The sequence below is a fragment of the Moschus berezovskii genome, chromosome 9 (assembly GCF_049115385.1).
Source record: "Moschus berezovskii isolate FMDL1 chromosome 9, NW_MosBer_1.0, whole genome shotgun sequence".
Classification (NCBI taxonomy): domain Eukaryota; kingdom Metazoa; phylum Chordata; class Mammalia; order Artiodactyla; family Moschidae; genus Moschus; species Moschus berezovskii.
In genome coordinates, this window is record NC_142468.1 from 44,917,994 (window position 1) to 45,029,930 (window position 111,937).

The 111,937-nt window shown below is 43.9% G+C and overlaps 1 protein-coding gene across 2 annotated transcripts; it reads left to right on the plus strand.

Annotated features, from left to right (window-relative positions):
- The first annotated feature begins 50,923 nt into the window (after window positions 1-50,923).
- On the plus strand, window positions 50,924-110,347 carry GLDN (gliomedin). Of its 2 annotated transcripts, XM_055436668.2 has the most exons (10): window positions 50,924-51,300; window positions 72,340-72,391; window positions 84,213-84,230; window positions 84,590-84,697; window positions 92,838-92,975; window positions 95,268-95,405; window positions 98,670-98,753; window positions 100,271-100,396; window positions 101,397-101,547; window positions 104,323-110,347. In XM_055436668.2, the coding sequence occupies exons 1-10, from the start codon at window positions 50,938-50,940 to the stop codon at window positions 104,798-104,800; spliced, it is 1,656 nt and encodes a 551-aa protein (XP_055292643.2). In that variant the 5' UTR covers window positions 50,924-50,937; the 3' UTR covers window positions 104,801-110,347. The 2 variants fall into 2 exon arrangements, with proteins under 2 accessions (XP_055292643.2, XP_055292645.2); XM_055436670.2 differs by lacking the exon at window positions 84,213-84,230.
- The last annotated feature ends 1,590 nt before the right edge of the window (window positions 110,348-111,937 follow it).

Below are 111,937 nucleotides of genomic sequence, written 5' to 3' on the forward strand. Positions count from 1 at the left end.
TCAGATCACAGTTTTAGACTGCAGCTACCTATCGCCATAATTAGTACCACCTTCAGTCTCTGCCTGTGGAAACTGTCCTCTTAGCCTCCTAGGTCCAGCTCAAATACGACCTCCACTGGCAGGCCTTTCTTGATGTCCAACCTGCATCATTCTCTCTTCTGCAGCCCCAGTGACCTTTAGAATGGTATTTTCTACATTAGACAGTAAGCTCCTCAAGGGCAGGATCCATGTCTGATACATCTCAGGATCCCCTGCAGGGTTGAGCCCGGTGAACCCTTTCTGAGACATGCAGAAAAGGCTAAGGAAGGAGGGAGGCTCTAACAATGATACAGTGCGCTCTGCTGGTAGCCTTGAGCGTGGAGACTACTTCTTCCTGGGACTGGCCTCCCCCTTCCCTCCCTTTCTCAATCCCAGCAATTCCCGAAGGACATCTCTCTTCCACTGTCTTCAGCCAACTGTCATTGTGGGACAGAGTCCTCTGGGAAGGCTTCATCTGTTAACAGCTTAGAATGTTGCTATTCCCAGAAGTCTTTGCACTGAAAAGAGGGAAAAATGGAGGTGGGGGGGGGTTTGAAGGAGGTGAGGGTGTGAACCTTTACTCCTCAAAGACATGTGTGTTAGAGGATTTGGGCATGACAGGCTGGGCAAGCGAGGAATTTAGGGGATTGAGAGGGCTATTTATTGAGACTCCTTCAATCACTGCCCCTTAGTATTCTGAGTGGGTTTCCTTCTCTTTATGCCTTTGCCTTTTTAAAGGTGTATGCCCTGGAACTTAGCAGCCCTTAAATAGTAATCATTCTTAATATTGTCATTACCAATAGGTCAAGAATATCAACAAGACAGACAAGTGAAAACATACGTAGCCCACCCTAAACACATGAGCATTTAGAGGTGCCAAGTAGGAGATGCAGATGGATTTTGTTAGGCAGAATTTCTGAAAGGAAGGGGCTCAGAAGTATCTTCCTCCCTGGTGGTGGAAAAAATTTGAGCAAAGACAAGGAGGTGAAAACAGCAGGTTATGTGTGTACAGGGGATGGCCAATGACTGGAGAGAGGCCCCTTCTAAGAGACTGACCAGTGGAGCTGGTTAGATGGCAGGAGGCAGTGGGAGGGGAGTGAGGTGCCAAGATGAAGGAGATATGCTGAATTCAACTGGAGTTGCAACTGCATGGGCTGGTGGGTCAGTAAGAAGTCCCCTAGGAGCCGGAAGTTTCCAGGCTGAGGGTGAAGAGGTGGGGTCTTGGCTCACCGGTGTGAGTGAATCTTGCAAAGGAGCAAGTATGAGGGAAAGGGAAGGGTGTGGGATGAAGCGGGGTGTCCCAGTGGAAAGTGTTGGGGATAGGGGGTGACAGTAGAGCGATAGGAGTGAAACTTCTAGCTCTTTCATGTTCACCAGTTACAGCAGAAAATCCAGAAATATAAGGCCAGGAAGGAGGAGAATGGTGTTAGAAACCCTCATGCGAAGACTTGACTCACTGGAAAAGACACTGATGCTGGGAGGGATTGGGGGCAGGAGGAGAAGGGGATGACAGAGAATGAGATGGCTGGATGGCATCACCGACTCGATGGACGTGAGTTTGAGTGATCTCCGGGAGTTGGTGATGGACAGGGAGGCCTGGCGTGCTGTGATTCATGGGGTCGCAAAGAGTCGGACACGACTGAGCAACTGAACTGAACTGAGCTGAAAGTGTGCTCTACATGCAACTTTGTTTAAAATGAATATTGATGTGGTCTTTAGTTAATGCTTTAAAAGATTAACATCTTCATTGTTTTTCTGGATTGGGAGATATATTGAGGGCTTGATAAATGTTGAGTTGAAGTTCCCACTAGGCCATCTCCCTGGTGCTAGGTTTGCATAAATATGAATATATCTCTTACCTTGGGGTGTTGCAAAAACCATTACGTTCTCCCGGTTCTTCTCTCTTTAGCTGCCAGCCAGGTAGGAAATATCACTGAATAAAGTCACCTTTCCATCTACCCATTGTCACTTAGCCAATGATTGATGCATATTCTTGAAGGGGGACAAACAGTCCTTTGCAGTCCTAGTCGTGTTAATGATGGTTTTCAGTGGGTAATGAGGTTATGAGGAATGTTTATTTCCTTTACATTTTATGCATTTTCCAAATATTACTTAGTTAATTTTCTTGTTTTGAAGGAAGAAAAGCAGACTGGACATGATTGGAGTCCATCACTCTTAGTCTTCCAAGAGAATCTCTGTAAGCCATGAGATTCCTAGTGACATGACAATACCTCTGTGCCTCCTTTGAGAGAATATTCTTGGCATAATATTCAACATTTTCAACTTACTTTTTAAAAGATGCACGAGCATAAACTCTACAAGGCAAACTTTAGGATTGCACTTGAAAACAGAGTGTTTACTAGTCCCCACATGGCTGCTTCTCTTCTTTCAATGTAGTATCAACTCTTCAGTGCTTTATAGGAAAATGAGCCTTGGGAAGATTCCTAAGAATAAGGCATAATCTATATGACTTATGTCATATTTCTAGCAGGAAAACTCAGCTAGCAGAGAGAGCAGTCGTATGGTTAGGACTGCCTCAAAACCAAATTCACCCAATACAAATTTAAAACGTGAACACTGCTGCTGCTCGCTACTCCATTTGTACCTTCATTACTGCCTTCATGCCCCAGTGCTCTCGGCCAGTTGACGACTCCCTCTACATCCCCACATACTCTCTGCTGGCCGGCTGCTGGGCCTTGCTTTGGCCAGGGGGCCACATCATGATAAAGGCTTGGGAATGCAGAGTCATCTGCAGCCTGTTCTGCCAAAATATTCAGTGGAAGACAGCCACGCTGACCTCGGACATGAGGAAAAGAGATGTGGTAGGTAGGATTCTAAGGTAATTCTTATCATTCTACCTCTACAGCCCCCAAGATTCCGTCCCTCACCACCATGTACATGTGGTGTTATCCCCCCACCCCTTGAGAATGAGCTGTGCTTAGTCGCTCAGTTGTGTCCAACTCTTTGTGACCTCATGGACTGTAGCCCACCAGGCTCCTCTGTCCATGGGGATTCTCCAGGCAAGAATACTGGAGGGGGTTGCCAGTGAGCAGGACTTAATGAATATGAGGGAATTTCACTCTTGTGATTATTACCTTGTATAGCAAAAGGGATGTTGTAAATGAAGTCAACGACCCTAATCAGTTGACTTTGAGTTAATCTAAAGGGAGATTTCTCTGGGTGAGCCTGAATTAAGCAGGTGAACCCTTGAAAAAAGTCCAGGTTTTCCAAGTCAGAATGATTTCAAGCAGCAGAGATGCGCTTCTGTTGGCCTTGAAGAAGCAATCCTGTCATATTGTGGAAAGGGCTACATGACAGTGAAGAGCAGGTGGCTTCCGGGAGCTGAAACTGAATTCTTCCAACAAGCAGAGAGCTTGGAAGAGAAACCTAAGCTGTGGATGAGACTGCAACCCTGGCCAACACCTTGATTTCAATATGAGCAGAGGACACAGCCAACTCATACATGGACTCCAGACCCATGCAAGAAAGATTTCTATTGTTTGAAGACACTAAGTTTGTGGTAATTTGTTATGTAGCAATGTAAAACTAGTACAATCAGTAAAGGATGTCTTCTCACATCCTTGAAGACAGAGGAGGATATAAGATCTAAAGTCCTTTGAGAAGCTTTGGAACCAAAAGAGCATCCTGGCCAGATGGAGTAATTCAGTGAGTGGTGCTGAAATATAAAATCAAGCAAAGAAGCCTCCCCCTCTTCCTAAGGATCCTTGAGGTAGGGATTAAACCCATGTCTTTCCCTCTCATGAAGAAAGCTCAGGTAAGTGGTGCTGGCTGCCGGTCTGTGAGTTCTCCTACCCAATAGGAGATTAGTGCAGAGGAGAGGATCCGGAGATGAAATTTACACCCTGGGAAGGTATCAACAGTGGGTTTCAGTCAAAGGCAAGCCCTTCACTTGTGTCTTTTGAAACTTCGCAGATTTCTTCCCTGAAATTTAGTCATTTCCTAGAACTTTATTTCATGTTGTGCATGCGTGCTAAGTTACTTCAGTTATGTTGGACTCTTTGTGACTGTGTGGACCATAGCCTGACAGGCTCCTCTGTCCATGGGATTCTCTAGGCAAAAATACTGGAGTGGGTTACCATTTCCTTCTCCAGGGGATCTTCCTGACCCAGGGATTGAACACATGTCTCTTACATTTCCTGCATTGACAGGCAGGTTCTTTACCACCAGCGCCACCTGGAAAGCCCTTTCGTGTTTCTAATTGCTACCAAAGGCACAGAAACAAGTTCCACCATTCTGTGGTGCATTTTTTTAAAAAATAAAAGCACAGCCAGTTTACTTTTCCCCCAGAAGAGCCAATATTTGGTTTTTCTTTCTTATTCTTTTAAAAAAATTTTTGAAGGGTGACACCAGTTTCTTTCAAACTGGTGCATCATTTCAATGTTTGAATCATTTTAAAGGGTTCAGAGGGACTATTTAATACTTGGAATAATTAAGAGATTATATAATATGCACAGGAAGGACAAATAGCTTTAAAAAGAAAACCCTTCATCTCTTTTTCTTCTACCATCTCAAGGGCCCTAAGTCTCTACTAAAAACAATAAAACAGTTTAAGGGAAAAAGATATCTTTAAATTTCAGATATCTAGTAGACTGTGCAATAGAATATTTTTTTCATCTCCCTAATTTTATTTTTTCTTTTTAATTGAAGGATAATTGCTTTACAGTATGTGTTGGTTTCTGCCAAACATCAACATAAATCAGCCATAGGTGTACATATATCCCCTCCCTCCTGAACCTCCCTCCCACTTCCAACCCCATCCCATCCATCTAGGTTGCCACAGAGCACCAGTTTGAGCTCCCTGAATCATAGAACAAATTCCTTCTGGCTATCTATTTCACATAGATACTTCCAGATGTCTAAGCTGGGTTTAGAAAAGGTAGAGGAGCCAGAGATCAAATTGCCAACATTCACTGGATCATAGAGAAGGCAAGGGAATTCCAGAAAAACACCTGTCTCTGTTTCACTGACTACACTAAAGCCTTTGACGGTGTGTATCACAACAAAATGTGGAAAATTTTTAGAGATGGGGATATCAGACCATGTAACCTACCTCCTGAGAAACCTGAATGCCAGTCAAGAAGCAACAATTAGAACCTCGTATGGAACAACTGACTGGTTCAGAATTGAGAAAGGAGTACAATAAGGCTGTTCATTGTCACCCTGTTTATTTAACTTATACGCAGAGCACATCATGAGAAATGCCAGACTGGATGAGTTACAAGCTGGAATCAAGACTGTGGAGAGAAATATCAACAACCTCAGATAGGTGGGTGATACCATTCTAAAGGCAGAATGTGAAGAGGAACTAAAGAGCCTTTTGATGAGAGTGAAGAAGGAGAATGAAAAAGCCAGCTTAAAGCTAAATATTAAAAAAAAAACGAAGATCTGGTCCCATCACTTCATAGCAAATAGAAGGGGAAAAGGTGGAAGCAGTAACAGATTTCCTCTTCTTGGGCTCTAAAATCACTGCAGATGGTGACTGCAGTCATGAAATTAGAAGACGATTGCTTTTTGGCAGGAAAGCTATGACAAACCTACGCAGTGAAAGCAAAGACATCACTTTGCCGGCAAAGATCCATATAATCAAAGCTGTGATCTTTCCAGTAGTCAGGTATGTTGTGCGAGCTGGACCATAAAAAAAAGGCAAAGTGCTGAAGAATTGATACTTTCGAACTGTGGTGCTGGAGAAGTCTCTTGAGAGTCCCTTGGACAGCACGGAGATCATACCAGTCAATCTTAAAGGAAATCAACCCTGAAACTCATTGGAAGGACTGATGTTGAAGCTCTGATACTTTGGCCATCTCATGAAAAGAGACGACTACTTGGAAAAGACCCTGATGCTGGGAAAGACTGAAGGCAGAAGGGGAAAAAAGCAACAGAGGATGAGATGGTTGTAGAGCATCACCAATGCAATGGCCATGAACTTGGGCAAGCTCCTGGAGATGGTGAGGGACAGGGAAGCCTGGTGTTCTGCAGTCCATGGGGTCGCAAAGAGTTGGACACTTGGCGACTTAACAACAATAGTAATCTATTTCACATATGGTAATGTCTATGTTTCCATGCTACTCTCTCCATTCATCCCACCCTCTCAGTAGGATATTAAGTGCTATTCTATTTTTGAGAAAAGTATGTCACAGTGCTGCTGTCACATCCACACGTGGAAACACATTTCAGGTATAGCAACAGTCTAATTTCATGTGACATGTGGAGTCCAGACAAAGGTGTGATTTAAGAGGATGGGGAAGTTGCTTAGAGACTAAGTGACCAACCTTGAGCCCATCTTCAAAGGAAGGTTCATGTCCCATCAGTGATGAGGACTGAGAAGGAAGGGACCGCTTTTCCACGCAGGAAAAAGATGGGAAGGTTAGAGGAGTCTAGGCATATTTGTGTAATATTAAGTGAACCATTTATGTTGGAGGCGGAATTCATGGCAGGAAGTAGAGATGTCTGGAAAAGTAAGCAGCTATGGAAGGTTTTGGTTACTGAGTCTAGATCTTTCCTATATGTAATAGACACTAAAGTCATTTGGATCCATCAAAAGCAAACGTTTTATGAAAATTCATGTTTAGCTGTGTTTGTCTGGATCGATGGCAGGGAGCCAATGGGGAATTTACAGTGAAAGTGACAAAGACCCAGCCAAGGCAGTGGAAGGAGAGGAGAAGATAGCATTCAAGATACAATACACACACAAAAAAAATTACAAAAGACATGGTGCCTCTCTAGGGAATCTACTGGTGTCACAAGCCTTCAAAGCTTTTGGCTGGGACCCTGTTTGTTTAGTGCAGCCAAGTAGTCTAGGCAAACTTCTTTCTCTTTGCAGAGAAATATAATCATACATGGGCTTATTCTGACACTTTTACAGAATTAGCTCATGCCTAATTGAGAATTTCAGAGATTAAAAATTAGCCACATTAGGAACAGAGCATGGTAATGGTGTGAAAGGCTACTTCCTCCAGGGCAAGTGTGAGCCAAGATTTAAAGATTCTCTTTGGGTCCAAACTAATGCTGAAAGATGCTGCTTGGGCCTTAAGTTTCCATAGGCTTCCACATATCTTCTTACTTGGCTCCCTGCTAAGCCGTCAGTTTCTGGGTTTCCTCAGTTTCCTCCTCAAGAAATCTGTGTGATCAGTCCTAATGTTAGTTTCATTTTAATCCCTGCCATTTTGACATTGTTCTTGCCTACATCTTCAGCAATCAGACTAAGCAGTCACCTACTGCTTGGGTGGATTGTACCTGGATTCTAGTGAAATAAAGAGACACTAAAGGTAAGAGCTAATTATCTATTGAATACTTACAATGTACCAGGTCCTCTGCTAGATGAGCGTGAAGTGCTTAACAAGGTGTCTGGTACAGATGGGGCTCAATCAACATTCATTTCTTTTCTCCCTGCTATTAGATTATAGAGAGGGCATGAGATGGTGGGGATAAAAAAAGGAGCCAGAAGGGAGATGGGCAAGGAGAAGCCCTGTCTTGTCTGAATGCAAGATGCAGGTAACCCCCACCATCCTGGAGCAGGAGGAGAAGCTGCTCCTCACCAACCTGTTAGGAAGAAGAGAAGTCTTCCCCCCTCAGAGCTCCCAGCTCCCCTCTGATCTAGGGCCAGCATTGAGGCCTGGGGGGAACTCAGAAGGATAACCCTGCTATTTTGCTACTTGCTGGCTGTCCTCTGTTCCCAAATCACCCTTCTGCTCAGAGGAAAGTGTCTTGGAAAATGAGCCCTCCTTTAGCTCAGCTTTTCTTCCTTTGTATAATAATAGGTTCTGATTTTTAAATTTTTTTAGAGAGGGGGATTAACACTTGCTTGAATTATACTCCAAGGAGATCTAGGTCTGAAGAAGCTGGGACATGGCTTCCTAGCAGAATTCTTCCTTTTTTGTGAGCCTGTAGATCCCATTGTCAGGGGCAGGGTCTCTTTCTCCCAAAGTCCTCCTCAAAACGACATACTCGTCACACAGAAGACTGCTATGCCTCTAGTAATGTGAGAAGGGAACATATTCAGACCCCAGAATCTTAGATGCTGATGCAGTAGAGAAAATAGAACCCACACTCAGGAGACCTGGATTCTAGTATGTGGTTTTACTGCTTTAAGACCTTGAGAAAATCACGTCACCCTTTGAGTCCTGGTCTCCTTGTGTACCACGTAGGAACCACAAATCTTAAGTGGTGAGAATGGCAAGGTAATCAGCACCCTTGCTGACGTAGAGTACTTGTGTTAATTCAATGGTTAGCCTCTATTCTTCCTCACATTTTAATCTCCTTTCCCAAATTCAATACTCCAGTCTTACTTTGATGTAGAAAGAGAAAGTAAGTTCTTTCAAAGAGAAAAGGTAGCAAAGGCCATGGCAGAAGGAGAGAGATGTTCATCTTCCTTAAGAAGGATTATCTCCTTGGAAGGTAGCCTCCACTTCTCCCACTCTTTTTTTTTTTAATATAATTGCACTCATATCACACGCTAGTAAAGTCATGCTCAAAATTCTCCAAGCCAGGCTTTAGCGATATGTGAACCACGAACTTCCAGATGTTCAAGCTGGTTTTAGAAAAGGCAGAGGAGCAAGAGATCAAATTAACAACATCCGCTGGATCATCAAAAAGCAAGAGAGTTTCAGAAAAACATCTATTTCTGCTTCATTGACTATGCCAAAGCCTTTGACTGTGTGGATCACAATAAACTGTGGAGAATTCTGAAAGAGATGGGAATACCAGACTACCTGACCTGCCTCTTCAGAAACCTGTATGCAGGTCAGGAAGCAACAGTTAGAACTGAACATGGAACAACAGACTGGTTCCAAATCTGGAAAGGAGGACGTCAAGGCTGTATATTGTCACCCTGCTTATTTAACTTCTATGCAGAGTACATCATGAGGAACGCTGGGCTGGAAGAAGCACCAGCTGGAATCAAGATTGCCGGGAGAAATATCAATAACCTCAGATATGCAGATGACACCACCCTTATGGCAGAAAGTGAAGAGGAACTAAAGAGCCTCTTGATGAAAGTGAAAGAGGAGAGTGAAAAAGTAGGCTTAAAGCTCCACATTCAGAAAAAGAAGATAAAGGCATCCGGTCCCATCACTTCAAGGCAAATAGATGGGGAAACAGTGGAAACACTGGCTGACTTTAGTTTTCTGGGCTCTAAAATCACTGCAGATGGTGATTGCAGCCATGAAATTAAAAGATGCTTACTCCTTGGAAGTAAAGTTATGACTCACCTAGACAGCATATTAAAAAGCAGAGACATTACTTTGCCAACAAAGGTCTGTCTAGTCAAGGCTATGATTTTTCCAGTGGTCATGTATGGATGTGAGAGTTGGACTATAAAGAAAGCTGAGCGCCAAAGAATTGCTGCTTTTGAACTGTGGTGTTGGAGAAGACTCTTGAGAGTCCCTTGGACTGCAAGGAGATCCAACCAGTCCATCCTAAAGGAGATCAGTCCTGGGTGTTCATTGGTAGGACTGATTTTGAAGCCGAAACTCCAATACTTTGGCCATCTGATGTGAAGAGCTGACTCATTTGAAAAGACCCAGATGCTGGGAAAGATTGAAGGCAGGAGGAGAAGGGGATGACGGAGGATGAGATGGTTGGATGGCATCACTGACTCAATGGACATGGGTTTGGGTGGACTCCAGGAGTTGGTGATGGATAGGGAGGCCTGGCATGCTGCAGTTCATGGGGTCGCAAAGAGTCGGACAAGACTGAGGGACTGAAATAAACTGAACTGAACTGAACTGAATATCAGATTCCATTCTTTTTTTATTTCAAGTAATATTTTGGAAACTCCAATGTCTTCACTTCCGTTTTGAGTTCTGGAACCCCAATCCAGGCTGTGTTCTCTAAGACTATATGTAGTGGGCACAAAGATTTCTATACAGAATAATCTCGGCATTTTGTCGAGTTCACAAAACTACAAGTAGTACTTTACATACTGTTTGATAGAAGTGCTTTGTGGTTGGTCCCCCTTAGAGGAGAGAGGCAATTATAGATGTTTTCTAGAAAGGCAGAGCCCCAGAATGGGTGGGAAATGCTCTCTATGTATTGTGGTTTGGGGGCTAACAGGAGACCTTGAGAAAGAACTAAGTTTGGGTCCTAAATTTCTAGTCCATGTTCCTGTTATTCCACTATAGTGTGAACTCTTTGAGGGCAGGGATCAAGTTTAAGCCATTTTTGTATCCCCAGGATAGCACATAGGGGCATATAAATACATCTTTGCCGAGTGAACATGTACAACGAATATCTACCCAAATAAGGAAGAAAACTTGGAGCCACAGACTCCTGGGAGCTGGCACCACCAGTCTAGGGTATATAGGATCCCCAAATACAAGTTCTATTAGTGGGCAGCTACCAGTGACACTCAGGGGAGCACCACCACCAACAACAAAAAAGGATTCTGTGTGTGCTACTAGACTTCTGGTTCCAACCAAATGGAGGAGACACATTGTACTCTCTCTCCCATTTACTACAACTGAACACTCTGGACAAGATCCAAAAAAAAAAAGGCAATTAACTGAGGACTCTGAAAAGTAGGTAAAAGCAGGGGGTCTGGGGGGGCGGAATAAAAATATGATGAATGATCAGTATGAGAGCAGCCAGTTTCTTGAAATGTTTTTCCTGGATTTGACCTGTCCATGACTGCTGTACAGTTATGAAACTGCATGGCAGTCCTGGACAGTAGCAACTCCAAGAAACAGCCCATTTTTCTGGTCAAATGACCTGAAAAATTGAACCCAATACTCCAGAGAGTGGGAGAAAACCCTGTTCTTTTTTCTCATTTTTTAATTTTTTAGCTCAGCCTTAAGGCCAGATGCAGCTCCCAAACTGTCCTGCCACCACCATGCCAGCTGCTTAGGTACCTAAAACCCCTGAGAGAAAACCTCTACCTCTGGATTGAGGAACTTAGAAAAATCCACATAATCCTGTGATAGAAAGAGTATGAGGATAGTCCTCATTTTTTCTCTTGTCACCTTGTTGTGATTTTAAGAGGACCCAGAGTCTCATTACATACCATATAAAATGTCCAGACTACAATCTAAAATTACCCAACATGGTAAGAAGCAGAAAAATCTGACCATTTATCAAGGAAAAAACAAGATAATGTTGTAATTGCTAGAAAAAATTTAAAGCAGCTACTATAACCATCCTTCATAATATAAAGGTAAACACTCTTGTAAAGAATGGAAAGCTAGAACTTCTCAGTAAAAAAACAAAAACAATTTTTTAAAAAGAACCAAATGGAAATTTTAAAACTGGGAAATACATGAAATAAAAATTCACTTGATAGGTTTAATACAGAAGGCAAAAGACAGAAGAAAGTATCAGCAGGCCGAAAGAGATAAATAGAAATTATTCAATCTGAAGAACAGAGAGAAAATGTTTGAAAAATAATGAATAGAACCTCAGAAATCTGTGAGAAGATATCAGATGGTCTAACATCCATGTCTTTGGCGTTATCAAGAAAGAGGTTGGTAGAGAAATGTTTGGAAAAATAATAGCTGAAGATGTCCCCAATTTGGTGAAATGCAGAAATTTACAGATTCTCCACAAACAGGATAAACTTAAAGAAAACTGAACATCCCTTCCTGCCATCTTACCCACCAATGCCCTCCTTCTCGCCTGCCTGGACCCTAAACACATCTGGCTTCTTAACCCTGGTGCCAGGGATGGAGCAGGTAAATATAAGACACTTGGAAGATGATTAATTCTGGCTCACTGACTCAAGTGTGAGACCCAGGGAAAACTAGGTCCCCTGCCTAGTCCTCAGTTCCTTATCTGGAAAATCTCAGGTTTAAGTTAAATGGTCTCCTAATTTCCCTTCCAGCTCTAAGATATCCATTAGCAGTTCTTATGTAGAGTTTTCTATTCAAGAATGATAACATTATTTATCAAACCCAATACTGTGAAACAAGAGACCATTGTCCTCCCACGAATTTTGCACCTTTTGTAATGACTGAAATGCATCTGGAGATGCTCACTGAACAGAACCAAAAATGGAGTTTCAAAGCAACCAGAATGGAGGTCAACTTTCCCCCTAACAGAACATCTCAAGCACCGTGGAAAGGCTGGAATTCATTGCAAAGGAAAGGAAACGCCATAGAAAACTTTCACTCCCAATAAATTCATTTCAAACGTCAGCTTTTTCAGATGCTAAAAAATGGAATGGAATGTCCCCATTGCCTTGGATTCCCAGGGTAACATCAAGTCTGTCAGAAAACATTTAATTTACCACATCTGTAAACACAGTGATAACTACCACTTGTGTAGCATCTTACAGTTAATAGAATAGGTCTCATTTCACACATTTTCTCATTTCATCCTCACAACCACCACCTTCTCAGGTAGGTGAGAGTAGTCACCTCCTGTTTTCTCAGAGAAAACAGTCTTGAGAGGTTTTACCCCAGACCATCCAGCACTAAACTGGAGAAAGTGCCAACAGTCTGGTACCCAATTCTGTGCTCTTTTCCCACACCAACAATCAGAGGCCCTGGGCAGTGCCAGAGTCAAGCTATGAGCTACAGCTACTGGGAGCAAGGCCAGTTACCCTACTTGAGGAGGGCAGGATGTAGTAGATTAGATCCTCCCGAGAGGAACACACTGTTGAGAGTCAGCTCCAAGATACGCTGTCCCTTTCCCATCTTCTCATTTGCCTCCAGCCAGGCTGTTTGGCTGGGGAGGCTGTCTGGTATGAGACACACAGAGTTCTCCATCCCCCCACCCTGCATATGAAGGCTTTTTTGCAAAAGTCCTTTTTTCCCTCCCTCCAGTGTCTGTGAACGTGCTTGCTAAGTCAAGTAGGCTTGGGGATTGGTGCTTGCTTCTTCAGTTTTTACCACTGAGGAATGATGAAGGGCTTTGCTGCGTGGCCTTGCCATCTGCTCCTCCCTACCATGGAATTCTGTCCCCTCACATTCCTGCACATTCATTCAGCCTCCAGGCTGCATTGATGTGCTCAGAGGACTTCTTTCCCTCCCGGCATGAGCCATTTTCAGCTCATTTATTTCCTGCATTTCATTTTCAAGAAAAAAATTCAAAGTAGTCTTCTTTGAGTGTGAATACTGAGTCATTGCATACTGTCATTTCAGAACAAAAAGAAGGACAAAAGGTGGGTAGGCTCATTTCATCCAGCAAAGGAATAGACCTCCTCTTCTTTGTTTTACCCTTAATGACTCATTCAACCTGAATCAAAGCTGAGTAGTCTTGGCCTTGGAATAGGAGGCTGGGTGGGGGCGGGGGGTGCAGCAAGTTGGAGGAGTGGAGTGTAGGCATCACACAAGCTGGGATCGTGGGCCAAGGCCTAGAACCATATCCATGAGGCATGAAGAGAGCAGAGGAACTGAGGAAATAGAGTGGCAAATGGTGCTAAGCACAGCCCTTGCTCATCTCTGGTCCTGGTTCTTCCCTCTATAAAAACTTCCAAAGGCTCACATAAGTGGGCTGCGAAAGGACCTCAGGCACACGACTCTTCGGTAACTATGTCCCTGGATCCGTCTGCTTTCTATTTGGGCACTGGAGTCTGGATTCAGGAAATGAGGTTTGATGCTCACCAGTTTAGGTACCTGGACAGGTGGAGAGAGGAGGTTTTGGTAACAGACTTAGGTCTGATCCCACCTCTGCCTCTTCTTGGCTATGTGACCTTGGAATAAGTAAACTGAGTCTCACTGTTTTTGTTTGTAAAAAGGGAATAGTAGTACTTATCTTGATAAGCCCTTGTAAGGATAAAAATGTAATATTTGTGAATTGCCTTAGCACAATGCTGTTGACGTTTTCTCTTGGACTTCCCTGACTCACAAACAGGACAGTGGTACAGCGGACAGTTTGGCTTGGTGGCTTTAGGCAGCCATTTAATCTCCCTCAATTTCTTCTTCAGTAAAAAGGGATAATATGTGCTTCACAAGAGGATCGTAAGCATTAGAAATGATGGCATGAAGAGTCCAGCACAGTTCTGGGGCACTGGGGCTCCTTAAGTGGTTCTAATTATTTACCTTAAAGGTCACTGTCAGGGTCCAGTGCCCCTAGAAAGGGGTCCCTGGGAAGACTGCAGCAGTCCTTAGAGCTAATGTCGGAGGCTAGAGGCTGGACCAAGACAGGAGATACTGGCAGATTTTTAGATAGAGTAGATGGGATCAGGGTGCCATCAGCTGGAGCCAATACCCAGAGGTGTGGGGCAGGGTGCTCAGTGGGCATGGTACCTGGCTTGACACTTGCCCCCTAAGGCCAGAGAGGCTGCTCCACACCCCTGGTTATGCAGCTGTGTCTTCCACAGTCTTGGGCTCAAGAAGTCTTTCTGCTGGGTCCACAGGCCTCACTCAGAATGCAGGCTGCCAGACAGGCTTCTTTAGGAGTTTAGAAATCGTAATGCAACACCCAGGTATAGCAGCTCTAACCATGGGGACCTGGGTCACTACAAAAACCCACAAGCATAAAAGCATTCCTTTGAGGGAAGGAGGACCTTTTGTCTTTTTTCTGGTGGAAGCTGGGATCTGTGGGGTTTTGGTCATGCCAGGTTGTCTAATGATCCACAGACCCCTTGAGGTTCCAACACAAGGGGCCTTGGGATGCATGACGAACACTCTACCACTTTGAAAGAGCAATGAGATTCATCTCTCCTGTCTTTCCTTTCATCAAGTTTTAGTTGTAGCCCCTGGAGGACCAGCTCTTTGTGGCTCTCCCAAGAAAACCACAACCAAACCATCTGCTTAAAAAAACACGCAGTTCTATCTCAGTACTTCTACTTGCATCATTGTTCAGCCTGGAACATCCTCTCCATTTATCAAAATCCTACCTATACATAAGACCCAGTTCCAATCTTAACTCTTCCAGTTCAGTTCAGTTCAGTTCAGTCGCTCAGTCGTGTCCGACTCTTTGCGACCCCATGAATCACAGCACGCCAGGCCTCCCTGTCCATCACCAACACCCGGAGTTCACTCAAACTCATGTCCATTGAGTCAGTGATGCCATCCAGCCATCTCATTCTCTGTCGTCCCCATCTCCTCCCACCCTCAATTCCTCCCAGCATCAGAGACTTTTCCAGTGAGTCAACTCATTGCATGAGGTGGCCAAAGTATTGGAGTTTCAGCTTCAGCATCAGTCCTTCCAATGAACACCCAGGATTGATCTCCTTTAGAATGGACTGGTTAGACCTCCTTGCAGTCCAAGGGACTTGAGAAGCCCTCTAATAATTTTTCAGCCCACAGCAGTTATCTTTGCCTTAAAATACAGTCATACCACCATTTTTTTTCCTCTGGATAGCCCCTATTCCATGGCTTTGTTAACATCTGCCTTTAACTTTTTTTTTTATGAATGTTGGTTTCCTCTATCTTTCCTCGTGTCTTATTTCCAATAGTCACCAAAGAGCATTGGTTGTGCCTCTCAGCAACATCTCAAATCCATCCACTTCCATCTACCTTTCAAGGCCATTTTCTGGTTCAGGCCACCATCATTGCAACAGCCTCCTAAGTGGTCTCCCTACATCTAGAACTGGCCCTCCAATCCATTCTCTACCCTGAGGCTAGAGGACTCTTTCTAAAATATAACTATGCCACAAGCACTTGATCCCACTAGCCTCAAGATAAAATATAAACTCTCTAACAGACCTTTCAAAGTCCAGCCCACCTTTGCAATCACGTTTCTCAATATCCCCACCCCTCTCTTCCACCGTCATCACAGAGGCCTGTCCTACTCTGGTCATGATAAACCCTTCTCAGCTCCTCATGCATACTCCTTTGGACATTCTATCTGGATTACGCTTCCTTTCCACCCTCCATGCACCTCACACAGCACTCAATCTTCAGGCCGCCTCTTCAGTGTTATCTCACCCACTAAGCCTTGACCCTCCCCCTAAAACCCTGGTCCAGGTGACATACCTGGAGTACCTTGTCCCCTCCCTCTCAGGGCACTTTTAATTCTATTTTGTAGTTGCCTGTTCACTGGTCTCTGTTCTCCACTGGACTGTAAGAAGTTTCAGAGCAGGAAGCCTATCTGTACAGTTTATTGCTGTATCCCCAGTCTTGGACCCAGCATCTACATTTAGTAGAAGCTCAATAAATAATTTTTTTAACAGATGAATTAAAAGAAGACTGAATCTGTACATCCACATCTTCAAGGGCAGCAACCATTTCTTATGCTTCTCTTCAGGACCTCATTCAGGACCCTGTGCATTCTAGGTACAAAGGAAAGGAGGTAATTATTTGCTGTGAGCAAAAAAGCCTCATTATTTAAACAGCATACTCCTCTAGTTCATGAAGTTTCCCCTTCTCCAGATGGAAGGCTTTTTGAACTATATGCCAGCAGGGATGCAGCTGACAATGCGGTGACCTAAATCTGCCTACAGGGGAACTGAACACGTAGCATCCCCTGCCAGGCCTGGGAGACCCACAGAATTCAAGGCCTCTAGAAACTGAATGGGCCACTCCTCCACAGAGGAGCAGAAAAACCCTTGACAGAGTCCAGAAACTCACATTCTAGTCCTGGTTCCTTCCTTAGTCATGGGACAACAGGCAAATTACTTAGCCTCCCTGGAGTTCAGTTTCCTCATTTGTAAAATGTAGAAAGGGGGAAGGGCCAATAATGTTTCTGCACTTATAACTCTGAATTATCATTCTATGAAAAACCATGTCACCACATTCTTACCTGAGGTGAAGAAGAATCAAGATGTTTCCAATCTAAAGATCAGGACACCCATACCATTTCAAACAAGGTGTTTTGTAATCATAATCTTATCCATTGTATGAGGCTTTGAACTTGGTAGTGAGCTTTCATAATTTTCATTCTTTTAAATAACTGACAGAGACAACCATATGGGTATGTCAGTATCTTTTCCCTCCCTATTCCCTATCAACTTCATTAGAAATAGCAATATGCTCAGTTAAAAAGAATATTCCCCAACCTCCCTTACAGCTAGAATGACCATTTGACTGAAGTTCTAGCCAACAAGATGATATGAGCAGAAGTCGCATATAGCATCCAGAACATATTCCTCAAGGGAGAGAAGACACCTTTTGTGTTTTTTCTCCTCTCTTTTTTGCTGGATGAATGAGGATAAGATGAGTAGAACTTGGCAGTCATAGTGTACCATGAGGTGATGTGCTAAGAATGTTGGAGCAGGAAGACAAAAGGAGCATTTGTTCCTGATTCCTGGAGCCATCATCCCAGCTCTAGGCCAATTCTGTTGGATCTCTTTTCCATTAGAGAGAAATAATTCCTATCTTGTTTAAGCTACTATTTTCATTTTCCTGTCACATGTAAACAAACCTAATCCTGATTGATAAAATGATCATCTGTTTTTTGAAAGATCTTGTACTAAGTACTGTAGGGAATGCAGAGGTACATAAGATTTAGACACACAAGACTTAGGCAAGAAGGTTCTGACTGGGTATGAAGGGAAAAAGAAGAAAGGTTTGGTTTTGCAGGTCCACGTGGGCATGAAAAGAATTTATGGGAGTCGAGACCAGAGAATGTAATGAAAGGAGTTTGACTGCCAGGCCAAAGAGGCTGGATTTGATCCTACGACAGACAAACAAGTAGATGACCTTGCCCCCATTGCAAATAAAGAAATCCATGCCTAGGTTATAGGACTTGCCTAAGGCCACCCAGCCAGGGAGTGACAGAGTCAATCTCAATTCTCTTGACACTTAGTCTGGTGTCATCCTGCAATTCTGTTCTGCATTTGAAAGGATCTGGAGCAGCAAGAGTAGAAATGGAGGTTTTTCACTTTGACATAGCCAGGGAATTGGAGTGTGTACTGCTCCAATTGCCCGCCCCCCACCCTCCAACCTCTAAGAGAGAACTTTGGGAATTGCCAGAAATCTAGGATCCAGACCTACCTTTAAATCTGAGGACCCTTTCTGGGCCCCCTGATTAGCCACCTCTGTGAGGCTACCATGGCCAGGGTACTCCTTTACTGTGTAGTAAGCCCCTCCCCAAGTGTCAGGTACAGTGCTGCCTACTCTTTATACATTATCTGATTACTCTGATTTATTTGAGCCTAATGAAGTTATAATGTCCATTCCTGTTTTACAGATGAAGATGAAGAAACAGAGGCTCAAGAAAAAAAATTGCCTATCCAATGTTGCTCAGTTGACGGCAAAGTTGAGGTAAAAAGCCATGTTTGTTCAACTCCATAGACCTGTTCTGAGCCCCACATTCTAACACCTCTGCAATCTCTGCCAAAGCATGGAACAGTCTCCTGTTCCTGCTCAGATTCCAAGGACTTACCTGGTTTGATGGGTTGACCAGCACTAAGAATCTCCTTCCAGATTCTAGTTGTGCTTATTCCACCTGCATCAGGAGCTGGCGTTCCATCCAGGAGTCACACCACCATGCTCTGCACCTGACCCCGTGTGGGTGAGGGATCTCCTGGGAGGGAGTGGGCCCACAGATGCCCAGTCCTCTGTGAGGGCTCTCAATTTTGTCTGGTCATGGGGCACGGATATCGGAGTCCTCCCATTCTAGGTTCTAGAGTTCACAAATTCCAGCAAGCTGTTTCATGGGATCAGGGACACTTCGTTCTTTGTGTCCATCCTGTGACTGTCATGGTTAGAATGCATTTGGTCTGATTTGCACTGACATTCAGTCAATAAACAACTGGTCATTGGAACTGAATCTCCTATCACTGCCAGCATTTGCAAAGCTGAGTTTCATTTTGCTGGTCATCCAGTGTGTATCTCTCCAGTAATGTGGTATGTCCAGTGTTCCAACATGAACCACATATTCCCCTAAGCTGACCACCCTGGCTTTCTTCTGGAAATTCCACCAGAAACACCCTGAGATACTGTAGCCTGCAAAGCTGAAGGCAACGGATAGACCTTGGTTCTTCTGCATCCACTGCCTAAGTATGAGGGACAAGCCCTATGCCAGGCTTTGCCCTAGGCCATCACATGTCCACCCCATTCTTGTCTTGCATAACCTCCCTTTCCTCTGTCCAAATAGTTGCTGTTTCTTTCCAAGCTCAGTCTAAGAGTCTCACCCCTACACATGCTCCCCTAATCAGGATGAAGACAGAATATGTTCAGCTAATTTTATGATGACTAGATATATCAGTGATATATCAGACTTAGCCTAAGTCCAGCAGATTTTAATAGTTATTAATAGAATATTCATTCATTTCCTTATAAACACTATAATCAATATTCCTATTCTCATGCACCACTTAAAGTATCTGAAATCAGACATGAAAGAGTAATTTAAATTTATTGAAGACAAAGCTTTCTCTTTATTTTTAAAAATGTTTATTTTATATTGGAATATAGCTGATTAGCAATACTGTGGTAGTTTCAGATGTACAGCAAAGTGATGCAGTTACACATATACATGTATCTATTCTTTTTTCATTTAGGTTATTACAGAGTATTGAGCAAAGTTCCCTGTGCTATATGGTAGGTCCTTGTTGGTTATCTATTTTAAATATAGCAGTGTGTACATGTCAATCCCAAACTCCCAATCTAACCTTCCCCTCTACCCATACCCCCGGTATCTATAAATTCATTCTCTGTGAGTCTGTTTTTGTTTTGTAAATAAGTTCATTTGCATTATTTTAAATTAAATACCACATAAGAATGATTTCATGTATTTGTCTTTCTCTGTCTGACTTACTTCACTTGGTATGATAATCTCCAGGTTCATCCATGTTGCTGAAAATGACATTATTTCATTCTATTTAATGACTGAGTAATATTCTACTGTATAAATGTGCCACATCTTCTTTATTCACTCATCTAATAATGAATATTTCTTCCATATCTTGACAATTGTATACAACAATGAACACTGGGGTACATGTATCCTTTCAAACAATGTTTTTCTCTGGCTATATACCCAGGAGTGGGATTGCTAGATTATACAGTAACTTTTTAGTTTTTTAAGGAACTTCCATAAGTTTTCGATAGTGGCTATACCAATTTACATTCCCACCAACAGTGTAGGAAGGTTCCCTTTTCCCCACACCCTCTCCAAACATTTATTTTTTGTAGACTTTTTGATGATGGCCATTCTGACTGGTGTGAGGTGATATCTTATTGTAATTTTGATTTACATTTCCCTAATAGTTAGCAATGTTGAGCATCTTTTCATGTGCCTCTTGGTCATGTGTATGTCTTCTTTGAAGAAATGTCTATTTAGATCTTCTGTTGGTTTTTTTGATTGTGTTGTTTGTTTGTTTTAATATATATGGAACTGCATGAGCTGTTTATAAATTTTAGAGATTAATCACTTGTTGGTTGCTTTGTTCGCAAATATTTTCTCCCATTCTGTGGGTTGTCTTTTTGTTTTATTTATGGTTTCCTTTGCTGTGCAAAAGCTTTTGAGTTTAATTAGGTCCCACTTATTATTTATTTTTGTTTTTATTTTCATTACTCTAGGAGACAGATCAAAAAATATATTGCTGAGATTTATGTCAAATAGTATTCTGCCTCTGTTTTCCTCTAAGACTTTTATAGTATATGGTCTTACATTTAGGTCTTTAATCCACTTTGAATTTATTTTTGTATATGGCATTAAAGGATGTTCTAATTTCATATTTTTACATATAGCTATCCAGTTTTCCTAGCACCGTTTATTGAAGAGACTGTCTTTTCTCCAATGTATAGTCTTGCCTCCTTTGTTGTAGATTAATGGATCATAGGTGAGTGGCCTTATTTCTGGGCTTTCTATCCTGTTCTGTTTATCTATATTTCTGTTTTAAATTTGTTAATAACAAGGTTTTCTGAAGATATAAGCAGATTTTGTCAGATGCAGAAGCACATACAGTTCTAGCAAACACATGTTGTAGCATGGTCAAAATAATAAGTAAACCTTGTCAATATTCTTAGAGTTTTTACACAACCCTCATAACCTATCACTGTCACCAATAAGTGACAGCCAGTTAAGTAGCTGAAGCCACATGATTAGCAAAGGCTCATTGCTTCATTGGCTACAGAAGTTTTAAGAAAATCATGCAGTAAATGTTTTGTATACAGCAATATGTTGCATTTATACACCCTTCTACACGCAGCTGATGGGCATGAAAGGAACTCTGAAATCTGTACCACTGCACGCGTACTAGCTTCTCTTTTAGTCAAGTAACAGCAGACGTTGGCCTAAGTAAGGTTGGGATCCAGGCCCAGTTTACCTCTTAATAGCATATGATCTCTAGTAGGTCAACGCTCTCTGAATCTCAGGTTTTTCATCTATAAAATGGAAACGATACCAATGCCCACCTTATCTGAGGTTAATCAAGGATGAGAAATCCCTGATAGGCCATGAAGCAACAATCAAAGGCCATGAAGCAACAATCAAATATTAGTCATTTTTTCACACACATTTACTTTTCATTTTGCCCCTGTCAAACGATCTTTCCCCTCTGTGCAATGGCACAGCTTCTTGCCCCGGTCCTTTCTCACCACTGTCTCATGAGCCATTGGCCTTAAATCTGGGAGCAAATTGGTTGTCTCTGGGAAGAAAGGGGCTAAAGGAAGGCAGTCAAGCCCCGGATGCTTCCACTGCCCATGAGCCCTCTCCCAGGCCCCAGCCACCTGACTCCTCCCAATACAAGTGTGTTTCCCAAACACCTGTGGAGGGAACCCCTTGCCTCCACCCCAGCCCTGGGCTGAGTAGCACTAGGGCAAGCAGAAGAGGCTTGTCATCTGGCTGAGGCCAGAACTCAGATGCACAGGTAAGCCACAGTCCAGAACAAAACAGCACATGGTCAGGTGCCAAGGGAGTGAGAAAAACAGGACAGTCCCGGAGGCTCTGTTGTGGACACTGGCAATTCCTGCAGCGCTCTGTGGCCCCAGCAAGCTGAAAGACAGGATGTGCACCATCCGCCTCTTCCTCAGCCCCACTTGGGAGGCCCCCCTCTGCCCTGTCCCTTCATGACCCCACAGCCATCTCCCTCAATGGCCTATAGGAGCCACAGGTCGGACAGTGGACAGCTCCATTGCCACACATGCCAGGCTGGACCCAGAGGCTGTCCCCAGTGAACACCTACTGAATTGAGCAGACGGAAACAGAGCAGGTGGACAGCACTAAGGGCTCATCCTCTGGCCTTGAAGGCCTGCAAAAGAGCGTGCAGGGGGGACCCTGTCCTGGGAAGGAGGTTGCCTAGGCTCTTGTGGGAGGAGCTCCCTAGAAGGAAAAAAAGGGAAATTCATCAATATCCCATGAATTACAGTGAGAGCAACACTGTTTAGAAAAGAAGCCTGGAAACTGAAATTCCAGAGAGCAGCAGCTAAGCCAGGGAGCACTCTGCTCCCCTGTGTCAGAGGTGAGAGTGTAGAGCTGAGGCTCTATTCCCAAGTCCTGTCTGCACGGCCTTCCCACTGCTGGCTGCCAGGGCTGCTTCCTGGACTGCAGGTGGACTGAGTGCTCCTTCCTGCCACCTTGCTGGGTCGGGGTGGGGCTCATCTGTGAGTATGAAGGGTCCTGACATTCTTGGAGAAAGGTGGCCTGCTCACCAGGCCCTGTTCTTTCCTGACCTCCCGCTGAGAACAGATGGACTCTTTCTCTGAACTGTTCAGTCCCTTACCTGATTTGGAAGCATGAAGGGAATATTAAGATAGAGAGCTACTATATGCAGATGCCTGTCTTTTTTTGTACTATATTTACAGAAAGGAACTGCTTTGGCTTTTAGAGTGAAGTGTGATGTAAGAGTTTGTTGCCACTACTGCTGCTGTTTACCACCCAAGCAGTAAAAACAAATTGGAAATACTCAAATGTCAATAACACCATCAAATTGCTTTAAAATATATCATAGGCCTCCCCACTTCAACTGTCATTTTTTAAATCTTTGGAAGAATAGAGAACTTTCTGAGAGAAACTGTCATACTCTCATGCTTGACAACACAGTGTCCACCTTCCCTCTCTAAACTCTCCCATCGGGGCCTCTCAAGTACCTTTAATTTCAACAGTTTGGGGTGAGACTAGCTCACTGTGTGGCCTTGGGCAAGTCCCTGATGGCAGGACCTCTAGGTTTCTCTTCCACTCTGGAGCCCTTTTCAGTTCCATGAGTCTTTAACCCGTGATCCCATTAGGAAACAATGCAGTTCCTAGAATTATGGGTCTTCAGGGAGCACAGTCCACTTCTGCCTGAACTATTCCCAACACTGCTGCTTACACAGAGGTTCCAAACTTTCAAGCCTCAATAATGACCCCAAGGAATTCAGCTTTTTCTTCTGTACCAAATGACTGCCGGAACCACAGGGGCCCTGGACAGGCCTTAGCTGGCCCAGCAGAAAGAAGGAAATTGACCTTCGGCCCTCCTCCCAAGCTCACTCTTTCGGTGGCCTCCTGGGCTCCTCCCCCGGACCCCTCTTCACAGCCCCACTACCCCACAAATCCAGGCCCTTGGGCAGCCTACAACTGCCCACTTTGAGGGGCTTCTCCGGCCCTCTCCTCCCCTGACTGCTAGAGGGTCTGCACTCAAGTGGGAAGGAGACTTCTAATTCACACTCAGGTTCGATGTGTCCTCAGGAATGGAAATATGGATGTCTCATAGGAGAAAAAAAGTCATTACATTCCCACAGGGATCAGTTTTGAAGAGTTGAATTCAAGGCATCAAAGATGAACCGAGAGATGTTTTGTGGCTCTGAAGGCCTCCAACACCAAATTTCTGGGTTAGGGTTTGGCTCTACCTTGTCTTTAAAAATTCTGTGCTCTTGGGAAATTTATCTAACCACTCTGAAATCCGACTTTCATGACCATAAAATAGCTCTGGAGCCTCTGATCTACGCCCACTCGATCATGTGAGAGCGCTTGCAAACTGTAAAGCTCAGCACAGACAGCATGTCGGTGTCCCTCACCACTTCCTCCTGCATGTCTGGAAGCGGCCCCCTCCTCAGACACCACGGCATGTTTCTGCGTGTCTGTAAGCAGCCCCCGCTTCAAGTCAGCTCTGCCACAGCTTTGCCACTCGGAAGTCCAGGGGAGGGAGAGATGCCAGCCAGCGCTTTCCCTTCCAGCCTTCGGAGCATGCTCTGTCCCCTTCCCACCTCCTGCAGGGATCCCTGCAGGGATCCTCCCCCCACAAGAAAACACCGAATTTCACCACAGGCAGGGTTTCTGGCTTGGGCCGTAACAGGGCAGCAGGAGACTGGCATGCAGGGCAGGAGAGAGGAGGTTTTTTTAAAAACCAAGACAAGAATGTGGCCCTTCTGGCACTGTTTATAGCATCTCTCAGCCCCCTTGAAGACCGGGCAGCACTTCTTGGTGCTATTTTAAAATGAGGCAGCCCATGGAATGGGGCTATTCTCACACTCTTCTTTCAGTCAAAGGACAGCCCTCCAACCCCCAACACAATGGACACTCTCCTTATTTAAATGTAAACATTTCTCGTAGTTTCCCAAAATCAATATTTATAAATATTACGCTGGCAATTATTCTAGCTATTCCTAATTAGCATTAGGCTTGTATAGTGACAATGTGCTCCCATATAAGCTTGAAAATATTTCTAAAAATTCTAACAGAAACGAGTGAATTATTTTTTCTTAAAAAGCCAATTCATAGGACACTCAAATATTGTAAAGAGAGGTGCCATCATGTTTATTAAGCCACAGTCTGATGAAATTAAGTAATGCATGCTGGGTGACAAAGTCACACACTGATCAGAGCTGGGGGAGAACCCAGTTCTCCTAATCCACTCATGGCTGGTTGAGAATGAAACAGAAAATAGTATAAGCTAAAAGGTAATTATGAGCCAAAAAGATAAAAGGCAAATTCAAAGCTCTTTTAAAACAAACTAAACACTGATTTAAATCCAACAGTAAACAAACATATGGAAATTAAATTTAAATGAGAAAAAGCATAAGTGGGTAATGCAAGTTTCAGACAGACAGAGTAAACCCATTTCAGCTGTCCTCTGATGCAGTCTTTACTGTCAGCCATACGGATCTCTGTGGGTCATAATTCTGAGGAGGAAATGATTATACTGGGAAAACGAAGGTCATCGGGAAAACTGTAACGAAATGCTGGGTCTTGTCTTTGACACAAATTGAAGTCAGAAGTGGAGATGGAACCTCATTTTTGGTGAAAATGACCAGGAAAAAAAAGCAAAGAAAACAGTTCTTTCTCTGCTTCCCTCAAAAGGGAATAAAATACCAATAAACAAGAGAAGACAAAGTAATTAAGAGAACTCGTAAGCCCAGATAAACTGGCCCAGTTTGATTGGAGTGGGTGCGCACTGCAGAGCCCTTAGAGTGATTCTGAAAAGCACGCTGAGGAGAGAGGTCCTGTGGGTGCTTGTGAGAACTTGCAGCCTAAAGATGTTCACTCCTTCACCATCTGCTTGCTCTGCTCTGTCTTCTTGTGCTCACAGTATGATGCTAAACCACAGGGCTTGTCTCATACTTAACTAAGAGAATTCCTGAGTCTCCCTAGTCTCTCCCAGTTGGTTAAGGTAGGTGTCCAAATCAGGTTGCTATGGAGTAAGGACCAATTTTACTGAATGCGATCAGCTCAATCCATAATTTACCTAACATCTCCTTGCCATGGTTTCCAAGAGGCCAGAGGCAAAGCTCTTCTAGGAAAATGAAGAAAGAAAAAATACATCTGCAGTAACTAAGTCAAATGTCCAGAACTCCTGGACAACAAAGAATAAGACAATAGCAAAACTAATAGGAACATAATATGGATCTTACAGTTAAAAAAAAAAAAATCTTGTTGGAATAAATCTCAACTGCAATAAAGTATAAAACACGGCTAAAACTTGATATTAAACTAGTAAATCCCAGGTATATAAACTTTCATATTTTTTTAATCAAAACTGAAGTTTTGAGAAGTACCTAAAGAAAAGACCAATGTACATATGACAGCATTCAAACACAGAGGCACAGGGCCTTGGGAAGAGCCGATATAATAAGGGGCTTTAAAGCTCGAGTGTCTTTCACTTCATGGCACATCCACCTCTGCCAATGCATCACTGTGAAATTCCTTCAAATAGTAGTTTATTGCATTTCACTGACTCATAGACTTTTAATCTGGAAATATGAACTGGCTTGTTCGTGGTCATATAGCTAGTTGGTGAAACAGTCAGAGATCAAGTCAGTCTCTTGAATCCAAATCTAGAACTGTGTTCCCTACACCCTCTACACCTCCAACTACTTTGTATACACTCCTAATCAGCCAAACTGGCTCAGATTCTTGGTTTCAGGCAGTCAATAACAGATCTTTGTTATCTAGCAAATCAAAAGAATAAACACTTCTAACATTTAGAAGTAAAGTAACCTACGTGGAAGCTGGCAGGTGATACATGGCACCATATGTCACACTGGTGACAGCCCAGATCTCTCTGGCTTGAGCTCATTGCTGTTCTCCGTTTCTTCCAGAATCAGGTGCCAGGGCTAATTAAATTCCTGATTAAAGCCCAAGGCACCACTAGGGGTTTAGCTGGTGAGCTGGCTGGTTAGAAAGCACGAACCAGTCGCTTCTATCTCATTTCCACAGACACTAGGAACACATTAGTAGAGCTATCCAATATTCCGTCCACATGATAAATCTACTTATTTATTCGCTCATCCATCCATTCATTCAAAATTCTTTCATGAGCACCTTGGGACACAGGACACAACAACCTCTCCCCTCAAGAAATTTACAACTCATTTGAGGAGATATGAAGTGAATCCATGAAAAGAAGTTAAAATGGAGCAAGTATAGGCAGATCAGGGAGGGAAGAGAGAGGTTCCTTGAGGTGGAACTGACCCAGACAGCCTTCATGGAGGAGGCAGAGTCTATAAGCTCCTGGGAGTAACTAAGTAGGAAGCCCCTTGATCCTAACATCCCTTGGTTAAACAAAGTAATATCTCAATGACACTAAGGAGCAGGACACATCAACCACTTGCCTAGGGATTTGTTAATTTCTGAAGTTAGCCCAAAGTGAAAGATAATAACCTTATATTATTATCTTTCACTTTGGGCTGTGAGGACCCAGTATCCTCACTGTACAGGCCCCTTGGGGCCAGGCTTGTGACTGATGGCTAGAGAAGCATTTCTTCAGGACACTGGATGACTTGGAATAGTGGCTCTCAGTCACATTAGATCCAATGCATGTTTTATAACAAATAATTTGTAACTCTCCCTTTCTCATACTCAAATGAAAGCCAAGGCAGAGATAAAACGATCTGCCTATACACAAAATTTACCCTCTTCAATCCATAATTTCAAAAAAACAGAATCATACATTCACTGCACTATATTCAAGGCACAAAGAAAAACAATTTATAGTAAAATAATAAGTATGTCAATACCTGGAAAAAAATGCATACACAGCTACAACTGTAAGAGTAATGAGTTGGATGTCTGCACCTATGTGCAGAATGACCATGGATTCAATATGTACGAATGCACACAGGTTCACGTGTGTTTTAAGGGCCACTCAACTACTGTGACTGGCATTGCCATTTGTAATATTAGTTTCCAGAATGGTGAACAACCCTCAGTAAAGTTCTGAACAAAATTTACCACCTTCATTCAACCTCGCACTCCTGAGAAATTCAATGTGTGTTAAAGCTAAAAGCAAAAAACAAACAAACAAAAAAACCCACCTTTGTGTTTATATATAAAATGAAGCTGGAATAAGATAGTCATGAATAAGATTTTCACAGACATGAACATCCATTGAGATGTTTGAAAGTCAGGTAAGACAGTCCCTTGTGGTGCAGACTGTCCTGACCGCTGCAGAACATCTGACATTTCTGCCCATTTCCACTAAGTGTCGGTGGCACCCCCCATCGTTTTGACAAATGCCTCCATATGCCTCCACAAATTCTAAAAATGCCTCTTAAGAGGTGGAACCACTCTCTCTGGGAAGTTTAAATTAGAGGACAGGGGTGTATTGTGGGGGAGGGGGTGTCTTCCAATAGCTAGAGTTAGGGATTTTCTGCTTACCCTATTGCCCTCTGTGATGCTTAATTTTATGTGTCAACTTGACTGGGTCATGGGGTGCCTGCTATTTGGCCAAATACTCTGGGTGATTCTATGAGTGTATTTTTGTTGCTGTTTTTCTTTCTTTCTTTTCAGTTCAGTTCAGTTCAGTCGCTCAGTCGTGTCCGATTCTTTGCGACCCCATGAATCACAGCACACCAGGCCTCCCTGTCCATCACCAACTCCCGGAGTTCACTCACTCAAACTCATGTCCATCGAGTCGGTGATGCCATTCAGCCATCTCATTCTCTGTCGTCCCCGTCTCCTCCCACCCCCAATCCTTCCTATCATCAGACTCTTCTTTCTTTTACTTCTCTTGAAATCATTTATTATCAGGGAGCAGGAAGTTACAATAAATTGTCACGGAGTTGGTACACAAGCATAAACTTTCTTCAGCATTAGTTTTTTTTTTTTAATTGAAGTATAGTTAATTAAAAAAAAATTTTTTTTAACACCAAAACCATTTTGTATTGGGGTATAGAAAATTAACAATGTTGTGGTAGTTTCAGGGGAACAGTGAAGGGACTTAGTCATACATATACATGTAGCCATTCTCCCCCAAACCTGTCTCTCATCCAGGCTGCCACATAACATTGAACAGAGTTCCATGTGTTATACAATAGGTTTTTGTGGGTTATCCATTTTAAATATAGCAGTGTGTACATGATCTTCCCAAAAATCCATAACTATCCCATCCCCCTAAAAACCATGAGTTCATTTTCTAAGTCTGTGAGTCTCTTTCTGTCTTGTAAGTAAGTTCATTTGTATCTTTTTTTTTAATTCCACATAGAAGGGATGTCATATGGTATTTCTTGTTTTCTGTCTGACTTACTTCACTCAGTATGACACTCTCTAGGTCCATCCATGTTGCTGCAATTGGCCTTATTTCATTCTTTTTAATGGATGAGCAATATTCCATTATATATATATATAATATACCACATTTTCTTTATCCATTCCTCCGTCGACGGACATTTAGATTGTTTCCATGTCTGGGCTGTTGTAAACAGGGCCACAATGAACATTAGGGTGCATGTATCTTTTTGGGTCATGTTTTTCTCTGGATATGTGCCCAGGCGTGGGATAGCAGGGGCATATGGTAGCTCTATTTGTTTAGTTTTTTAAGGAACCTCCATACAGCTCTCTATGAGTGTATTTTTGGATGAGATTCCATTTGAATCGGCTGAGTAAAGCAGATTGCCCTTCCTAATGTGGGGAGACCTCATCCAGTCTGTTTAAGTCCTGAATAGAGCAAAAAGGCTGAGCCTCCCTTGGGTAAGAGAGAATTCCTCCTGCCTGTCTTCAAACTGAAACGACATTTTCCTGCCTTAGGCCTCAGACTGAAACAAGGACTCTTCCTGGGTATCAAGCCTGCTGGCATTCAGAATAGAGCTACACCTTCAGATTCCCAGTTCTCCAGCTTGCCAACACCCTGAGTAATCCGTCAGCCTCCAAAATAACATGAGTCAATTCCTTACAATAAATCTGTGTGTGTGTGCACATGTGTGTATATAGACCATCTATGTATTATCTGTACTTATCTATATACACATTATATCGGTTCTGTTTCTCTGAAGAGCCCTATCTAATACACTCCCACACAAGTCTGAGCCATGTTCTTGCCCTGGCCTGTCTCCTGCCTTCTGGTGCCTCCTTCCAGGGTGCTGGGCTCTAGCCATAGTAGCCCTTGGTCCACCCTAAGATACCCTGAAGCACTGTATCAGGAGGCTCCAGCTGCAGCACACAGGATCCCACCCCAAACTCAGCATGAAGCAGGCAGCGGCAAACAGAAAGGGGAGGGAAGGCCAACAAGCAGCTTTTACAACTGATTGGCCCCCCCGGGGCTTGGGCCCTTTTTCTGCATCTGCTTGGACACTCAGGTTTAGAGTGTTCTGTGAAACAGAGAGGACCTTTGCAGAAAGACATAGGTATTAGTAGTGTTTCCCATTAGGCCAAGAAGGCTAGGACCAAAGACGGGAATTGTTCAAGGTAGGCAGACATAGAGAACCCCTTCAAATACCACCTGGGATGGAGAAAGTTTCTCAAAGGCGCACCCTCTCTCACTGGGCAGAGGGAATGGCAATGTGAAACTTTGATTAGTTCCCCTTTAGTGAGTGAATCTTGTGGTCAGGAAAGAAGGCTTCAGAAATAAACTGTAGAAAGGGTATTTTATTTTATCAAGTATTTGTTCACTCATTCAAAAATGCATTGAATGTCTCCTGCATGCCAGGCCTGCATTAAGTTCTGAGACTTTAATTATGAACAAGATGTAGGCCTACACTAGGAAGCTCACTGCCTGACAGGAAGATAGACAGGTAAAAAGGCAATTATAAAATGATGGGATGCACACCAGGAGAAGTAAACACAATCTCAGTGGAAGCATACAGTTGGGCATTTATCCCTCCCAAGGATGACGAGGTTTCCCCAGAGAGAATACCACAGGTAAGGTGTTCTGTTTGTTATAGTTGACATACAATATTTTGTTAGTTTCAGGTGTAAAGCATAGTGATTCAGTATTTTTATACATTGTGAAAAGATCACACTATGAGTCTAGTTACCATCTATCACCATACAAATTATTACAATATTATTGGCTATATTCCCTACTCTGTACATTACACCCCCATGACTTAGTTTATTACTGTAAGTTTGTACCTCTTAATCCTCTTTACTTATTTTGCCCATCGTCCCATTCCTCTCCCCTCTGGCAACCACTAGTTTTTTCTCTGTATCTATGAGCCTGTTTGTTTTGTTTTTTTAGATTCCACATATAAATGCTATCATATGGTATTTGTCTGATTCATTTCACTCAGCACAATTTTGAAAAATGAATTTAAGTTGGGGCAGATAGAGAAGGGAAGAAGGACAAAACAGGCTAGAGATGAGTGCTGCGGTGGCAGAAGTCAGGGAAGGAGTGGGTACCTCCCAGAAGCTGGAAGAAGGAATATAAGGCACAGTGTGGGATGATAAGAAACAGGCCAGAGAAAACAGACAGGGGGCAGGTCACGGAAGTCCCTGTGTGAATCATGTCAGCAAGTTTGGTTTTCACTATGAAGGCAATAGGAAGCAGCTGAAATATTTTAAGCAAACGAGTTACATGATCAGATCTTTGTAATAAACATATCATGGAGACTGAAGAGTCAAATTTAGGTGCATAAGCTAGCAGACTGGTAACAGGACAAGCATTAGGAACATGTTGCAGTAGTCTGGTTGAGGCAAATTAAGGCACAGGGGAGGAAGGGAGGGGTATAAGGGAGGAAGGAAGGGGTATAAGGAATATCAAGGGGAAGGGTTTGTGTGTACACACACAATTGATTAATAAAATATGAAAAAATATTGCCATCACTAATAAAGTAATATAAAGTAAAAGGGTATGGTATTTTCTTCTATGAACTTGATAAGGGTTTTTGTCTCGTTTTAAGGGAATAAAGTGGGCTTAAAGCTCAACATTCAGAAAACTAAGATCTTGGCATCCAGTCCCATCACTTCATGGCAAATAGATGGGGAAACAGGGAAACAGTGGCTGACTTTATTTTGGGGGGCTCCAAAATCACTGCAGATGGTGACTGCAGTCATGAAATTAAAAGATGCTTACTCTTTGGAAGGAAAGTTATGACCAGCCTAGACAGCATATTAAAAAGCAGAGACATTACTTTGCCAGCAAAGGTCCGTCTAGTCAAAGCTATGGTTTTTCCAGTAGTCATGTATGGATGTGAGAGTTGGACGATAAAGAAAGCTGAGTGCCAAAGAATTGATGTATTTGAACTATGGTGTTGGAGAAGACTCTTGAGAGTCCCTTGGACTGCAAGGAGATCCAACCAGTTCATTCTAAAGGAGATCAGTCCTGAATACTCATTGGAAGGACTGATGTTGAAGCTGAAACTCCAATACTTTGTCCACCTGATGTGAAGAGCTGACTCATTTGAAAAGACCCTGATGCTGGGAAAGATGGAAGGCAGGAGGAGAAGGGGACGACAGCGGATGAGATGGTTGGATGGTATCACCTACTCGATGGACATGAGTATGACTCCGGGAGTTGGTGATGGACAGGGAAGCCTGGCATGGTGCAGTCCATGGGGTCACAAAGAGTCGAATATGACTGAGTGACTGAACTGAACTTAACTGAAGGGAATAAAGCAGTAGGAGACTTGGGCAAAATTTGGATGTGAGTTTGAAGTCCCCATGGGCCTCCAGGTAGAGCCCATTGGTAATTGACTTTGTGGGTTTAGAGCTCGAAAGAGAAGCATAGGCTACAGACAGTCTGAAAGTCTTCCATGGTAGGTAGTGATCAAAAACTTTGGAAGTAGATGAAGTCACCAAGAGAGTCTGAGCCTATAGAGAGGATGTAAGGCAAAACCCCGGCTTTCCTGATGGCTTAGCAGGTAAAGCATCTGCGTGCAATGCAGGAGACATGGGTTTGATCCCTGGGTCAGGAATATCCCCTGGAGTAGGAAATAGCAACCTGTTCCAGTGTTCTTGCCTGAAAAATTCCATGGACAGAGGAGCCTGGTGGGCTACAGTCCAATGGGGTTAGTCCAATGAGGTTGCAAAGAGTTGGACAAGACTGAGTGACTAAGCACGCACACAAGGCAAAATCCAGAAGTATACTGGCCATTGAGGTGAAAAGAAATTGAAGAGCAGTTGAAGGAGGCTGAGAAAGAATGCTCAGAGAAATAGAAGGAAAACTAGAATAAAGTGATATCATGGAAACCAAGGGAGCAAGGAGTGACAAGAAGGAGGGAGTGAATGGCCAAATGTTGCAGAGAGGTCGAGCAAGACTGGCATTGAGGCAGAAAAGTATACGTTGTGTTTAGCAAACAAGTCATCGGTGACTTATTTCTTTTATTTCACTTAATATTCATTACTTATTTCATCCCTCCCCCTATTTCCTTTGTATTAATTAGCTCAAGTTGCTATTCATTTCATTTTACTTCTTAGTTTGGGAGCTCTACTTTTCCATTCTACCAGCTGCCATCTCTTTTGTGTCACTCACAAGGCAGACCCATTATATGAAGATGTGTCCAACTATTTCCTCCAAATTCGCTATTCTCCTGCTATTTCTCTTCCTCTGTAGGATAAAATCTTTAGAATGCTTTCACTTCCCACTCTCACACAGCAACATGAGACCTATGGAAAAATTTTACTTCCCCTCTTTCTCCTTTAGTACTTTTAGTTCCAGGCTATTATTAACATTTCCCTTGAAATATGTCTCCTCTATTTTGCACAATTCTATTACACATTTCTAAATGGACTATTATTATCCATCCAAATGTACCTAATTATATATTTTACAGATCCTTGTTCAACAGTTGTTTTTTTTTTTTCCCTTTCTATCCTCCTTCCATTCTGAAGTCTTTAAACTGATTCATTCATTGTTTGATTAGCTCTCTTTTTAATATCTTTTTCTCTGATAAAAGATGTGGCTGACATGTCCTTTGAATTCTTGCATCTCCTCAAATATATTTCTATCACTCTGACAGGAGGGTAAGATCTTGCTACAGGATTCTCAGTACACAGTATTTTTTTTTCTGGTAATCCTCACATGATTCACTCTAGTCCTCTCTGCTTCAAGTGTCATAGACAAGAAATTTGATGCCCTCATGATACTTCTTCCTCTGTAAGTAACTTGTACTTTCTTTCTGGAAGAGAACAAGCTTTTCTTTTTATTCTCAGACTTCAGGAATTTACCAAGCTATGACTCATTTGTCTTGCCCACAACTTACTGAAACCTTCCAATCAGCAGACTTTAATTTAGCTTGGAAATTTTACTTCCTATTACTTAAAGTGTTAGTCGCTCAGTTGTGTCTGACTCTTTGTGACCCCATGGACCTCTTTTCCATCTACTTAATTTGTCTGCAGAGCTTGTCTTCTGGTGTCAGAAAGTCTTTTTGTGTTCACTGCAATCTTTACAACCTAATCTTATTTTTAAAGTTATCGTTGTTCTCTATTGGCTTGGTTTCATGTAAGTCTCTTCTAAGAGTATTGCTGGGCCCCTTGGGTATTATGGTACTCTTTCCTTTTGTCTGATCCCTGGGCTCAGTGCCAGCTGCTAGGGAAGCTTAAGAAGCAGCAGCCCCACCAGTGATGGGTATTAGTCCCCTTATCAAGGCCACAGGAGGAAGACTCTCATTCCCCAGTTTTCTCTCACTTCCTACTCTCAGGAACAAAGATAAACTCAGTGCACCTGTATGATTCCTCTCCCTGTCACCCAGCTGGGTCCCTTTGCCAGGATGACTACTGGTGCCTTCTTATGAGCACAGAAGAAGGGGCAGTGTAGAGATCAGGTGCTCACATGCCCAGCTTTAAGAAAACAGTACGATTCCATTTGAGAAATAATTTCAGAGTGATATCTGAGATGGGTACTACAGTAGAGACATCTAGGCCCTCTTTCCTATTACAAATACACCAATTCGGCAACAATTCATGGACAAATTACTTCAGTGAGAAACCCAGAAACCAACTGAAAATTTCAGGTACCCTAGGCGAAGACTCTTGAGAGTCCCTTGGACTGCAAGGAGATCCAACCTGGGTGTTCATTGGAAGGACTAATGCTAAAGCTGAAACTCCAATACTTTGGCCACCTCATGCGACGAGTTGACTCACTGGAAAAGACTCTGATGCTGGGAGCGATTGGGGGTAGGAGGAGATGGGGACAACAGAGAATGAGATGGCTGGATGGCATCACCGACTCGATGGACATGAGTTTGAGTGAACTCCGGGAGTTGGTGATGGACAGGGAGGCCTGGCGTGCTGTGGTTCATAGGGTCGCTAAGAGTCGGACACGACTGAGCGACTGAACTGAACTGAACTTAACTGAGGCAAGCATTAAGCCAGACTTGCTGAAGCTAGTAAGGAAAGTCAAGACACCCATTTGCAATAATTGCTACCCCGGTACAGTTCCATATGACCAAGAAGAGAAACCATAGCTCCAAGTTTCTCCTAGGAAGGAAAAGAGCTGTTCCACATGTCCAATGCCACATTTTTTTTTTAAGGGGGCTACTCAGAGAACTGGCTTATGTCTTACCAGTCTTGGAGCTCTGACATGTCCAGCATAGTCTAACCACACAGGGGAAAACAGAGACAGCCATGTGGACTGGTAGATACCATGGCTTCTCCTCTCTATTTAGCACAGAGTGAACAAACAAAAAACATAGCTGCCTGATTCTCCTTGGCAAGGGAAAGAGTTGGCCCAGATTTCCAATACCACAACTTTTCTGGGGGCTTCCTGCAGGACTAGCTTCTAACTTGTTTGTCTTGGAATGTTGATGGGATCTGGAAAAATGTATCCAACTGGGGGCTAGTGAAAACAAAGACACAGATTTGAGCTGGCAGTCCCCATAGTACCCTTTCATGTTGCAGCATAGAGCAAGCAGTTTTTTTTTAAAAAAAAAAAAAAAACCTAGTTTCCAAATTCTCTTTAGGAAAGAAAAAAGTTGCACAGAGTGTCCAATAACCCTCGACATCTGCTGACTACAGATAACAACAGAAATGGACTAGATTAGCATGAAAGACTGAGAGGCCCTCAGAACTGCCGGCCAGGCTAATGGGTGGCTGTTTCCTCCTATACAAGGCCGGTCTACTTTATCTAGCACAGACACTAACACGGAAAGTTGAGGAAAATAAAAAATCAGCAAAGATGTGCCAAACAAGGAAAAGACATAAATCTCCAGAAGATTACCCTAATGAAATGGAATTATATGATCCACGTGACAGAGAATTCAAAATAACTGTCATAAACATACTCACTGGGGTCAAGAGAACAATACATGAACAAAATTATAATTTTATCAAAAAGATAGAAAATATTGTAAAAGACCAAACAGAAATCATGGAGTTGAAGAACACAATAACTAAATTGAACATTTTCCTAGAGGAATTCAGCAACTGACTGATTAAACAGAGAAAGGATCCATGAACTCATAGACAAATAATTGAAAATAATTCAGTCAGGGGAGCAAAAGGAAAAGAAAGAGAGAGAATACAGAAACTTTAGGGACCTATGGGACATCATAAAATAGACCAATAGGTGCATTGTGAGTATCCCGGAAAGAGAAAAGAGAGAATGGACTAGAAAGCTTATTCATAGAAATAATGACTGAACACTTACCAAATATGGAGAAGGAAGTAGACATCTAGACCCAAGAAGCCCAAAGAACATTAAATAAGATGAACCAAATTAAAAAAAAAAAACACCCCACGTTGAGACTTGATCAAATTGTCAAAATTCAGACACAAAGAATTTTAAAAGCAGCAAAGGAAAAGCAATTTGTCACATAGAAGGGAGCCACCAAAAAACAATCAGTGATTTCCCAGAAGAAACCTTGCCAGCCAGAAGAGAATGGTATGATATATTCAAAGTGCTCAAAGGAAAAAAAAAATACCAACCAAGAATACTACACCTGGCAAACTATCCTTCAAACATGAAGGAAAGATAAAGAATTTCCAGACAAACAAAAGCTGAAGGAATTCATCACCACTAGACTCTCCATACAAGAAATGATAAAGGGAGTTCTTCAAATTAAAAGTGTACTAAACAACAATACAATAGTATAAGAAATATGAAAACCTTGGTAAAGGTAAATACATACACAAATTCTGAATTTTATATTCCTGTAATGAAAGTGAAAGTTGCTCAGTCATGTCCGACTCTTTGAGACCCAATGGACTGTATAGTCCATGGAATTCTCCAGGCCAGAACACTGGAGTGGGTAGCCTTTCCCTTCTCCAGGAGATCTTCCCAACCCAGGGATCAAACCCACGTCTCCTACATTGCAGATGGATTCTTTACCAGCTGAGCCACAAGGGAAGCCTTCCTTCAATGGTGATAGGTAAATAATTTTTAATTCTAGTGTATACATTAAGAAACAAAAATACATGAACAGATGTAAACTGTGACAATAGTAACATAAGGAGGGATCAGGAGAAGTTACAGGGTGGAACTTTTGTATCTGATTGAATTTAAATTATTAGCTTAAAATAGATTCTGATAGCTATGAGATATTTTAGGTAAGCCTCAAAGTAACCATAGAGACAAAATACCTAAAGTTACACAAAAGAAAAATCAAGACATAGCAATACAAAACAATCAACAAAATACAAAGTAAGACAGTAAGAGAGGAAAAGACAAGCAAAAGAATTACAAGACTATCAGAAAACAAGAAAATGGCCATAGGAAATCTTTCCCTATAAATAATTACTTTAAATGTAAATGGATTAAACTCCTCAATGAAAAGACATAGAGTGGTTAGACAGATAAGAAAACAGCACCCAAATACCTGCTGTCTATAAGACACTCGATTTAGATTTAAGGACACACATAAGCTGAAAAACAAGAGATAGAAAAAGATATTCCATATAAATGGTAAACAAAAGAGAGCAGAAGTGGCTAATCTTATATCAGACAAAATAAACTGTAAGGCAAAAACTGTTACAAGAGACAAAGAAGTATATTACATAAAAGTGTCACTCTACCAGGAAGATAGATAGATAGATATCACACATATACATAAACACACACTCAACATCACAGCACTTCACCATATAAGTAAACATCAACATAATGTTTACAACAACTGAAGGGAAAATAGAGAACAAAGAAAAATAGAATATTTCAATACCCCACTTTCAATAATGGATAGAACATTTAGACATAAGATTGATAAGAAGACATACGACTTGAACAACACTATAGACTGAATGAACCTAACATATACACAGGGAGAATGAGATGGCTGGATGGCATCACCGACTCTGTGGACATGAGTTTGAGTGTGCTCCGGGAGTTGGTGATGGACAGGGAGGCCTGGCGTGCTGTGATTCATGGGGTCGCGGAGAGTCGGACACGACTGAGCGACTGAACTGAACTGAACTGAACTGATTCTAGCCAACAGCAGAACACATTCTTCTCAATTATTCATTGAACTTTCTCCAGGACTGATCCATTAGTTCAGTTCAGTTCAGTCGCTCAGTCGTGTCCGACTCTTTGTGACCCCATGAATCACAGCACACCAGGCCTCCCTGTCCATCACCAACTCCCACAGTTCACTCAAACTCATGTCCATCGAGTTGGTAATGCCATCCAGCCATCTCATTCTCTGTCGTCCCCTTCTCTTCCCGCCGCCAATCCTTCCCAGCATCAGAGTCTTTTCCAGTGAGTCAACTTGTCGCATGAGGTGGCCAACATATTGGAGTTTCAGCTTTAGCATCAGTCCTTCCAGTGAACACCCAGGATTGATTTCCTTTAGAATGGACTGGTTGGATCTCCTTGCAGTCCAAGGGACTCTCAAGAGTCTTCCCCAGCACCACAGTTCAAAAGCATCAATTCTCCATATTAGGTCACAAAAAAGCCTTAATAAATTTGAGAAGATTGCTACCTTTTCTGACCACAATGGACTGAAACTAGAAATCAGCACCAGAAGGAAAACTGGAAAATTCACAAGTGTGTTGAAACTAAACAACACACTGCTAAGCAATAATAAGCTCAAAGAAGAGGTCAAAAATAAAAATAGAAAAATACCTTAAGACAAATAAATACAACATACTGAAACATATAAGATGTTGCAAAAACAATACTAAAAGGGCATTTTATTGAGATAAATACACTACAAATGAAGAAAGATATTAAACACCCTAACTCTACAGCTCAAGAAAAATAAAGAACAAACTAAGGTCAAAGTTAGCAAAAGAATGGAAATAATAAAGATTAGAGCAGAAATAGAGTATAAAAAGTTAATAGAAAATAATGAAACTAAGAATTAGTTCTTTGAAAAGATAAACAAAATTGATAAACCCTTAGCTAGACTAAGAAAAAAAGAAGACTCAAATAAAATCAACAATGAAAAAGGGAAAGTTATACTTTTCCAAGAATTTGTCCATTTCTTCCAAGTTGTCCATTTTATTGGCATATGATTGCTGATAGTAGTCTCTTATGATCCTTTGTATTTCTGTGTTGTCTCTTGTGATCTCTTCATTTTCATTTCTAATTTTATTGATTTGATTTTTCTCCCTTTGTTTCTTGATGAGTCTGGCTAATGGTTTGTCAATTTTATTTACCATCTCAAAGAACCAGCTTTTGGCTCTGTTGATTTTTGCTATGGTCTCTTTTGTTTCTTTTGCATTTATTTCTGCCCTAATTTTTAAGATTTCTTTCCTTCTACTAACCCTGAGGTTCTTCATTTCTTCCTTTTCTAGTTGCTTTAGGTGTAGAGTTAGGTTATTTATTTGACTTTTTTTCTTGTTTCTTGAGGTATGCCTGTATCAATCTCTTTAACAAGTGGTGCTGGGAAAACTGGTCAACCACTCGTAAAAGAAACTAGAACACCTTTTAACACCATACACAAAAATAAGCTCAAAATAGATTAAAAATCTAAACATAAGACCAGAAACTATAAAACTCCTAGAGGAGAACATAGGCAAAACACTCTCCGACATAAATCACAGCAGGATCCTCCATGACCCACCTCTTAGAATATTGGAAATAAAAGCAAAAATAAACAAATGGGACCTAATTAAAATTAAAAGCTTCTGCACAACAAAGGAAATTATAAGCAAGGTGAAAAGACAGCCTTCAGAATGGGAGAAAATAACAGCAAATGAAACAACTGACAAAGAATTAGTCTCAAAAATATACAAGCAACTCCTGCAGCTCAATTCCAGAAAAACAAACGACCCAATCAAAAAATGGGCCAAAGAACTAAACAGACATTTCTCCAAAGAAGACATATAGATGGCTAACAAACACATGAAAAGATGCTCAACATCACTCATAATCAGAGAAATGCAAATCAAAACCACAATGAGGTACCATCTCACACCAGTCAGCATGACCATCATCAAAAAGTCTGAGTGAGTGAGTGAAGTCGCTCAGTCGTGTCCGACTCTTTACGACCCCATGGACTGTAGCCCACCAGGATCCTCGGTCCATGGGATTTTCCAGGCATGAATACTGGAGTGGGTTGCCATTTCCTTCTCCATAGTCTACAAACAATAAATGCTGGAGAGGGTGTGGAGAAAAGGTAACCCTCATACACTGTGGGTGGGAATGCAAACTAGTACAGCCACTATGGAGAACAGTGTGGAGATTCCTTAAAAAACTGGAAATAGAACTGCCATACAACCCAGCAATCCCACTGCTGGGCATACACACCAAGGAAACCAGAATTGAAAGAGACACATGTACCCCAATGTTCATCTCAGCATTGTTTATAATAGCCAGGACATGGAAGCAACCTAGATGTCCATTGGCAGACAAATGGATAAGAAAGCTGTGGTACATATACAAAATGGAGTATTACTCAGCCATTAAAAAGAATACATTTGAATCAGTTCTAATGAGGTGGATGAAACTGTAGCCTATTATACAGAGTGAAGTAAGCCAGAAAGAAAAACACCAATACAGTATAATAATGCATACATATGGAAGTTAGAAAGATGGTAACGATAACCCTGTATGTGAGACAGCAAGGGAGACACAGATGTATAGAATAGTCTTTTGGACTCTGTGGGAGAGGACAAGGGTGGGATGATTTGGGAGAACGGCACTGAAACATATATATATCACATGGGAAACGAATCGCCAGTCCAGATTCAATGCATGATACAGGATGCTTGGGGCTGGTGCACTGGGATGACCCAGAGGGATGGTATGAGGAGGGAAGTGGGAGGGGCGTTCAGGATGGGGAACACATGTATACCCATGGCGGATTCATGCCAATGTATGGCAAAACCAATACAATATTGTGAAGTGCCTCCAATTAAAATAAAAAAATTTTTAAAGAGTAACATAAGAGGGGACAGAACCACCCATGCCACAGAAATAAAAGGATTAAAAGAGACTGCTATGCATGATCATATACTGACAAACTGGATGACCTAGGACAAACTGATAAGTTTCTAGAAACATACAATCTACCAAGACTGAATTATGAATATATAGAAAATATGAGCAGACCTGTAACTCATACAGAGATTGAATCAGCAATCAAAAACCTTACAACAAAGAAAAGGCTAGGACTAGATGACTTCATTGGTGAATTCTACCAAACAGTTAAAGTAGTATTGGTGCCAATCCTGTTCAAAGTCTTCTAAAAGATTTAAAGGCGGGGGAGAGCAATTCCATATTCATTTTCTAAGACTACCCTGATACCAAAAGGCAGACAAAGACACCACAAAAAAACAAAAAAACTGTAGGCTGACATCCCTGATAAATACAGATGCAAAAATTCTTACTATCAATAACAAATTTAATTCAACAGCACATTAAGATTACCATACACCATAACCAAATGGAATTTATCTCTGGGTTACAAGAGTCTTTCAACAGATGAAAATCAATTAATGTGAGCCACCACATTAGCAGAATAAAGGATAAAAATCACATGATTATTGCAATAGATACAGAAAAATATTTGACAGATTCAACATTCTTTCATGATAAAAACTTCTCAACAAACTAAGAATAGCATAAAGGTACCTCAGTATAAAAAAGCCCATAAATGAGAAGCCCACAGCTAACACCATACTCAATATTGAAGAACTAAAGCTTTCCTTCCAAGTTCAGGAACAAGGTAAGGATGCCTACATTCACCACTTTTAGCCAACATAGTACAATACTGGAAGTCCTAGCCAAAGCAAATAGATAAGAAGAAGGAACAGAAGGCATCTAAATTGGAAGGAAAGAAGTAAATTTGTCTTTGTCTGCAGACAACATGATTTTATAAATAGAAAACCCTATAAACTCCATAAAAAACTGTTAGAATAAACAAATTCAGTTAAGTTGTAAAATACCAATATCAGTTGTGTTTCTATACACTAACAACAAACTATTTGCAAAAGAAGTTAAGAAAACAATTCCTTTACCACAGCACCCAAAAGTTAAAAGTCTTTTACTAAGGAAGTAAAAGGCTTACATACTTAAAACTACAAAACTGACCAAAAAAAAAAAAATCAAAGAAAATATGTACAAATGGAAAGACAGTTTGTGGTCATGGATAACAAAACTTAATATTGTTACAATGTCCATACTACCCAAAGTTATCTATAGATTCAATGAAATCCCTATCAGAATCTCAGTGGCAACTTTTTTTTTTCTTTTTTCAGAAATAGGATAAGCAATTCTAAAATTCACATCAACAAAAGACCATGAATAGCCAAATCAATCTTGAGAAAGAACAACATAGGTGGAAGCATCACACTTTCTGATCTCAACATATATTTCAAAACTGTAGTAATCAAAACAATATGGTACTGGCATAAAGACAGAAATATAGACAATGAACCAGAATAGGGAACCCAGAAATAAATTCATGCATGTATAATCACCTGGTCTTTGACAAGGGTACTAAGAATACATAAAGGGAAAAGGATAGTCTTTTCAATAAATGATGTTGAGAAAACTGGATATAAATATTTAAAAGAATGAAATTGGACCCTCATACACAAAAATTTACTCAAAATGGATTAGAGACTTAACTGTAAGACCTGAAATTCTATAACTTCTAGAAGGCAATATAGTGGAAATCCTTCATGACATTGGTCTTGGTAATGGTTCCATGGATCGAACATAAAAAGCATAGGCAAAAATAGGTAAGTGAGACTGCTACTGCTGCTGCTGCTGCTAAGTCACTTCAGTAGTGTCCGACTCTGTGTGACCCCATAGACGGAAGCCCACCAAGCTCCCCTGTCCCTGGGATTCTCCAGGCAAGAACACTAGAGTGGGCTGCCATTTCCTTCTCCAATGTGTGAAAGTGGAAAGTGAAAAGTGAAAGTGAAGTCGCTCAGTCGTGTCCGACCCTTAGCGACCCCATGGACTGCAGCCTACCAGGCTCCTCCATCCATGGGATTTTCTAGGCAAGAGTACTGGAGTGGCTTGCCATTGCCTTCTCCGTAAGTGAGACTACATCCCACTAAATAGCTTCTGCACAGCAAAAGAAACAATCAACAGAGTAAAAAGACGACATAGGAAGTGGTAAAAAATATTTGCAAACCATTTATCTGATAAGAGGTTAATCTCCAAAATATATAATGAACTCCTACAATTTAATAGCACAAAAACTATTAATAACCTGATTAAAGAAATGGGCTAACTGCTTGAATAGACATTTCTTCAAAGAATATATACATACGCCAACATTTATTGTATATGACCAGCAAGTACATGAAAAACTGCTTAATGTCACTAATCATTGTGAAAATGCAAATCTAAACCATAATGAGATATCATTTCACACTGACTATCATCAAAAAAGCAAAAGTCAACAGTGTTGGTGAGGATGTAGAGAAATTGAAACCTTTGTGCACTGTTGGTAGGACTATAAAATAGTGCAGCTGCTATGGGAAACAGTGTGAAGTTTCCTCAAAAAGTTAAAACTATCACATGATCCAGCAATGCCACTTTGGGGTATTCATCCAAAATAATTGAAATCAGGATCTCAAGGAAATTTCTGCACTTCCGTGTTCATTATAGCACTATTCACAATAGCCAAAATGTGGAAACCATAAATGTTCATCAACAGATGAATGTATTAAAAATGTGGTATATACATTCAATGGAACATCTGTGTGTGTACTTAGTCACTTAGTCGTGTGTTGTTCAGCTGTGTCTGACTCTTTGTGACTCCATGGACTGTAGCCTACCAGGCTCCTCTGTCCACGGGGATTCTCCAAGCAAGACTACTGGAGTGGGTTGCCGTGTCCTCCTCTAGGGGATCTTCCCAGCCTAGGGATTGAACCGAGGTCTCCTGCATTGCAGGCAGATTCTTTACTGTCTGAGCCACCAGGGAAGCCCAATGGAACATTTACCTAGCCTTAAAAAATAAAGAAACTCTGCAATACGAGACCTCACAGATGAGCCTTGAGGATATTATACTAAAAAGGCATTATGAAAAAAGACAGTCATGAAAGACAAATACTCATGATTGCATTTATGTGAGATATCTAAGATAATCAAGTTCATAGAATCAAAGAGTGGGATGGTGGTTGCCAGAGACTGAGCAGGGGAGGAAATGGAGAGTTTCTAATCAAAGAACATATTTTAGTTCAGCACAAAGACTACATCCTAGAGAACTGCCGTACAACATTGTACCTACAGTCAACAATACTGTATCAGACACTTCAAATTTGTAAAGCAGGTAGAGCTCATGTTAAGTGTTTTTACCACAATAAATGTTTTAAAAAGAAAGAAGATAAAATGATACACAAGAGTAATTCATTCCTAATTGTTGTGTAAGACAGTGGGGAATAAAAAGAGAGAGAGGGAAAGACAGGAGAGACATAGCCCAATATCTCTTAAAAAAAGAAAGCCATCAAACTCAGGATCTGTAATCTGACCTGCACTCCCCCTGGCTGGTGGCAGTCCTCCAATGCTTGGTTTCAGTCCCCTGGCTCTGTAGATGGAGTGCCATCTTCACCAGTCTTGATATTGGCAAGAATCCCTTTGGTCCCTCCCACTTAGCCGCTGGAGAGATGAGGCATATATAATCTTGCTTGTCACTCTGCCTTTTGACCCCAAGAAGAAAAGGTCCTGGGCTCTTAGTCTCCTAGTTCACCTTTCTTGCAGGTTTATTATTCATCTCTGAGATGCAGAAATGATGGTTCCACTACCTAGTCTCCAGGAGATCATATTCTGACATCATTGCTCTCTGTGAACCCACCATAAAATGCCAGATCTAGGACTGGTTTCCTCTCCCTTGCGAAGCTCACACATTCTACCAGTGAGTGCTTACCCCGCCTTTGTTTTTAAGCCTTGGAGCCAAGTGCCTCTCTAAGCCCTTTTCCATTTCATCAAATTGAATCCTTTCCCTGTCCTATTTTCCCTACTTCCTGCACATCATCTTGAGCATTCCTGACTGGCCAAGATTTGGGCCCAAAAGGTTCCCACTTTCAATGAAGAGGGCATGGATAGATGTTGGTGAGGTTACAACAGGATGATGTTCGGGCAAACTGCTTACCCAACCTGAGCCTTGCTTTTCCATCTGTGAAATGGTTGTAAGACTTACCCTGCAAACTTCACAGGCTTATTAGAGGGCTCAAATGACATGAGAAAGTACCTTGAAAACGGAACTGCTCTACACATATAAAGCTTTGTTTTATTCTTTCGAAAACAGTGGTTCAAGTTTCTTAAGTGGGGCTTTGCAGTATTAACTTACTTCCATGGATTTAGCCATTTCAAAACCACTCAGAGCTCCTCTTCATATTTTCCCTTCAGTTTCTGAAAACAATCACTTCTTTTATTTACTCAAAGACCATAACTCTAGTTGAAAAAGAAAGCTTCTCTTTACAGTATAACAAGGTTACAATTTAGATTCTACTCATGTTGGAGTCTGGGGCCCTGTCTGTCACCAATCAGGTGGAGATGCAGACATGGAGGTGTGCCCATGTCCCACTTCAAGGAAGGACTTGCTGCAAGGAGTGGGGGAGGTGTGCCTCAGCTTCAAGAGCTGCCTGGCCCAAGGCCACACCCTCCCCAGTACAGCCCACATCTGCCCCATGACCCAGAGAGACTGGGGAGAAAGCCCGGTCATTATGGCCTGACACAGTATACGATGGGCAATACTCAATCCAGAGCCTCCCAGTTGGTCTGGCTAGGCTTGGTAGGACTACACTGAACTGGACTTTTCCTTCTGCTCAGTTCTGCTTCCTCTCTTTCCTCAATAGGTACTGATCCCTAATGAATATCTTGTACCCCAAATTCCATCTCAGCATCTACTCCAGGGTACCCAATCTGTGACAATTTGCTACCATGCACTAAAAGGGCAGGATGGGATTGGGGAAGGGGTATGTTTATTGCAACAAAGGAAACACAGAAAGCACAGGAAAGGTAGAGGGGAAATCTGAAATAGCACGACTGTACAACCTCGGACAGCTCCAGTCTATCAATAATTGGGTTACCCAGATGTCTAAGAAACTATAATAGGTGGAAATCTGCTACTACTAAAATCTCATAAGGGTCGCAGTATCATCCAGCCTTATTCGGGGCATCTATCTCATAATCTCAGTCCTAGGCATAACATTTGGTGGTCTCAGCCTAAGGCACTGAAGGCTGACTTCTCAGAAAATGCAAATGTTACCAGGTATTATACAAAAACCTCAGTTAATATCAAGATTAGCCAAATCATCTAAATGTTAGTCAGGGTTTTATGTTTCAACTACCTTTAAATGTGCAGTGAAAGAAAAAGTGGCACTTTCTGGAACTCAATGTTTTCTTATTTCATTCGGAAAAATGGGTTTAAAGGCTGAGATTTAGTCTGGTGGGGGTTAGAGATTATACATAGTTTCAGTAGTGACAGGAGTCACTGAAAATCCTACAATAAAAGGTAATCTCTGAAAATGAAAATCTGTCATCTGTGGTCCACCAAACCAACCTCCCACCACCCCAACACACACACTGAAAGCCCCTCAGTGGCTTCCCACTCTTTTACAGTACAGACCCCAGCCTTATGAGGTCTAACCCACAGAGACTCTTTCTCCAGCCTCACTGCGTGCTCTCCCTTCCTTGTTTCCGGTGTTTTCCACGCTGCAGCCACATTGGCCTTCCTATGGTTCCTTAGGGCCTCACACATACTATCCCCTCTGCCTGCAACTCTCCCACTCAAACTGTCACCTATTAATGACAACTCACCTTTAGTTTTCAACCATCGTCAGTTCCTTTGGGAAGCCTTCCCTGGCCCCATGCTCCACATGTAGAATGGGTTCCACAATGGTACAGTCTCACAGAATCACCCTCAGTTTTTTCAGGGCATCTATCTCATCATCTCATTTGGAATTATACCCTCACATGTGTGAGATTTATTTGGTTATTTATCTCCCTACTTAGACTGTAGGTTGCAGAAAGGCAGGAATGGTGTCCCAGTTTGCTCTTCATCTTATTCCTAGATCCCGGCACAGTTCCTGGCAGAAAGTAGGCACTCAATTTGCTGGATAAGTGGATAAACAAATGTTGAATGAATGAATGAGTAAGTGACAAACAAGGAAAATGAGAGAATTTCTCACTTCAGTTGGGTGACTTGAAGTTTCTTGGGGTTAAAATGTAGAAATAGGGAGTTAAAAGCAGAGGCAGTTGGGCGGGAGATAGATGTACATGCTGACAAAAATCAGAGGGACTTTCTCCCTAACTGGTGGCAAAGAGGAAAAGTAGGGCTGGGGAGAGCAAAGCACCATCAGAAATCACAACATAGCTGCCAACCTTTAGACCAAAATACCCAAGTGCCAGGCCTTAAAGTAAATGAAAACTATTCACTTCACCATCAGGAGAAAATACTATGGAATTAAAGTTGGAGTATATTCTTGAATTGGACTTTATTCTCCAGGGCCCTAAAGCTAACCTGGAATCATTTTTTAAGACCATTCTATTTAACCTTTGAAAATGAAGCATCTGTCTCTTAATGGAAAAACTACTTATCATTGTAAAGACAGCACATGATGTTCTTGGCTCCTTTGGTCTCCAGAGAAGAAAACTCAGATATCTCCCAGGTCCCCATTGTACCTTGAACCCCCTATGTCACCAAAACAGGCCAGATTAATAGCTAACTTTATTTTTTAATAATAAGTAGAATGTACCAGCTTATCCAGAGAATACTAGGCAGGGCAGTCTACACAGACATACCTGCCTCTCAAAAGTCTCAGGAGACTTAAGAAGCCAAAGGTTGAAGGGCCGCCTATAACCAACCTCAAAGTTACTGTATTCAGACAAGAGGCCAAGTTTACCAGCCACTCAAAGTTCTGTTCCTGAAAAAAACACTGACAATCAATTAATCAAATATTCTTATTTGGCACAAGTCCCTGCTGTGGCAGACACAGTGAAGAGAGGTCCCTTCCTTAAGCACACTATAACCCAACTAAAGAACTAAGACCCAGAAGAACTAAGAAATTGGTCAGTAGCACAAGGCACAGTATATGGGTGTCAGCAAGTTCAGACAGCCCATAGCCAACCACACTAAAGTCCATCGAATATTAACTCTGCCAAGTGCTTTACATGCATTTTCTCATTAAATCTTCACAACCCCATGAGATATGTACAATTACAGTCTCCTGAGATGAGTTGAGTAAGGTACCCAAAGCCGCATAAAAAGCAGTTTCAGGCTCAGGGCCATCTGATTCCAAAGCCCTTGCTCAGAACCTCTGAGTACCGGAGGCTTACAGAGTTCAGGGAGTAGGAAAGCTTGGGTGGTGGGCATGGATGGCAAGGCCTGACGGGGAAGGAGACTTTGAGCTAGATCTTCAACAGGGGCAACCCTGAGATAGACCAGAGAAGGAGAAAGGCGGGTGTGTGGTGTGCAGGGCACCGGGAGGAGAGAGCAGAACAGGGAAAGAGAACAGAGCACAGTCAGCTGCTTGGATACAGTTGGTCTGGGGTGAGGGCTGAGTGAAGAGATCTGCCTCGTAGGCCACAGGAACATGCCCCAGCCTTCTCCTTTCTTGTAAAATACTGTATTCTTGCACAGAAAGACTTGGAGAGGGAATGGGAAGAAGAATCAGGTGGAAGATTCTGGGAAATCTGTCTTTTCCTTTGCCCTCTTCTGCCCACTTCTTAGCCTCTCAATACAATATCTCAGGTACTCTAACCATCCAGCCCAGTGTCCATGCCGAGTGTTTGGAGTCCTATATCCCAAGAGGGGCAGCAACTTGGTCTGAGGTTGTCAAATAAAGCCAGGCTTTTTCCAAGGGGAGCTCCTTCTACAGGCTGTGGGCTCTGAACCAGAAGGGATGGGGATGTGTGTGTCAGGCTACATTCACTCCCATGACCATTAGACAGGCAGCCTGCCAAGGACAGGGGGGCATGTTCTGTGGCATAAGCAGTTTCATGCTTAAGCTCTACCATCACTACACACACATCATTGAACAAAGCCATGCCCTCACTGGAAAAGACTCTGATGCTGGGAGGGACTGGGGGCAGGAGGAGAAGGGGACAACAGAGAATGAGATGGCTGGATGGCATCACCGACTCTATGGACATGAGTTTGAGTGAACTCTGGGAGTTGGTGATGGACAGGGAGGCCTGGCATGCTGTGATTCATGGGGTCGCAGAGAGTCGGACACGACTGAGCGACTGAACTGAACTGATGCCCTCACCATATAGCCTTTCATTCATTTGTTAATTTGCTCATTCAACAGGTAACTGCTGAATGCCCATTTTAAGCCAGGGACTGTGTTAGGTGTTGGGAGGAGACAGGGTTAAACAAGATGTGGCCCCTGACTTCAGAAGCTGTACACTGTTGTTAACGGTGGGCATTGGTGACAGAGAGTCAGGCAACAGTAACTGTATGAACGTTGGGATAAAAGGAAGCTCAGGAGGCTCCGTGAGACTCCAACTGCTTCCTCTGCAAACTTTGTCTCGTTTGTCTTGTTCATTTCTGTACTCAGCACCCATTACTGTGCCTGAAATACTGTAGGCACTCAGTAAGCTTTTAGTGAATTAAATGAGGACCTTACTGGGGCTGACCTCCAATCTGCCTCTCTGTGACTTCTCCCTGTTGGTTATAAGCCTGACAATTGGCATCCTGAGCCTAAATGAAAAGAGATGAGGATACATGGCAATTCTTCCAATAGGTCATACTTGCTGGGACTGGAACACTGTCTGTGTCACTCCCATCCCCTACCAGACCTCATGTCCCCATAGTTGAGGTCGTTCATGAAGCACTTGGGCCTTCATGCTCTCCTGATTCCTCATCCTGGATGTTCTTTTAAGAATACGCAAGCTGGTCAGCCTCGATTAAAACTAAGGAATCCAGACCTTGACACAGAACCTTGAAAGCTCCAGCTGGCTCAATGGCAGGGAGCCAGCTCCTTCTCTGAGATAATGGGCTGTGGAAACAGCAATCTTGGTTTTAAGTTGTGGCTTCCCACACCACCAGAGCCTCCTGCAGGCCCTGGGACCCCAGGGAGGCAGTCATTCTAGAGGAAGCTGCAAAAAAATGGGGAGTGAAGAGGTCCTGGGAGAGACTGAGAAGTGACTCTGCCTTGGGGGCCAGGGGCAGGGGTGGTTAGTGGCCATTGAGGCACAACAGGCATATGCGCTAACAGGAGTTGGAGGGAGCCGTGAAGAGGTAGCCAGGAGGTATGAGGCAACTGCCCCCTCAAGTAAGACAGACTAAGTAAGGTAAGGGCCAGTAGGGGCCTGGCCACCATCCCAAACCTTCAGCCAGAGAGCACCTCAGAATCAGACCAGAGTGGTCTTGGGACAAAGCCCTCCAGCTGGGTAGCAGCAGAATAAGGTTAGAACCCAGAGTATTTATTTTTCCTCCCAGTTTCCACTCTGGTGTTTTTTTCTCATCACTGTGCTACCTCCCAGATATGGATCTCATGGGAGAATTCTTGGCCTGTCAGATCCTGAAAATCTCCCTTCATAGATGACCCCTGCTTGTCATGCAGGGCTGGGCTTTTCTCCTTCTGATGGATGGCTTTTTGAACCATCCAATGCCAGCTGTTTCCCCATCTCTATCCATTCTCCTCCCAGGAAAGATGGAGTAGGGTCTTCAGTGGCCACATGAGGCCTTGTGACCCTGGGGAGGAATGACAGGCGGCCTGGGACTCAGCCCAACAGCTGACTGCCCAGGGGCAGTGGGCACATGCCTTGGCATCTGGGCATGCTGATCTTTTTCTCCAGAGAGGGCAGTGTGGGGGGAGGAGGGGGTGGAATCCAGCGACTTCTCAGGCCATAAGAATTCCTGCTCTCCCCCTCAGTCTGACCCTCGTTTTGCCCGTCTGGGCCACGGCAATGTCCACGGGCAGGGCAGTGGGGGAGAAGGAAGGAGAGGCGGGTTTGCTAGTTTGTTTGGCCAGGGACCAGGAGTGTGAGTCTGCCCTCTTCCGCAGACTATCTCCACTCGCTCCTGTCCCCCTCTCCGTAGGCCTGTCCCTCCGGGCTGCTCGAGCCCCACTACTACTGTCCCCATCCCGCCCCGCCAGCAGGGTCAAAGGGCGGCGTGACTCACGGCGCTGCCACCAGCCCACGGCTTGCCCGCGGCGTATAAAGGCTGCCGGGGTGAGAGGAGGCAGAGCCTTGCCGACCCGGTCCGAGGCGCGCAGAGCATGGCTGGAGGCGCGGAGCGAGGCCGCGGGGGCGCGGGCTGGGGCCTGCGCGGCGCCCTGGCCGCGGTGGCGTTGCTCTCGGCGCTCAACGCTGCAGGCACGGTGTTCGCGCTGTGCCAGTGGCGCGGGCTGAGCGCTGCGCTCCGGGCGCTGGAGGCGCAGCAGGGCCGGGAGCAGCGCGAGGACAGCGCCCTGCGCGCCTTCCTGGCGGAGCTGAGTCGCGCGCCTCGCCGGGCGCCCGCGCCACCCCCAGACCCCGCGAGCGCCGCGCGCAACAAGCGCAGCCACGGCGGGGAGCCTGCGCAGCACATTCGTGCCGAGAGCCAGGACATGCTGATGATGATGACCTACTCCATGGTGCCGGTAGGCGGGGTCTCAGCTCCCTTTGACGCCCCCGCCGGGGTGGGCAGCGGACAGTATCGGGAGAGAGCCTGACATCCTCTCCTCCCCTGGCCAGATGGCACGGTGCCTTGGGGAGAAGTCCTGGGTGTGAACCCGCTGGGAAAATCATCTTGGCGAGCACCTTAGCCCATCTGGGGTCAGTTTCCTCATCTGTTAAACGGGGGAGGGGTGAAGGGGTACGTCTTCCAGCTCTGATGTCGTTCAGACTGCAGATAAATTAGGGGGTAGGCAATGTTCTTAAGAGCCTACTTCGTAACTTTGAACACAGGTTTTCACCTTCTGGTGTGACAGGAGCCACAGCGGCCCGAGCTCTGCCTGTGAAATTAGTAGGGGGCCCCTGGGAGCACAGACGTAATGTTTCTGGAGGAGCGCTGCTGCTGCTGCTAAGTCACTTCAGTCGTGTCCGACTCTGTGTGACCCCATAGACGGCAGCCCACCAGGCTCCCCCGTCCCTGGGATTCTCCAGGCAAGAACACTGGAGTGGGTTGCCACTTCCTTCTCCAATGTGTGAAAGTGAAAAGTGAAAGTGAAGTCGCTCAGTCGTGTCCGACCCTTAGCGACCCCATGGACTGAAGCCTACCAGGCTCTTCCATCCATGGGATTTTCTAGGCAGTAGTACTGGAGTGGCTTGCCATTAAAGTGATTCTTTCTCTGACATCATCTATTTATTGGTCTAGCTTTTCACCTGGCCTCAGCTCACCCCAACCAAGACTGCCAACCTAATGGTTTCGGTTTGTGTGGAAACAGCGCTAATTTTACCAACCCCTGGGACCTTTTTGAGGGGAAACTTACTCTAGGGTACCAACTTACTCTTTGGGTACAAAGAGCAACTTTGTTAAAACGCGGTGTGAAAGCTGGGGGTTATCATGTGGGTTCCAAGAAGTCTATCAGTTCAGTCGCTCAGCCACGTCTGACTGTATCGACTGTAGCCCACCAGATTCCTCTGTCCATGGGATTCTCCAGGCAAGAATACTGGAGTGTGTTGCCATTTCCTTCTCCAGGGTTTCTTCCCAACCCAGGGATGGAAACCACCTCTCTTATGCCTCCTGCATTGGCAGGAGGGTTCTTTAACCCTAGTGCCACCTGGGAAGCCCCCAAGAAGTCTATGGAACCCGAGGAAATGTCGGAGTGAGCTCCTCACAGGCCCATGCGTCTAGGGAGAGTCCAGAACTTCTCATCAGATTTTCAAAGGCCACTGTTGCTCCTCAAAAATGATTTCAGAAACACTGCTCTTTAAAAAGTCGTTAGAGCAAAGCCTCAAAATTTTTTCTTCCAGTTTTAACTTCATTTGTTTTTGCTGATATTAGCTCAGTAATTATCTAACCATTACACTTGGATCACATGGCAGTTCCCCATTCTTTCATTATCCATTACAGCTGTGATGAATAGTTTAAATTTACAAAGATTTCAGTCGTCATCTCAAGTCAGGTGTGAGCCATATTTCAGAATCCTAGGTGTTCGAAGATAAATTCGCTTAATCCTATTATCATAGAAGCTTTTAAATATCTTACATGAGCTGAAGTGCTTTCATAACTACATGAAAGTACTACACACTTCAAGCACATCTTTTGGGAAAGATCACATTTTTCCATTCCTGAGTTCATTGGTTTTTTTTACCCACATTAGCATTTAAAAATCTGGACCCAAGCAAAAATTTCAGAAAAGGACCGATGTAAAGTGAAGAAATCTCTTTAGGGAAATTCACTCTTTCTCTTGGCTCTCCACTGTGCATTTTTAGGGGTTTGTTAAACCATCCAAGAAGGTTGCACCTGAGCATCACCATTTTATATTTTTAATCCTGGTTTTAAGGTAGAGGCTTATGTATCCAAATTGCATTCTGTTCGTCATTAATCCAAGAGAATGCAGACACTCATATCTGTGTCAGTATGAAAGCTGATTTAACTACCACTACCTGCTTTGTAGCAAGTCAGAGAACAGACATTACATTACATTTATCTGGATGAGAAGAACTTGAAGATTATCCCCAACTTATCCCCCACTTGCAATGGATGTGCTTTGACCTTTAGGAGTCACTGAGGGATTTTCCATGCAGGCCAGGAGAAAGTCACCATTACAGTCCTCTTGGTAATAGTTCCCAACCAGTAGACTTAGGGATCACCTGGGAACATATTAAAAATGCAGATTTCAGGGTCCCACCCTCAGACTTGTAGAGTTATAATCTCCAGAACCAGCTTCCTTAAGTCCCCTGACCTATCCATCTCCCACCCTCCCAACCCCTTGGTGAGTTTGATACAGGTGGTCCAGGTGCCAACACTTTGAGAAATGCTCCTCTAGACCACCACTTCTCTAATGTGCATATGAAGATCTTGGAGATCTTGTAAAAAATACAGAATCTGATTCAGAAGCTCTAAGTTGGGGATTGAGGCTCTGTGTTTATAGCTGCTGCTGCCAAGTCACTTCAGTCATGTCCGACTCTGTGCGACCCCATAGACGGCAGCCCACCAGGCTCCCCCGTCCCTGGGATTCTCCAGGCAAGAACAGGCTCCCACTAATATTGGTGCTGCTGGTCTGAGAACCACACTTTGAATAACTCCATTCTAGAGCAGTGGTTGCACAGTGAAACCATATAGGGAGTTTAAACATGACTGATGCCTAGGACCCATCTCCCAGAGATTCTTAATTAATTGTTAGGAGTGCAGCCCGAGGGCGGGCGCCCACTCACCAACACAAAGGGCCTTGGCATGCCTTCCTGATGATGGTCAGTTGTATTAAGCATCTCACTCTCACCAGGTCTCCCTTGAGGCCTCTGCTTTAGGCAAAGGAGCAAACTTAATGGTGAAAAGCTTTTTACATACTTTATTGTGACAACATTCTTAACATTCACCTTTGTAGATTTTCCTCATCTTTACTCTCTGTGTTTCTCAGAACAGAGAATTATTCACATGAGGAAACAATTCTTAAAAAGAACTTTCTCAGGGCATGTAGAGTTGGACATGACTTAGCGACTGAACAACAACAGGGCACCTAAGTAGAAAAATTGCTAAGAGAACTATTAAAGATGTAGTATCCCAGGGACGGGGGAGCCTGGTGGGCTTCCGTCTATGGGGTCACACAGAGTCGGACACGACTGAAGTGACTTAGCAGCAGCAGCAGCAGCAGCATACAGCATGGAGGTAAGTGTACCAGCTTCTGAGGGTTGAAGTCCGCACTTTACCTCACCATTTTATATAGCACCAGTAGGTCTTCAATGAGGGTGAGATCAGAAGTTCCCTCACTACTGAAGTCCCATATCCTGAGAGATCTTGGAACAAAGAAACTGTATGCAGACTAATTTCAGCATTGCAAAAAGTCTTCCAAAAATGGCTCATTTATCCAAGATGAGCCTTCTCAAGCCAACCAGTACTTCTGAGTTCTATGCTTTTGGCTGAAAGTACTTCAACTCAGCATGTTAATTCTGGTTAGCACAGTCTGACCAGAAACTGATTGGCAGCTGTAAATGATGTCATTAAAAGGACAGGATAACTAATTATTACTTAAGTATAATTAGTTTGGTTGTTATTGTTTAGTTGCTAAGTCGTGTCCTACTCTTTTGTGACCCCATGGGTGGGCTGTAACCCACTGGGTTCCTCTGTCCATGAGATTCTCTAGGTAAGAACACTGGAGTGGGTTGCCATTTCCTCCTCTGGGGGATATTCCCAACCCAGGGATCGAACCCATGTCTCCTGCTTGTCAGGCAATTCTCTACTGCTGAGCCACCTGGGAAGCCCATTGGTACAGCCTTTAAATCTTTAAAAGGAAGTGAGTATTTTGGAGAAAAGTAATGAAAAGTGTCCTGGGTAACACTGAGCTAGACCAGTAAAGGGAACCCATCTGCCAGGAGCTCCTGCAAGAGATATTGGTGCTGTGTAGGCTCCACCCCCTCCCACTGCTCCTCTTACTTCTTCCCCCAACAGTTTCTCTCTTTCATCCCATTCTTCAAGTCTCACCCTTATTGATGTTCTGGTAGCTTTATCATCCTCCCTAAAATCTTGGGTTGAGCACCCAGTAGGAAGAAAGTTTTACTACTCATACTGTGTGCCTTAACAAGTTCTAAATGGATCAAAAGTTTACATTTAAAAAACTGAAGTTCTAAAACTGTTAGAATAAAATATGAGTAAGTTCATTTTTAATCTTGGAAAGGGAAATGAGAACTATAACTCAAAAGCCAAAAGCAAACAATAGATGAATAAATTTAACCACATTTTAAAAGCACACACAACAACAAAAACTGCATGACAAACAATTATAAAAACAAACACATACACCATTATCAAAGGCAAATGATACCTGATAAACTGGAAAGAAATATTTGCAGCTCATGTCATAGGTACAGGGCTAATCTTCTGCATATATTATATATACAGAAGATATATATATATATATATATATATATATATATATAGCAGTGCTAGAAGCTGATTTAACAAGGTAAGAATTTAACAGGGGAATCCGCAACAGAAATAGGAATCCAGTAGGAATATGGAATGCATAGGTCTCGGGAAAAGAAATGCAAATTTCTCTTAAAAACACAGGAAAAAAACTCTTGATTTAAAAATGCAATTACTGCTCCAAAATGTAATTCTTACCTTTCAGAATGGCAACTGCAAAAGTTTGACAGTTTATTCTGTTGGGGAAACTGAAGGGAAACAGACTTGCTCTTATACTGTTGTTTGGAATGCAAAATGCTACAGCCCATAAGGAAAGCAATTTGGCAATACCTTTGGATAACAAATATATTTACTCTCTTACCCAGCAATTTTGCTTGTGGGAATTTATCTTGCACAAGACTTTGTCACCTATGAAATGACATATGCACATAGTTATTCACTGCAGAATATTAGTAAAAACAAAAGACTAACATCCTGTGTCCACTACAGGACTAGTTAAATAAACTGACGTATATATCCACTGGGATACTAGGTAGCTATAAAGCAAGAATGAGTAAAGTCTCTATGTTCTGCTATTGGAACAACCCCCAAGATATATTTTTAAATGACAAAAGTGTAAGGAAGAAAGGGAAAAATAAATGAACAAAATTACTTAGGGAGGGTTGGGATAAGATGGGCATGAGCCCTTCACTGCATAGCTCTGTGCATTATTTTGACTTTTGAATCATGTGATTGTGTTACTCTTATTGTGAGTGAAAAGGCTGTAAGTCCAAGGTTACAAGGCAGCTGCCACTGGGCTGGGGGCCATAGGGCACAGTAGGGACTGTGCCCACCCAAGTTTCATGTGCTCTGTCTACAGGGGAGGCTTTTGCTGATGGTTGCTGTACATGAACGAGAGCCTCGTGTGCCTGATCTTTTGATTTTTGTCAAGAAAAGTAAAAAAATCTGTCTTTTTATGTGAAATCTCTTGGCTTTTAAGTATTGACAAAAATTTTCTCAACATGTTTTTTATTTGACTGACAGTGAGTTGGCCAAACAACACTCACATTGTTAGGGGCTGAGTTAAGACTTGGTTTTGAACAAAATGGCTTTATTTAGTTCCACCACAACCCCCACCCCCACCACTGATTTCCCAGCCTAATTTTGAAAGGATAGTGGAATCTATGCCATTGTTATCATTATTGGTGGTTAAGTGGAGTTGGTTTTTTGCATTTCATTTGGTTTGGTTGGTTTCATTTAGTTTTGGTTTTGGCTGTCTCTAAACATCAACCATAGGGGCTTCTCTGGTGTCTCAGTGGTAAAGAATCTGCCTGCCAATGCAGGAGACGTGGGTTTGATCCCTGGTTTGGGAAGATTCCCTGGAGAAGGAAATGACAATCCAGTCCAGTATTCTTGCCTGAGAAATCCCATCGACAGAGGAGCCTGGTGGGCTACAGTCCATAGGGTCACAAAGAGTTGGCTTAGCGACTAAGTGCGAGCACAAAACATAAATTCTACCTTCAGTGGATGGAGATTACCTGTCACTGTGGCTTTTCAAAAGCATTTACTGTAGGCAGTTCTCATGGAGGAGATTCCAGCTATGTTAACTAGTAATGCACTGTAGCATTGTAACTTTTCATGATGACCACTCTGAGGTACATGGATCTATACATTATCTTGTTTACAGGGGACAAAAGTCACATTACCATAGTCACAGCTTCTGCTTGTGTGGATGCTGTATCTCCTTGAAGGCCTTAGCTTGGTCATGGCAGGGGTTACCTGCCTTTCCCACCCCTTGAACTGGGTCTCTTCCATGGTGTAAAAGCTGAGGATTTAGATCAGGAGTCAACAAACCATCGCCTAAGGTCAAATCAAGCCTACTATTTGTTTTTGTGCAGCTTGTGACTTAATGATTTTTACAAGTGCATAGGAAAAAAATAAGAGAAACAGTATTTTGTGACGCATGAACATTGTATGAAATTCAAGTTTCAGTAACTATAAATAAAGTTTTATTGGAATTCATCCACGCCCACTTGTTTATGTATTGTCTGTGGTTGCTGTCACATGACAACCGCAGGACTGAGTAGTCTCACCGGAGACCATATGACCCACAAAGCCTATGGCGTTTCCCATCTTGTTCTTTACAGAAAAGTTTACCGACCTCTCATTTAGACAGTGGTCCATGGGATTGGAGGGCCCTAGGCACCGTACCTTTGGAGAGCTAAGCTACTAAATCGGGTTTGTTTAAGCAGAGTGTTAACCTTGGGGTTTAAGCCCTCCCGCAGGAGAGAATCCAGGACAGAGCTGCACTGAGAGAGGTTTCACTCTAGAGGGAGACCGTGGGACTGAGCCAGCCCTCAAGCCTTGTTCCTTCGAAGCTGACTTCCCAAGTCTGGAGTGGACAATGTTAGAATAGCCACCACTTTAGCCTCATCTCTAGGCCTTGTTTCAAACCACATCTATTCTGTTCAGTTGCCAGGGGAGAAACTTATACCCCATTAGGTCCTGTCATATAAACTGGGCCCTAATGAGAACTCAGAGGCCTGACAGAGCAGAACAAAATAAGACAGGGCAGCCAAAGCAATAACCCACATGTGGAGCCTGGTTGTGGCGGGAGAGGGGGTCAGGTTCTGTGGCCTTTCTCATAGCAGCATGTGCTAATAGGCACTTGGGATGTCACACGTTAATTTGCGTGTCAGAAGCCATGTCCAGGTATCAGTTAAGGGTAAGAGAGAACTTGAAGCTACATCTCAGCTAAGACTGTGTCTGGTGTTGGTACTGTGAACACACCCATAAATTTTGTTCATGTATCAGGTCGTGATGGTACGTGAGGAAGACAGGAGAGGGCTGGCCCCTTAGCTACATCCTTCAGACACTTTCTTCATTGATACATATTCTGCACACATGCAAATAAAACCTTCAGTGAAGATGTACAGTTGTCATGCTTCTCTAAGGACTTATGGAAGAAACAAGTGGGTCAAGACTGAGCACCTGGACCTGTGGGGACAGCGAAGTTGTATTGGCCACATGAAAAGCATTGAACTGTCTGGACCTACTCTCAGGTCCTGTGGTTATGAAAGCTCCTAGTTTCTTTCTAGCCATAGCAGCAGAGATGAGGGCAGCAGGAATAAGCCCCCTGAGCCCATACAACCTGAGCACAATGAATTCAAGGTCATGTTCCATCCTCTCGAAAAGCACCACTCCACTCTGGGGAGACAGCTGAATCCCTCAGACCTGCCTGTCATTTCACACCACTGCCCACTAGATGACAGGCTGAGAGATCTCTGGGTAGAAGGCTCTTTCTGAGTGCATTGCAGAACTTCTCAGACCAAGAGTCTTCCAATGCCGAGATGCTGTTCACCCTCCACAAAGCCCTTATCTCAGGATCTCTCTTTGCCTGGTCCAGGCTTGCCTTCATGTGATGCTGCTGCCATTATGTACCTGCCCTTAACTCGGGAGACCTGGAATTCCTTCTTCTTCACAGTCAGGTTCCCAGGCAAATTCTCTCTCCACAATGCTTCCCTGAAGTACGTTGTGGCAGCAAGTAGAGTGGACCTGGGAATCAGACAGATTCATCCTGGGCCCAGAGCTTGGTAACTGGGCAACTTTGGGCAAGTCTGTTAACATCCCCCAGCCTCTGTTTCCTCCTCTGTAAGACTGAGATAATATTGACTCTGCACCTTATAGGGCTGTTTGGAAGTTTAAGGGAGATGATGTAGGTAAAGGACAGAGCCTGGTATAGTCAGACTTCCAGTAACTGTTCCTTGTAGCTGTTGCTGAGATTAATCGCTGTGAGTTTATCATGGAGACCTCCTTGCCCCATGCCCTCAGTATCTTGTTTCTGGCTTTACTCTTTATCTTCAGTCTCTTCAGAATGCCGAGTTGTCTGATCATATGTGCTGTTATCAGCTGCTGCTTTGGGATCCTATTTTGCCTTTTGAAGCCTAGGGTGGCATCGCACCAACCTAAATCATCTCGTCGTTGAAAACAAAACAGAATTAGCCTTGATGTGGCTTTTTCAACAGTTCAGGCTTTCCCAGGGCCTCACTCCTGCTTCATGGCCACTGATGACGAGGTTTGACACCCACAAGGAGAGTCATCTTCACCCCCATTCTGAGCTACTGGCATAGTTCTTGTGTATTCCTATTGATTTCTGTTGATGGAAGTTCTGAAAAAAAGTTCTGGATGCTTTCATTTGGAATATTGACAAAATGTGAGTGGAAGGTAGAGCAAAAAAGGTCTAAGAAGGGGGAACAATTTACTTCTTGGGGTGGGGTGTCTCGTGTTCTCCAGGATATGGGTACCTATGTGGGAACTATCAAAATGGTCCTAGATCTTATAAGACGTAACTTATCTGGGGAAAAAAGACATTTTTAAAATCTACATTCTTCAAACTCTTCTTCCCTCCCTGCCTCAGAAAAATATCCTTGGCCAAATCTAGTTGACATTCAAGCTTAATTTACATGCATTTTATCTACAGACTAAAGGTCATGTTGTGTAAAACAAGCTGAAGCTTTTAGGTTGTAATACTGCTACAAAGGGAGCATTTTTCAGCCCATCAGTTGTTTTTTTTTTTTATGTAGCTCTTTGAGTTGTAACAGCTCTATATTTTAAGTAGTTATAATTTGCTTCTAGTTTAACCGAAGTTCAGACACAATTTTCTTTACTGAAAGGTGGAGTTAATAGAACAAGGCCAACTAAAGATCACTTAAAATGCAATTCGTGGAATTGTTCAGAAAGCTGTAAATAGAGTAATCCCATCTTCCAGCCACTCAGAAAGTTTTTTTTGTTCATCAAAGTGCTGGAAATTTTGGAGATGCTGCATAAGCTATATGTAAAAACTGTGAAGGACTTGGAAATGCATTGTGGGTAACTGTACCCAAGCTAAAATGATAAGCTAGCAACTGCAAAATAATTCCCCAGTTTTTCAGTAACTCAGTGCTTTTGGGGTCTGGAATCTCTTCACTCAAAGGTGGAAAATGCCTTCTTCCTATAGGCAACACTTGAGGTCCTTGGAATCCATCCCTCTGAATAGGCAGGCCTTTAGAGAAAATTCTTTTACAGTGAGCATCAGGGCAGTGACAGAGAAAACCAGTCCTCACTCAAGTGATGAAGGAAGGTTTCGTGGAGCAGACAGAACTGGTAATAGGTAATGAAGGGTTGATGAGATTTGAGCAGGCAAGCAGGGGAAATCACTGCAAGTATAGTTAATAACTTGAGCCAAGGTCTAGGGACAGGAATGAACATGGTTGCAGGCTGAGAGAGCAAGAAGCTTTCCTACACTGAGGAGTTTGGGCTGTGGGAGAGGAATGAAGGTGGCCACAGGAGAGAAAGCCTTGAATTTCTACTTTTGAAAAGCTGAGAATGAATCTGATGAGCAATTGGGAGAATTTTCCATGGGGCACTCATGAAGGAAGTGATTTTATAGGACTGATCTGGCTATACAATACAGGAAAGATTGCACCGGGGAGAGATGAGAGGCAGGAAGAAAGTTAGGAAGTTATTGCCTTAGTCCAGGCAGGAAATGATTCTGTCTAGCTAAGGTGATGGTATCAGAAATGGAGAAGATCTATATCCTAGAAATACCATGAAATAAGGATGAATTGAACTTGGGAACTAATCGGATATAAGAAAAGAGAAAGGAGCCACCTGGTCCACATCCATCCAAAGACGGTGGAGTGATCAGAATTGGAGTGATCAGATCTGAAGTGGGTTAGTTTAGATGTGAGAATGCTGCATTTGTTTTGAGATTGAACATGAGATGAAAATAGAGGAAAAGGGGAAAGAAAACTGAAGAATGAAAGAATATTCAAGGAAAAGAAATACGCTTCTTCCAAGAACTATGTGTTCTCCATCAGAGAGGTCTTTACAAGTCTAAAAAGTAAAAGTCAGTTCCCAAAGCCTATATAATGACCTCTAGAAAGAATGTTATTTCCCAGATAGTCGTTTTTGTGGGTCATGGTCGTTTTTATGGTTCATATATGCTGGGTATTGAATTTAGGGAAGTTAATTACACTAAGCATAATTTGTAAATATTCATGTTCAAGGTGAACTCATGCATTCATTCTTCTGTTGATCAAAACTTTTTGAACCCCACAGAAACAGCATGTTTGTCAAACCAACAGTTTCATCCAGCCAATGTTTCGATGCTAACAAATCCACAACTGTTGTGGATAAGCATCTCAACCCAGCTGCTGCTGCAGTTTCAGTCATATCCAACTCTTTGCCACTCCAAAGACAGCAGCCCACCAGGCTCCTCTGTCCACAGGATTCTCTAGGCAAGAACACTGGAGTGGGTTGCCATTTCGTTCTCCTCTCAGCCCAGGGACCTCCTCTAAATATTTTCTGGACTAACTTCTTATAGCTATTCCTTGTGCAGAGGGAGGAGGGGGCTGAGCAGGGAGTAGCTTGACAAAACATCTTCACAAATGTTTTTGCTGTGTACAAAGAATGCCAAAGGGCAGAGTTTGGGATAATGGATTAATTCTTTGTCCATCCCCCCAACACTGGACAAGTTACTTAACTACCATTTATGTATACTTTTCTGACTATAAGGTGAAGATAAGCATAGTTAGATAAAAATCAAAATTATCTGAAGATGCTTGTTGAAAGGAATAATGGGAGCACAGAATATTGTTATTAACAGTGAAAGATTATTCCAGCAGCACTCCTGCTTCAGAAAAATCCATTAGAGGCCTGGGGAAGACAAGTGATTCTTAGCTCACTTCAAAACACTCTTCTCTTCCACCCGTAACCTCTTATGCACTTATCGTCTGTGTCACACAACTAAAACTTTGTTTGTCTACAGTTTTGGTCTCTAATTTGTCATCTCTAGTCACCTTTGTCTCTTTAAATATATCTCACCACTCTGCTACACCATTAGCGAGGTATTTGATGAATATCTCTTCACTGATACATGCATCTACAACTCAGCAAGGGCAAATATAGACTAAGATATCTGCCAGTTTCTGAATCTAGTTTCTCTACACATGAGGAGTTTTGGAGATGAGTCCTGGAGTATTTTTTAAAGTCTTTTCTAAGGATTCTTGCTATCCATCAAATAGGAGTTTGTGTCAGGTATTGGTAAGACTGATTTAGCAGTCCTGGTCTACCTGTTGGAGATTCCTTCATTCATTTGACATGTAGTTACCTACTAAATCACAGACACTACCGTGGGTGCACAAGAAATGGTCTAAGCAAACCATGCAAATCCCTGTCCTGTTGGGGTTTACATTCTGGGAGGGTAGTGACAGACAAGAGCCAAGGTAAATAAGTAAATTACCTGAAATATTAGAAAATGATAAGTGCTATGAAGAACAATAAATCAGCATGAGGATTAGGGAGCAGGAAGGGGGAGATGCAGTTAGAAGTCTTCTGGGTGGGAAAGGCCTCACTAAGAAGGTGACATTTGAACAAGAAACTTGAAGGAGGTGAGGGAGTGAGCCATGTGGAAATCTAGGGGAGGGCTGTTCAGGCAGAAGGAAGAGCGAGAGCCAAAGCTCTGAGATGGGGGAGTGTACAGAGAGCCCAAGGAACAGTAAGAAGAGGGAGTGGGATGGAGTAGTAGGAAATGGGGTCAGAAGATAACTGGGCAGAGAAAGGACCGGAGGACCAGTTCATGTAGAGCCTTGCAGGATGTTGTAAAGACACTGGCCTTTATTGGGGTGGGGGAGGTGTCTTTGACGGATTTTAGGCAGAGGAGTGATGTGATCTGACCTGCCTTTTCCAAGGATCACTACAATGGACTAGATTCTTTGGAGGGGAAGCATGGGCAGTGGTAGCAGGGAAGCTATTTACTTGGCTATTGCAGTGCAAAAAAAGGTAGTGGCTGAGGGGTGGAATGCTAAGTGGACTCTGTCTAGATATGTCTGATGTCAAGCTGCTAGAATTTTGCTGACAGCTTGAACATGAGATGTGAGGTAGCGGGGCGAGGGGAAGGAGTTCAATGACTTCAAAGTCAGTGGCCCAAGTAGTGGAAAGACAGAATTGTCATTAACGAGATAGAAGAACTGCAGATGGAACAATTTTGAGGGGAATATCAAGAGTTCAGCTTGGGGTATGTTAACACCAAGATTTCTGTTAGATGTTTAAGTGAAGATATTGAAGAGGCAGCTGAATACCTGAGTCTGTGAGGGAGGGAATCACTGTTGGCAATGTACCCAAGAAATAGTGGAGAGGCCGAGCATAATATTCACTACCTGGACACAGGGAGACTCTAACCAACAGTCCATCTACTCCTGAGGTTACTGAGGCTTAGAAAGATAAAACATCCTGTTCAATGTCACAGAGCCAGTGAGGGAAGGAACTGGCACTCACATCAGACTTAACTGTGTCTGACTCCCAAAACCCATGTACTTTATACCACACCTTTCAGCCCTGGGTGTTATCTTTTAATTCTTTTATGGGGTTTTCTTTTTTTTTGAGGGGGGGTAGTTTTGTTGTTCAGTGTCTAAGTTGTGCCCAACTCTTTGCAACCCTATGGACTGCAGCATGCCAGGCTTCCCTGTCCTTCACTATCTCCCAGACTTTGCTCAAACTCATGTCCATTGAGTGGATGATTCCATCCAACCATCTCATCCTCTGTCACCTCCTTCTCCTCCTGGCCTCAATCTTTCCCAGCATCAGGGTCTTTTCCAGTGAGTTGGTTCTTGCATCAGCTGGCTAAAGTATTGGAGCTTCAGCATCAGTCCTTCCAGTGAATATTCAGGGTTGATTTCCTTTAGGATTGATTGGTTTGATCTCCTTGCTGTCCAAGAGACTCTCAAGAGTCTTCTCCAACACCACAGTTCAAAAACATCAATTCAATGGAGCCTCGCCTTCTTTATGGTCCAACTCTCACATCCGTACATGACTACTGGAAAGCCATTGCTTTGACTATACGGACCTTTGTTGGCAAAGTGATGTTTTTCCTTTTTAATACACTATCTAGGTTAGTCATAGCTTTTCTTCCAAGGAACAAGTGTCTTTTAATTTTACACTGCATTTTCATTGATGTTTGAGACCACTTTTCATTCAGCACCCCAGTCTCTATCTGACTGACCCAGCCCTAACCAGATGTCTCTACTCAAGAGAGTATGAAAGGTTTGTGCTATTTCCCTCCAAACCAGGGGCACATCAGTAGCTCCTGGCTTTGCAGTGATGTTGCTATGGGCAGGAGAGAGATGGCCATGTCTTAGGGACCCTAATAGGATAATCCTCAAATCTCCGGGCTCCCATTTTCTAGGGATTAATGGAGTATTTGCCAAAATAAAGTTATCTTAAGCAAATAGACACAGAGAGAAACAGTAACCACATGCTAGACGTTTGGGTCCCATAAACTACTGGTCAAAAAGGAATAATACCTTTGGCTGAAGAGCTCAGTCCATTCCCAGTGCTTCCCAGTATTTAATACTTATCAAATATCCACTATATGCTGAATGCCATTCTAATGCTGGCAAAGGGACCGGATGAGAGAATGGAGCATACAGGAAGAAGATGAAAGAGTTCTTACCAATAGGTGCCTATTTGGTTGGGGAGGCAGAACAACATTGGGGAGCACAGTGATGCTGCTGGGCTGTAAAGGGATAGGTCAGTGGGGATGGAGGTCTTTGGGGAAGGTTGGGAAGGATTTAGCTGGACTCTGAAGATACCCATTTGAACCAGGAGCACTCAGCCCCAAGCCATCGGCATGGGATGGCCAACATTTGTTCCCTTGTACCGACAAATGCCTGAACCTTTGGCTGATCTTCCTGTGGGCTGCAAGAAGAAGGTCATGCCTCCGTATTTCATCCACAGACATGGCACAGCCTACCTTCCTGTTGGGGTCTGTAGATTGTCATCACCACATCTTGGTCCCAGTGTTAATTCCTACCTTTCAGGGGGATGAGTCCGGGGTAGCTGACCCCAGCTTCAGAATCCACGAGGGATCCTTCCAACACCTGTGGTCGAACCCTTCAGCAGCTGAGCCAAGGCTTTCCTAGCTTAATCCCAGGCTGATTATCCGCTCCCAGGAAGCTGTTTCTAAAAGACCATTTGCATGCACATAATAGCTGCAATTTGCACAATTAAGGAGAACCATAAAGTGTATTCAGCTGCCTAAGAAAAATGGAATTTAAGTTACAAAATAGGTCACATCTGAAAGGTGACTTGGAATTAAACAGCATTCTCCACAGCAAACCAGAGCCAGTACTCGGGGAAAGGCAGAGAAGCCATGACAGGACATATTATTTCAGCAGCATTGAAACTGGTGGTGATGGGCAGGTTTGCTTTTTTACTTTTGTTTATGATCAGTCCTGAGAGTAAAATGTGAGAGGAAGGGAGTTCAAAAGGGCAGCCAGCCAACCACCTGAGGCTTTGTGTGCAGATGAGCAGTGGCAGTACAAGGCATTCCGCTCTATTCATCCTGATAAGAAAGAAACACTTTTGATTAAGCCTTTCATTTTTGAACAGAAGAGACTGCTTGAAGTTGATGCATAATCAACTAGTAAAAATCTAGTGTCTTGTTCACATTCAAAGTAAACTAAAGCAGAGATTTGCTTTTCCTGTTGAATTTCACACAATTCCTTTTGCAAAATCTAAATGGTATAAAAATAGTAGTGCATGCTAAGTCACTTCAGTTGTGTCCAACACTGTGCAACTCCATGGACCGCAGCCTACCAGGCTGTCCATGGGATTCTCCAGGCAAGAATACTGGAATGGGTTGCCAAGAGATCTTCCTGACCCAGGGATCAAACCCTCATCTCTTAGGTTTCCTACATTGACAGACGGGTTCTTTACCACTAGCGTCACCTGGGAAGCCGCAAAAAATGTGGATGTGGTAGAAAATAGGACTTCTGCCCTGGAAGCCAGCTCTGGGAGCCTGGGCCAGCTACTTAACTTGATTTCTTTGGACCTCAGCTTTCTCATCGCTCCTCCGCTTGACTCTAGGTCTCTGGGTGTCTCCCCCTACTTCCTCCCCAATTCCTCCTGGGAGGAGAATTTGAAATCATCTGTCTAGTCTAACTCTCTCATTTTAGGGATAAATCAACCCAAAGTAGCTCCATTCTATTTGTTTCCTATTTAGGGGTTTGGCAATTTATGTGGGAAAAAGAAAAGTCTTATGATTAATGAACAACTTGAAAATCACTAAACAGCTATTCTAGGTCATTCTACGTTCACTTGTCTAGAAGAAACAGAGATCTGTCCAAGTTATTCCGAGTGATGGGTGTAATGAGGAATACATGACATTGTGATTCCTAGGGAAAGCTATGTAATTAAAACCATCCTTTGGGCTCAGATAATGTTTGCATGCTCTCTTCTCTTACTCTGAATTATTAAAAATACAGCAAGTAAAAACCACCCATAATCCCAACATATCTTTTCAAATGATATAAACTAAGAAGTGAAAATTACCTTGTTATCTTCTAGTCTCAGTCTTCAGGAGGAAACAAGATCTCAGTGGTTTGGTTCATGAGCCTTCAAACTTTTCTCTGTGCTTATCCAGACAAATGTTCTTTTTTCAACCAAAAAGTTGTACTGTTATGTGGCTTGTGCTGTTTTTATCACTCAGCAGTATGCTTTCGAGATTAGTACACATAGATCTACTTCATTCTTTTGCATCTGTTTAATAAGTGCTTTGTTGTGTGTGTGTGTATGTGTGTTAGTCGTGCAGTCGTGTCCAACCCTTTGTGACCCCCTGGACTGTAGCTCACCAGGCTCCTCAGTCCATGGAATTCTCCAGGCAAGAACACTGAAGTGGGTTACCATTCCCTTCTCCAGGAGATCTTCCCAACCCAGGGATTGAACCCAGGTCTCCTACATTCCAGGCAGATTCTTTACCATCTGAGCTACCAGAGAAGCCCAGTAAGTGCCTTACTGATAAACATTTAGATGGTTTGCATGCTTTTGCCATCACAGTGTGGAGATGAACATTCTTGTCAGATATCCTTGTAGTCTTCTTACAAGTGAGGTTCCCAGTATATAGCATTTTCTCTCTCATGCTGCTGCTGCTGCTGCTAAGTCACTTCAGTCGTGTCCAACTCTGTGTGACCCCATAGACGGAAGCCCACCAGGCTCCCCCGTCCTTGGGATTCTCCAGGCAATAACACTGGAGTGGGTTGCCATTTCCTTCTCCAATGTATGAAAGTGAAAAGTGAAAGTGAGGTCACTCAGTCGTGTCCGACCCTTAGCGACCCCACAGACTGCAGCCTACCAGGCTCCTCCATCCATGGGATTTTCTAGGCAAGAGTACTGGAGTGGCTTGCCATTGCCTTCTCCATTCTTTCTCATAGAGGCTGACAAATTAGTCCCATCTATTTTTAGTTTGAATTAAAGCCAACTCAAGCCAACTGCTGCCAAATTAGCAAGAAGTCCAGTATTTTTCTTCAGAGGCTTTTTCCTTGCCCCTGAATTGCCCAAGATTCCATGGGTTCTACTAATCCAATGAGACCAGTTCTGTATCCAGAGAAAACTGGGAGATCTGGTCAGGTCACAGATGGGACCCATTTGGGCTGTCTTTTCTTCCGTTGCTGCCATATGTTATAAAAGTTGAAAGCAAGTCCCCATGTATTGTGATATGTCTTCGTCCACTGCAGCATGACCTCAAGGTGACCTTGAGATGCCACAGTATTTCTTCTGGGAGGATAGCCCCACCTCCTCAGCAAAACTCCTGACCTAAGCTATCTGGGGGTGCCATTCTTTATGTCACACCCAGGTTGACAGCCGTTGTCACCTGCTCTCAAGACAAGCTGTCCTTTGGAGACCATTGACTTACTTTCCTACTTGAACCCTATCTCACCAGAGGAAAAGTTCTAGGTCTGGAAACAGGTACTGTCCTGTGCACAGGGATACAGACAAAATAGCAGTTCTCCTGCTGTCAAAATGCCTTCATTCTTTGGAGAAAAGGCACAGGTAATAAGCAAATGCATACAGAAGCCAAGATAATATTGGATAACGGTGAGTGCTACAAAGGCTGAAAGCCTTGAGGTGATGGGTACTGGCTGCTAGGGTTATTCTCAGGTCGGGAGTCAGGGAAAGCCTTCTTAAAAAGGTGACAGTTGAGCTGAGGCCTCTATGAAGATGTGAGCACAGTTTATAAGGCTTGGCAAAGACCAGTAGTGATGGTCAGTGTGATTGGAGTCAAACAGCGGTGGAGTGGGGGTAGATGGCCTTGAGAGAGGGCAGGTCCACGTCCTGCTTGGATCCTGCCTGACACCTGCAGGGCTATGAGTTCTAAGGCTGTTTTCAGATCACCATTCTCAAATCCTAAATGAAGAAAACCTGGTATACCAAATATGACTCCTTAACTTGACAAGCTAGGTTTTATGACTTTCAATTTTGAATTTTCTGATTTTCATCCAAACTCTTAAGCATTATTATAAAAAAAAAAAATGTTTCTGGTTTTCTTACGTTCATATCTTTTCACACCATGTTTTACTTTGATACAATCTTATATAAACCATGTTTGTTAAAGAATATTCCCAACTGAAGATTGACACAATTTACTGGTAAATATCTAAATTAACTTTTAGCATATAAATGAAGCCAAAAGGTCAGGAAATGAAAGCTCCTTCTTTATCACTTTTATAGAAGCTATGCCAACTCCAGACCAGTGATGAACATAAAAGAGAGAAAGGTTAATTTTCCCTATTGATGATTCTGTTGTTTCCAACTACTTCTCCTGCTGTGATCCCCCAGGCAACCAATGAGGCATTTATGAAGTCTCTAATGGTTCTCTCAATGAACAATTATGCATATTTTAAGATGATAAATTTTGTAGTGCAGCTGATTGCATTAATTTATGAAAATGACTCAAAGCAGTGAATCGAAATTTCTTCTGGCTATGTTATAATACTCATCCGAGCCACAACAGAAAATACAGTAGACCTGGAATCAGGAAACCTGGAGTTGAGCCCAGCTTTTCCACGAGCAAGCTGTGTGACCTTGAGTAAATGACATCACCTTGCTAAGCCTCTCTGTTCTTATCTCTACAAAAGGGAGAGTCCCACTGCCCAAAATGCTTCAGCTCAGAGAGTTTGGGGGGCTAGGAGGGAACGGTTTGTGTTGGGAGGGATACCTGGGATGTCCTAATGCATTGCTTGGCTGGAGGTGGTATATGGATGTTTGTTTTATTATTCATCTTATACTATTGGCACACATTTTATATTTTTGTGGTATGTATGATATATTTCATAATAAATTTCTAAAGTAGTCAGTAAGCACCTGTGACACACTTCACAAACAGTAAATACAGTACAAGTCTTCCTCCAGGTCCCCTAGGAAACAAAATAAACCTAAGTAGAAGACAAAACAAATTTTCCCTTCAAATCAAAATAAGTTTTCTTTAAGAAGAGTTTGAGAGAGAAATCAGCAAAATTTTTGAATAAAGCAAAAGTGCATTTTGTTTTATTAAGTGTGGGCATTAGTATAGCTCCCTCCCACCCTGGCTCTCGACTCCTCCTTACTTGAGAAGGAGTTTTTAGGTTTTAGTTCTCCTTTTTAGGGTTCTCTCCAGAGATAGTCTAGAAAGTCATAGACAAAGAGAGAATCTGGAAAGTAGCAAGAGAGAGTGTATAGAGGCATTTTCATATGTACTACCTTTTTACCTAAATGAAAGCATGTTACACATGCTGCTCTATATCTTGGTTTTTTTTTTATCTTAGAGATCTTTCAATATTGGCTTTATGGATTTAAATTTAGTCTTTTCCACAGTATTTCATTGTATGAATATGCTACAATTTCTCTAACCAGACTTCACTGATAAATACTGAGGTTGTTTCTAACTTTCGCTCTTGCCCACATTTCTAAAATAACCGTATTTGTGCGTATATCTTCTCATGCATACATGAGTGTATATGTAGAATAAACCATAAAATATAATGGGTCAAAAGACAGAGCCATTTACGTTTTAGTAGATATTGTCAAAATGCCCTCCAAAGAGGCAGTGTCCCTTTGCATTTCCATCAACACAGTATGAGAGTGCTCCTTTCCTGATACCCTTGTGAGAAGTATTCTGTTATTCTTTTTATTTACAAACTGAAAAGGTAAAAATAGTATTTCATAATTTGATGTATTTCTTCAACTGTCAGTGAAGATAAGACACTCTTTTACTTTTCTTCTTTGAACTTTGTGCCTGGATCCATTGCACATTTTCCTTTGTTTTTTTGTTCCTTTACTTATTGCTTTGTAGCAACTCTTTGTATACAAGCTCTTTGCATAGTTATTCTTCTAAGTTTGTGTTTCTCCTTTGTTATTGTTTATAGTATTTTAATGTCTTATAGAAATGTTTAATTATTAGACAGTCAAATTTATCACATTTTTCCTATATATAGTATGGGGATTGTTTCTTCCTTAGAAAAGCCTTTCCTATTCTAATACCATTAGAAATATTTTTCCAAAGGTCTCCTTCAGTATTTTTACTAGTTTGTTTTTAACTTTAAAATTTTCAACTAATGCTGCTCTATTAACTTTTTCAGTGTCAGGCGTGAAATTGGGATCTGTATTTATGTTTTTCCCTAGATGTGTATCTAGCTGTCTCAACTCCATTTCCCAATTGATAAGGTTTCTTCCCACAGTTTTGAAATGCCACCTTACTTGGGTTTAAAAATTTCTCTATGTATGAATTTGAAATTCTTAGATGGTAAATTGATTCAGTTCAGATCTCTAAGTCGTGTCCAACTCTTTTGCAGCCCCATGGACTATAGCCCCGACTGTAGCCTACCAGGCTCCTCTGTCCATGGAATTCTCCAGACAAGAATACTGGAGTGGATTGCCATTTCCTTCTCCAGGGGAATCTTCCTGACCTAGGGATCAAACCTGCGTCTCGTGCTTTGGCAGGCAGATTCTTTATCACTAAGCACCGGGGAAGTGGAACTAGAGAACAGAAAGAGAGAGGGGGATGCTGTGAGATGAGGCCAGATACGGAGGAATTTTGCTGTGTCTTTAGACCCAAGGCATCACCAAAGTGATTGAATCAGGGCTGAGCTGATCATATTTGGGTTTTGTGAAGCTCACAAGCAGCAGAGAATGGGAAACGAATGAGGGGAGGAGTGTAAAATGGTGTGTGGGAACCTTGCGTCAGGCTGATAGCATGGTGCAGTGACCATGCGCTCCAGATGGCCATCCAATGGCAAGTAAACAGTGTCCCCATGACATGACAATCACTGCTCTAAGGGCAGTTTCCATACACCATGCGTGGAGCTCCCTAACCCTAAAAGCAGCTACTCTAATCTACATTTTCAGAAGAAATCAAAACGTCAAGGAGTCAAATACCTTACCCATACCCACTCACCAAGTTAAGTATGTGCTTCAGACTGCTAAGTTCACCAGTCTTGTTTATTCAGATCCACAGATTGAGCCCTTCAGACACTGGGGAGCCAGCTTGGGTTTAGATTTGGCTGTTCCTCCCCCATCCTCTGCCTTCTCAGAGTTTGATAGAAGTCAAGGAGATTCTGTTGATGATGTTGATAGAAATAGCTGCTGATACAAGAAAAATCTTTATCTTTAGTTCTTTCAGGGGTGTCTTTTCAGTTTTAGGTTAACTTTTCCTTAGACTTTTGCCTATTCTTCTGAAGCTATTTTGAAAATTTTTATAATTGCTTTCTGTTTGTCTGAATAAAGAGCAAGTTCAGGGTCTACTGCCTACCGTGCTGCTGGTAACGATCCTCTCTTCCCACAGATCCGAGTCATGGTGGACCTGTGCAACAGTACCAGGGGTATCTGCCTCACAGGTAAGCTGGCCAGCACTGACCAAGAGTGGCTCACACGGGGAATGCACATGCTGGCCAGAGGGCCTGGGGCAGAGTGAACACCTCGGAACTCCTTAGCTTTATGAAAATGCTGGTTGGTTTACTTGTATACCAGATGTTTTCAATGGGCTAAAACTCAGTAGTAACATAACTTTTGAAAAACAATAATGTTTTTGGTATTGCCATAGAAATCCAGCCATGGAAAATAACTAGGACTTGGGTAATTAGAAATATGTAGTACCTTGAACTGAGGCCAACACTAATTCCAATTAATGTTTTAAAAGGGAAAAGAAAGGGAAAAGACCTTGCTGAGTAGTAGAGAGCCCTTACCAGAAGTAGTTATTTCCCCATATTGTACATATAGCTTGAATGGGAAGCTCTAGATGCAAACTGCTAATTAGTTAAGAAAACGTTTTTTATGACAATTTCTCTGTGTGGTGCCTACTATGTGCTCGAAGGGACTGGAGGTTGGTCCCACCCTGTCCCCTTCTATTCAATGAATCAAAGACAAATAGAAAGGAAGGAGGGAATTAACCTCAAGGCACACCAAGCCTTAGGACCTGGAATGGCTGATGGATGGAGCAGGGAAGAGAGGCATAGTGTTTGGTTTTCTTTGGCTGCAAGACATGTGGGCATGCAGGATCTTAGTTCCCCTGACCGGCAATCAAACCAAAACCCATGTCCCCTGCAGTGGAAGGGCAGAGTTTTAATCACTGAACAGCCAGGGAAGTCCCTGGGGAGTGGTCTTGGTGTGATTATACCTGATTCTGGCAGAGATTGGCTTCTCATCTCAGGGGAGGAGTGCCTGCCCACTGCCTTCAGAGCTCACAAGCTCACATGCGGAATGCTGCTCTGGCCAAAGGGCTGAGGACAGAATAAGTACCTCGAAACACTTTAGGTTATGAAATTACATGTTGCTTTGCTTTTACTAGACATTTTGAATGGGCTAAAAATCAATTATAATTATGAAAAATAATAACATTTTCATTATTACCATAGTAGTATGACCGTGGAAAATAACTAGGTCTTGGGTAATCAGAAATGTGTGGTACGTTGAACTGAGGTCAGTCACCCAATTCATCACCCTCTGCCCCAACCAGGCACTGACCACCAAGGACAGGCCTACAGTGCCTGGTCTCAGACACTGCATTTCCTGTCTCTTCGAAGGGGGTGCAGCATTCTGAGGAAACAGAGGGAAGTTGTTTTTGCATTAAAAATCTGTTACGGAGAGGTCCGGATCTAGATGGCAGGGTAAGAAGATCCTGAGCTCTCATCCTCCCGTGGACACAGCGAAACTACAACTACTTACAAAACAATTATCTCTGAGAACAACCTGAAGTCTAGCAGAACAGATTTTCTAAACTAAGGACAGACAGAAAAGGACACAGTAAGGGATCCATGCAGAATGAACAGAGACACAGTCTAGTCAAACCCGCACCCCCAGCGCAGCAATCCACAAGCAGGAGGGATGTCACAGCCACAGAGATTTCCCCCGAAGGGCAAGGGGTCAAAGCCTCACATCAGGCTCCCCAGCCTGTGGGACGTGCATGGGGAAGACAAGCCCCCACGACACCTGGATTTGAAAACCAGTGAGGCTTTCATTCAGGAGAGCTGAAGGGCTGTGGGAATCTGGGACTCTGCTCCTTGCATACACATTCATTCACTCTAACTTCCAGCACAGAGGCAGCAGCTTGAAAAGTGCTTGGGTCACATAAGAAGAAGATTCACTGACGAATTTTAAGGCATTTTTAAGGCATGTGCTAGAGGGACAGGGATCTGGAGGAACTTCCTCTGGGAATGGAAGCACTGGCAGACACCATTTCTGTCACTCTCCACCAAACTGTGTGCCCCACCCTGATGCTACCCTGAGGACTGACTCCAGCCGGTCCCTCCAAAATACTTCTTACCCTGCCCTACCCAGAGGGCAGCCCTAGCTGGCACCAACACCCCTCCAAAGCAGTTCCCACTTTAGGGGGCCAGCCCCACACCACAGAGCACTCACAATAGTCCCAGCCTGGCCTTGAAACCAGTTGCACTGGAGGCTAGCTCCACACATCAGCAGGCCTGCAGCAGTGCTCTGGTGACCAGGGGCAATTGCACCACTGAGCCGCACCTTCTACATGAGGCCACTCTTCTACAACTAGGAGATGTAGCCGACATCCCTAATACATAGAAACAAGCACAGAGAGTTAGGCAAAATAAATAGACAAAGGAATACCTTTCAAATGAAAAAAATTAATAAAAATGATACAAAACACCAGAAAAGGAGTTAAATTAAACAAAGATAAGCAATTTACAAGATAAAGTGTTCAAAGTAACAGTCATAAAGATGCCCACCGACTTGAGAAAACAATGGGTGAACTCAGAGAAAATATAAGAAAAAAGAACCAATCAGAACCGAAGAATACAATAACTGAAATGAAAAATACACTAGAATGAATGAACAGCAGATTAGAGGATGTAGAACAGATCAGCAGTCTGGAAGACTACAGTCTGGAAGAACAGTGGGAATCACCTATTCGAAACAATGAAAAGAAAAAAACTTTAAACAATCAGATAGTTTAAGAGACCTCTGGATCAAGAGTACTAGCATTTGCATCACAGGGGTCCCAGAAGAAGACAGAGAGAGAAAGGGACAGAAATCCTACTTAAAGAAATAATGTCTAAAAATTTCACTTGCCTGTCAAAGGAAACAAACATTCAAGTACAGGAAGAACAGAGAATCCCCCAAAAAGATGAACCCAAAAAGGTCCACACCAAGACACATTATAATTAAAATGTCAAGAATTAAAGAGAAAATCTTAAAAGCAGCAAGAAAAAAAACCTAATTATGTACAAGGAAACCCCCGTAAGACTATCAGATGTTTTTTTCAGCAGAAACTTTATAGGTGGGAAGGGAGTGGCATGATATATTGAAAATATTGAAAGAGAAAAATTTACAGCCAAGAACACTTTACCCAACAAGGTCATCATTCAGAATTGGAGACATAAAGAGTTTCACAGTCAAGAGAAAGCTTGTAAAGGAGTTCATTACCACTAAACAGGCCTTACAAGAAACTTAAAAAAAAAAAAAAAACACTTCTTTAAATGGAAAAGAAAAGGCCATAGTTATAAATATAATTATGAAAGAAAAACATCTCCATAATAAAGGCAAACATATAGTAAAGGTAGTGAATCAACTACCAAGAAAGTTAATATTAAATTTAAAAGGCAAAAAGTAGTAAAATTATCTATAACTAAAATAATTAGTTCAGTGATGCACAAATAAAAACATGTACAATATGATGTCAGAAACATGAAATGAAGGAAAGGAAGGTAAAAGTGTAATGCTTGTAGAACGTGCTCAAACTTAAGTGACCACCAACTTAAAAGAGACTGCTCTATACGTAAGTTGTTATATGTGAGCCTTTAACTAAGGAGACAAAAGTCTTGTACTTAGAAAACTGGGCTTTCCGTGTGGCTCAGTGGTAAAGAATCTGCCTGCCAATGCAGGAGACCCGGGTTCAGTCCTGAGTCAGGAAGACCCCTTGGAAAAGGTAATGGCAACCCACTCCAGTATTCTTGCCTGGGAAATCCCATGGGCAGAGAAGCCTGGCGGGGTACAGTCCATGGGGTCGCAAAAGAGTCAGACACAGTGACTAAACAACAAAAACAACTCAAAAAACTACATTTCAGTTTAGTTCAGTCGCTCAGCAGTGTCTGACTCTTTGTGACCCCATGGACTTGACTGCAGCACGCCAGGCCTCCCTGTCTATAACCAACTCCCAGAATTTAATCAAACTCAGGTCCATCGGTGAGTCAGTGATGCCATCTAACCATCTCATCCTCTGTTGTCCCCTTCTCCTCCCACCTTCAATCTTTCCCAGCATCAGGATCTTTTCTAATGAGTCAATTCTTTGCATCAGGTGGCCAAAGTATTGGAGTTTCAGCTTTAGCATCAGTCCTTCCAATGAATATTTAGGACTGATTTCCTTTAGAATGGGCTGGTTGGATCTCCTTGCAGTCCAAGGGACTCTCGAGAGTCTTCCCCAACACCACAGTTCAAAAGCATCAATTCTTCGGTGCTCAGTTTTCTTTATAGTCCAACTCTCACATCCATACATGACTCCTGGAAAAACCATAGCTTTGACTAGAATGACCTTTGTTGGCAAAGTAATGTCTCTGCTTTTTAATATGCTGTCTAGGTTGGTAGAAGCTTTTCTTCAAGGCACTGATAAAAGAAACTAAGGATGACACAAATAGATGGAAAGATGTGTTCATGAACTGTAAGAATTAAGATTGTTAAAATGACTATACTACTCAAAGTAATCTACAGAGTCAATAAAATCCTTATCAAAATGCTAATGTTATTTTTCACAGAACTGAAATAACCCTAAAATTTGTGTGAAACCACAAAAGACCCCACATAGCCAAAGCAATCTTAAGAAAGGTGAACAGAGAACTTCAAACTTCCTCATTTCAAACAGTATTGCAAAGATAGTAATTAAAACTGTATGGTTATTTTTTTTAAAAAAAATATTGGAGTATTGTTGATTTACAGTGTTGTGTTACTTTCTGCTGTATAGCACAGTGAATCAAAACTGTATGGTATGGCACAAAAACAGACACATAGATCAATGGAACAGAAAGATGCTTCTATCATCAATTTATTATGACAAGGGAGCCAGTAACAGTGGACAAAGACAGTCTCTTCGATAAAATGGTGCTGGGAAACTGGACTGCCACATGCAAAAGAATGACACTGGATCACCATCTGCAAAAATAAACTCAAAACAAATTAATGGCCTAAATATAAGGTTTGAATCCGTTAAACTCCTAGAAGAAAACAAGAAGTATACTCTTTGACATCAGTCTTAGCAATAAATTTTGGCTCTGTATCCTCAGGCACAAGCAACAAAAGAAAAAATAAATAAATGGGCTACAAAAAATTGAAAATCTTTTGCACAGCAAAGGAAACCATCAACAGGAAAGCAAACCAAGAAAATGGGAGAATACATTTGTAATTGATTTATCTGATAAGTAGTTAATATCCAAAATATTGAATATATAAAGAACACAATATAAAAATCTATTTAATTAAAAAATGGATAGAGGACATGAATAGACATTTTTCCAAGGAAGACATACAGATGACCAACAGACACATGAAGAGATGCTCATTTTCACTAATCATCAAGAAAATGCAATTTAAAACCACAATGAGATATCACCTCATTCATGTTAGAATGGCTGTTATCAAAAAGACAACTAAAAATAAGTGTCAAGGAGATGTGGAAAAGGGAACTCTCATGCACTATTCGTAACATTGTAAATTGGTGCAGCTACTATGGAAAACAGTATGGAGGTTCCTTAAAAAATTAAAAATAGAAGTATCATATGATCCAGCAATTCCACTTGTGGGTATTTATCTGAAAAAAATAAGAAGCTAATTCAGTTCAGTTCAGTTCAGTTGCTCAGTCGTGTCCGACTCTTTGCGACCCCATGAATCACAGCACGCCAGGCCTCCCTGTCCATCACCAACTCCCGGAGTTCACTCAAACTCATGTCCATAGAGTTGGTGATGCCATCCAGCCGTCTCATTCTCTGTCGTCCTCTTTTCCTCCCGCCCCCAATCCTTCCCAGCATCAGAGTCTTTTCCAGTGAGTCAACTCATCGCATGTATTGGAGTTTCAGTTTTAGCATCAGTCCTTCCAATGAACACCCAGGATTGATCTCCTTTAGAATGGACTGGTTGAATCTCCTTGCAGTCCAAGGGACTCTCAAGAGTCTTCTCTAGCACCACAGTTTAAAAGCATCAATTCTGAAAAGATATATGCACTCCTGTCTTCACTGAAGCATTATTTACAATAGCCAAGATATGAAAACAACCTAAGTGCCCATTGATATATGAATGGATAAAGAAGGTATGGTATAAATACACACAATGGAATACTACTCAGTCATTAAAAAAAACGAAATTTAGAGCAAAATGGATGGACCTAGAGGGTAATATGATAAGTGAAATAAGTCTGACAGAGAAAGACAAATGTTTGATTTCACTTATATAAGGAATCTAGAACACAAAACAAGTGAACAAACATGATAAGACAGAAACAGACTCATGGATACAAACAGGTGGTTGCCAGAGGAGACAAGAGGGAGGGGTTAGGGGATAAGTGAAATAAGTGAGGGAGATTAAGGGGTATAGATGTCCAGTTATAAAATAGATAAGTCATGGGGGTGTAGTGTCCAGCATAAGGAATATAGTCAATATTATCACAGTAACTTTGTATTGTGAAAGATTACTAGTCTTGTGGTGATCATTTTGTAATATATATTAATGTTGAATCATGATGTACTACACCTGATACTAATATAATTTTTAAGCCAACTATTCTTCAATTTTAAAAAATATTCCACTATGGAGTAAATGCACAGCTCCCATGGACTTTAAAGATAATCACAAGACTTTGAAGCCATCTGGAGCTTGTGTTGGGTCTCCTCAGTCTAAGGCTTCAGGCTCTGAGGAGGTTCTGGTCACTTCACAGGGCTGCATTGGGGAAGGCTGAGAACCCCTGCACAGTGTGCATGGACCTGTAAGAAACCTATGCTGCAGTATTCTCCCCAGGACCTCTCGTTACCTGCCAGGCATTAGGAGCTCTGGTTGCATTTGTAGAATGTCTAAATCTGTGATTTTTGTAAGTGATTAATGGGGGTGGTGGGCTCGCAAGAAAGATGCTGCCTGGAGGAACTCTGAGTCCAAACCTGACTCTTGTTGGCTTAGTTTAACCTCAGAGAGAAAGGCTGTAATCCTGTGGCTTCTTAGAAAATGCTAATTGAGTTATTACTCAAGTCACATTTCAGACCTCACAGAAAATTAAATATCTTCAGAACAGCTTAGTCCTTTATTCTGAAACCCTTGTGGCTAAAGTACCTTTCTTACATCTCTGGGAGTCCCTTTTCAGCGTTGCTGTGTGTGACAGTAATGAGCGCTAGAGAAATGCTCAAATGGATAGAATTACAGGCACAAAAGCCCTGTTGAGAGGCACAGGAAAAGCCTCTTCCTTTTTTATTTTTATAGTGATAGAATGAGAGCCAGGCTGTTCAGTGAATGTGGGCCAGAGCTATTGAGACCACTTAGGGGAGATTGACAGGATCGCATCTGTGCTGGAGATGGTTGAGGAGATTATTCTTTGGCACCTAAAAATGCTTTTCAAAAGCCAGTTCCTTTTTTCATGACAGTTTGAAATTGGGTCTTCTTTTACACAGAAACCTCTTCAATTAAAACTTAGGTGTGAAAAGTACAAGTTGTATGTACTTTTTTACAAGGCAAGAAGGCACCCAGGGATACGCCAAGCTGCCTGGATTGGGGGCATGGAGGTGAGAGGACCCAGGACCAAACCAGGGAGCTTCAGGGGGAGAGGCAGAGAGCAGTGGTCCAGAGGTTACAAAGCTACAAGGCTCCCAGATGACACCTTCAGGAAGGGTTGCCAGGACAGACCCTGGGTTTGGGCCTGAGAACAAGATCTAGCTCTTCACTGGAGTCATCTTAAAAAAGCAGGTGCTTGTGACTTGAGGCTAGTCCAGCTGTGACCAGGAAAGCCCCTTCCTGTTCCTTTCCCAGGACTCAGCTGTGGTTGCTCTGGGGACAAGGACAGATGCCATGTAGTTTTGTGCAGCCTGTGACATCTCAGGTGAATAGTGAGGGCAGTCCACAAGCCAGAGTAGTCAGGCTTTAGGATTTTGCTAATGCAGTTTGTCAAATGACATATGGTTTTCTGGATGCATCTTACCCCTGATCCCAGGTTTCCTTGGGACCCCAGAAGCATGTCTTCTGGAAGAGCAGGTTATTGTGAAGAAGGCAGGTCTTGGGTAATTCTTCACTTCCAGTGGCCTCCACATATAGGCTTGTTGGAAAATCTCTAAATCATCATATTGCTGAACTGCTTGTTGGGACCAAGATGCTTCAAATCCACAGTGCCCATTCTCCTTGCAGAGACATGGCTCCGAGTCTGTGATAGCACTTCTTATCCTATACCCAGGCATCAGTCGTGGATCACTGTTGTTACCTAGCATGGCCTCAGGTCCCAGGTCACTCTTTTCTGATGTTGCAGAAAGTTGTACTAACTGATTTGAGTTGGCACTTGAAATAATATCCAACTCTTCCCATTTTTAAAGTTGTCATGGCCATAATCTAAAATTGAAAGGCACCAAATAAATGAGATGAGACCAAAGCTCCACTTTAATGGGGCATGTGGGGAAAGATACATATTTTTCCATGTCAGGTGCCCTGGGACTGGCAGAATAGCTGGCAGCAGGGCCAGTTGCAGAGGGTGGACCAGGACACTGAGGGTGGGAACTGAGGCCTCAAAGCTGCAGCCAGCCCAACCCAAGTGGGGAGCCCCCTTCTTAGCATGGAACCCAGGGAACAGCTCTGCATACAGCCTTAATATGAACGTGGCTGCCTGCGCGTGTTCCTAGAGGGTCTGTTATTCCAGAAGGGGACAAGGGTCAGGAGCTGAGAAAACATCCTGCAAGACAGTTTTCTAGTGGCTAGTTGGCACATGTTATTTGACATTTGACATTATTACAATGACTTATATTTGGGGCTTCTTCTGGGTGTGAGGGGCCATGAGCAGCTCTGTTGGCATCCTGAGGACCCTGGGACAGTCACCATCACTCTGCTCCTGAGCTCTTTGAAACTGTCATCCTTTCTTTTCTGAAATTCTCTAGTTTCAGGGCCCGAGCATGTACTTCACAGGTGGTGCAGTGTTAAAGAATCTGCCTGCCAGTGTAGGGGACGCAGGGATGTGGTTCGACCCCTGGGCCAGGATCATCCCCTCAGGATTCTTGCCCGAAAAGTCCCATGTACAGAGAAGCCTGGCAGGCTACAGTCCTTGAGGTCACAAAGAGTCAGACACAACTGAGCATGCACGCATGCATGGGACCTGCTGGGATGGCCTTGCTCTTCCATCTCCAGAGCACGCGCTCTCTCTTTCCTGGTGCTGCTTCTGTCACCTGCCTCCCTCCAGGTAGGGTGTGTCCCCCTCTCTGCATCCCCAGATTTGGCTCAGATATTTCACTCTTACCTCAAGGCTAGTATCTCCCAGTCTTTCTAGGGTCAGGAACCCCTGTAAGGATAGTGACTGATTCTTTTCCCAGAAAACTTCCACATCAGGTCCAGGGGACCCAGGACCACCTGCATTCCAGTAACTTGTGGAGCTTGGTAAAAATGCAGGTTCCCGGGCCTCACGCTAATTCAAACTGGATCAGAATCTTCAGATTGGTCCCAGGTATCTGCATCTTTACAAGCATTCTAGTTGACTGTAGGCCTCAAGCGACTAAGAACTGTAGCTGTAGGATGTCAAGGACGTCGGGTCAGGGTCTGTAAACCCTAATCTAAGAACCTCATCATAGCAACATCCGTGGCCCTAACTAATGTGCCCTAAGTATACAGCTCCAGCCGGGACCCCTCTCTAATACTCCATTGCATGGAAGTGGACTGTCCCGAGAACTCTTGCAACCTACTGTATACAGTTGATTCTTGCGTGTTCACCTTTTTTCTACCAACCTGCACATCTGAATTTGGTTCTATCAGCAGTCCGGATTGACTGTGGATTGATTTCTGCCTGACAGCTACGGAAAGTCCACATTGCATCCTTTCCAGGGCGTTTGTGGCGCCATCTGGTGGTATGACTACAGGCTACCCTGATCCTAGAAAATGCCGTGCCATTTTCAGCAAATCATTTTTGCGCAAATGACTACATACAAAGCGTCCTGTCAAACACTTGCTCTTTTGAAAGTTTTCACGTCTGTCAAATAGGCTCATCAGTATCCAGGCTCCGAATCATCTGAGAGGCCTTCTGTTTTGCCTCCAACCAGACATGGAGTCCTGCCAGTTCTTCTGCTGAAAATACCTCTCGCATTTCTAGCTCCCTCTAGAACACTACAGTCACCAACCACATTTATCTTCAGTCTTGTCCCAAGTTTTAACTACAAACATCCTCTGGATATTTTCTCCTCCCCATCCCCGCCTCTTTTTCTCTCTCAACTCATTCTCTAGTTGTATTCCGTTTCCATCTACAGAAAGGATCGCAAATGCGTGCTGATTTCAGTGTCATCTTCCCTTCTTAAAGCTCTACTATGGCGCCGCGCTGCCTTGCAGATAGTGTCTATGCCCCGCCAGCCGGCCTTCAAGTGTTGCTGCGCCGTATCCCTCCGCCAAGTACCCTGGCCTCTACATTCCAGCGGGGCCGGTTTCCCTCCTCTCTCTCACCCCTGGACATTTGCTCCAGTTGGTCTCGTGCAGGGGTGCCCAGCCCTCACCCCTGCAGCTGCCTCAGGGCCCCTGGGTCTTCAGAGCTTCAGCTCAAGGCTTAGCCTCTCTGAAGCCCTGCTCAGACTGCCCTTTGCCCAGACTGTCCCAGCACCTCTGTGGTTGCTTCTCTGTTGCTCCCTCATATCTCACTGTGGTTTCAGAGTATTCTCCTTCCTCAGTTCGATTGTAAACACGACAGATTCAAGGACCAAGATTTCTTTTTTAAAAAACATATTTTATTAATTTTTTTGGCTGCACTGAGTCTTCATTGATGCACACTGGCTTTCTCTAGTTGCTGCAAGCAGGAGCTACTCTTCACTGCCGGCCTTCATGGGCTTCTCCTTGCAGTGGCTTCTCTTGTTGCAGGACATGGACTCCAGAGTGTGTAGGCTCAGTAGTTGTGGTGCAAAGGCTTAGTTGCGCTGAGGAATGGGGGCTCTTCCCAGACCAGGGATTGAACCTATGTCCCCTGCATTTTTAGGTGGATTCTTAACCACTGGCCCACCAGGGAAGTCCCAAGGTTTCTATGGGTAGATTTTGGGGCACACAGTAAGTGCTTCGTAAATGGTGGTTTTCTGAAAAGTCACAGGACTTGGATCTTTAGACAGACCTACTCATGCCAATTGGAGAAGGGCATGACAACCTACTCCAGTATTCTTGCCTGGAGAATTTCATGGACGGAGTAGCCTGGTGGGCTACAGTTCATGGGATTGCAAAGAATCAGACATGACTGAAGCAACTGAGCCTGCACGCACCCACTCCAATATTGGTGATGGTTTCTGTGGTCAGAGAAATAAAGACCCGCAGCTGTTCATGTTGCAACCTGACTGGTCTGTGTGAGTGCTTATTAGGTGGAATAACTGACACTAAAACTGTTTGTGGAGCAGTTTGTTGCGTTGGATTATGTGTGAATGGCTCACCTGCACACCTTAGATCCTCTTCAGGGCGATTACAAATGAAGAAAGGTATTTGTTACCTGATCTGAGCCCTCAGCTTTTCTCAGGCAATTCTGTGCAACAAAATAGAAACCCAGCAAACCAACTTTTGCTCTCAACTCCCCTGGGTGGCCCAGAGGAGACAGGCTGTCTGGATGAGTGCATTCGGGGCTGCTCCCAGGACAGCTGGCTCTCAGCCCTGCAAATGCAGCACTTCCTGATACCTAGCTGCACACAAGCTGCAGCAGGGCCCACCCACGTGGTCACCAAACCTCATGTAATTAAGTTGACTTTGGAGTCTATGGTGCAGCCACTTAGAAATTATTCTTAGTCCACTAGAACTTGAGCAAAAGTGGGTTTGATTGGGCTATGGGTATTTGTCTAATTGTTTTTAAGGCTCTTTGGGCAAATATACTGAGTTCTAAATAAAAGGCACAGGGCAATTCCTTAGGGCCCATAGATGATCAGTATGTTTTAAGAGGGGGAAGATGTTCTTTGTTTTTTGGGTTCGGGAGTTAACTTAGTTTACTTCTATCTGTGGTTTATCATCTAAATTTTTCTTCTGTTGTAGGACCACCTGGCCCAGCAGGTAAGAACCTATAGATATTCTGAGTTTGCAGGGAGGATGTGGGTGGATGGCTCCCCAGGATCCCTCAGAAGGGACTGAGGCAGGGAAGGGGGAAGAGTCCGGAGGCAGCCTTGACTGCAGCTGTGTCCCCACCTTCTCTCTACCCTAGTCACCAGCTCTCCTGCTCCCTCCCACTTGAGAGCCTGCCATCACCATTCCCTATCCGACACTGCTTTGGGTGGTGGTGGGGAAGGTGGGGAAGAAAAGGAAGAAGCAGGAGAAGCTCTGGGAGAGGCCTTGATGCCTGCCCGGTCTCACTGGCTAAAGGAAATAATGTGAAAATTTTTTTCAGTGTTCCCATTTCCTGTGTTTTGATGCAGGGCCTCCCGGAGTCAGTGGATTACCAGGACACAACGGATCAGATGGACAGCCTGGTCCCCAGGGCCCAAAAGGCGAAAAAGGAGCCAATGGAAAAAGAGGAAAAATGGGTACTTAGGCACAGTTTTTCTAATTAAATCCCTTGGTTTTTTTGTCTCCATCATTGCATTTTGGATGAGCCAAAGTTGGTGCAGTGGGGAAAAGTGCTGCATCTCTGAATGCAAGGCTGGTTAAGTGTTGCCTGGAAGCTGCTGTGTTCTGGGGCAATAAGGGCCTCCTTTTTGGTCCAACCCTGATGACAGGTATGTCCAGGCTTCCTGGGATAAGCAGTGTTCCTGGGAACTAATGTCCACTCCTCCGCTTGCTCTGTCGCAAACAGACAGATGGAAGGGGCAAGTGTCTGTACTGGTATCTCAAGTTCGCCCTAGCCAGGGTAGCTAGACAGAGAGGATGAGGGGTGAATGTGGTTAAGTTGACACCAGAGGGGTAACACAGCCAAATCAGGTTCTTAAAATGCCCAGGGTTTGTACTTGGCCCCTTGCCCTGCATACCTACCTGGGCACCCACACAAGGGAGCCTGAAGGAGGGAAGGGAGGAGGCTGTGAAAAACCTATCTCTAAAGACGGGCTGTTGGGAGCATGGCTCAGCCCTCGACCAGCTCAGACTCTAGCCTGGACCATCTGACTAGAGAGCAAGGGCTGTGCTGTCCCCGCCACCCTGCCACAGCCCTGGGGCTGTGAATGCCCTCCCCTGCTCCCTTCCTGGGCCCAGGATGCATTCTCATCCCACCCAGAGACCAGTGTAATTGCAGGGAGTGGGAGGAGGGGCCAGAACTGGCCGGGCTGCGGACAGGAACTGGCTTTGTTCTAGGAGCCATGAGAAGCCACAGAGGGGTTTTGAGGAGGAGAGTGACATGATCAGCTCTGCCTTTCTGTGATACCCACACTGGGGGAGGGCAAACTAGAGCAAGCATGGGAGCCAAGGCAGGGAGACAGTGAAGAGGCTACTCAGCAGGCAGGCAGAAGGGATGCAGGTGGGGTGTGCAAAGGTTGATGAGCTGAGTGATATTTGGGGGTAAAATCAGCAGTACTTGGGGAAGGCAAATATAAGTTGGAAGGTGGAGGGAAGCACCAAGGCTGACTCCAAGGTCTTCCTCCTGCCTGACCGCTCTTCCCTAAGATGGAGAGCCCTGGACCAACTTAGTTCCTAGCATGGGATGTGCTCAGTTTGAAATGCCTTGAAATGTCTAAGAGGAGGTGTCAGAGGGCCTTGAAGATGCAGGTCTGCAGTCAGAGGAGACCCTGGGGCTCGAGGTGTACCTTAGGGAGTCACCCAAGGCGATGGGCTTTTGGGCCATGGGCCCAGCCCCTTCAGGAGGGAGCCACCCTAAAGGAGAGCTTGGGTCCATCCAGAAGGAGCAGCAGTATCTAGTGACCAAGTAGAAGGGAGGAGCCAGCAAAGGAGGCCAAGGACAGGCTGAGCAGCAGGAGGAACCCTAGGAGAGGGTGGGAATGTTCGTCAGCCGGCATTTATGGAGAGGGTTCCCAGTGCTCGTGCGGAAACAAAATAGATGCAGCCCCTATTGTATCATGGAACTTTCTGTCTTTGGTGGGGAGGCGGACATAAAGTCAACAATCAGATACATCTGTAATCACGGTGTGAGGTGCAGGAAGGAAAGAACAGTGCGTTATAAGCAGGTCAGAGAAGAGTCAAGAGGTAATGTCTGAGATCAGACCTGAGGGACAAGGGCAAGGCAGACGGTGGCCCAAGTGGGGTGCACACACCTGCCAAGGCCCTGCTGGGGCAGCTGGGGGAGGGGGCGTACAGCCAGGTGAGGTGGGAGGCAGGGGCCAGTCCCTTCCAGAGCCTTCTGCATGGTGGTCTGGGTCTCTCTGCCAGCCACATGTAGGATGTGACCCTCAGGGCCAGGGTCATGGCCATGGAGAAGGAGGGGCCATCATGTCAGCAGAGAGCTCCAGGATCTTTAGTGGTTTGGCAGGCAGGGTTAGGAGAGGGGAGGAGTGGGCATGCCTTCCAGAAAGAGGGAACAACAAGTGCTGTTTCCAAAAACAGGCTAAAGAGCCCGTGTTCCACAGAGGTAGGACTGGGTTAGGCTGTGCACTCTAGCAGTGATCTCTGAACAGTGGTATATATTAATAGCTGACATTCACTGTCAGGCACTTTACCAAGTCCTCTATACATTTACCTCATTGAGTCTTCACGATAGCCCCAGGAGATGGGGATATTTGCTGGCTTTATTTTTCCCAGATGAAGAAGTTTTGTCTTTCCATTTTCTAGACAGGCCCAGGCCCCCTGTCAGGGCCTATGCACCGCTGTGCCCTGGCCCATCCCGGAGCAATCGCAGCTGATACATCACCTCCTCCTCCTCTTCAAGATTGCCCCTGACCTCCTAGTCTGGCCCCTACCTCACCAGCTCAGTTACATCCCCTGCTCTCTTCCAAAGCATAGATCCCTCCCTGAACTCCTCTTCTCGTGTTGCTCGCTGATGTGCTGATGGTCTGGCCACCTAGGGAGAACGTGAGGTCCATGAGAACCAGGCTCCAGAGCCTGGTGCACCCAGTGAAGGAGGGCAATCAAGTTGTTGTTGAACTAGTGGACATAACATGCCCAGCGTCCAAAAGCTAATAAGCATAAGAGGCAGGCTTGACTCCAGGCCTTGACTCCTGGACCCCTGCTCTTAAACACAACAGCACCGAACACTTCCAGGCTGGAGGAGGTTGAGTCCAAGAGGCATTACTGGAGGTGCTACCGAGCAGGAGCAGGGGAAGGAAGCCCGGGCACTGGGAGCTAGTGCTATTAATTGTCTAAGGATGTTGCTGAGCCTCATTCTGTGTCTCACCAGGAGGGTGGGAATGCGCCAGCCCTTCAGAGAAGCCCATAGGACACAGGCAGGACGCACAGTTCATCAAGTACCTATGTGTCAGGCAGAAAGAATTATCCCTGCTCTGCAAGCAGAAGGGAGCCAGGAAAGGTGTTCTGGAAGCACCTGCCTTGATCTCTGACTGGCGTCGAGGGCCTGAGTCTCCTCACCTGTACACTGAGGAGCAGGGCTTCCAACAACTCTAACATGGCTTCCAGTTTTGAAATAGTCTGCTGCAGTGTTTGTCTGTGAAGGAGAGTGTGCCTTGTGTATCCTGTTATTTGACACAGCTGTCAGCCAACCCCAGCTAAGGCTCAGTAGAGAACTGATGAGTGAAGGATGAAGGAATGAGAACAGGAGGACACAGTTTCTGTCCATAAGGGCTTGCAGTCCTGTTGAGAGAGAAGATAGAGTTTACATACAGCAGGAACTCTGTAACTGGTCATTCTGATATGAAGATGCTTTATACTATACAGCAGGGAATGCTGCCAGAAGAAACGTCTGAACTTAATTGTGCAGATAATGGACAAATAGGGTCCTGTTTAGAGGATGGGTTGTACCGTGGAGCTAAGTGTAAAGGACGAGGGAGACGTGTGATCCACACCTTGGAAATAAACAGAAAGGAAATGGGGAGGGCACTGCAAGGAGAGAAGGGAAAGGCCCTACTTGGAGAACTGTTCGGGAGGCTGGCCCTGCCTATGAGAAGGGCCCCAGGTGAGGATGGTGGGGTGGGGAGGGAGCAGGGTTTTCAGCTCTGTGTCTGCAGAAGGTAGCTGGGAGCCACTGCAGGCTCCTGAGAAGAAGACCAACCTAATGAGACTAGAGTTTAGAGCTCCAGACCAACAGTTGTTTTCAGGATATTGAAATAGGAAGCTAACCCTCACTTTCTGATCTTAGGAATGCTAAGAACAAGAGTGGAATAGGCCAGAGTCAGAACTTGAAGTCTTGGTTTGGATCCCAGCTCTTCTGCCTGCTAGCCATGTGCACCTGGGCAAGTTATTTACTCGCCCTGTTTCCTTAATTGGAAAATGAGAATAGTAATAGTGTTTTTAGGAAGATTAAATTTATATATATATATATATATAAAGTGCTTAGAATAGGGCCTGACACAGAGCAAGTGCTGCATTAGTTTTAGATATTAGGTGGTAGTGTTGTTTCAAAGGGTGGGGAAGGAAATCTGAGTGGAAATGCCTACATTTATTTGAAACCATCAACTTAGAGAGAACTGGACTTGAACGTCGTCAGTTTCGCAAACAGCGTCTTTTCTGAAGTTTGACGTGCTATGCCTCAAAACCAAGCGTTTTCTTTCTTTCCATCTGCCTCTCACTTTCTCACTCAAGAGTTAATGCTTCAGTGTTTTCTCTAAAAACTGAGTCCCCACAAAAACAGAAATAAACATCCTCCTCCTTATTCATCCCAGCCTGGGGTCTGGGTTTTGCATAACACCCTCAGCTCCCATCTCCTCCGCCTCGGTGGGTGACAGATGGAGCTGCCAAAAATAAGAGGTCCTCCCTCACCCCCTGCAATGAAGATGGCATTGACCCCAGTTGATCACACAACCCCAGACTCTAAAGCTGGGAAAATGACTTGTTTTGAGTGGGCACTGCCGACGGGAGAGGAAAACAGCAGAAAGCCACACCCAGCACCCGAGCAAGGCGAGCAGAGTCTGGCCTTTCTTCTCCAGCAGAATGTGCTGACTCCAAGCCTGCCAGCAGTCATGGGACAGACACTTCCCTGATCCAGGCCATTCGGTGTTTAACAGTGTCCCTGCCCATGGCCAAGTCGGGGAAGGCAGACAGTGCCACGTCTGGCTTCTCTGACAGCGAACGTGATGAGGTGGTGGTGTACTTCTGCACGCCACACCCAGGACACGGCCACGGTGGTTGCACCAACCAAGAAGAGGGAAAACTTTGTGGAGGTGGCAAAGACTGTACATAGACAAAACGTCCACTCCCCTTTCTTGAAAAAAGCTTAAAAGTGATCATGTGCCCACACAGCTGAGCGTCAAAATACACCCATGAGCAAAAGTCCTGAATATCCTGAGCATTAAACACCAGCCCCTGTGCATTATGACAGCGGTGAGAATGTTCTCCTGTTTCACACCTGGCCTTTTTGAGAAACGGGAAAAATGCATAAAAGGAAGGAATAAAAGAAGAGGAAATCGAACGATGATGCCAAAGGCTCTTTGTGACTAGAATAAATGCCTGAAAAAGAAAACCCTCAAGTAACTAGAAGATACCATTTCCCTGAGCACTGCTGAATGTGAGTCACACGACACCTTTCGAAGGTGTCAGTTATCTTCTGGTGCATTGTGCTGGCTGGACTCTATGGCAACGCTCTCATCTTTTGTGTCCTTCAGATAATGTGCCAAATTGCCTATTTAAAATACTGACAAAAGAATGTCCGCTCGTGCAGAGGTCCCTGATTAAGGGCTTTTCAGTGAGTGAACCTCTTTCCAGAAAGATGTCCTGATAACTGTGGGCAGAGGTGACCCACAGCCATGGGATCTCAGTGTGGTGTGAGAGAGGCATTGTGGGAACTGCCCACCCCCTCAACCATGTGACTGACTCCATGGCAGAGCCTCCAGGACCTACGCTGCAGGGGCTTCCCTTGCTCTTCTTCACATGCTCTTCCACTGTGTCCCCAGCAATTCCATTGGCAGAAACTGAGCAAATGTTTCCCTGTTTGTTGCATTTTTTAACAGTGATCAACACTTTCAGGTTCTTTCATACACTGCTGTCTTCCTTGGGATGGTCTGTGTGGGCTCCCTTGAATCTGAAAGAGCTTATCACTCCCTTGGCATAGGGAAAAGGTGCTAGGAGTGCCAGTTGCACATTTTAGGGAATAATGGACTAGGATGGCAGTGCAGGGTATTCCAGCGCCATCTGTGGCGTGACGCGATTTATTAATAATAACCTCCCCATTGCTGCAAGGGCTTGAGAAGAGCCAATCAGGTGGGGTTGAGAGGTGTTCAGGGTTGGATGGGAGGTTAATCTAAATGACCTCTTAGGTGCTTTCCTATCTGAAATTCTATGATTCTCTTGGGATGGTTATATAGGTATCCTGTGTAGCTAGTAGGAAGTTGGGTGTGGGGATCAGAATTGGTTTTAAATCTGGAGGGAGGACAGTTGCAATGACTGACAGTTGGGGACCGGGGACTGGCTAAGCTGGTGGGGCACTCAGCCAGAACCTTTAAGAAGGGGCTTGGGATTGGCAACATAATTAGAAAAAGCAATGAATCCTAAGGCCTCTTGGTTACAGAGGTTGAGAGAAACTGAAGTTTTTCACTGGAACTTTCCTCTGGCTCTTCTCTGTTGCCTGAAATCTCTGCCGCTTTGAAAAATATCTCTGTTGAGTGATATCTCCAGGAGGCTCCTGTCAAAATGAACAGACCAATGGGATATCATATTAATTCATCCATATCTGGCAATACCTTTGCACATAGTAAGCAATCACTTTCCCTCTTAGTATCCCTGGGTGCTCATAAGTTCTAGCAGCTTTTTAATAAATTTTCTACGTAAATAATCATATCATATATAAAGACAGCTTTATTTCATCCCTCTCCAATCTGTTTGCCTCTGTTTCTTTTTCTTTGCTTTATTGTACTTTATTTAAAGTGACAAGAATAGGTACCATTGTCTTGTTCCTGATCTTAGAGGGAAAGCATTTAGTCTTTCATTATTAGGGATGTTGTTGTTGTTGTTTAGCCACTCAGTCATGTCCGACTCTTTGTGACCCTATGGACCATAGCCCACCAGGCTCCCCTGTCCACGGCAAGAATACTGGAGTAGGTAGCCATACCCTCCTCCCAGGGATCTTCCCGACCTGGGGATCATACCCGAGTCTCCTACGTTGGCAGGAGAATTCTTTCCTATCCGAGTCACCAGGGAAGCTCCAGAGATGATGTTAGCTATAGGTTCTTTTCATAGATGCCCTTTTTCGTATTGAGGACATTTCCTTCTATTCCTAGTGTGATGGGGATTTTTATTCAGAATAGGTCTTGAATTTTATCAAATGGCTTTTCTATAGCCATCAAGATGATCATGTAATTTTTTCCTTGCTTAAATTATTAATATGCTACATAACATTGACTAAATGATTCAGATTTTGAATTCTACCCTGGCAGGCAGTTAAGCTTACTGCTCAGTATTTTTAAGGTTTGTTATGATAGATCCACAGCAGCCTTGACTGCTGGGCTAATTTTAGCCTCATTACTAAGACAAGTCTTTCCAAGGACTCTGTCTCACACAGCCTGCCATTTTCTGAGATCCCTCTGCTTTGACTGGCGGGAATGAGGACCCTTTCCTCTTCAAGCTCTGAGAGCCATATAGTGAGTGACTTTCTGTTCATTCTTTTCCCTGCCTGGTAGACTTTCACCTTATACAGACTGTTACTCTGCCAAAGACTTGAGGAAACCCCTCTGAAGTTCACCAGAGCTCTTTCTACACAATGACCTCCTCTCTCATATTCTGTCCCATGAATCCCAGCCACCTTTATCTCCCCAAACTCTACTTTTTTATCTCCTCATCTCAGCGAAGCTGCTGTGTGGAAGCTGCTATGAGTTGGGGCATCAGATGATGCATGAGATTGGCTTCCTTTCTCCCAAGCCTCAGAATGCTGTGCTGCCCATTTTCCAATGCTGCGATGAGTCACTCCCAATCTTGACTACTCCCAGTAGGACTGCAGTTCCTGAAGTGATGTCTCCTTGCAAGCAGAGGCAGAAATTTTGTCCATTACCTGTTGTTCACACTGTCTCCATCCCTCATAATGCTTGTCCTAAAGCAGCGTGACCTGTTTTGCTATTTTGCTTAAAAACATTTTGCATCCAAATGTCACAGAAAAGGGCGTTGGAGATGGAATCAGGATTTTTGCTGCTCACTTAGCAGCCTCAGTTGTAAACCCTGTAGGCCTTATTTCCAATTTCTACCAAGTGAGAGTAAGGAAAACTGACCAGCCTACCACCCCAGTATTGTGAGCGATACACCAGATAATGCAGATGACAACATCCACTGTTCAAGGGCCTAACAAAGTCCTCCGAGTGCTCAGCCCTCCCTGCTGGGGTGGGGAGGGCAGATTTCTGATGAGGCTTCCCCTTCTTTCTGCTCTCACTGTGACTGTCCCTCTTGGGGTTCACTCCTCTCTCCAACCTGTTGGCCCAGCAAAATGTCTCTAAAAAAATTCAACAGAACTACCTAGAAGTATATTCTTTCATGAATTTATACCTTGCTGCTGTCCTCAAATGATTATGAAGTGTTACGTATTTGGTTTCTGAAGCTGCTTCACCTTAAAAACACAAAGCACAGTATTACAAAATAGTATACCAGAATTTCCTGTACAATAGGCTCATAAATCATTTTTTTTTTCCTCAGGGCCACCTGGAGCCACAGGAACTCCAGGGGAAAAGGGAGACCCTGGTGAGCTGGGCTTGCCTGGAAACGAGGGCCCAGCAGGGCAGAAGGGTGAAAAGGGAGACAAAGGGGACGTGTCCAATGACGTGCTCCCCGCAGGTAAGGGGCTGGTGCTGTGGTCTTCTCCTGGGGTGAATGGGCCCAGAAACCATCCTGGTTTCTTGTACCAAGGCTGCTCTGGGTCATCTCTCCTTATCTGCCCTAGATATCCGTCTGTTTCATAGCATGTTTTAGAGTCCTGTGCTTTTGACAAGGAGAAAACCATGTGTACGCCCAATGTTGGTAAGACCAAATCTGAGATCTAAGCATAAGTAGTTGAGATAAAGCACCGTGCCATGGTTGGATGGATTTAGGTTGAAGGAAACTTCCTTTTCCCAAATATCTGTTAAATCCAGCACAATCCAGAACAAGAGAAGTGAGAAATTTCAAAGGACAGAAAGTACAAGCTTCAGAGTTGAGCTCAGGCCATCTTCAGACCCTTATCCTAAGATTCTTAACATAGGATTGAGGCAAACATGGTTGCTGATCTTCTTTATCTGGTTTCCAGCCCAGGTTAAAAGCAGGTAATTGGTGTCTGTGGCACAGCAAGCCTCAGAAAGGCAATGATACGGTGGAAAGAGTAAGTGACAGCTGATGGTCATGGAAGAGGAAGAGGCAGAATTTTAAAAGCACTTTACTTTGGGGACCATTTGTACTATAAAAGCATAACTATCCTATTTGTGTGTTCAATAAGCATTTTTGAATATCAGAGAACACCATTTATGAATTAGGGACTTTGCTATAACAGCTGAAAACGGAAATATGAAAATAAGTAAGACATGATATCTGTCCTCAAGAAGCCAGGATGATAGATGTTCAGGACAGTGGCCCTGAATCAGTGTCTCATCCAGCTTTCAAAATTTCTTGAGCACCTGTCATTTACCAGGTACTGTGTAAAGATCAAAGCACATCAGTTCAGTTCAGTTCAGTTCAGTCGCTCAGTCGTGTCCGACTCTCCGCGACCCCATGAATCACAGCGGAAAAATCAAATTAGGTTTAGCATGCCTTGTTCCAAAAAAAGGAGGTTGTGCGCAAAATATGTAAAATTTAAGAGGTATTTTGACAGGATTCATATATATATATATGTGTGTGAATATATTTTGAGACTGTAAGATCATGTTATATTCAATTATATGGGAAATCTACACATCCAGAATATCACACTCCCCTATATTACCAAACAAATGAGGGTGACCACAAAGCATTCAGGAAAGCAGCATCTCTGAGTGTATTCCAATTCTGGAGAGCAGGCCAGAGCTCAGTGTGTCCTCTGGCCAGAGGGCAGAGAAGAAATAGGAGGGCTGGACCACATCTGCCATGATCTCTGCCTTTTCTACTGGGGGCTTAGAACCACCCTCAGCCTCTATGACCCCTGCTTGACCCTTCAGTTCTAAAGCAGCTGAAAAGGCCTATTTGGTGGGGCTGGGAAGAGGCAGCTAAAGAGATCTCAGATCACCAGTCAGCCCAGGAAATGAGTGTAGAACCAGAGGACTGAATATCCCAGACTAGCGGCATCTTTATGCAAATTGCAGAACCAAAGGCCCCTGCAAAGGGCTGTATCCACATGGCCACCTGAAGTTAGAAGTGTGTAGTGACTCCACCTGCTGATGTGTCGGGAATCCAACCATCAGAGCACTCACCCTGGTGACCTCAGTGGGTTCTCATAGGGCAGGGCAGGGAGTATGAGAATCTGGAAACGAAGAACCAGTCTCAGAGGGATACACTGCCTGCCCAAGGTCACAAAGCTGCACAGCCACCCCCTGATCTCTTCCACAACATGGAGCAGTGTTTTGCATGCCTGGAAGCATGCTTGGAGGTTTTAAAAACTACGGATGACCAGCTTCCCCATCATTTTGATGAAGTGATCTGGGATGGGGTCCAGGCGTTATAATTGTATTTGAGCTCCTTGGGTGATTCTAATAAAGTGAGGGTTGAGATCTCCCAACATCAGCCAACAAAAAGAGGATGAGCTAAGGAGTGAGATAGCCCTGAGTGTTGGGGCGGGGGGGAGGGGGTGGGCGGGCAGCTCTGCTCCAGCTGTGACCTGGGGCAAAGCCCTGAACTTCTCTGAGACCCAGGTCACCCGAGGAGCTGCTGGTACTGTCTCACAGAGTACTTGGAAGGGATGAAGGGGAGATTCCTAAAATTCCCAGCACAGTTCCTGGCACATCATTGAAACTCAGCACCTTCTGTGGGAGCTCCCTTGACCCTGTGTGAGTGAGTGCTGGAGGACTACTGTCCAGGATTCGGCCAGCCTCCCTGGAGCGGCTCCATCTCCTTTCCCGTTGTGTGGAACTCATCTCTGCTTACTGCTCTCTGATCAACTCCCTGCTTCTCTCCCACTTTCTCCAGGTGCCAAAGGTGACCAAGGCCCACCTGGCCCACCTGGCCCACCTGGGCCCCCAGGCCCTCCAGGTCCTCCGGGTCCCCCTGGAAGCAGAAGATCCAAAGGCCCTCGGCAGCCAAACATGTTCAACGGCCAGTGCCCAGGTCACACACCCCTGCCCTAGGGAGCCACCTCTTCAGTTAACAATCCCAAGCTCTCAGGCTTCACCCAGACTTTGTGACCAGATTGTTTTAAATCAGGGGAGATTTTGCCCAAAGCGAGTATTCCCCCTCCCCACTGCACTGACCTGGGAGGCCTGAACAGCCTGCCCAGGGTAAGGACTGGTGGCAGGTTTAGAATCAGGCCTCCTGCCTCCTGCCCTCATCCCTCTTCCTTCACTTGAGCTAGTCACTCAATCACGTCCAACTCTTTGTGACCCCATGGACTGTACCCTGCCAGGCTCCACCATGGAATTCTCCAGGCAAGATTACTGGAGGGGGTAGCTATTCCCTTCTCCAGGGATCTTCCCAACCCAGGGATCAAACCCAGGTCTCCTATTTGGCAGGTGGATTCTCTGTAAAGGCTGAGCCATCACCAGACTATTCCTCTTTCTTGCCAGATCCACCACCTCTGGAGCATGGAGGGCTTGACTGATGCTAGAGGGATGGAGATCATGGGGAAATTCAGATTGTCTAACTCCCCATAGATACCCCAGTACTGCCATCACCATCTCTAAGCTTTGCTGACAATGCTAGTGACTTCGTAGGCACAGGGCTAAGTGCCTAGTTCATTTAATTCTACACTAGCCCTAAGATATAGGAGTCGTATTCTGACCAGTTCACAGATACAAAGCTGAAACCCCAGGGAGCTACATAGTCTGTCTGTGGTCACTCAGTTAGTAAGCAACAGCTGGGGTTCAAACCCCAGTGTGCCTGCCTGTAAAGCCCCTGCTTGGAGCATTTTCCTTTCAGAGACAGAAATCTACACGTTGAGAATAAGCCAACAAAGGGCAATTCAGTTCAGTCACTCAGTCGTGTCCGACTCTGTGACCCCATGGACCAGGCTCACCAGGCCTCCCTGTCCATCACCAAATCCCAGAGTTTATTCAAACTCATGTCCATTGAGTTGGTGATGCCCTCCAACCATCTCATCCTCTCTTGTCCCCTTCTCATCCCTCCCTCAATCTTTCCCAGCATCAGGGTCTTTTCAAATGAGTCAGCTCTTCCCATCACGTGGCCAAAGTATTGGAGTTTCAGCTTCAACATCAGTCCTTCCAATGAGTATTCAGGACTGATTTCCTTTAGGATAAACTGGTTGGATCTCCTTGCAATCCAAAGGACTCTCAAGAGTCTTCTCCATTATCATAGTTCAAAAGCATCAATTCTTTGGCGATCAGCTTTCTTTATGATCCAACCTTCACATCCATACATGACTACTAGAAAAACCATAGCCTTGACTAGATGGACCTTTCTTGGCAAAGTAATGCAAGGGCACCTGATCTCTGGCAGGCCTGGACGGCTTGTTCTTCAGCCAGTTGTGACAGGGGTGGTCATGGGGTTGAGAGCTAAGAAGAAATCGAGGGCCATGTTAATGAAAAGTCCTTCTCAGGTGCTTCTATAACTTCTCCACACAGCGATGTTCAGGGACTTATTCCCCTAACTTGGGCCATGAGGAGGCACAACTGGATGCCTGGCTTCCTGGCAAACAGAGAAGAGGGTCCTGACTGGGGTTTCTTTCTCACTTGCTGTGGATTTCTCCACCACTTTCCTAAACACTCTTTCATTCTGTCTGGTACACTGTTCTTTCTGGAAGATGTTTGGGTAGGTGGGAGGGCACACACTCAGCTGTCAGAGTGGGTGAATCCGAGCTTTCAGAGATGTCACCACCACGCCCAGTAAATGGAGCCTGGTTATGACCCTGCCCAGCAGCGAGCAGGCTGTTAATTCAACACCACCCTTTTCGCTTAGCATCAGCCCTTTGTTCAGCTCCCTGGGGGTGCAGGCTGAGTGTGAGAGTAGGGGAAGTCTGATCCTGCTTCTGTGGAATTCGACTTGCCAGAGGCTCTGTCTGCAGTGAGAGGGGTGCTGGAGAGGTGCCCTCCCAGCCTAGCCTGTCTGCTAAGAGGCTGGTCGGCAGGGGTTGGGCTTCAGGGTTGTGAAAACTGCTCTACAAGAGAGGCCGTTTCCTTCTGCTCTGCCTCCCAGAAGTGAGTCCTGGTTGCCAGGCATCCAGCATCTGAGCTTGACCCTCACTCCCGCTCCTTCTATCCCTTTCCTTTAACCCCATCCCATCCCCTCAGCTTTAGAAGCTGGTGGGTGGGTCCTGCACGAGTTAATGAGACCTTTTCTTCAGACTAAGAATGGGAGGGTCTCTCTGTCCCTCTCTGTGCGAAGCCCAGGCCCCTAAGTGGAAACTCCAGGGGGAACTCAAGAGGCAGGATTGTGTGTGGGGAGTCTAACAGCCCCAAGACCGCTCTCATCCATGGCAGAAGGGCTTCAGAGAGACAGGGCTCATCCAGCTAAAGCAACGTTTGAGAAGAGCCTCCCTATTTTACTGATAAAGACACCTCTCTAGTTTATTCTGTGGGTTTCCCTAGTGACGGTGGAGGTGCTCCTTTCTATCTAGCAACCACAAGGTGATCGGAAACCCTCAGGATTTGCCTAGGGAAGTGGGGTCCTGGCCGTTCCCAGAAAGCCCGATTGCTGAGACCTGCTGCCAGCCGGTCTGTTCCCTCTCATCTCCACCCTGGCCACACTACCCCCGCCTTCTGTGCTGCTTCTGCCACCTGAGCCACCTCTTCACCAAAGGTCTGAATTCAGCCCATTTGCTCAGGAAGATGAATTTTTGCTTAGTCATAGCCTCAAACCAACTATGAATCAGGTGCCCCTCAAGGGCTTGGGTCCCAACGATCTTTGAGCAGAGAAAAACAGATGGGAAATGGGGAGGGGAAAGGGGCCCCGACCTCTCCAGTCTGGGCTGTCTCTAGGCTGCTTCTTCTTCTGCTCCCTGGCAGTTCAGGAAGACAGGGTGAAATGGGCCACCCCATCGTGAGGCTGCTCCCTCATCCCCATCAACTTCCCTGAGAGTGAAAATCCCTCCAGAAAATGCAAACTGTGATTGATTCCCACCTGCCCAGAGTGGCCAGGAACGTGTCAGTAAGCCTTCCCCAACTCCCCCAGGTTGTTGAGGGTTAGGATAGCTGTCTCAGGTGACATTTTCCTATTACTGACATTCTCTTTGGATTATACAGTCTTAGCAACTATGGTCATGAAATGCTTGTTGAGTTGGTGCTTAAAAGCAAGCAAGCAAAAACCAAGGATGCTTATGTAATTTGAGTCTGGAATGAGGTGGTGGAAAGCACCAGTTATAAAGTTATACACATCTCGCTGGGCCAACTGCATTTGCTCTGATTATCTTTGTTGTTTTAGGTGAGACGTGTGCTGTACCAAATGATGATACCTTGGTTGGAAAAACTGATGAGAAAGTCAGTGAACACCATTCCCCACAAGCAGGTACAGAAACAAAGCATCCTGTTTATTTTTTAAATTATTTGTGTATGGGTCTTCATTGCTGTGTACCGGCTTTCTGCAGTAGCGGGGGCTCCTCTCCAGTTGCGATGAAAGGACTTCTCGTCGTGGTGCCTTCTCTTGTTGTGGAGCCCAGGCTCTAGGTGCCCTGGCGTCAGTAGTTGTGTTGCGCAGGCTCAGTGGTTGTGGCTCGAGGGCTGCAGAGTGTGGGCTCAGTAGTTGTGGTGCACGGGCTTAGTTGCTCTGCGGCATGTGGCATCTTCCCAGACACGGGATTGAACCTCTGTTCCCTGCATTGGCAGGCAGGTTATGACCCACTGGACCATCAGGGAAGTCCCAAAGCATCCTGTTTTAAAACTCAGAAATCAGATACCTTAAAGTCACATGGACTGAAAAAATAAAATAAGCACAATGTGAGAGTTGTGAGTCATGTTTCTTTTGTTGCAAAAGGAGGACTATAGGCCAGGAGAAAGCATTTCAGGCTCTGAGAACCTGCTCCAGAGCAATAGGGGGAAAGGTCAGTATACACGTGATTTTGGTGAAGGAGGAGTACATGCAATCAAACACATGTTTTTTTGCAGAAGGTTTCTGCAAGTCACATGGAGCGGTCATCACCATGAAGGATTTGGGTGCTTTTCTAGATATTTAGAAAGTGAAAGTGTTAGTCTCTCAGTCATGTCTGACTCTTTGTGACCCCATGGACTGTAGCCAACCAGGCTCCTCTGTCCATGGAATTCTCAGGCAAGAATACTGGAGTGGATTACCATTTCCTTCTCCAGGGGATCTCCCTACCCAGGGATCGAACCCAGGTCTCCCACGTTGCAGGCAGATTCTTTACTGTCTGAGCCACCATATGAAGAGATACATGACTTCAGTTCAGTTCAGTTCAGTTTCTCAGTCGTGTCTGACTCTTTGTGACCCCATGGCCTGCACCATGCCAGGCTTCCCTGTCTATCACCAACTCCCAGAGTTTACTCAAACTCATGTCCATTGAGTCGGTGATGCCATCCAACCATCTCATCCTCTGTCATCCTCTTCTCCTCCTGCCTTCAATCTTTCCCAGCATCAGGGTCTTTTCCAATGAGTCAATTCTCCATATCAGGTGGCCAAAGTTTTGGAGTTTCAGCTTCAGCATCGGTCCTTCCAATGAATATTCAGGACTGATTTCCTTTAGGATGCACTGGTTGGATCTCCTTGCAGTCCAAGGGATTCTTCTCCAACATCACAGTTCAAAAGCATCAATTATTTGGCCTGGGCTCATAAAATCAGCTCCTGAAAATATCTATCTGAAGACCTGTTCTACCAGTTCCCCACTCCCACCTCCACTGAGGACAGAGTGTCTCATTTCTTCTCTCCACCCTTAGCTCCTTTCAAGGGATGTGGAAAGTCATCAGCACATGATTTAATCCTTGTAGAGGTAGGTGGCAAGTGCCAATGGCAACTGCCAATTTGTAGCTGACAGTCATAATTGGGAGATGAGTAACTTTCTCTTCTTTTGATAGAATCCATGATCACATCCATTGGAAATCCAATACAAGTGTTGAAAGTTAAAGAGACGTTTGGGACTTGGATAAGAGAGTCTGCTAACAAGAGTGATGAACGCATCTGGGTGACTGAACATTTCTCAGGTGCTTTTACTTGGTGGATGATCCATATCTCTGTTGTAATTTTATCTTTCCTCTGTTGCCTCCCTTCAGGCTTATCCCCTTTCTGTGTCTGAAATCCTTGCTCACTGATGTAACAGAATTGCTTTTTTTTTATTTTAGAAAGCTCAAATGAGTGGGCAGAATGCTCTTCTCAGTTAAGCACACTGGTGACAAACCTCACAGTTCAGATAATAGGGACGTGACCAGGGTACCTCCACTGTAGCTTTTTGGCAAAGTGTCCAGGAGGAAACAAATATCATCCTGACTGATAAACCCTTTATAAACCCTGAAACCATAATGAAGAAGAAGTGTCAGAGACATTTTTTTTTTTTTGCACAGACTATTTTTCTTTAAGGAGAATCCTTTTGGCCACTTTTCTCAGATACCAGAGTATCTGAGAGCCCAGGGGAGAGGGTGAGGTACCATCTTGAAGATCTACTGCATCAAACTGTCCCAAACAGATGTGGTCAGGAATTGCAGCGGCCCCATGCCAGAAGAGGCCTGGCCATGCCTACTAGTCAGAGTAACAGCTCAGACATGCTACTTTGGTTTCATCCAGGCTCACTCATCAGCTGGTAGTAACTGTCCAGATGACCAGCTGAAAGGGAATCTGTGACTCTGAAGGGAAGAGCAAGGCCTTTGAGCCAGCATGGCCCACTTGGAGTGCGGTGGTGGGAGGTGACCACACAGGTGCTCTTCACGATGCAGGCCTGTGGCAGTCTGACAGAAAAGTTGAAGAGATTATAGGGGAGGGCATGGTACCATTTTCCTGGGAGGAGCAAAGGCAACTCTGGTTACTGTGTTCAAAAGATGGTTCAGGAATCCACGGAAGAGAATTGGCCTTAGGGTTTGGGAGCCTGGGATCTTGAAACTGGACAGGGACCCTTGCAGGACGTCTGACTCTCACCTTCCGTCCTTTTACCCCTCCTCCCCCGACTCACCTCCAAGCTGTGACTGCCTTTCACTGGTTTCCCTCCTACAGGCATCAGGGTGAAGGAATTCGAAGACCAGCCGTCACTGCTGAATGGCAGTTACACGCTCATCCACCTCCCGTACTATTTCCACGGCTGTGGGCACACTGTTCACAACAACTGTCTCTTCTACCACAAGGGAGGCTCCAACACCATAGTGAGGTGAGTCCTTCAGGCCCGCTGCCCCCCCTCATCCATCCCAGCCAGCCCCCACTGCGTGTGGCGCTTTCGTCATACTTCAGCCGCTTAAGGGAAGGGACTGTGGTTCTGCCCTCTGTATGTTCCTGGGGCCTGGCGCACAGCCAGACGTCAGTCAGGGTTTGCTGACTGAATGAACCGCAGGCCACAAGGAGTGAGCCCCCATTGCATATATTGCTGGTCTGGAATCAAGTGTAAGTTCAGGGCCAGAGAGAAGGAGGCTGGGAGTGACAGGGGAGAAGAAGCTTTCTCATCCTTTGGGAAAGAAAGAGCAGAATCCAGAAGAAAGAGCCTTCCTCTAACAGGAAGGTGTCACACCCCCAAATCGGTTTTGTTCTGAAAACTGTTGGGTGTGAAGAATTTCATGTCACAGCTGAGATCTCTGAGGACTAGAGACTGCAAGGCCTTCAGGTGGTTCTGTCATCCTGACAGAGCCCTCACCAAGCTGCTGCCACATGCCCTCCATTTACCCATGGGAGGAGAGGGGCTGCCCAGGTAGTCGGGGCCAGGAGAGCAGCCCAGGCTTCCTGGCTCCACACAAGAATTGCTAAAGGTTGTCTGCATGGCTCAAGAAGAAATCAAGTGCTAGGCTTTAGAAGCAGACGTGGTCATCTTGGGCAAAGCAAGGGAGCAGTGAACTCAATCAAGTTTCAACCCTCCCACCTACTTATTTGTGACCTCAGAGGAGAGACACCACTTACGGTGACTTCCGTGTCCTCACTACAATGGAAAGATGGATGAGAACCTCTGCAGCCCTCCAACTGTACTCCCATTGGAAATGACAAATCCAGTGTTGTGAAAGCCATGGTCCTCATCATTCCAAACAAGAGACTTGTATCTTGGGGGAGGACTGGATTCCTTCATGGGCGTGGGCTTGCTAGTACATCATGCGGTTAAACCAGCCACGTTAGACACACCTGTCAGCCGTGGCTGGAGGCACCCCCTCCTGTGCCTCTGCACCACCTCCCATCCTGGGTTCCCTCACCCCCTCATTACCTACTGGCTACCTCATCTAGACAGAATCTTGCGCTAAAAGAAAAAGATAACTGACCCGCCACCCATTCAGAAGCCGTCTCTCCCCCTACACACTGCTTTCTGTGAGATTTGCTCTCATTCAGTCCTGTGGCTCCCTGCTTGTGCATGTGTGCTCAGTCACTTAGTCGTGTCTGACTCTTTGTGACCCCATGGACTGGAGCCCACCAGCCTCCTCTGTCCATGGGATTCTCTAGGCGAGAATACTGGAGTGGATTGCCATTCTCTCCTCCAGGGGATCTTCCCAGCCCAGCAATCCAGTCCGTATCTCTTTTGTCTCCTGCAGTGGCAGGCGGGTTCTTTACCACTAGGAAGCCTTGTGGCTGCCATATATAGAGAGCCACCCAGGTGGCAGAGTAGTAAAGAGTCCACCTGCCAGACAGGTTCAATCAAAGCTGGTTCGATCCCTGGGTCGGGAAGATCCCATGTAGAAGGGAATGGCTACCCACTCCATTGGAATGGCTACTTCTCACCTGGGAGATCCCTTGGACAGAGGAGCCTGGCAGGCTACAGTCCATGGGGCCACAAAGAGTCACACGTGACTGAGCAGCTGAGAGCAGTTCTGGGTGTTCTGGGGCGAATGAGCCTCAGAGGAGGATTGGCCACCCCAAGAAAGAGTGGCTTCTAATGACACTCAGCTTGTGTGAGGTCAGAACAACTATACTGGGGCCCTGCTCCAGGGCCTGGCTACAGTCTGGGAGGAGAATCAGAAGCAGACTGGAATTAGACTCTTTTTTGCTGAAAGAGACGAGCCTCATCAAGAAAAGCCAGTACCAGACAGGGACCCAATGGCAGTCCTGAATCCCTGGCATTCAGAGGAAGAGGAGCCCTGAGAGCAGAGATGGGCATGAAAGACCTTCTCAAGCCCTCACTCTTATCTAGTTTCTTTCCAAATTTACTTCAGGATTTCTTAACTGGCTTCAAGCTTGCTGTACTCCAGTGCATACCCGCCGCTTCGCACCTGTCACAGCTCTTCTGCTGCTCGATGGTGCCCTCTAGTGCTTTTCATTTCTTTTCGCCTTGAGTCCCTGAATTTTCATTCCTGAAGCTGAATCAAAATCCACTTTTGCTATGGTGTAGATTTGGAGTCTGCCAAATCAAACAGCCTCCAGGAGCTGAGGGGCATGGGGTTTCACACCGTCACTTCATTGATCTACTTGCTTACCAAAGAAAGAAAAGTGACTTCACAGCCATGACTTTGCTACTTCACTTCTCAGCTGCTGACTTCCTTCATTGAGCCTGCTGTGAAATTTTTGTCTTAAAACTCCAGCGTGGAGTAGAGGAATCACCCCCAAACTTGGAGGTCAGAAGCCTGAGTTTAACCTGCTTATCTGTATTCCTGAGCTGGTCACATCTCCTTTTCTCATTAGTAAAATGAAATGACAGTCTAGATTCTCTTTTAAGGCCCCTTGCAGCTTTGAGAGGGCATATCAGGAGGTCAGCAGACACCTGAGCATTCAGGAAATGAAGGACTTTTACCAGGACCACATGGTTCGTAGGTGGACACTGAGATGTAGTCACCATCCTCTGCATCCTCACTGCTCACCGTGTCGCAGATGAAATAGCAGAATGAGCACAACCTGGAACTTACTAGAAATGCAGACTCCCAGGCCCCATCCTAGTTTAACAGAGGAGCCTAAAAACCACCCTTGGCCATAAAAATGGTGTCTCATCTCTACTTTTTTTTTTTTTTTTTACACATTTCAGGTTTGAATTTGGCAAAAAAACATCCCAAACTCTGAAACTTGAAAATGCCTTGTATTTTGATCGAAAATACCTCTTTGCGAATTCCAAGACATACTTCAATTTAGCTGTAGATGAAAAGGGCCTTTGGATTATCTATGCTTCCAGCGCGGACGGCTCAAGCATCCTTGTTGCACAGCTGGAGGAGAGGACCTTCTCCGTGGTACAGCACATCAACACTACGTACCCCAAGTCCAAGGCTGGCAACGCCTTCATTGCCCGAGGGATCCTCTATGTCACTGACACCAAAGATACGAGGATAACGTTTGCCTTTGATCTGTTAGGAGGGAAACAGATCAATGCAAACTTTGCTCTAAGAACTTCCCAGTCTGTTCTTGCCATGTTATCATACAATATGAGAGACCAGCATTTGTATTCTTGGGAAGATGGCCATTTAATGCTTTATCCTGTACAGTTTCTGTCAGCGGCATTACACCAGTGATAGGAAGCATTCTACTCCCCTCAGTAAATTTCAGCTGTTCTCTGGTACCATGTGTGTCCCAAAGGAAACTTGTCTTTAAGGGCGGTCAGGTAATTAGCTGTCATAATCTCACGACACGGGTACTTATGTGGTGTTTCCCCTTTAATTCTGATTCTGTAGGGGGAAATAACAGACTGGAACTCAAAAATGGCTGGCATTTGGTAATTCCTTCACAAGCTAGCTGGGCAAGTTACCTCTCCCTCTTTAGGTCTTGTTTTCCCCCACTGGTAAGATTTCCTTCAGTTAAGTTCAGTTTAGTTCAGTCGCTCAGCCGTGTCTGACTCTGCGACCCCATGAATCACAGCACGCCAGGCCTCCCTGTCCGTCACCAACTCCCAGAGTTCACTCAAACTCATATCCATCGAGTCGGTGATGCCATCCAGCCATCTCATTCTCTGTCGTCCCCTTCTCCTCCCGCCCCCAATCCTTCCCAGCATCAGAGTCTTTTCCAGTGAGTCAACTCGTCGCATGAGGTGGCCAAAGTATTGGAATTTCAGCTTTAGCATCAGTCCTTCCAATGAACATCCAGGACTGATCTCCTTTAGAATGGACTGGTTGGGTCTCCCTGCAGCCCAAGGGACTCAATAGTCTTCTCCAGCACCACAGTTCAAAAGCATCAATTCTCTGATGATCAGCTTTCTTTACCTGTAGGGAATTCTGTGATTCTTAGCTGTTGCTGCTCTCACAACTTTTACGTATTTGGTTTAGGATTTTATTTTTGGCTTTTAGCCATGGCTGAGCAGATTTACCTCTGAGTTGATTAGCCTGGTGGCCTGAGCAATGAATTCCTTAGTGCCGACTTTTGTTTATTGACTTGGAAGCTGCACTGACCCTTTAAGGCTGTTGAGGTACCTTATTACCCCTAACTTATTACCTTTCTCTGCATCTTCACCTGCCACCAGAGCGTCAAAGTGGGCATCATCCTTAACTCCTGATTACCACGGCAAAATTAGCCACTTCTGGGTTCCTGTCAATTTCTGACCATGCCGATCTGCAGCTCGGCTCATAAACATTGAACCTGCAGGTCTTGCAGGGTCTTTCTGCCCTAGACCTGGATCTGCTCTCAGAGTAAATACTGTGCAAGTGGACATCAATCCAGTGAGAACCTTGAGAGGCACTTTGCAGTTTTCAGAGGAAAGGTGCCATTCGTGGTTATTATCTAGAACAGGGATGGGCAAACTGTGACCCTTGGGCCAAAGACAGCCCATTATCTGTTTCTGTAAATAAAGTTTTATTCAACACAGTCAGAGGCATTTGCGTATAATCACAGTCACAGGCTTATTATAGTCTGTGACTACTTTTGCTGTACTCTGGCAGTGTTGAATCACTGCAAGGAAGTTAAGTAACAGCTCCCCAAACCTAAAACATTTATTTTCTGGCCCTTTACAGCAATAATTTGCCAACCCCTGATCTAGAATAGTAAAGTGAGCCTGATTCTTAGAAGGGCTTATTCACCTGAGCCTGTTTGTCATATATTTTTTGTTTCGGACTAAAAAGTGGTCATTTATATGCTTTGAGTTTACAGTAAAGCACAAGGGTGAGAACAGCATAAAATTAAGTGTCCCCCCCCAAAAAGCAGTTAATGAATTGTTCTTACCCTAAGGTAGTTTTTCTTTTTAAAATGTTATCTGGCCTTTTTCTCCTTGTGACTTTTTAAAAAATTTTAATTGGCAGATAATTACTTTATAACTACCCAAATATAGTTTTAAAGAATGTGATCTGGTCCCTTTGGATGCCAGAAGAAAATCCAATTTAACTTGCTCCTAGTTCAGTTTCAGTCGCTCAGTTGCGTTCAACTCTTTGCAACCCCATGGACTGCAGCATCCAGGCTTCCCTGTCCATCACAAACTCCCAGAGGTCACTCAAACTCAGGTCCATCAAGTCGGTGATGTCATCCAACCATCTCAGCCTCTCTTGTCCCCTTCTCCTCCTGCCTTCAATCTTTCCCAGCATCAACGTCTTTTCTAAGGAGTCAGTTCTTCACATCAGGTGGCCAAAGAATTGGAGCTTCAGCTTCAGCATCAGTTCTTCCAATGAATATTCAGGACTGATCTCCTTTAGGATGGACTGGTAGGATCTCCTTGCCATCCAAGGGACTCTCAAGAGTCTTCTCTAATACCGCAGTTCAAAAGCATCAATTCTTTGGTGCTCAGCTTTCTTTATGGTCCAACTCTCACATCCATACATGACTACTGGAAAAACCATAGCTTTGATTAGATGGACCTTTGTTGGCAAAGTAATGTTTCTGCTTTTTAATATGCTGTCTAAGTTGGTCATCGGAGAAGGCAATGGCAAGCCACTCCAGTACTCTTGCCTAGAAAATCCCATGGATGGAGGAGCCTGGTGGGCTGCAGTCCGTGGGGTCGCTAAGGGTCAGACACGACTGAGCGACTTCACTTTCACTTTTCAATTTCACACATTGGAGAAGGAAATGGCAACCCACTCCAGTATTCTTGCCTGGAGAATCCCAGGGAAGGGGGAGCCTGGTGGGCTTCCATCTATGGGGTCACACAGAGTCGGACACGACTCAAGTGACTTAGCAGCAGCAGCAGCAAGTTGGTCATAGATTTTCTTCTAAGGAGCAGTGTCTTAATTTCATGGCTGCAGTCAGCATCTGCAGTGATTTTGGAGCCCAAGAAAATAGTCTCTCACTGTTTCCATGGCTTCCCCTTCTATTTGCTGTGAGGTGATGGCATGATCTTAGTTTTTTGAATGTTGAGTTTTAAGCCTACTTTTTCACTCTCTTTCACTTTCATCAAGAGGCTCTTTAGTTCCTCTTTGCTTTCTGCCATAAAGGTGGTTTCATCTGCATATTTGAGGTTATTGGTATTTCTCCTGGTAACCTTGATTCCAGCTTGTGCTTCATCCAGCCCAGCATTTCGCATGATGTACTCTGCATATAAGTTAAATAAGCAGGATGACAATATACAGCCTTGTACCCCTTTCTCAGTTTGGAACCAGTCTGTTGTTCCATGTCCCGTTCTAACTGTTGCTTCTTGACCTGCATACAGGTTTCTCAAGAGGCAGGTCAGGTGGTCTGGTATTCCCATCTCTTTAAGAATTTTTCACAGTTTGTTGTGATCCACACAGTCAGAGTCTTTGGTATAGTCAATAAAGCAGATGTTTTTCTGGAACTTTCTTGCTTTTTCTCTGATAAAACAGATGTTGGCAATTTGATCTCTGGTTCCTCTGCCTTTTCTAAATCCAGCTTGAACATCTGGAAGTTCACAGTTCATGTACTGTTGAAGCCTGGCTTGGAGAATTTTGAGCATCACCTTGCTAGAGTGTGAGACAAGTGCAATTGTGCAGTAGTTTGAGCATTCTTTGGCATTGCCTTTCTTTGGGATTGGAATGAAGACTGACCTTTTCCAGTCCTGTGGCCACTGCTGAGTTTTCCAAATTTGTTGGCATATTGAGTGCAGCACTTTAACATCATCATCTTTCAGGATTTGAAATAGCTCAACTGGAATTCCACCACCTCCACTAGCTTTGTTCGTAGTGATGCTTCCTAAGGCCCACTTCATACTACAGGATGTCTGGCTCTAGGTGAGTGATCACACCATCGTGATTATCTGGGTCATTAAGATCTTTTCATATAGTTCTTCTTGCTCCTCAGTTCAGTTCAGTTCAGTCGCTCAGTCATATCTGACTCTTTGCAACCCCATGAATCACAGCACGCCAGGCCTCCCTGTCCATCACCAACTCCCGGAGTTCACTCAAACTCATGTCCACCGAGTCGGTGATGCTATCCAGCCATCTCATTCTCTGTCGTCCCCTTCTCCTCCTGCCCCCAATCCTTCCCAGCATCAGAGTCTTTTCCAGTGAGTCAGCTCATGTACTTGCTCCTAAATGCCCTTAAATACACATATTTTCTGCCAACTTGGTTCTTCAAACATCCTTCAGCCCAGCACTGAGGTCCAGGCAGGGCCACCGAGAGTAGAGAGGAGTCCTGGGGTCCTACGGTCAGGAAAGAGACCTACGGAAATACTTACGTAAAGATTTTTCAGCAATTTGCCCTCACTGAGTACATGTATGTGTTAGTGGGGAGCTTCTGAAACTTTTTCACCAGAGCTTCATCGATTCTCAGTGGCCCTGAGTCCTGTTTTTATACCATATTAGTGGAAGCATTTGAAAACTCAGGGAATGTGCAGACTGAAATATTTGAGTCTCCACACCCCCTGAATAATCTAGGCAGCTATGAGGGAATTTGTTGTTGCTGTGTTCTCAAAATAATGGGTATTGAAACTTTTCCCCCCACTGTTTAATTAGATTGGTTGTGTCATGTCATCACAGCTTTTTTTAAAAGTGTCCTCTTCAGATTCATGTTTTATAACAAAGTAAAATAGAGTTTCATGTTCAAGATCAATGTGTTTAATATGTGCTACTCTTCTTTTAAACTATTTAAAAATATATGTTGGCTGTTTCTGGACACAGGGGACCTGAATATGTATATAATTTCATAGTGATGATTATAATAGTAATATATACAATACTAACTGTACATACAGTAGCAACCAAAAGAGGTTAGTTATTGAATTAGCCCATATTTCTTTTAGAAAAAGTTTTAGAAACTCCAGTCTTGGTATTTGATTTATCGTGACACCCTTAACTGTTGGTAAGGAATGATATACTCACTGCTAGAGATGTGTAGATGGGGATTTCTCGCTCTCTTTTTTTTTTTTGCTATGACAGAGTAATATAAGGACAACTGAGTTTGACCAACAAACAGAAATTAGTGAGTAATTTCATAATAGGGTTGAAAAGTTTGTCTTTACAGAGTGAAAAGAATTCAGATTCTTTCCTGCAAACAGTGCTTGATTTAAAAAAAAAAAAGGTTTGAGCTCACTGCTGAAATAGAATGTACCAACTAATGTTTTTAAGTCAAGATATCATTTTATCTGTTTACATTGAGGCTAATAAGCAAAGTTACTTTAAAGCACTTTCCAAACATTTGCACTTCTGATGTCAGAATCAAACCAGATAATTCCCGAATTCTTTTTCAATCTAAAGCAGATAACTTCCCACCAGAGAGTATATAAAACCATCCCTCTCAACCTCAGAGGTTGGGTGGACCCCATTTCAAAGCATTTTCTTGCAAACTGATATTGTGTCCTATCACTTAGCCCAGGTGTTATGGCAAAGAAAGAGTCCTGGGAGGAAAGTTTTAAAATAAGGAGTTCTGATCTTAGGTACCTCCACAGTCTGTTACCTTCCATGGTTACAAGATAAAAAGTCAAACAAGACACTAAAATTCTTAAAGAACCAGGTGTCTTTCTAACTGCACTGACTACATTTATCTAAAGGAGAGTTCACGACTGAGCTTTTCCGTTTTCATGCAGCTGCTATGACCTGGTGAACCACATCATTAAAAGCCGTAATTTCAAATCTGTAAGCACAGATTCTAAGCTATTCTGAACAACGAATGGATCATGGTGAATGTATCTTTTTTGGTTGTAATTTATTTAACTTTAGTCAATAAAAATAATCATTGCTGAACATAATCACATGTTGAAACAAGTGTACTGTTATTATTACGTCATGTTAATTTATACATAAAATTTAGAAGAAAAAATAACCAAAAACCAGTATTGTGGTAGAATTATATTAATATTCGTTGCTCCTCTATTCGAACACTCATAGTTTGCTGGCTCCTTCTGAATACTGAAAAAAGTCATTAATATGGATTGTTTTCTCTATTAGAAAACATGAAAAATGTGCAACTAGTTACTAAAACTAGATCCTTACAGATGTAAGTGCAATGAAGATTTGTTAGTTTATTGGCTTAGTTTAGGCAACTAAAAAGGACATGATGTTACAGGCTAAACACAGAAGAAATTTTAAAATTGGGTTTGTGTGAATTTGGGCAAGTCTCTCAATCCCTCAGAAGCTCTGTGTCATCTGTAAAATGTGGATAGTACTACTTACCTCCTTTGGTTTTTCCATGTGAAATGAAAAGTGCTCTAAAAATTATATGATTCTTGGTAAGTCATAAGTGGTACTTTTATATTTCAAACCTACAGGGAACCAGAGTGACCCTGTTATTCTTTCAGCCTTTTTCAGGGGCTGCCGAACTGAGTGAGAGGTGTACAGCATCAACAGTGTCTCTCTGCTGGTTTGTGTGACTAGGGAGTTAACACTTCATGCCACCAGAAAAATGGTCCCTTAGTCATACAACAAATTTACAGTAAAATCGCCCTCAAATCATGAAAAGAATCTTCAAGAACCCACTGTTTTGACCTAGAGAACTTCTTTATAACCTTCCCCAGAAGAGTCTCTGTTCCTGACAGGCCCAGGCATGCACTGCTGATGACTTTTGTCATTAAAATAATACAAAGCAAAAAAGAAATAAAAGTCCTCAGAGAAAATAGCCTTTCCCCTTTACCTGGACCATTCAGACTTTGCATGGGCTGCTAACATATCCAGTTTTATAGCTGTTCACTGTAAGATTTAAAATAAGAAATTAACCTGTCTCCCTACTTTCCCCTCCAAACGATCTGTCATGATCAGCCTCAAAAACTGAGCTACTTGAACAGTGGTTGTTAAACTACTTTCTAAAAATCTAAAAAATTCATTCTAAAATTGCTAAAGTCTTGTGTCTAGCAACCTGGCTTGGTTAGTGTTCCAAATTCATTTGCCAAGAAGCCACATACACAATCACAGGATTACAAAAGGTCAACACTAGATAGAACCTTCACATAAAAACTACTCCAAGCTTCTCATTTTAAAGCCTAGAAAAGTGAACCCAGAGAAGTTTCACCTAACATCACGGCTTAAGTGTCATGGTGAAGATAAGACATTGTTCCCTAACTTTATCATCATGGTTTCCACCTTACTCAGACATGTCCAAGAGAAAGATATGGTCTTTGGAAAAGACAATAATTAACTTTGAAGATTTTTTTCAAAAGGTGTTCCTTTTAAAAAAGCTGTATCTAGAGGAATTTGCCAATTTAAGCCTAGTCAGGCATAGAACACTCCCCAACAAAGAATTCCTCAACGGTTGTCACCTTTCAAGAGGTAGATAAGTAAGCTGGCACAGCACTGCTTGTTACTCTAAAAATTGCCTCACCGTTGGACAACGCTTCCTGGCCAAATTTTTAG

Bases quoted from the DNA above. Each gene is read 5' to 3' on its own strand.
- GLDN (XM_055436668.2), top strand. From the start codon at position 50,938: ATGGCTGGAGGCGCGGAGCGAGGCCGCGGGGGCGCGGGCTGGGGCCTG. The intron at 100,397-101,396 runs GTGCTTTTACTT...TCCCTCCTACAG, and splicing joins GGTGACTGAACATTTCTCAG to GCATCAGGGTGAAGGAATTC. The intron at 101,548-104,322 runs GTGAGTCCTTCA...TACACATTTCAG, and splicing joins GGCTCCAACACCATAGTGAG to GTTTGAATTTGGCAAAAAAA.